The sequence below is a fragment of the Osmerus eperlanus genome, chromosome 8 (assembly GCF_963692335.1).
Source record: "Osmerus eperlanus chromosome 8, fOsmEpe2.1, whole genome shotgun sequence".
Classification (NCBI taxonomy): domain Eukaryota; kingdom Metazoa; phylum Chordata; class Actinopteri; order Osmeriformes; family Osmeridae; genus Osmerus; species Osmerus eperlanus.
This window is the reverse complement of record NC_085025.1, coordinates 19576234-19710058: the sequence shown is the minus strand read 5'-3', so window position 1 is coordinate 19710058 and position 133825 is coordinate 19576234. Positions and strand designations below refer to the sequence as shown.

The following is a 133825-nucleotide window of genomic DNA, read 5'->3' as shown; positions in this document are numbered from 1 at the left end:
CAATACGACGGTGGGTCACAATGACTGATGGGTCAGAATGACCCGAAGATAACACAAGGGTTAAAGTTATGCATTGTGCTTATTAAAGTTATGAACTTAGAAGTGTGCACAGGCTTAAACATTGGGTCTCACACTGAGTGTGGGAAGCAGGCTGTTCTTTGTGTCTCTATCTCTTCATTTCCAGAAACAACCTTGAAACCGGGTAGAGACGGCACCCGAGCAGGTGGGACGCGTAGGCAAGAACAACTCCCTGATGCACGAGAGAACAAGCTCAACCCTTTTTTGATACTTGTGTTTCAATTGCACTGTATAAATATATGCTGGGGAGGGACAGATAGCCAGTTGGACTTCGTGAACCAGCCCAAACTCTGTTGCGGGTAGGGAAACTTAGACAACTCCAGAGCTCTGTACTTGTTGATTTCCAACTGCTGCATTAAAGCTGATATTATCGGACCTCTGCGACTCCAGACCACTCTTTCTAGAACACAGATTTGTGTCATTGAATACTATCATTACATACTGGAATAGACACATAGATATATGAATCCTTCAACTGGTGACCCCGACGCTGAAAAGAGGGAGTCCAGAGGGTTCCGGCCCGACCGACGGATCGGGGGAGAGACCCATACACCGGTGCGAGGAGACAGACGTAATCGTCAGAGGCCTCAACATAAAAACAAGGTAAGCAGACACCTGTTAATTCAAAGTACTGCTATTCGGAACTGAGAACCAAATTTAGACGATTACTATGTTTCATCGTACCTAATCAAACCAACAGTGGTGGGAAATCAACCGTGTTTACTCGTTGTCTTTGTCCAAGGGGAGGTTAGAGTCCTCTCCAGGGGTTAGAGTCCATAAACTCATTGTCTTTGTCCAAGGGGAGGTTAGAGTCCTCTCCAGGGGTTAGAGTCCCTACACTCGTTGTCTTTGTCCAAGGGGAGGTTAGAGTCCTCTCCAAGGGTTAGAGTCCCTGAACTCGTTGTCTTTGTCCAAGGGGAGGTTAGAGTCCTCTCCAGGGGTTAGAGTCCCTAAACTCGTTGTCTTTGTCCAAGGGGAGGTTAGAGTCCTCTCCAGGGGTTAGAGTCCCTGAACTCGTTGTCTTTGTCCAAGGGGAGGTTAGAGTCCTCTCCAGGGGTTAGAGTCCCTAAACTCGTTGTCTTTGTCCAAGGGGAGGTTAGAGTCCTCTCCAGGGGTTAGAGTCCCTGAACTCGTTGTCTTTGTCCAAGGGGAGGTTAGAGTCCTCTCCAGGGGTTAGAGTCCCTAAACTCGTTGTCTTTGTCCAAGGGGAGGTTAGAGTCCTCTCCAGGGGTTAGAGTCCCTAAACTCGTTGTCTTTGTCCAAGGGGAGGTTAGAGTCCTCTCCAGGGGTTAGAGTCCCTAAACTCGTTGTCTTTGTCCAAGGGGAGGTTAGAGTCCTCTCCAGGGGTTAGAGTCCCTAAACTCGTTGTCTTTGTCCAAGGGGAGGTTAGAGTCCTCTCCAGGGGTTAGAGTCCCTAAACTCGTTGTCTTTGTCCAAGGGGAGGTTAGAGTCCTCTCCAGGGGTTAGAGTCCCTGAACTCGTTGTCTTTGTCCAAGGGGAGGTTAGAGTCCTCTCCAAGGGTTAGAGTCCCTGAACTTGTTGTCTTTGTCTAGAGGGAGGTTAGAGTCCTCTCCAAGGGTTAGAGTCCCTGAACACTGTCTATTTGTGTGGAGTCAGATTGAGTTGAATAAAAATAGAGAGGAGTGTGGAGTGTTTTTTCCTTTGACCAAGAAGTTAAAGAAATCCCGAGGAGAGATGGAGAATGGTGGGGGCTAAAAGAGTCTGTTACGTTGAGATCTTACAAAGGTTATCCCAGAGGGTATACCCCTGGTTTATAAATTGGTTCTAATACAATTGGAAAAGTTATACTAGAGCAAAATTAAGTGAATAGACGGTAAACGCTAAACAGCTGTGTTGGTCAAAGAATGGTTTGAGGAAATGTATGTGAAAAATTATGAGGAAGCAATTGGAAAGTTACATAAAGGATTGGTTTAGAGAGGATCATGGAAGGTTATGAAATAAAACAAGAACGTTTTGTGGATGTGAAGAGATTATTGGTTTAAACACTGATGTTTTGAAGAGGAAACTATGAATATACTTTGAAGGTATATGGGATAACATTTTAAGTCAAAATAGTAAAATCTAGGGTTTTTAAGAGTTTTGATAAAGGTATTAGATATAATTTGGTTAAAAATGAGAAAGAGAAAATAACTAAATGTACTTTTATTTGGAGTTTAATGGTAATTTGGTTTTAAGTTTTATTTGAGAGTTTTATCAGAGCCTGGCATACTGTTTGGGATAAACAGTTAGGCTGTGGTAATGTTGTATTATGAAGAGGGTTATTATAACATTCAGTTCTGAAATAATTTGGGAAGACTCATCAAGTCTGATAAATTGTGGTTATGATGGTTTGAGCTAATTGGCTCGTTTTGAACTGCAGCAAAACGAGTTATGAAGTTCTATCTATCTGACCTTTATAGAAAATATAGTTGGGAAAAATGTTTGGTTAATAGCTACATTAAGAACATTATTTGGTTTATATTTCATTTAAGAAGCATACGGATTCTGGTTTGGCATAATGAAAATTGCTTTGATCATATCTTTGATAAAAAAGAGCTGTGATTTGGTAAAATAGAGAATCTAAAACAATATTGGTCTTAAACTTAACTGTTTTAAAAGACAGAAAAGGTTTTTGGGAGTGAAAGAAATTAGACTACCAGTTGATTTTCTAAAGAAGGGAACAAAGAAACAGATTGTCATTTCTAGGCATGACTAATAGGAGTTGAATATCAAATGATGATGTATTGTCTTATTAGATGCTGTTACATGTGTTTGCTCAACAATAAGAAAACTGAAGGGTCAATACTGCCTGGTAATTATAGATATGTTTACAGTGGATTGAAATCTTTCCCAGTCCTGTACCAGATGCATTAACAACATTTGAATTGAATTATAGAAGATCATAATTACACAACTTAAACCTAATGCTCACGAGAAAAGAGATGTCTTCTGCTAAATTCTGTTCCAGGTGAAGCAGTAAACCAAAGAGTGGAGGAGTCAAACGAGGAGATTGGGTATTGATTAAAGTTATCAATGAAAGGAGGGATCTTATGAAAACGTTAAAATATCCTGTCTTATTTCTGGTTTTTCTATTTGTTTCGAATTTATTTTATTTTATTACAATTCTAAAAGCTTGGCTAAAATTGTATGTATGTGGTGAAGGGGGCCTGTGAGCATGTCCAGGTCTGCTGTGGATACATGGATGTCGAATGTCCACTCTAGAGTGACGGTGGGTTTTCCCCTATAACATCATTAGGGTTTTCCCACTGTGTCCAGTGTGTCCACACCACTTGGCTATAACGCTGCATAGTCTCATCATTATTGTATGTCAACATTGTGTAATCGGTAATGGGATATTTTTTAAATTTGGGTTTGTTGTCACACCCTATAAGGGTGTGAAAGGAGGGATTTATTTGAACTTAAAAAATATCCACTTTAAATCCTCAAATGGGTTCTTGATTTCAATATCTGTGTTTAATCATTGGTGTTCGACTGTTCGCATCTCATTTGACTCAGTTACTGCTTGATCATGGGAGATAAGGTGATGCTGGGACTGTAACTCTTTTCTGTTTCAGGACGCGTCAGACCGGCGGGTCTGACTACCTAACCCCTGTTCTAAGGCCCCATTCCCCTGGAGACCCTGCCCCATCTGCCCCTATGCCCCATCAGACCTAGGAGTGGTCTGCCCCCCCTTCCCCTTGAAGACCCTGCCCCACCTGCCCCAATACATCATCCGATGTTCGGAGAAGCCTGTTGTACATTTATGGACAGGACCATTCAAGGTCATCGAGAGAACCTTGCACGCCCTAAGGGTGCTGGGGAAAGGAAGTACGTGGTACCACTGGAGCATGTGTTGTGCTGCTCCAGAATCCAGTCATACGTTCCAGGAGTTGGTGGAGAAGGGCCAGGAGGGCCAGTGAACCTTTTGCTATTGCTACGAATGTGAGAGTCCGGAAAAGAGGGTTACGACTAGGTCAAGAGTGATACTGCTTGACCACACTAGAATTGTACTGGACTAAGAAGGTTTCCGCTATTTTACTTAAGAGTGTGCTATATCAATATCAACATGATTGTTGCTGTATCCCGTGTATCAGGTCCCTGTGAAACCGAATCATTGTCTCGGCTGTGGAGAACCCAAAGACGGGGTTCCAAATGCCGTTGCTGGGGCTGGCTGACCAGGACGAGGAGACGGTAGTTGGTCCGGGCTATGTTGATTGATCTCTGGTGTTTTCAGAGATCAAAAGAGGGATTAAAGAATATATTGTGCTTATTAAAGTTATGCATTGTGCTTATTAAAGTTATGAACTTAGAAGTGTGCCCAGGCTTAAACATTGGGTCTCACACTGAGTGTGGGAAGCAGGCTGTTCTTTGTGTCTCTATCTCTTCATTTTCAGAAACAACCTTGAAACCGGGTGGAGACGGCACCCGAGCAGGTGGGACGCGTAGGCAAGAACAACTCCCTGATGCACGAGAGAACAAGCTCAACCCTTTTTTGATACTTGTGTTTCAATTGCACTGTATAAATATATGCTGGGGAGGGACAGATAGCCAGTTGGACTTCGTGAACCAGCCCAAACTCTGTTGCGGGTAGGGAAACTTAGACAACTCCAGAGCTCTGTACTTGTTGATTTCCAACTGCTGCATTAAAGCTGATATTATCGGACCTCTGCGACTCCAGACCACTCTTTCTAGAACACAGATTTGTGTCATTGAATACTATCATTACATATTGGAATAGACACATAGATTTAGAATCCTTCAGGGGTCAACTCAGTTTACCCCTGCCGCCACCCCAACCAAGTAAACGGCAATGGCACACACAAATTAAAACTACAAACACTATTGTAGTAATTTCTTTCTGAAATAAAAAAGTTGATCTTTACAAAACTACCAGAGAAACATATCTGACTGTTCATCACAAAATACGGTAGTTGGAAATCTCTCCAGATTCTGACAAGCAATGAGACAGATAAATTAAGCTATCTTGCTTGATACAGAGCTAGCGATCGCTATCTTTTAAGTTGGTGGGTGGTTAACCATGTTTCTATCATTAACATTATTGTGAATATTCTACAGCTAATTGCCATTACAAATACATTCGTGACAGATTTTTGGGGGGTATTCGATAGCTAACTTGCCTTTCTTGAACTTTCTCACGACGCAGAACGTACCGCTACGTAGCTGAGGTGATTGAACCAGCACTGGTCACTCGCGCTGTTTCTTGAGTTGTATTGGGCACTTGTCACTCTCGCTGTGTTTATTGAGTGAATTTTGACTAGATCAGTCAGTGTACTGTGTGTGATATTCCCTGCCATAAAGTCAACGTTTCTGTGTATCGCCAAACTGTTACTGAATGAATATGGTAAATATATTGTAATATTTACGATTACAGGTAAGAACGATATATAAATGTATCGACCCCCCCGACCTGTGGTTTTTACCTATGTTGGGGTGGTCCGACCCCCCGTAATTCGCAAACTGCCAGACGAGGGTGGAAACAATTAATCAATGGCCTATGTTCCGAGAGGAATACAAAGGCCTAACTAACTAACATTATTAAACAATTATGAACAATGCTTTGATGGCTACACACCATAGCCTTTAAATGTATGGATATGGTAGTTTGTGATTTCAAATTTTTAGGCATCAGGCATAGGCATATATCTCAATCTAAATTAGCCGAGTATAATTATCATAGCTATATAATTGTTAACAGTAGCCTACAATTGCAAAACGAACCTAAATCCATACCCTCCATTTCCCCGACACAAAAACCATGTTAAAAAGTTCGGCTACTGGATAATGTATTGATTAATAGTAGGCTATTTATTTTAAACGATGTCAAAAAAGTAAATTTACATGTGTTTAGAGGGTGTCTGTTTTTTAATCAACGAAGTAAAGGTCTAAAAAGGTCCTCGGCCTACGTAGCCTATCGTTCAGGTTGTGAACATTTCATGGCGTGTCATTTTATTTTGATGAAGCGGTGGATGAGGGAGCTGTCATTGTACACGATTTAAAGGGAACGTTCTTTCTGGAAGAAGTCACATGGCCGTGTGCATTGCTTTTGCCGTGGTGGATTGTATGATCCATGTTTTACCTCTCGGGCTGCTTAACCCTCGTGCTGCCTTCGGGTCACATGACCCAAAGGTTCATAACGAACCATCGTTGTGTTTACCCAATTTTACCCAATACAAAAACAAATTAAAATAATTTTCTTTTAACCTTTGCAATGTGGGGGGTCTGAGACAGCCCAACGGTTAAAAGAAAATGCTTCACTTTGTCTTTGTATGCGGTAAATCTGTCGCAATACGACGGTGGGTCACAATGACTGATGGGTCAGAATGACCCGAAGATAACACAAGGGTTAAGAATAGGGTGCACGCGCAATTAGCTTGACTACTTAAATCTGACTTGAATTAGTAAGAGTGCCTGAGCTGAAATTGGCCTTTGTGGAACCGCTTTACGGTACGTGTCCACTACAGCGTTTTTTAACGCTCTGCACCGCTTGCCTTCCCACAGTACACCACGCTCAGGGGCGTGTTAGACAAGTTAATACAGAGTTGTAGTTCACTAAGGTCACTGTTGTAGTCATGGCCAAGCGTGCAGACTTAGGTTCATGTACTCACAATATCAATCAAAATACCACTTTCAAACAACATTAATACTGAAATTTTACTAGTGCAAGATTACAGTAGAATACATGTTACGCCACCGGTCACTCAACTAGTCGTTTGTAGGCTGGGCTAGCAAGCTAGCAGTGGCACAGAACAGTCACGTAATGTGACGAGACTGAATTTAAAACTATAAAAACACACTAGGGACACTGATAACGTCGGCAACCCTGCACCATGCATTATTAGTTTAATGTAATCTTTAAATTCAGGCTTGTCACATTACGTAACTTTGTTCTGAACAGAACTGGGTGTGCAGACACATACGATAAGTTTCTCCTCCATCTTGAAATTGTAAAACCTAGAAATGTTTACCATGACGAACAGTTGCTACGTTACAAGAAACAAGAAAACAATCCGATTGGCCAACGCTAGCGTTTTCACGCTCCTCATTTACATAAAGTTGATAAAATCCAACTTGCAACGCTCCGCTCCGCTTGCCTTCCCACAATGCCATACGCGAGCGTCAATGCCCGATTTCATTGAAAATGAATTGGAAGCCGACGCTCCGCACCACTCCGCTCAGTGGTCTGTTGGATTGCGCCTGACGAAGTTTGACAGTAGGCTAAAAGTCAACCTTTTTGGAAATGGCCTCGAAAAGACAGCCAGAGTCAGGAGCAGAGAAAAGAAAGAAGAAAAAAATGTGAGATGATGCCCATGCATCACTTGCAGGTAAGTTTAATTAATGTTTAATCATTCTTAATCAAATCAAATCAAATGTATTTGTATAGCCCTTTTTACACACAAGCATGTCACAGAGGGCTTCACATACGCCCATAGAACTGCCCCTCAACCAACCTAAACCCTCAAGGAAGACAAGGAAAAACTCCCAGAAAAACTCCCAACAGGAGAAAAAATTTAAGAAACCTTGGGAGGAGCATTTCAGAGAGGGATCCCCTCCTCCAGAGACGGTTGGTGGGAGAGAGGAGCAGACCACAGGCTAAACATAGTCATACAGTGTCAATGGGTTTTGAAACACCAAAATCCATTGTTCAACTTTATAGATGTAGGACAGGACCAGGAGACTCGCGACCAGGTCCAGCGTTGGCCGACCGACGACCAGGCAGGTGCTGACAGCTCAAACCCCCCACACCACAAGGGATGTGTGTGGGGGGTGGGAAAGAGAGAGGAGAGCAGGGATTAGAGAATGCCAGGAGCAGCTAACAGTTACAGTCATAATAGAATGAGATCCCCACCGGTCATTCTTAAATTCTTAAATACGTGCTGCTAATGTAATGGTTAGCCTATGCATACACTCCGTGTCAGAGCCGGGACTCAAACTCGCCTCCCCCGTGTGAGGGTCCGACTCACACTTCTTGAGCCACTGGAGGATGGTGAACCCAACAGTAAGACGCACTTAGAACTGGAGATGCTGAATATGTTTTAATCAGTTCGAGCAATAATCCATAGGTAGGCAAAGAATAGCAAAAGTAGTACTCAAAACAAACCAGTCCCAAAAGGACGTTCTACAAAAATATTTCACAGGCAACAGAAATCACAACTTTGGAGAACTTACTTAGACACACAAATACTAGTTTATAAATAAGTAATAAAGGTGGAGAGCTCCTTGGCTGCATGCTTTCAGTTTTAAATGTTTATAATTATTTTCGGTATAAGATTCCTTTTTCTTCGTATTTCTAAATTAATGCAAGGTCAAATGCTGAGATATGTACAAGGAGGAGCACGTGGTCAAGAGGAACATACAGACGACGAGCAACCAACTACAAGCAGTTCAGGCACACATCAACCCCAACGGGCCAGCAGGTCTGTAGACTCCACAACAGTACCAAGCCCTGATCAACCACCCTCAACAAGCAGTTTAGGGACAGATACACAGCAGAGAACCACCACCTCTGAATAGGTGTTACATTGTAATGCTGCTATTGTGTCATTGGTATGGAGTTATATGTTTGGTAATAAAAAGTTAAACTGGCAAAAACAACGTTTTTTTCTCGGGGGGTGGGGGGGGGGGGGGCATCATAAAGGAATAATGCTTAGGGCACCAAAATGGCTAGCAGCGGCACTGGTCATGATACTGATTATCTGTTTAGTTAAACAGGAATCCAGGTACACCACAGTAGCTGCACAATCATTATGGTAACGCTGTTTCATTCTGAGGGGATTACTACACCATTACTACATCCCTTCATCTAGACAGCGCATCAGATTTTTTGCATCATGTGTGTAGAAAACCTACATTTGTTGTAGATGTGTAGGATACATGTCTTTCAAAGCAACATTTAGCAAAAATTAATACAAGACAATATGGCTGAATTCAATATCCACATTGTCTATGTGTCAATTTAGACTTTTGCATAAGTACTTCCAAATGCTTTGATAGACAAACAATTGTCCTGGTGCACGTAACTTTGATATTATCGCATTTCGTACTTCTGTCGATCAATTTCTTATTTCCTGTTAGTTACTGTGCATCCAATCAGCGATGAAAGTATACCTACCCTGAGTTACCCTTGAGTTAATGTAATGGCGTTTCCCATTTGGGGAAGCGTGTCTTTGTATTCGGGGGGAGGTGAGCAAGTCATCCTATTTGGGGGGGAGTTGACTCGTATTTGGGGGGAGTGTTTTCATTTGGGGGATGTATTAGTGGGTGTGTTTTGCACTTCAGGGCCACCGTATAGATTCCATTGCCCATCTCTTGACCTTCTACAATGTACATTTTTATAATATTTTGCCATTTTGAGGAGGAACCGCATTGCTGCTTGCAGCTATATTATATATTATCATTATATTATATATAAACAATATAAACTTTATTTTGAGTATAGATCAGTGAATATTTTTCATTTTGACAATGAATTAATGCATTTACTGACAATCCATGATATCCAATGATATCTCAAATCGAACTGTGAAATCTTTTTACTTGTGTAAACAAAGCACCATTAAGTTAGCACCAAATCAATTGCAGTAACCAACATCTTCATCAGAGTCTGTATCACAGGCATTGCACTTCTATCCATAATTCTAAGAATCTCTATGAGTTTGTATGTGTCACTAACTAACCGACATCTTAATCATCGGCTGCTTCACGGGCACTGCACTAGTACAATCAATGGGAAAATCACTTGAAAGTATAATAACACAAAGAATATAATTTTAGTTTTAATCTAAGTGTTATAAAGTGTATTTTGGTTTGCAGTTTGTACCCTAAAAGTTGCTTATCCTTCGGGTAAGACGTTGTGGTTTAGTGCCATATTTTTAGTTACAATGTTTTCTTCATTTAAATGTCTGACACAATGAAAGTGGAAAAGTTACATTTAATATTTTGTTCATTTTATCCAAAGCGACGTACAAATAGTACATATACAAAGGTAAATTATAGAAGATCAAGGATCAGAAGTGCATAGTTCTACATATCTCGGTGTTCAGAGTCAAGGACTAGTCTGTATTTACTCGCCGCATCGCAAAGTAACTACATCTCAGTTAACAGGTGCGGTGGACAAAAAAATACCACAGTGTAGTAGGTACTACTGTACTACAATACTACAGTAATAGTACAACAGTGTAACTACAGTGAAACATCTAACGTCTAAATTGCCTAAGTATAAAGCAACAATAATGTCTCAACTATGTAGCTAGCTGATTAATGTATAGTGAACAAAATAATAACACTATAGTACAATAATAACATATAAATTCCTCAACTACAGTCTTACAATGACGTCTCTATTACAGTAGTGCCTATGTCACAGGTGTAGTCATGCGCTTGTCAGTATTGCATCCTCCCGATTTTGCCCACACCAGAGTTTGAACTACAAATGTATCGACCACCCTTATATACACTGCTTTAGCCAGCTACGCCACCAAAAACATCCTTTGATGGCATGGATATTACACAGAGGACTGAGTTGAATCAACTTGGTTCCTCCTAGTAAGAGCAGTGCAACAGAAGGGGGCAGGTAACAACATATCTTAAGTGCAACATCAACTACTCCTTAGGGCATTTCCAGACAGTGTAGCAACAGGATCACAAAAACAAAGTGCATTGGTGGAACAAAGTCTTGGGTATCCCAAGAAGAAATGATCTACAGAGTGCTGCTTTCAGTGCCCTTAGGCCGAGGATAAAAACAGAGGTTAGACTTGAGGAGGAGCATCTGGAGACCATGATGGAAGGATCGTAGGGACGGTGAGGTGCGTAGATGAACGGGGAGGTAATTCCACCACTGTGGAGAATGGAAGGAGAGTCACCACATGTTAGGAGCACAAAGACCCATTTTCTTTGTGCTAATGTTGCAACCAATGTTGCAGAGCGAAGCGCCTGAGTCGGTACGGACGGTTATAGGTAGAATGGATTACTTAAATAACTTTAATAAAAACTAAATGTAGTAGACCAGGGGTGTTCAATCCTAGTTCTCACGATCCGCTGTCCTGTATGTTATAGATGTTTCCCTGCTCCAACACACCTGATTCAAATGAATGGGTAGTTATCAAGCTCTGTGGAAGCCTGATAACGACCATTCATTTGAATCAGGTGTACTTGCATTAGTAAGCATTAATTACATCAGTGAGTGTTTATAAAATTACATATCCATTAAGCATTAGTGTATATTAAAATAAATATGTGATATAAAACCATCATTAAAGCAAATGTAAATATGTTTTTAATCAATAACTTTATAAATGGTATAAAATAAATTCTTGACTTGGCTAGACCTCACATCCTCATTTTGTAGTTCTGGTTTGGAACTATATTTCGAAGAATACGTAGTATTTTAAATATGAGAATCCAGGTATAAAACCTAGAAGTGAACCTATTAATTAAGAACAAATACTTTGTAACTGTGTTTATCAGTTCTTAACGTAGTGTCTATATCTAGCTTAAAGGCAGGGTAGGCAATGTTGTTGAGAAAAACTTTTTGTCATATTTGCCTAAAGTAACTTTGTAGTTGTCTTGATAGCAACCAATATATCTAAAGGTTTGAAGGTAATATTGGCGTCAGGTGGCTGAGCGGTGAGGGAAGCGGGCTAGTAATCCGAAGGTTGCTAGTTCGATTCCCGGTCATGCCAACTGACGTTGTGTCCTTGGGCAAGGCACTTCACCCTACTTGCCTCGGGGGAATGTCCCTGTACTTACTGTAAGTCGCTCTGAATAAGAGCGTCTGCTAAATGACTAAATGTAAATGTAATATGAAATCATTTTGACATCTGTGGGCGTCGCAATACTGTAATAAACACGACCAATCATTAAGGGCTACCCTGACTATTGATTGGACCGGCTACCTGTCTGTCTACCTACCTGCACGCACTCTACCCCTCCACTCAATGCTCGTTACTGTAGTTTTGTGGGAGTGGTTTTGAAGGGAGGAGGTGGGATATTTTGGTTTGAATCCTGTCAAAAAGAAGCTAAAATAGCAAGCTTCACACAACTTGCCTACCCTGCCTTTAATGTTTAAACAATGGTTTACAATCAACAATGAATTATGTTTCATGAATTATGAACTGACTATTAACTAATTATTTGCAAATGTTTCATATTACTATCTATTATGAAGTGTTACCAAATAGGCAGTGTCTCTTATGGCCATGAGTGTGGCTGTCCTCTCTGCGTTTGTTAGGGTATACCACACACATCTGTCATGTCACAGGCACATTAGTGTTGGATCCAGCCCAAGGTATACATTTAGTGCTGGAATAAAGATTCATGAAATGTGTGCACAGACTATTATATTTGTGACTGTGAATTGCTTTCTCAGATTGTTTGCATAACTCTTGATTGAAACCATACATATAGTTGCTGTATATGATCCGTATTTTTGGCTAATGTTTCATACTACCAAGGGGAAAATCTTCTATGCATTCAATGCATCTTTGTCTTAATATTCTAAAAGCAGAATGCAACATGTAGAATGTTGACAAAGTCCCCAAAACAATGCCTGTTTGATAATGTTGACCAATTTATTTACGTTTGTAAATATGAGTATAATGACTAGAGCAATTCAAAATTATGATTATAAAAATCATTATTAAGCATGTAAGTGCACTTTAGAAAAGGGTGCTATTGGGCAGTAGAACTGAGTGCAACAGTGTACGGATTCTAAATGGAATTTGGAGGGTATAGTAGAGCAACAAAGCAAGAGAAAGCTAACAATTCAGAAACGTGAGACTGGTCAACAAGGGGAAGCCAAAAAGTTTATCAAAGGCACCCACAGGGATCTGAATTCATCTTATGAAGATGGAATATTTTAGCAGTTATGGACCCAGAATAAATCACTGGTGGAGAGAAAAGCTTTTTGACGACCCCATTACATATGGAGAGGGCACAATTAATTACTTGATGCACAGGCTAGGTGATTTATGAATTAATCTCAAGCTAAGAGGGTCCGATAGGTGATTTATTGTAGTGTCGGCTAAAGGAATTAATTTTATTCCCAAATTTGTCATTGTTTTTTCTCTTTAAACACTTGTGGTGGTGAGATTTATTTCAACAATAGATGCATTTTAAGAGAACACTCAGAGAAGACAAGTAACAAAAAATAAAAGCCATAATTCAACATAAACAAATATTTAAAATGGTACTATGCTGTCTCTCTTTCTTTATTCTTTCTCTGAGTGTTGCTCTTTCTTCAGTCAGTGGTTAAGGGCACTAAGGTTACTCCAGCTTGGCTCCAAGTGCTGGTACAGGTAATTCACCTTAGGAGTTTTGAGCACTTTTGTAGGCTTATTTTGAAAAGTGTATTATTAGTATTAGTGTGTGTGTAACATTTGTCTGTTTTCAGTGAATTTGCTAAGAGTTTGAGGCAAGGCCAGCTGTGGCTGTGGAGTGCATATATAGACTACTCTGGGTCACTTCCTTTTTTTCAGACCCTCCTCTGATACCCTGATAGCCTTTCACCACTAAAAAATAACATGACACTTAACGAATAACACCTAAGATCAACGTTCCACATGTAGACTGACTGTTGACAAATGTAGGTCTGCAACTGTCTTTTGACAACACTATGTTTTTCATCAGATTTTATCAAATTTGAAAGAAAACTTGTAAAGATGCTCAAGGATTGGGGGCCTGAAACAACCATTCAAAGTGAGAAGCACACTCACGCAATTGTTCCGTTCAAATTTGACTCTGAGTATTGAGATTTCAGTTTCATAAGCTAACAGTACAGACCCATTTAAGTTTTTTTTTTTCAATACATTTATTAAAACATCACTGGCCTCAAACATACAAGTAAGATAATAATGTACATAATAATAACACCAATAATAATAATAATATGAACAAAGCTTTAATTAGAAATTGTTCTCCCTCAATTGGATTGTACATGTATCCTTTTATTGTTCATCATTGAGGCAATGTCTGCACTTTTCTGCATTCTCTGAATTCAAGGCTTAGTTGTGGAGGAATGTACAGTAACAGAAAATTAAAATTAAAATTCCCATCTGTACTGACATCAACACAAATTAACCTCTCTTGCACTCTTTTACTAATTGCATTTGTCAACACAAGTACAAATACAATTTGAAATACACACACAAACACGCACACACGCTCAGACTTCTAGAGTAGATTGTAGAGCTCTGATGCGTCCTGTTGGTTGTAAAGTGTTACACTGATAGAGGTCGCAAGCTCCAGATCCATTCTCAGCCGAACCAAGCAGAGGCTGAATTCTAATATTTTTCGCCACCTTTTACACACTTTAACACAAATAAACCCTAATGATTGATTTTCATGACAATCCCCTCCTGGTCTACCACTTCAAATACATTTTCTGTTCAAGGTGAGAGGTACTCTCAGTTGATTTCAAAAGAAAAGTTGTTTCCAAAATATTTGAAGGAACGTATTGTCCAATTTACACAATAAAGGTCACCGAATGTAAAGATAATTTCTGTTACTTAAAAAAAATGCAGTACAATAAAAACATCCTATCGTTTTACTCAGAATAAAGGGGAGTGTAACCATCCAGAAACAGGCTAGGCTGGAAATATTCCACTGGTATTTCCACAGTTTACGTTCTCCTGACAGGAGCAGAAAACCATCCTGTTACAAACATTCGAAATTGAATCTGAGGGCTCAGTAACTCAGCCACTGCCGTGGTGTGTACCTGGTGAATCCAGTGCGGGCGGTTATGTGTCGATGATGTCCTGGGCAGGCGAGGGTTCGTGGGGCAAGCTTGTGGCGTTGGGCAGCGGTTGCGTGTGGCTTATCGAGTTTTGCTGCAGCTCCAGTGCCATGGCATTCTGAGGATGAGGAAACTCCTTTACCTGCTTACGGTACTCCAGGAACGTCGAGACCTTGGTGGCAATAGCCACCACGTTCTTACCAACAAAGATGGTGGAAACACGGCTGTCCTGGAAAAGCACCATGTTGACACCGCGAATGAGGATGGTGACCACATTTATGGTGACTAAACTGAGGACAGGGTATAGCATCATCTTCTGTGGCGACACATGCTCGCCCTGCATGCTAATCTCACTGAGGGACACACAGGGCAAGATGAGCAGCAGGATGTAGCAGTAGAAGAACATAAGGCCCTCTGCCCAGATGGGCAGGCCCGTCCGCTGGGGCTCCCACAGGTTGGCCTGGATGTCAAGCAGGTCCAGTAAGTCCAGAGCTACCCAGAACAACCTGCCCCGCATGTCCTCCTTCTTCCGGAACGTTCTCACATACTCCATGCTGTCCAGAGCAACCAGGACTAGGTAGAGACCTGGCACGCATACAGACAGCAGCAAGGTGAGAGCCTTCCGGGCTACTGTCTCGAGACTTTTCCTGTCCGCTTTGCAGTTCTGGAAGACGAAGTAGAGCTTGATCTCCAAGACAAATATGTAGAGGAACCAGAGGATCATGGCATAGCCTCGGCGGGCGGTTCGCACCTCAGCGCCCACCCACACAGCCACATAGCGCAGCACAATGAGGAAACACACATCTCCTACCAGCACAATGATACACACGCCGATCTTCCTGGGGCCCTGGTTCTGCTCCACCAGGTAGGCGTCCATAAAGGCCATGCTGGTCATGATGACAATGGTGGTGAGACACACGTGACGTTTGTCCGGGGGCGGCAACACCATGGCGAGGGCCCCAGCTGTCTCTATCTCTCAGTCCACAGCGTTGGGAAGTTGAAAAGAGCAGTTTAGGAAAGGGACACACTTGTGTCAGGTAAAAATGTTTGGTACCGCAACTCAAAGTGTTTGCAGAAGAGCATGAGTCATTTAGTTCTTTGAAATGGTCTGTGCTGACAGGTGATCCGTTTCAGGCCATGCGAATGCAGGAACATTCCCTCATTACTCAGCGCAGTTCCATTGATTCTGCTCATCCACTAAGCAGCAACCAGTATGAGGGCTGATGTGCCATGACTGAGATGGGGTGCTAATCCACATTAAGCCAGGGAAGAGGAGGCTCACACAGGAGGCTTGTGGTGAGGGCTGTGTGAAGGGTATGGGTCACACAGGTTAGTTCTTGTGTGTCGGTGGCCTTGTGGGGAACAGCAATGTAACGCAAGTGTGTGTTTATGTGTGTGGAGGTTAAAGCTCAGTGTGTGCCAGGAATCACACTGCAGATTAGGACTGGGCACTGTGGTTCAGTGTATGTGTTCAGCTCTTTACTGTGGTGCAGTGTGTGTGTGGCTCCTTTTACTATAGTGCAGTGGTGTGTATGTGTGTTTGTGTGAATGAGAAAGAAGAGGCCAGATCCCCAGCAGCCATAAATCACAGAGACAGTGGGTCAACGGCCCGTGGGGCCCTGCGTCCAACGACAGCTTCCCTGGGGGGAGTCTCTTACACTGGCCCACAGGTGCATCCTCTCCCCCCTTTGTCACGTGCCAGCCAAATCACAGCCTGGAATAGAGAAATTGAAAGAGGGGGAGATAGTGGGGTACAGAAAAAGAGAGGCAGTGAGATGGAAGAGAGAAAGAGAAACGGATGGAAAAAGTAAGTAAGTAAGTAAGTAAGTAAGACTTTATTTATATAGCACATTTCATACAAGAATTGTAGCTCAAGGTGCTTTACATAAAATCAATAAAAACAATAATACAAGTGATAAACAATTCAAACAAAAATAAAAATCCCAATAAGATCTCTGTTCAAGAGAGAAAACAACTTTAAAAAGTAGGAAAACCCTTTTGAGATAAAATTACTTAAATGCTTCGGTAAAAAGGTAGGTTTTAAGCTGTCTTTTAAAAATGTCTAGAGTGTTTGCTTCCCTAATATTTATGGGTAATTTGTTCCATAGTTTTGGGGCGTAATTGACAAAGGCCGAATCACCAATCTTCTTATGACTGCTTCTGGTGACCTCTAATAGGCCTGCATTTGATGATCGCAGTGTTCTAGTGTGTAGTTTATAAAGGAGTTAGCAATGTAGCTAGGTCCTTGTCCGTGTAGAGCTTTGTATGTGAGGAAAAGGACCTTAAAGTCAATTCTGAAGGTAACAGGGAGCCAGTGTAAAGTAGCTAGGACAGGACTAATGTGTTCTCTCCTTTTAGTTTTGGTTAATAATCTAGCTGCAGAAATTTGAATGAGCTATAGTCTTTCAGTGGTTTTCTTGGGAAGACCAGTGAAAAGTGCGTTACAGTAGTCCAGCCGGCTGGATATAAAAGCATGAATTAACTTCTCTGCATCATTTTGGTTTATGAATGGTCGTACCTTTGCTATATTCCTCAGGTGAAAGAAAGCTGTTTTGGTCACTTTATTAATGTGAGAGTTGAAATTCAAATCTGAGTCCAGGATTACACCGAGACTCGTCACCTCTGGTTTAAGACAGGGGGTTAAGCCTCCAAGATTCTTAATAAGCATCTCTCTTTTGGATTTGGGGCCACATAGTAGGACTTCGGTTTTGTCTTCATTTAATTTAAGAAAGTTATCATTCATCCATTTGTTTATTGCCAACAGGCAGTTGGTAATGGAATTGATGGCCGTTGCATCGTTGGGTTCAGTGGATATATATAGTTGTGTGTCATCCGCATAGCTATGGAAATCTATGTTATGTTCTCTGATTATGTCGCCGAGTGGTAACATATAAAGAGAAAAAAGTAATGGACCTAAGCAGCTTCCTTGAGCAACCCCATAGCAGTTCTCATGTTTCTTGGACCTATGGTCACCTAAACTAACATAAAACTTCCTTCCTGTGATATATGATTTCAGCCAGTTCAATACACTATCCGTGAACCCAATAAGCTTTTCCAGTCTATTGATTAGGATGTCGTGATCAATTGTATCAAATGCTGCACTGAGATCTAACAGGATAAGGATAGAGACTTTATTTGCATCAGAGTTTAGTCTGAGGTCGCTAATTATTTTGGTGAGAGCAGTTTCAGTACTGTGATATTTCCTGAAATCTGACTGCGAGACTTCCAGGACTAAAACTATCTTTTCCAGTACTTTACTAATAAATGGAAGGTTTGATATTGGTCTGTAATTTGCAAGTAGACTGTTATCCAATTTGGGTTTCTTTAATAGGGGCTTTACAACAGCTGTTTTGAAGGCATCTGGGAAGACGCCAGTTCTAAGGGATGTGTTTATAATCTCTAGCACCGGACCTGAGACACTATCAAACACTCGCTTAAAGAATGTTGTGGGTATAGGATCAATATCTGAGGTTGTGGAGTTAGATTCGCTGACAATTTTGGAAAGTTCACTAAGTGTGATACAGGTAAATGTGCTCATGGTTATGTTGCAGAATCTACTGATGTCAGTTTCGACCCCACTATTAATAATACTCGCTCTGATCAAAGTTATTTTGTTCTTGAAGAACAAAGCAAGCTCTTCACATTTAACTGCTGAGGATGGAGGTGGGGCAGGGACAGTGTTTAGCAGCTGGTCAATGGTGGAGAAAAGAACTGGAATTTCTGGCATTTTCTGTAATAATGTTGGAGAAATATTCTCTCCTTGCTAGACGGATGGTTTTGTTATAGGTGGTTAGTGTATCTTTGTAGATATTGTAGTGGATAGTGATCTTTGTTTTCCTCCATTTTCTCTCTGCTGCACGGCATTTTCTTTTCGTTTCACTAACATTTTTATTTCTCAGCCATGGGGAGGTTCTGCTTGTGCACTTCTTTTTGGTTTTCAGTGGTGCAACAGAGTCTAACACAGATAATAGTACATCATTGAGGTTCTCTACCATTTCATTCAGAGAGCAATCATGGTTAGTCGGCTCATATAGAGCAAATTGTTCAGAAAATGTCATCATAGCTGTATCGTCTAAATATCTTCTATGGACTAAGAATTCTTTTGGGGTTTTTGTTAGGATAATTTCCACATTAAAAAGTATATAATGATGGTCTGAGAGGGGTAGATCAGTTATTGAAATATTATTGATATTTAGTCCAGTTGTTATCACTAGATCTAGTGTGTTTCCGTGCCGGTGTGTTGGGTCTGTTATGTGTTGAGTTAGATTGAAACTGTCAAGGAGATTTAAGAGCTCAATAGTTCTTGGGTCTGCTTTTTTATTTACTTGGATATTTAAGTCTCCGTTTAAAACTACTTTGTCATATCTAGTGACACATAGTGATAATAGTTCAGAGAATTCTTGTATGAATATTGGCGAGTGCTTGGGTGGCCGATATATAATAACAAAAAGTATTGATTCGGTTTTGAGCTCTATAGCAAGATATTCATATGATGTGAATTCACCTAGCTCAGTGATTTTGAACAACAGTTTAGAGGAGAAAATAGCTGCGACTCCTCCACCTTTTTTTGATGTCCTTGAAACTTGGTGAAAGCTGTAATCAGGCGGACACGCTTCTATCAAAGTTGCTGTTGCCGTGTCATTGTTTAGCCAGGTTTATGTTAGACAGATGCAGTCTAAGTTGTTTTCTTTGACCAGATCATTAACTAGAAATGTTTTGTTATTTAGTGATCTAACATTTAGAAGGGCCAGTTTCATCTGTGGGGTATTAACATATAAAACAGGGGTAGATAAATCTGTTGGAAGAATATGGATAGTTCTGTGACTTCTAACACTAGTTTCAGGTTTGTAACCATGCATTTTACCAAAAAGAAGGAGAAAACATTGTCAGATGACTCAAGTGTTGCCAAAGCCATCCACATGCAAAAAGACAAGTAATATAACCTGGCTCTAAATACAGCCTGGTCTTTCTTACTTTATTATAAGAAGGACCAGGGACGGAGCCAGACGTTGTAAATATTAGGGGCTTAGCCCAAATCTAGGACCTAGTAGTCAAGGTTTTATTTGAACTTAGAGATGGACTTCCACAGGTTATGCAAGTGCGTGCAACATGCATAATGATAGTTTTTTGAGCTTTATGTAATATAAACATTACGGTGGACTCATATTGTCGAAAATTACAACCCAAATTTTAACTAAATATTTTCTGGATTTTTTAGAAAACCAAAGCCCCAGAGGCCACCATATAAAAAATATATAAAAAAATATATATTTTATGGTCAGAGCCTAAAGGTCTTCATTGACAAATTCAAATACAATTTTGTAATTGTACACCATTTCAATGATACTACAGCTTTCAATATTGATATCCGTGTGCAAATCTCTGGGAAAACGGAGGTGTTCCCATACAGTTTTCCCTATTTGAAATACATTTTCTCTAATTACGTCCTCTCATGGCATTGAATTATTCCTGGAGGAGAGTCAAGTTTGACCTGTTTTGTATTCTGTATGTATGTGTTGAGACGCATGACAGCTAAGGTCACAGGGGCACTCAACAGTCTGCTTTGACATTTACAGCTCTTTGTAAAAATATTATGGATGCCAGGCATTTAGCATTGGCAGCAGTAGCTGGCCTTGTGCCAACTTCCTCCATAAATATCCTGCTATATGTATAAATATTAGCTAGGAAAGAGAACAGGAAGTGAAAAACTGATGTGGGGTAATTGAGCAGTAATGTCTCCTTTCATGTAATGTATGTGCCACAGTCAAACTACCACAGTCAAACTACACCAAGACATGGTTACGTCTTACCAAAGTTCAAAGAAGTATGTAGGTATTTAGGAATCTGGATTGATTAAAATCTTTCCTTTGAGACTTATCAATTGAATGTTTACAGATAGATAGTCATGTCTTTCCTGTGTAAATGCAGAACCAATAACATTAACCTTAAGTGACAATTTTTCTTGTACTTGATTTGGGCAACATATTATTATAGATTACAGTATACTTAAAAAACACTTTGTTTACACTACTTCATCACTATATGCCTACAATACTATGACTGGAGAAACTAAAAAGCTCATGACTTTATACTTTTGAGTTGGTGTGTCCTGCAAGGTCCACAAAATTACTACCTAATTTCGTAAACACTTCTAAAAAAAAACTCTACCTCACTTTGCTTTTAAACTGGAGACTCCAAATACAGCGAGTTGCTTCCTGCAAAAGTAGTGTAAATAAAAAAATGAAAACATTCAAAATTCAAAGACAGTGCTCTTGACTTTTAACTTTGAGGTGTCCTTCGGTGTGCTATCAATTAGGGTGTACAATTTAGTATTCCAAGAAAAAACAGTCCTGAAATGTAAAGTTAATTAACATGCATACAAAGTAATGATGTCCAAGATTATCATAATGCTATGTTATTGACAATAGGAATACATGTTAGTAGCCTCCATAGAGACATATGGCAATGGTTGGGCCAAAGGGAGAGAGAGACTTGCCTACATAACTCCACCTTGCCATCTGTGAGTACATGCTTCAAATAGCACCTGGTGCTAAACCAAGCTTGCGATTTATTAGTGAAACTCTGTGCCACTTTCCATTATCTTAATCTGATTAGATCTGCAAAGGGTTATGTATAAATGTGTGGAATTATCTTACATGAATATGTGAAAATATTGTCTGTAACTAAAAGAAGGCTGTGTGCTGTTATCCAATCCACAGTTATTGCTTTTGGAATTTGTGCATAAGTATAATATATTGTATAATATATATTGACATTAAACAGCTCTTGCTAAGCTTCTTTTGGAAAGCAGCTTTTTAGAGAAGTACGCAGACACCATTAGCCTTCTTTAAAATCCCAGTGCGTTTGAAGGTTTAAAAACTAATATGTAGAACAGTGAGTGAGAGATTACATTTTTTAAAAGGTGATTAATTGACTGATTACGAGAATGCTGTGGGTCATTAACATGCTATAAGAAACAGTGCTCGGCATATACATCCCATCATCATCATTCAGATTACATTAATTCTGAATGGACTTTCTGATTGTTGCTCTAATAAATGGATTACAGTCAGAATGATGATATGAGCCAACTAAATTGGATAATTTGGCTCTCTTAGGAATTAAGACACCAACCATTAAAACAGGAATCCTGGTGGTGATTTTTGTGACAGAGCATGGGGCTTGAAACAGATAGTCTAATTAACTTTGAGAGTTTTGGAGGATCATTAATATGACACAAAAGAAGATAATCAAGTCAATAGCCATAGCAAAAGGAAGTATGTGATGCCTTGAATGATTACATAATTATTAAAGACACCTATGGAGCCCTAACCTGGATCTCCAGATGGTTTGTTAAAAATCATCCAAACCATCTGGGAAGGCACAAAAAAGAAAGAAGCTTGGAAGACCATCTGTCTATCACTGTCTATCACAAGCTAACTTCAACCACGCCCGTAGCTGCCAGTAGTTCCCCATAGGACGCTGATTGGTCAACTGTCTTGATGTTGTTGAGAAGCACTTTTTTCCATATTTTCTCAAATAAACTTCACAACCAATAAATCTAAAGGTTTGAGAGTAAAATTAAATAAATCCGATGTGTGCTTCGCTGTAATAAACGCAACAAATCATTAAGGTCAGACTGGCTCTAATGATCTACCTACCTCCCAGCAGTAGTCAGGCAGCACGTTCATGTGTTTTGGGGGTGTGATATTTTGGTTTAAATCGTTTCAAACTAATGCAAAAGGTTTGTAAAAGTTGCCTATCCTGCCTATGACGCATTCACGCAGTCTGCACATTTTTGCCAACTGTCCTTCCTTTTTTTGGCAGCAAAAACTGTTTCTTTTCGTCTGTATTACTTGTTTGAATTCTTCGTATTTATGTAATATCATAATTTGCTCTTCTAATATATGCAGTTCTACCCTTTTCCATGTTGCAAACACCGCCCCTTTTATGTGTAAACACCCATGGGTAGATTGGGGAAACCTGGGGTGATTTAACAATTTGATAACCACTAGTGACATTGCCTATGCGGCATTGCAGTTAGGCTTCGCGAAGCCAGCTAACTAAAAGATATCAGTGTTTCCTTCTGTCTGTCCGAACAACAACCCCACTATATATAAACCCACTATTAATTACATTACCTTAATGCAGTGCAACTACTTAAGCATAATAATGCACCTAAATACAAACGTGAAACTTTTCACTTTGTACGGTGTAAGTCTACTTAGTGAGTAGCCTTTCCTCTGTCAGTTTAGCAGTGAGTGAACATTACCCAATACAAAATTATGCCTGTTAAACATAACCATGTGTTTCCTATTCAGATCCAATACTGAAATATAGCTGCAAGCAGCAATGCGGGTTCCTCCTCAAAATGGCAAAATATTATACAAATTTACATTGTAGAAGGTCAAGAGTTGGACAACCAGAGAGCAAAATTTATTAATACTTGGCAAATAACAGCTGAATGGAGATTCGAACTCAAGAACATGAGCTTGCAAGTCAGCCTCTCTATCCTCTCTGCTACACATCAACTGTTGAGATTTTATGAATAGAAAGGGCAGAGTATTAGCTTTGGTCAGCTTTGGGACAAAGTTTAAGCAGCTGTAATTTAATCATCTTTTGACATTTTAAGGTGAAATTGCGCATGGTATTTCAGAATGATGTCATCCTGTTTAACTAAACAGATAATCAGTATCATGACAGGCCCAAAGGCTGCGGCTGGATTCAAACCTGTGACCATGCACATCGCAGTGCACTGCCTCAGCCCATTGAGCTATTCTCAGTGTTGAGAAATAGTACGGTCAGTTACTATTTAAAAAAAGTACGCTGTTTCTCCTGTGGCAAGCATTGTTAGATTTGGTCGAAGTTTAAACAGTTGTAATTCAATCATGTTTTGACATATCAAGGTGAAATTGTGTATGGTACTTCAGAATTATGTCATCCTGTTTAACTAAACAGATAATCAAAATGATGACAGAACCAGAGACTGTGGCTGGATTTGAACCTATGACCTTGCACTTTGGAGTCTCCCAGTCTCCCACTGTCTCCCATTGCACTAATCTCAGTGTTGGCAGTTCCTTTGGTCAGTTACTGTATAAAAAAAGTAAGCTGTTTCTACTGTGGTAAACATTGTTAGATTCGGCCAAAGTTTAAACAGCTGTAATTCAATCTTATTTTGACATATCAAAGTGACATTGTTTTTGGTACTTCAGAATGATGTATTCTTGAACCCTATTATGTTTGAAAAACCTATCAGTCAAAATAAAATTAGATTTATTGACACAAAGATATTGAGGCAATGTGGACATTTACATAAATACACCCCTTTCAGCCATTTTGTATTCCACACATGTATTCTACACATCTATAACAAATTTCAAGTCAATTGGATCTATGGTTCATGAGGAGAATGAAGGTTTCGAAGGTTGTACCCAATTTGGACAGTACAGCAAAATCTATCTTGGCGGACCTTATGGGTCCTAGAGAAATTTTCAGGCATTTTGGAGCAAGGGGAAATCACGTAGACTTTGGGCTTGGCTTATAGCGCCACCTATGGGCATATGTGGACCTTTAGCGGTCAGGGAGTAGTGAGTGACCTGGTGTAAATATAGCTGCAAGCAGCAATGGCGGATTCCTCCAAAACATTGCGAACCATATAAAAATGAATATTCTTCACAAATTGTCACTGTGTAGAAAAATCCATGCTGCAGACATCATGAGTTCTATAGACTTTTTTGTTCCCCATGAGTAATAAGGCATGCATACCAACGTGCAGACATTTAGGACTTATGGGGTGGAAATGCCATCACTTTTAAAATGTACAATGTTTGCGTGGCCTGTAGCGCCCCTATCGGCAATGGTCTGCCATTTGGTGTTACGTGTGGCCTAATGTGGACAACATTTTACCAATGGGATACCAAATCTGAAATGCAATACCATCAAGATCAACAAGGGCCTTTGCTTCAAGACAAGGAGTGAGGGGTGGGGGCTAAGTCAGCCCACCTTGGATGTGTGTGCGTCAGGGCATTGCCTGTAGCGCAACCTATGGGCAATGGTGGCCATTTGTGGTGTGGTAGTAACTCATGGCCTATACTTTCAATGTTTTATAATTTTATAACTTTTTACCATTGTATACATAATCGGAAATGCAATACCACCAAGGTCTACAAGGGATTTTGCTAAGTGCCAAGGAGTGGGGGTGGGGGCTTGGTCAGCCCACCCTTTTCCAAAAACCTTGGAGGTGTATGCGTTTCGCCAAGCTTGCGCATGTGTCAAGGGGCAGGATGAGTCTGTGAGAATTCAGAGCGCGCGCGCTGAGGAGCAGAGGGAGACAGCTATTTGGAAGAAGCCCTAGCAATTAGCCAAGCATGCATATTTCAAATATTCTCAATAAATCTACTTTTCATCTTACATTCAACCTTTTCTCAGATTTGTGTACTAAACATTGTCAAGAGTCTTTATATGAACTTTTGATAGAATCAGAATATCAGTTTTTGACCGACAGATGTTTAACGCAAATGTTTGCGTTAACGATAAATTAGATTTCCTTTATTTCAATCATTTTTTTTTAAATTAAGTTGCCTTTGCACATGGTAACATGTTCTAGTGTCTTCCTCGTGTGTGGAACAGATCAAGTCCCCAGGGCATTGTGGCACTTTTTTTTTTTACAGTTTTAGTAAATGTTCATAATTTGGCAATTCTGTAATATATTCCTTATTGCTTCCCAAACTATAGAAAGACATGTATCCTACACACGTAGGGCTCAGATATGAGTCGATCGGTATTACGGTTCACGAGGAGAAGAATTTTGTAGGTCTGGACAAATCTTTATTGTACAGAAAAATCCAATATGGCGGCCGTTACAGGTTCTTAAGGCTCTTTTGTTCCTCATGGGAAATAAGCCATGTGTAATGAATTTCAGAATTTTGGGACAAATGGGATGCAAATGGCATCACTTTGAAAATTGGCAAATTGGGGCGTGGCCTGTAGCGCCACCTTCTGTCAAAAGTGGCCCATGTTTGGTATGGTAGTTACTAATGTGCTGCAGTTTCAACATGCCAAATTTCTCAATTTTTTACAGTACCGGTCTAGGGGCTGCCATTGACTCCCATTGCACCAACATAATAACAATACCACCAATAACAATAGAGTTCTCCTACCGGAGGAACCCTAATAATAAAACTAACAATAACATTAGGTTTCCTCCTGGTGGAGGAATCCTAATAAGAATACTAACAAAAACATTAGGTTTCCTCCTACCGTAGGAACCCTAATTACAGAAATTGCATAACATCTAACAAATTGTATCAGTAACATCAGACATCCTTTGACACCTGACATCTCCCAATCCAGAAGGAAACCAATATTTTTGTAAACAGAATTGAGGCTCCAGAACTCAATTGACCATAAGAAACTTAAGTCATCATGCATGCATTCATGATGATGTAAAAATCCTGTTAATATTTTTTTTATTATCCTCTGCTTCATAGATCCTTGCTGCCAGAGGGGTATTCGTCGTAGCTCGCTAAGCGGTTAAGCGAGCTAATTTTCAGGCTAAGATAAAAAACGCCCCTCTTTTTGGTTCGTGGAAGCAACTTTCGATAAATCACCATAGTAACATATCAATTAGCACTAACCTGCTCCAGAGCAGGCTAACGTAAGTGTAGCTGGATAAGCTTGCCACACCCCCGGAAAATAACATGGCAGCTCCATTTTTGAGAGACCCAGTTGACCAAGGAGCTATATTTTAGTTCGATTAGCTTTCCATACCAATAGAGTTCTTCGCGATTGCCAAGATCCTTTATTTCACACGGATGAGTTCTTGTTTGAGCGATATCGATTCAGCCGACAAGGACATTTATTTGCAAGACCTTCTCGGGCTGTACATTGCAAATATCACACGCTGCAGCAAGCTTTATGCTTTATTATGAGCTTATGCTGCTGTATGTGAATATGTAACGCTATGTTTTACGAAATGTCTTGTCTTATCTGTTGTGCCTGTGCTTTTTATATGTTTCACTGTGGGAAACGTCATATCGATTCCTTTTTATGTCTTGACATGTGAAGAAATTGACAATAAAGCACACTAATACTTGAAACTTTAACTGTGCTTCAGACTACATAGCCTTGAGGTTTTTTGCGTCAGGTAGGCTATAGGCTACATTTTTATACAGTATAGGCGATGCAGAAAACATTGGCAAAGCCGCAGCATGCGTTGCTGTAAGAAAAGTGTACTTGGCGCAAACCAGCTGATGACTCAATTCATCATATTCCATGTCCATGGTCAATGAAATCAAAGAGGGATTTACACATAGGCCTACATTCATATACACATATATAGTACATGATATAAGCGCAGTAGCCTACATATATCCTCATAATTGTCTATGAATTCGTATCAATTAGATACTCTTTGGCCTTGTTTTTATCTAGCCTACTTATTCTGAAAGAGTTGAGATCATTATTTTCGCTAGCAAGATCTCATTTGATTATTAATTTCCATTAAGCCTATACCAGCAGGCACATTTAAAGAAATGTGATCTGATTGATTGGGGTAATGAGGCACTTAAAATGAGCCTATACATTTCCCCAAAACTTTCGCATTTAGCTTATCGGCAATTTTTTGCCAAGCTGCTTGTCTTGCTCTGGCCGCGGTGGCGGTGTTTGACTTAGCCATGATAACATGCTTATTGTCTGGACTCATTATAATAGTTTGCTCGGATGGCGAGAATAGCCTATCACCGCTCTCTCTTTCGTCTTTTCCGCCATCATACCGTTAGAAAATCACGGTTTTGGTGATCGACCTTTCCTGCCTTTTGAAGTAGGACGTGCACGTGCAATTTCCCTGATAAGTTTAGCCTGATTGAAATTAACCACATGATTTGGATGCGGATCAGCCGTTGACGAACCGATATTTGCTGTTCTCACTCATCTCGCTAATGTTAACGGGCTAAAGGGACAATTGATTAACTTAGCTTCAACCCTTACGACGAACGGGGCCCAGATCCAGGGTCAGGCCAACCAGTGGCAATAATGCAACTATTTACTCCTCGTCAGGTGTGGCAGGGAGAGGGATAAATACAAGAAAAGGCTCCCTGGAGCTTTTTTACATAATCTACAGATGTAGCGAGCACTAAAGCTGTCCGTTTGTATTTTTTGAACTAAGAGGGACAGTTGTCTAGGTGTTAGTTAACTTAAAGATATTTGCTCTGTTTAATTTGGTGTGTGCACTTTGTCTATTACACTTAGTTGTAAGTCAACAAATGTGTTTCCACTCCTTTCTCTCCTTAAGGATACCACATCTTAAAGTTTTAGCAATTGTTGTTTTGACATTTTATTTAGCTAGGTTAGCCTTGAGATATTATTTTATTATTTTGATGGCAACACATTTTTCATCCCTTAGACCTTGTAAAGTCCGCTACCTTCCTTGGAGGCTCTGTGTCCTCAACCCCAGTATCTATTTACTCACAGAAATGATAGAAATCTATTGTAGCGTCATGAGAAGAGCTGACTAGAGCAGGCAAGAGTGAGGCAGTCCAACAGGGTGGGAAGGACCACGCAAAAACAGGTTCCACAAGAAGAGGGCACTTTATTTTCCAGGAGCAGACCAAAAAACAAACTCAGGCAGGTTCCTGAGACAGTCCAACAAAAATCCACAAAAGTTAAACAAAAATGACTCCCCTTCAAAGCCGTCCTTCACTCACCCAACAGGGCTTAGTATGCCACCTGCTTCTCTCTGGTCCAAACTAACCAGCCGTGTGGCCTTTGTCTCTCTGGTTTCTTCCCCTGCTCTTTCCCCTCCCCCCTTTTCTAGTCCTAACTTAATTAGGTGGCTCACACATCTACACCTGTCCACTTGGTGAGGGATTCTGGGAGATGTAGTGTGGGCCATTGCCACCATTTTGGGGTGTTGCCACCTCTCTGGTCCAGGGATGTAACATCCCTCCACTACCTGTCCCCTGGTGATGTCACACTATATATTGTACTTATGGGTGAATGTCTATACCATATATTAGTCAGCTCCAGTACAGTACTGTCTTACAGAAACACCATGGCTTTCTAAATGACAAAAAATATCTGAAAATCAACCTCACAGTAGTGGGACAACAGCTTGATTGGACTCTATCTCTAGAGAAGTCAGTTTTGTCTGATATTTATGTCTGGCGATCTTCATTAGGATGAAGATCTATATGTGGGCCATATGCTGATCACATGACATAGAGGCCCTCTGCCATCTCCATCATCTCAGCAGGTGATCACATGGCCCTCTGCCATCTCCATCATCTCAGCAGGTGATCACATGGCCCTCTGCCATCTCCATCATCTCAGCAGGTGATCACATGGCCCTCTGCCATCTCCATCATCTCAGCAGGTGATCACATGGCCCTCTGCCATCTCCATCATCTCAGCAGGTGATCACATGGCCCTCTGCCATCTCCATCATCTCAGCAGGTGATCACATGGCCCTCTGCCATCTCCATCATCTCAGCAGGTGATCACATGGCCCTCTGCCATCTCCATCATCTCAGCAGGTGATCACATGGCCCTCTGCCATCTCCATCATCTCAGCAGGTGATCACATGGCCCTCTGCCATCTCCATCATCTCAGCAGGTGATCACATGGCCCTCTGCCATCTCCATCATCTCAGCAGGTGATCACATGGCCCTCTGCCATCTCCATCATCTCAGCAGGTGATCACATGGCCCTCTGCCATCTCCATCATCTCAGCAGGTGATCACATGGCCCTCTGCCATCTCCATCATCTCAGCAGGTGATCACATGGCCCTCTGCCATCTCCATCATCTCAGCAGGTGATCACATGGCCCTCTGCCATCTCCATCATCTCAGCAGGTGATCACATGGCCCTCTGCCATCTCCATCATCTCAGCAGGTGATCACATGGCCCTCTGCCATCTCCATCATCTCAGCAGGTGATCACATGGCCCTCTGCCATCTCCATCATCTCAGCAGGTGATCACATGGCCCTCTGCCATCTCCATCATCTCAGCAGGTGATCACATGGCCCTCTGCCATCTCCATCATCTCAGCAGGTGATCACATGGCCCTCTGCCATCTCCATCATCTCAGCAGGTGCTCTCTGTATCCTTTAGTGTTGGCAGGAGCAGTCAACGCTCTGCTAGTTTTGTGAGAAGTGGCAGGTTTATTCCCAATGCAGCAATATGGTACACATATACAGTACATGTACGCACGCACGCACGCACACACGGATAGATATTCCCTTCTTAATGTCTCATTGAGAGAGGGAAGATGCTGACAGGAATGCAATGTATGCATTGCATCTTTATCTATACCATCATTTCCTGATCACATGCTGTAGCCATATGCTGATCACAAACCTCTTCTGTTGTTTCTACTGCTCCATAACTGGACTGCCTTTTTCAGAAGATCACTTTTTAAGTTAGCCCTTCAACATGCTGGGTGTGTGACACGTTATATCAATATAATAAAGTTTATATATAAAATTTTTATATAACATTTAAACAGATATGGCAAAAGTACACACAGCCTTCCCTTAAGTAGAAGTACCGATACTCATGTTTAAAATACTATAGAAAAAGTTGAAGTACTGACTACACCTTTTCACTCAAGTAAAAGTGAAGAAGTATGGTCTCTGACATACACTTAAGTAAAAAGTAGCCATTACTACTACCTGTTTTAGTGTCACGCTGGTAACTGGACCTCACATAGAGTTGCCAACTTTATCACTATGAAATACGAGACAAAAGGTTGCTTGCCGCAGCAGTGTGAGGTTTTGTGTAAATATAGGCCTACAGTGTATTGTTTAAGCCATTTGTCATAACAAAAGCTATTTGGCGAATTGCCTCATTTACTTAACGTATGCTGATGCGCGTGAGGGGGACCTGTGATTGGATGATGACAGGTGTCTGTGATCATTCTCAAGTGTCATGATCAGCACTGCTACTGTTGCTGTTGTGTCAGTCAGTGGTTAGATCAGCGTAGCAGTCAATAAAAGGGACAAGGGAGGTAACGTATGGGGACAACTTAACTACGCCCAATATAAGGGACGTCCCGATAATGAGATTGACAGGCTGGAATTTGGACAATAGTTGCTGCAAGCCTCTTATAATCAACTAATTGGTGTGCGAGAAGGCGGGACTTATGAAAAGGAATGCAAATATGTGCACACACACAATGAAGCATTAGACCAGATGCACATCATCAGGTAGATAGTGGATGTACGTCACCCTATGGTTTGTGAAAAGCTTCAAAAGAAAGAAAATTCAAATGACCACCACAATCCTAACTCTATAGATGCACAAACAAGATTTATTCCAGTACACAGCTTGTACACCTGTTACACCTTTGTTGCGAAGTTTGTCTCCTTCATAAAACAAGGTTGACTTGGAAAAGTCTTATGTTCCCCGAGGGATCCTGTGGGGGTACTGTGGGAGTATGGGGAACCGGAGCTGTTGCTACTAGCTATCCAGTTGAGAGCTGTGGGAATGCCTCGGGATCCTGTGGGGGTACTGTGGGAGTATGGGGAACCGGAGCTGTTGCTACTAGCTATCCAGTTGAGAGCTGTGGGAATGCCTCGGGATCCTGTGGGGGTACTGTGGGAGTATGGGGAACCGGAGCTGTTGCTACTAGCTATCCAGTTGAGAGCTGTGGGAATGCCTCGGGATCCTGTGGGGGTACTGTGGGAGTATGGGGAACCGGAGCTGTTGCTACTAGCTATCCAGTTGAGAGCTGTGGGAATGCCTCGGGATCCTGTGGGGGTACTGTGGGAGTATGGGGAACCGGAGCTGTTGCTACTAGCTATCCAGTTGAGAGCTGTGGGAATGCCTCGGGATCCTGTGGGGGTACTGTGGGAGTATGGGGAACCGGAGCTGTTGCTACTAGCTATCCAGTTGAGAGCTGTGGGAATGCCTCGGGATCCCCCAGGAGGAACTGGAAAGCATTGCTGGGGAGAGGGACGTCATACCCTGTTAAGCCTGCTACAACCGCGACCCAACCCCAAATAAGCGGAAGAAGATGGATGGATGGATAAATCACAAAACACATTGTTTCTGCATCGGTAGAGTGTCGAAAAAATTGAAGATTTAAGCTTTTATTCTGTATAAAATTATACTGTGATTAGCTTTGTGTGCAAAGAGAGGCCTACCCCCAAATCTGAACTCTGGGAAAACAAACAAGACCCTTATCTTGGAGGACTAAGAAGAGGGGGGTTTGTTTGTTTATTTAAAGCTCCATACTTTGAAGACCTCCTTAATTCCACCAACACGCTTTCCGACGTGGAGGCAGAGTCTGGGGAGGGGCCCTTCTATCTCTGGGGCTGAGGTCGCCGAGGTGGTTAAAAAGCTCTGCGGTGGCAGGGCCCCTGGGGTGGATTAGGTCCGCCCCGGAGTTCCTTAAGGCTCTGGATGTTGTAGGGCTGTCTTGGTTGACACGACTTTGCAACATCGCGTGGACATCAGGGACAGTGCCTCTGGACTGGCAGACCGGGGTGGTGGTTCCCCTCTTTAAAAAGGGGGACCGGAGGGTGTGCTCCAACTTTAGGGGGATCACACTCCCAACCTCGGATTCAGAAGGAGCAATGTGGTTTTCGTCCTGGCCGTGGAACTGTGGACCAGCTCTACACCCTCGGCAGGGTCCTGGAGGGTGCATGGGAGTTCGCCCAACCAGTCTACACATGTTTTGTGGATTTGGAAAAGGCGTTCGACCGTGTCCCTTGGGGGCTCATGTGGGGGGTGCTCCGGGAGTACGGGGTACCGGATTCCCTGATCGGGGCTGTTCGGTCCCTGTACGACCGGTGCCAGAGTTTGGTCCGCATTGCCGGTAGTAAGTCAAATTTGTAGTGACCGAAAGAACGAGATTGCGAATAAAAGCGGCCTAAATGAGTTTTCTCCGCAGGGTGTCCGGGCTCTCCCTTGGAGATAGGGTGAGAAGCTCGGTCATCCGGGAGGGGCTCAGAGTAGAACCGCTGCTCCTCCGCGTCGAGAGGGGCCAGTTGAGGTGGCTCGGGCATCTGATAAGGATGCCTCCTGGACGCCTCCCTGGTGAGGTGTTCTGGGCACGTCCCACTGGGAAGAGGCCCCGGGGAAGACCCAGGACACGCTGGAGGGACTATGTCTCTCGGCTGGCCTGGGAATGCCTCGGGGTCCCCCAGGAAGAGCTGGTGGAAGTGGCCGGGGAGAGGGAAGTCTGGGCCTCCCTGCTTAAGTTGCTGCCCCCGCGACCTGAACCCCGGACAAGCGGCAGATGACGACAACGATGACGACGGTGTTTGGTTTGGCCTCTGTCGCTTTGCTGCTTGGACCTCAAATTATGACTAGTTTAATCTAACAACATTCCTCTGGAGTTCAGTTCTTCCATGGCAAATGTTGTCTGTGTGTTGAACCCTGCTAACTTCTGTAATGATAGTTTGAGTCTGACAAGCACAGTACTGTTACTGTCTGTGAAAGAAATTTTGGGCCTATGTACAATGAATGTGTTTTAGGAGAAGTTTACAGTTGGTTAAGAAGCTTGATACAATGTATGTTGATTAAACTCCATTTGGTAGAGATGCCACCTGTAGTTTTATGACACCTAACTAGGAGACGTGAAGTCTAAGAGACGGGAAGTCTGGGTGACCTGAGAGAGTTCTTGTCACCTGGGGGGAAGAGACAGTTGGTCTGAAGACAATGTGGATTCAACTGTATTGTTCTAAGGATTTAACCAATGACAGAGGAGATTTGGTATAGCTGCATGTCTGTAGGATGGACCAATGACTTTTGAGAACTGTCGTATCTATAAAATGGTCTGTTGAAGAATGTTCGGGGGGGTTCAGGGCCATCAGCTGGGTAGTGCTGGTGGGCTGGATTCTCCCGGTTCCATTCTAGAATGCTAGATGGAGCTGTATGAAATTGTCTTTGTGTTATTGTCTTATGTTTGTGTGTCGATGATGTTATGTTGATAACGTTATTATGTTCAAATCTACGTCAAATAAACATTAACTCTGTACTTCACCCGACTTCAGCTTAAACGATTGATTCTCTCAAAAACTTCCACGACAGTTTTGGAGGGGGCATCCGGATGTTCATTGAGATCCGACCTGGACTCGTGAGTGGCAAGAACGGGATTCTTCCTCAGGGTCAGGTGGTTCGATGCAGCATTTTGAACAGGGGAAAGTGGTGAGTTACTGAGATCGGTTACTTTGAGCGAAGTTATGGTGAGGTTAAAGTTATTGTTGAATTTGATGGGGTTTTGTTTGAATGGTACAATTTTAGTCCGATAAATAGATGTGCAATTCTATCTGTGATATTGCTACATTCCTACTGTAAATCCTCTGTGTTTAGTCTTTGTGTAGTTCAAAGATGCAGTTGTGGTCTGTGTTTAGTCTTTGTGTAGTTCAAAGATGCAGATGGCCAGTTTATTTGTTGCTGCGCCAGTTGTCATATGCATAGTGCATATGGTTGTCCATCCATGGGTGTGTGGATGAGTGTATGGGTAATGTGGAATGTTCTCGAAACTCACAGTGGATCCTGATCTGTAAATGGATTGGTTGAAATTGTCATATCTAGTTACCGATTTTTTTTCTTTCTCACAAATACATGTTATTGCGATATTTTGGAATTGTATGAGCTATCTATTGAAGTCATGTAATTACTAAGTATACTAATACATGTTAAAGGGTTCGAGGCCCGTTGCGTTGAAGTCGTACAAAGGATCTTGAGTCCCATTAGGGGTTACGAGTTCTGCATGAGTTTATTGCTACTGAGATGTGTGTGTTATGATTAATTCTAAGTCTGGTGGTAGACAAATGCATGGCAAACATTTGTTAATAAATCCTAACCAAATGGGCGAGTTGCAGATTGCCGACCAGGATTTGGATGTATGTGTAAACGGCTAATTTGATGTGGAGTTTTCTATGTAGAATTTGAATCCTGACTTCTCTTTTATGTGAGGAAAGAGAAGTTAAAGAAAATGTGAGGAAATTGTATAAGTTTGTCTTTTGTGTTAAATGTTTGTTTGAAACAACGAGGAGTATAAGATAAGAAAAGAACTAATCCATAAAAATACACATAATTTTTTCTTCCGAATGTGCTAGTCCGCCGTCTGTTGAATAATGTCTGCAAAAATTGCCAGAAAGACAGCGCTTGGATCGGAAAGATCAAGGCTGTGGTTTCGTGAGTGTCCTGAAAGACAGGAAAAATGGCAATAGCATTTGTCACAGTTTACAGACAGAATCAGCAGCGACGGTGGCGGGTATGTGCAAGCGAAGGAATTGCAGTTTCAAAATTGATACAACGGAAGGGTAATTGCCTAACACATGCGCACACGCAACAAGAGACGACTACTACACTATGACATTTTGTATCCTGATTAGGAATTGTATTGAAGCTAGATTTTTTTGTTTTTAAAGAACTGTTTACTACTGTTGGTTGACATTAATTGTACAAAAAGAAAAAGTGTGGGAATGTGAAAGAAATTTTGGGCCTATGTACAATGAATGTGTTTTAGGAGAAGTTTACAGTTGGTTAAGAAGCTTGATACAATGTATGTTGATTAAACTCCATTTGGTAGAGATGCCACCTGTAGTTTTATGACCCCTAACTAGGAGACGTGAAGTCTAAGAGACGGGAAGTCTGGGTGACCTGAGAGAGTTCTTGTCACCTGGGGGGAAGAGACAGTTGGTCTGAAGACAATGTGGATTCAACTGTATTGTTCTAAGGATTTAACCAATGACACAAGAGATTTGGTATAGCTGCATGTCTGTAGGATGGACCAATGACTTTTGAGAACTGTCGCATCTATAAAATGGTCTGTTGAAGAATGTTCGGGGGGTTCAGGGCCATCAGCTGGGTAGTGCTGGTGGGCTGGATTCTCCCGGTTCCATTCTAGAATGCTAGATGGAGCTGTATGAAATTGTCTTTGTGTTATTGTCTTATGTTTGTGTGTCGATGATGTTATGTTGATAACGTTATTATGTTCAAATCTATGTCAAATAAACATTAACTCTGTACTTCACCCGACTTCAGCTTAAACGATTGATTCTCTCAAAAACTTCCACGACACTGTCATACGTCTATGACGTTGACTATTCAAAAAACATGAAAATAAAAGTTTGATCATTAATTTGGATGATCACATCAAAATGCCAAAACCCAAATGGAAAATGCTATATACTGTTTAATCCGCCACCACTTAATAACTTCTTTAGTCCAAGATGGCGCCGATGATGGCTGCCTCGGTCGTTAGGTGCGCTCTTTTTTGTCTTGTTTTGTCTGTTAATTCAGTGTTCTGCCAAGATTTCCGGGGTTCTCTAACTAGAGAAGTACTTCTAAACATCAGGACTACAACTCCTGTTGATTTATTTCCCACTTTTCTGCTTCCAGCGGCAGAATTAGTGGGAATTATAGTCAAAGCCGCCCTCGGCTTTGTCCTAGCAGCGAAGCGCCGTAGGAGAGGCAAACGAGCCGGTGCTCTGGTGCGACTCCGTCGGCGTGGGGCACGCACAGCGTTACCGGGGATATTTCTCTCCAACTTGCGTTCACTGAGCAACAAACTGGATGAACTTCAGCTACTGGTGTGGAAAAACAGAGACTTTCATTCATCTTCCGTTTTGTGCTTTACGGAGACATGGCTGAGTGAACTGATTCCTTGGTTATTGTGCTAGGCGACTTTAACAAAGGCAATCTCACTCAAGAACTCCCAAAATACAGACAATTCATCAAATGCCCTACCAGAGAAGGAAACACCTTGGATCACTGCTACTCTACAATCAGCAAAGCATACCATGCGGTCCCCCGAGCAGCACTGGGTCACTCTGACCACGCCATGGTCCACCTGATTCCTGCATACAGGCAGAAGCTAAAGCGCTGTAAGCCTGCTGTGAGGACATCAAAACAGTGGACCAGTGAAGCTATGGAGGATCTGCGGGCGTGCTTGGACTGCACTGACTGGGACATGTTCACGACTGCTACCAATAGTCTGGATGAGCTCACAGAGGCTGTGACATCATACATCAGCTTCTGTGAGGACTGCTGTATACCAACACGCACCAGGGTAAGCTACAACAACGACAAACCCTGGTTTACAGCTAAACTCAGAAGGTTGAGGTCAGAGAAAGAGGCCGCGTTTAGGAGTGGGGACAAAGACAGTTTCAAGGAGTCGAAGAACAGGTTTAGCAAGGCGGTGAGGGAGGCTAAACGACTGTACTCAGAGAGACTAAAACACCAATTCTCTGCAAACGACTCTGCTTCTGTCTGGAGAGGGCTCAGGCAGATTACCAACTACAAGCCCAGAGCCCCCCACTCCACTAACGACTCCCACCTCCCCCCCTCTACAGTGACGACTCTCTCCATTCAGGAAGGTGAAGTTAACAGACTTTTCAAGAGGCAGAATCCCCGCAAAGCAGCTGGGCCGGACTCTGTCTCTCCAGCCACCCTCAAGCACTGCGCTGACCAGCTGTCTCCGGTGTTTAGGGAGTCAGGTGGCTGAGCGGTGAGGGAGTCGGACTAGTAATCCGAAGGTCGCCAGTTCGATTCCCGGTCATGCCAACTGACGTTGTGTCCTTGGGCAAAGCACTTCACCCTACTTGCCTCGGGGGAATGTCCATGTACTTACTGTAAGTCGCTCTGGATAAGAGCGTCTGCTAAATGACTAAATGTAAATGTTTACCTACATCTTTAACACCTCCCTTGAGACATGCCATGTGCCAGCCTGTCTCAAGTCCTCCACCATCATCCCTGTGCCCAAAAAGCCAAGGCCAACAGGACATAATGACTACAGACCCGTCGCCCTGACCTCTGTGGTAATGAAGTCTTTCGAGCGCCTGGTACTGGCACACCTTAAATCCATCACATACTGACCCCCTGCAGTTTGCCTACAGAGCCAACAGGTCTGTGGACGATGCAGTTAACATGGCCCTCCACTTCACCCTACAGCACCTGGACTCCCCAGCATCCTATGCCAGGATCCTGTTTGCGGACTTCAGCTGTGTCTTCAATACCATCATCCCCGCCCTGCTTCAGGACAAGCTCTCCCAGCTGAACGTGCCTGATTCCACCTGCAGGTGGATCACAGACTTCCTGTCTGACAGGAAGCAGTGCGTTAAGCTGGGAACACAAGTCTCTGACTCCCGGTCCATCAGCACCGGATCACCTCAGGGCTGCGTCCTTTCTCCTCTGCTCTTCTCCCTGTACACCAACAGTTGCACCTCCAGTCATCCGTCCGTCAAACTCCTGAAGTTTGCAGACGACACCACCCTTATTGGGCTCATCTCTGGTGGAGACGAGTCTGATTATAGGTGGGAAGCGGCCAACCTGGTGACCTGGTGCAGCCAGAACAACTTAGAGCTCAATGCTCTTAAGACAGTGGAGATGGTTGTGGACTTCAGGAGGAACACAGCCCCACTCACCCCCATCACCGTGTGACTCCCCAGTCAACACTGTGGAGTCCTTCCGCTTCCTGGGCACTATCCTCTCCCAGGACCTCAAGTGGGAACTGAACATCAGCTCCCTCATCAAGAAAGCACAACAGAGGATGTACTTCCTTCGGCAGCTGAAGAAGTTCAACCTGCCAAAGACAATGATGGTGCACTTCTACTCAGCCATCATTGAGTCCATCCTCACCTCCTCCATCACCGTCTGGTACGCTGCTGCCACTGCCAAGGACAAGAGCAGACTGCAGCGTATCATCCGCACTGCTGAGAAGGTGATTGGCTGCAATCTGCCTACCCTCGAGGACCTGCACACCTCGAGGACCCTGAGGCGAGCGAGGAAGATTGTGGCCGACTCCTCCCACCCTGGACACTCCCTGTTTCAGTCACTCCCCTCCGGCAGAAGGCTGCGGTCCATCAGGACCAATACCTCACGCCACAAAAACAGTTTCTTCCCTTCCGCTGTTGGCCTCTTCAACAAGGCCAAGGGACCACACTGACTCTAATGACTTCTTGCTTAAAACACACTGCTTTTTGCACTGCATTACAAAATGGTATCTTGTACATTTGTATTTTTTGTAATATTTGTATTTTTATATTGTAATTTACGGCAACTTATATTTTATTGTATATTTAATTCTATTCTAATCCCACTTAGTACTGCTAGTTTATGTACCCTTAGTATAGATAATCCACATATTTAAATTTTAGGTATATGTTTATTGTATGCACCTTCCTGCCAAAGCAAATTCCTTGTCTGTGCAAACTTTCATGGCAAATAAATCCCATTCTGATTCTGATTTAAACTTGAGGGTGTCAAACGAATGACAAAATCACTGAAGAAATGCATGTCATGCTAACCCTATTGCTGCCATGCTGTTACGATGCGCTCATTTCTTAATTTCGAGTTTTACATCGGACCATTTCCTCTTATAATATAATAATATAATCGTATAATAATAATAATTGTATTTGTAATTCACTTTATATTTAGCTAAATCTCAAAGTGCTACAGGTTAAAAACAAGAAAGGGCGCAAATAGTTTTCGGGGTTTTCCACTCCGCCGACTTTCTTTTGTTGCCGGCAGATACTGCTATTTTTTTTAACAGCCCAATATATTTTTTTCCGTCACTGTAACATAATTAAATATTGATAACAATTTTTGTCATGTTTTAATGTGAAATATAATGTGCAGCGTTCCCAACGAATGGAAATAAAAAAATATTTTGTGCACAAGGATTTTGAGCTTTACTCACATTTAAAAAAACACAGCTATTATTTTGAACACAACTGTAAGAGCAGCTCTATTTATGGAACAGAGTGGCATCCTCTTCGGAAATACAAGGAGCACTGATCTTGATCTCATTTACCACACAGTAGAACACAAAACAAAGGAACGAGCAGCACAGACTAATATGTTCTGAGAGTGCAATCTGGACAATACCCATTCCTCTTTCCCCAATTATATTTATTATTTACAATTATTTTTCTCCAGTTTCCAAATGTGATTTTCACTGTGAGTTTCATTAGAGATTAAGAGACAAAGATTAACTGAGAATTAGTGATTTATAAAATCAGTGTTGGTGGTTGGACCTTGCCAAAAAGAGTCTAAATTACTCAAGTCACGATGACCATTTAGCAGTGTTATTATGACATGTCATGATATGAAAAAAAGTGAGGCGGTAGTTTGTCCTAGTTTTTTCGTAATAGCCTTTGACAGAAGCAGGATTCTTTAACTATTTCCAGTATCCTGTTGATAGGGCATTTAATAATGCATAGTGAAATACACCTTGGGGGACCCTTACCCCCAATAATTTACGTCTCAGGAGAATGCCACAAGGTTAAGGGACAGACTCAGGGTGACCCTAACCACTGACATAGGGTCAGCTTTAGCTAACTGAATGCATTACTGTGGATGGCAAGATTACTCAAATTTAGCCAAGTGAATATAGGCCTATTTATACATTGTTGGATCTCAATATGTAGAATTCCACTGGATTAAAATACATTGTTAAATTTAATTGTGCAATAACTTGGTTATTGCTTAATGTTTTTTTTTTTTTTTTTTTACATACTTGTTTGAGACTTTGACTTTGAACTTTGAGAATTCATTTGATGCTGATTTTAGAAATCAACTTGGGGGTTCTCTCTCGGTAGGCTATGTCTGCACGCGTGTGTGTTGTGTGCAAAGCATGACAACTCGTTTCTCTCAAACAAACAAAACAACTACGGGCATGCTAGCTCAACAGATCAATCTGTTTATTTTCATTCGTTTTCATCAGGGTAACCACATGTAAAGGCCGTTCATTACCAACATTGTGTAATTATAAAGTCTACAACTTTACAAATGTTCACCGTAGTCTACAATTATTGGAGTAAAATCTTAATAACATGTTTTTTTATTAAAATATATCAACTAATATGGTGTATTTCATCATCCTGCAGCCGATTTCGCAAACGTCTCACGAAAAAATTCGACCAGCTGCCGAAACGATCACTGCACTTCGCAGCCAGTGTGGTCGGTCCCATTTGATAACATGGCCGCCGAAAGAAAAAAGGCGGCGCTTCCAGGCGTGTCGCAGCAGATCGCAGCCGGTTGCAGGCAGTGTGTCCCAGGCTTTAGCCTTGATATAATAACCTTGATATATAAGACTAGGGTCTATTTGGAAGTCTTTTTTAAATGTTCCTTTATCGTTACAAATGGCTCTTTATAGCAACATTTTGTTTTCAAGTATATGCATAAACAGGAGAGCTTTAAACAGCTTTAAAACTACTCTACTCCACTACTTTTTTAAATGATACAACTCTATGACGTGATCTGGTCCAGGTGAGGTGACATCATCAAACATATATGGATAATATAACGGACAACACAGAGCATTCATCCTGGAGCAGACACGCTTGAAGGATTGCAGTTCTGGTAATTGGGTTTTGTCTACGCTGTCTTAGAGTGTCACTGTCTGACAGTGTTAATTGGGCTCTGTTGCTGTCTGTCTCCTACTGTTCCCCTCCAAGGCTGAGACCACTCCTGCTGTGTCACACCAGAGCTGGACAACTCCAGAGCTGTGGAGGGATTTCAAAGCTGAACTATAATGGCAGTGTTAAAGAGAGATAATTCACGAAGCAGCTCTAGATAAAGGAACTGATGCTTTCACGTGCAAGGGCTCAAACAGACTAACGTACACCCAAATAAATAATAAATCCACATATGCTTTCACGCACACATACACAAAAATGGAGACAACACATCTAGGCTGAAATGTTAAGTATTCACCAGGGGAATATGCCCCAATTCTACCATTTCTTCTTCTTGACTGGACTCAATCCACAGCTCCTTATTGACTTTTCTGCTTCTTGCTGTATTTCATTGTGTTTTGGACCAACTCTTAAGAGATAGCTCTGCACTCCTGAAACTTTGCTGTTAAGATAACACACATTTATCTGAGATGTTGCCTCTTTTGTCCTTTGCAATTATAATGCTCAGCTCAAGGTCTTCAATATAGTGGGCCGCATAATGGTAATGTGTAACATACCTACTGAAGCCACAGAAGGTATGAATGAGTAATATGAAGTAAAGAATGAAGCACATTTTATTGCATTTCACAATCATGACAGGGAAATGTAGCTTCTAAAAAAGACTTAGCTCCATGGCTAATAAACACTTTTCCCTTGTCTGCAGCCGGGTCTCCATGGAACTCCATGGACTCAAGATTTAAGAACAAAAAACTCACAAGTAATATCCCACGCTTATATATCAAGTCAAATAACCCCAACCTTCTAGTTCTCTGTTATAGATTTTTCAAATTAGTTATCCCTCATCTCAGGAATTGTTGGCTGTGGACATATCTAGTAATAAATTATCTTTATCCGATAACACACTCTTACCCGAACATATTTCCATGATATATAACAACATCTTGTGTGTCATAATGCACTATTACTCCACTCAGAACTGGGTACTAAGAGCTGCGTCCGTGTCATCAACCAAGATTAAAACCATAAAACCTACAGCAAGGGGATGAAGTGACATTTCACCAGACTGTAAAACTGCATGACCTGATCACATTTTCACCCTGTCAGTTCCCTGCTAGCGGAAAGAGCTTTGGTTCAAGTAGGTATTTGCATTGTGGTAACCAGGAGCTCGCTCAGGCAAGGACCACGTTTGACCGAAGAAGGAGAGCACAACCAGGCACGGTTTAACCCAGGTAACATTTAAAAAAAAAACTTCCCAGGGGAAAGAGAGGTCCGCTGCCAACCTCCGTCTTGCTGTGACCCTCTAGTCCTGTTTAAAGATCCCATGACATGCTGTTTTTGTATGCTTTTATATAGGCCTCAGTGGTCCCCTAATATCTGAAGTCTCTTTCCCGAAATTCAACCTTGGTGCAGAATTACAGCCACTACAAGCAGTCCCACAATGAGCTTTCCTCAGGATGTGCCATTTCTGTGTATGTAGCTTTAAATTCTATGAGGAAGAAAGAGGCGGGGCTAACTGCCATGCTTCGGTCGTTTGCAAGCCATTATGTCTCTCGCGCTCGCACGGTCGTAGCTCACTTTCTCATTAGTGGGCCAAATTCTCTGTGCAGGCAAAGCAGAGAAAGGGGAGGTAACCTTCCCTATTATGACGTCATAATAGGAACATTTTCAAAACCGAGCGTTTCATTTTCTCAAAGGCGGAGAAGAATACCCAGGGCTTGGTTTACACCTATACCTATGGGGGACCAAAGGCAGGCTAGGGGAACTCATATTCATGTTAAATAACCTCTTAAAGGGAAAATGTCATGTCATGGGACCTTTAAAGAGGGAAACAACATATATCATCTGTCGGCTGTAGCACCGACCGTGGTTGCTCTCTCCCCCTGCCTCCCTGTACTGGCTAGGGGTGCAAAACGAGCCGCAAAAAAATGTCCTGTCCAATGAACTGTCAGTATATCAATAACGTACAATCACGTACTGGAAGGAACTGGAGAGCAGTGTTGCCAACTTAACGACTTTCTCGCTATATCTAGCGACTTTCCAAACCCTCCTGGCGACTTTTATTGTCAAAAGCAACTACCGACAAATCTAGCGACTTTTTCCGGTGTTGTTGGAGACTTGCTGGTGTTTTAGAGACTGATGTGAAAGCTGGGATCGTTTTGCAGTACTGTCCTCAACGATGCTGCCATGAGCTCCTCCGCCGTCCCAAAGCACTCACAGGCGGTCAGTCTCACTATAGCCTCGCGCAGCACTGCTATTTTCCTTACTGAGAAGTTGGCAACACTGCTGGAGAGGCAAATCATACGAAGCTAGGCACGTTTAAAGTATGCTTACGGTAATACATATAACATGATGGGACATCTACGCTGGATATACAGAGAATACACCGAAAATACAGAGATATCACTGAAATTGTAATGTTTTTGGCAATACAAACTGAACCGTGGGCTTGTTGAATTGTTGCACCCAGAGTATAGGGAGTGCAGGTTGGTACCAGTGCCAGTGTGTGCTTGTGAGTATGCATGGCCATGTATCTATTTATCAAGGGAAAATGGAAGAGACAATGAATGACATTGACAAGTTGCAGCATGCTGTCGTACATTCCTCCCTCTCCCAGGGACAGCGGAGAAGATCACTGATAACAGATGTGTCTCTAATTGCGGAGGGAAACTCTGGCCATGTCTCTGTCTGCTCTCCCTCTCCTGCCAGTAACTACGCACCCCAGAGCCCTAATCAGGGCATCTAATTAGAAGCCTTATCTCTATCCATCTCATGCCTCTGCAGCCCCACACTACCAAGGAGGGAACTAGGGTGGGAAGCAATGTGGCAGAAAAGAGGTATGGAGAGATACAGGACAAGGGACACAATGGTGCTCTGGAAGGGAAGGAGGAAAAGGGAGGAGTAGAATAATTTGGTCCCACTGAGAGAGAAGAATGTATAGGGAATGACAAAATTTGAGTATTTAAGTTGGTTGAGACAGAACAAGGGACCAAGAAGAGGGGGTGAGAGAAGGTTAGAAGGATGTATAGGGAGATGCAGACATAGAGGGAACCTCTGCATCCATCTCCACTGAATGTCTGTGCTGTCTGGGCACCTCTTCAAAATCAATTTAAGAAATTACCATGCAGCCAGAGTTCCATCATTAGGATTTTATAATTTCATCTTCCTCCTCCAGTGCCTTTATCCCCTGGCCTCTCAGTTCATCTCTGCAGCATAGCCCTGGTGAATAATTAACTGTGGCCGTGAGTAGGAAGACGATAAGCAGCACACACACTCCATCTTTCACACGCGCACACACACACACAAATGCTTTTGCTGTCGCTAACATGCAAGCTTTTGCACTCTTTTCTCACTCACATACAAATACACTTGCGAGTAAAAAAACTGATGCGGGTTATCATTCACATGCACACAGCCACACACAAACACAACCATATCATCCACACACTCCGACCCTCTGTCTGCTCTCTTCTATTCCCTCCTGGCGTTTTAGCAGAGATCAGAGAGAGCAGAGGGAGATGGAACAGGGGGTGGGGTGGGTAGGGCAAAGCTGCTCTGCATCTTTTGCTGTTCTTGATCCCTGCGTGAGTGGGCTAGCTTGTCTGGACAGTGGGAAAGAGAAGGGGGAAAAGACGTGCCGGATAAGGCAGCCCCCAAATGTTTTCTTTTCTCTTGTCTTACTCACTGGAGGACATACTGTAGCTCGGTGTGAGGCTGCAGTACCTCACCAAAGGGATTTGGCCTGGCAACTCAATGGCACACAGAGGGGCAGATGCTTACCTTTTATATGTTTAATTATACACTCACTTGTGTAGGTGAGTTACTGTGTCTTAGGTACACCTCGCTAACACCGGGTTGGACCCCCTTTTGCCTTCAGAACTGCCTTAATTATTTGTGGCATTCTTTCAACAAGAGATTTTGGTCCATATTGACATGATAGCATCACGCAGTTGCTGCATTTTTGTCGGCTGCACATCCATGATGCTAATCTCCCGTTCCACCACATACCAAAGGTGTTCTATTGGATTGAGATCTGGTGACATTGGAGGCCACTGGAGTACAGTGAACTCATTGTCATGTTCAAGAAACCAGTTTGAGATGATTTGAGCCTTGTGACATTATCCTGCTGGAAGTAGCCATCAGAAGATGGGTACACTGTGGTCATACAGGGATGGACATGGTCAGCAACAATACTCAGGTAGGCTGTTGTGTTTAACCCTTGTGTTATCTTCGGGTCATTCTGACCCATCAGTCATTGTGACCCACCGTCGTATTGCTACAAATTTACCGCATACAAAGACAAAGTGAAGCATTTTCTTTTAACAGCTAGGCTGTCTCAGACCCCCCACATTGCAAAGGTTAAAAGAAAATTATTTTAATTTGTTTTTGTATTGGGTAAAATTGGGTAAACACAACGATGGTTCGTTATGAACCTTTGGGTCATGTGACCCGAAGGCAGCACGAGGGTTAAACAATGCTCAATTGGTACTACGGGGCCCAAAGTGTGCCAAGAAAATATCCCCCACACCATTACACCATCACCACCAGCCTGAACCACTGATACAAGGCAGGATGGATCCATGCTTTCAAGTTGTTTACACCAAATTCTGACCCTACCATCTGAATGTCGCAGTTGAAATTGAGACTCATCGGACCAAGCAACGTTTTTCCAATCTTCTATTGTCCAATTTTGGTGAGCCTGTGCGAATTGTAGCCTCAGTTTCCTGTTCTCAGCTGACAGGACTGGCACCCGGTGTGGTCTTCTGCTGCTGTAGCCCATCTGCTTTGAGGTTCAACGTGTTGTGCGTTCAGAGATGGTATTCTGCATACCTTGGTTGTAACATGTGGTTACTGTTGCCTTTCTATCATCTCGAACCAGTCTGCCCATTCTCCTCTGACCTCTGACACAACTGCCGCTCACTGGATATTTACTATATTTCGGACCATTCTCTGTAAATCCTAGAGATGGTTGTGCGTGAAAATCCCAGTAGATCAGCAGTTTCTGAAATACTCAGACCAGCCCACTTGGCACCAACAACCATGCCACGTTCAAAGTAACTTAAATCTCTTTTCTTTCCCATTCTGATGCTCGGTTTAAACTTCAGCAAGTTGTCTTGACCACGTCTACATGCCTAAATGCATTGAGTTGCTGCCATGTGATTTATTTTTTTGATTTGCCTCTTGACTACAGTATGCTTTATCATTTTAATTGTATGTCCAGCATACATTATAAACAAATAATTATCTCTACTAGTACACCTAAAATCTAATCCTTCATAAGACTGTTTAAACTATCAGACTACACGTTTTGATGGCCCCTAAATGTTTGCAGATTACAAATTAGAAATGGTGTGCGGAAGATATAAATTATGCACATTCCCCAAAGTGTTGACTAATTGAAACCATTAGAAACCTGACACTGCTTGTTCATTAGTTACTCTGTGTATTTATAGGGATCGTTTGTTTGGGGGAAAAGCTCCAATAAAACCTGAGCTTGTCATTGTAGTAAGTGAGTTTGATGAAGTTGGAACTTGGGAGCTGTAGGATTGAGTGGGATAAGGGGGGAGGCCCCCCACAGACCCATACCTCAACTTCCCCAAGCCTGCTCACTCATCCCACATTGACATCTGGTGCTAATGAAAATAGCCACCCATTATATGCGAAAGCAATGAGACCTTCATAAGTCTGTAGCAAAACAAATGAGAGAATGACCAATAAACCTTTTATGAGATCCGTGATCACAAAAAGCTGAAATATTGTAATTAGTGTGAGATGGACTTACTCGTCAATGTGGCTAGCAGAGGCACTACAATAAGAGAGTCAAGCAGGCTCTCCTGTGTAGTATCATATAGTAAGAACAAATTATAATAATCAGAATAAGAGAAGTGTCAGAGGCTTGACAGATATTGATTGGTGATTACATCCCATACTGTAATTTGACAGAGCCTTGTATTTAAAGTTTTTTTATGTGATCAACCTTATTCATACCCCCAGGCAGTGGCCCATTCTGGGAGGACCATATTTGCATCCACAAACTGTAAGACCAGTAGACATACTGCAGGACCATATACACATAAACATACTATTGGACCATATACACTTACTATAAGACCAGTGCACATACTGAAGGACCAGAGACACATTTATCTTAAAGCGGTCTCAGATAAAGAGGTACGGCCAGACTGTTTGAGAGGTAGCATACTGTATGTCGTAACAGTCCTTGTAAATGGTGGTCAAAATGAGGTATAAATGACCTTGAAAAAAAGCTGGTTGATGTGGGTTACTTCCAGACGTGCTTGCTGTCAGTCAGCATGCCACTATCATATTAAGCACATCCAATCACCTCTCCTACATTAACAGGACCTGGAAGTCACACTCCAACATAGCTCCTAGTGCGATACACTATGCACTTTGCTTTTCTTGCGTTGCATCTACCAACCCTGCATCCCCTCTGGGTTCTGTCTTGCTATCTGCAGGAGAAATGACAGATATCATAGCTGTCTGCCATGGATGTAAAGACATAGTCAGTTGGGATTCTCGGCCGTTGCAAGCAGAACCATATGGTACAGTCAAAACTAAGTATCTGTACTGTCAATAAAGTGTAGCCTATACTAATAGTCTTCCTGTCTGAACCATTCATCATAATTATACCATTGTGGCCTCCTTGAAAAAACACTTAAAGACAACTGTTCAAATTAACTACTAAGAAATTATTTTCAAGTTTTCATGGTCCACTTAACTTCTTAAAAGAAGGCTCTGCTCTTGACAAATGAGACAGCTCCACATTCAAACAATATAGCAGAGTCACCTACATCAGACCCCACGGAGCCAGCTTATCCTGTTCACACCACTCAAATCCAATCAACATTAATCAACCCTTCGTCTCCTCTGAAGGAAAGAGGGAGAGGGGGGGGGGGTCACACCAAATAGCTCCCCTACTAGCCTAGACAAATCTCAAAAAGTGTTCAGTGGTGCCAACAGACAAACCCAATCAACATAAATCACCTCTTTGTCTCTTCTGATCAAGAGGTATAACCAAGACAACAGATTTATCAAAAAACTGGCTTTTATGGATACTTTTGGACAAAAAAATTCTCAAGGATCACAATTGACACAATAAGGATTATGGGAATTGATTTGTGACATGTGCTTTTCTTTTTATATTTTGTTGTACATGCATGCCAACATGCAACTCACTGACTGACATTACCTCAAACTCAGCCTCATAGGAATTCTTTCACGAAAGAACCTTTCCACAGACCTCGAACGACGACCTAGGACTTCAGAACTCCACAGGAAGCCGCTTTTTTACCCACAGATCTACACACAGACAAACCATAAATACGTTTTGGTTTGATTTGGTTGAGTTTGTTTTAGGTATTTAAGGCTTATTCATCATTGCAATTTAAATATGGATAAAAGGATGCATTGGGGATTGAGCATAACTATTTTGTCATCAGCATAGTTGTGCTTCAGGGGGTATTCTAGGTAGCGGGTTTAACAAACTGTCAGCCTAACCCTGAACTCTGAGTTGAGTTACTCTAAAATGGGAAACTCAGACTTTTCGGTTCCAGAAAAGCTGATTTGAAGTCAACTCGGAGTACTTCCTCTCTGAGTTAAGCGCAGGCATGAGAATTATTAAAAGCCAACATCAATGGAGCTCCGATACTAGGATCCACCATGACACCGGGTGACAAAAAACGTCCTACTTCACCACACTTCAGATATAAGTTTTATTACGTGTTTATGGTCAATCTGAGCATATAGCCTATTCCAGGAAAAAAGCAACACGGCTGTAGCAGAGTATACAATTGGCCAGACTGCGACCAAATAGTCACATTTTGCGACCAGTTTTTGAGACAGTGCGAGGTGTGCACAACATCAGCACACGTTAGCAACGACGCATAGATATGATGTTCTAGTAACGCCTGGGACACACTGCCTGCGATCGGCTGCGATCTGCTGCAACGCGCCTGGAAGCGCCGCCTTTTTTCTTTCGGCGCCCATGTTATCAAATGGGACCGACCACACTGGCTGCGAAGCGCCGCGATTGCCTGCGACCGCCTACGATGTGCAGCGATCGTTTCGGCAGCTGGTCGAATTTTTTCGCGAGACGCTTGCGAAATCGACAGCAGGATGATGAAATACACCATATTAGTTTATATATTTGAATAAAAAAACATGTTATTAAGATTTTAATCCATTAATTGTAGACTACGGTGCACATTTGTAAAGTTGTAGTTTTTATAATTACACAATGTTGGTAACGAACGTCCTTCCTACATGTGGTTACCCTGATGAAAACGAATGAAAATAAACGGATTGATCCGTTGAGCTAGCATGCCCGTAGTTGTTTTGTTTGTTTGAGAGAAACGAGTTGTCACGCGTTGCACACAACACACAGGCAGACATAGCCTACTGAGAGAGAACCCCCAAGTCGATTTCTAAAATCAGCATCAAATGAATTCTCGAAGTTGAAAAGCACAGGGAGTTGTTGTATGTCAGCAACAATTTTACAAGGACAACGTAGATAAGGATCAATGCTGGGATATAGCCAATGCCATGTTTAAGTACCATGTCAGCGTAAAGGAAAGCTCAGAGTAGCTAAAAGGCTTGGTGACCAGCGTGGAGAAATGTGCGTCTGGTGTGAACAGCTTTTGCTCAGTCGTAGCCGATCGTGTAGCTGCGCGGCGCGTCCAGGCGCTTCGCAGCCAGTGTGTCCCAGGCGTAAGACCGCGATATCAGCGAGCCCTCAGCATTAGTACCGTAGCTAAAACTCTAGGAAAGTTGAGGCTATTTTTCGCTAGGTTCCTACGAACATGTCTTAATCTGCCAGACAAGTGGGATTCCCTTCGTTCTTTTGGTGATCAGTTTCACGAGCCCTTCTTACCAGGGTTCTTACCAGGTCCCATCCTCTATTTGCCAAACATATCCATCCATGTTGACAAAAAGCAGCTACCTTATTGGTGTAGAACGATCACGTGTCGAACCGTGCCACCAAAATCCTATTACGTTCTGAAGAAACTAGTTCTGCATAAAACATAGACGCAACGATAATCGACTGGAATTTCAGCGACAAACTTTTTTTTAGTAGCTTAGCACGACTCGTTCTTTTTTATGAGCTAAAGATTGTGTAGATGCCAGACTGTGGAGCGGGAATCATTTTCTAAAAGACTTTTCGTGGTTCACCTTGCGGCCTATTATGTATCATTCATGTAATGCCTCATGTATCACCGGCCAAACTGGCTAGTGAGTTTTTATTAACACCCGCTAAAATGAATTTTAACCCGCATTTGGCGGGTTGGCGGGTGTTAATTTAGAACCCTGCTTCTTACCCTGCGCCATGGAGCCGAGCAACTAAATACTTATTTAGCACTAGCGTTGCTACTGTATCCCTGCCTGTGTTTGCGCTGTTATACTCGGCATGTATCGTGTCGTGGTGTCAGAGCTGATTGAAAAGCGCATCATACATTTAAGTCATTTAGCTAAAACTTGCATGTACAGTACGTAATGTCACATTAAATAATGTATTTAAACTCAAGCTTATGTGGTGCATCGCTGTAGGCTACATCAGTTGTAAAAATGTCAGCAAAAAACGGACCCATCTGCAACCGACGCAAGCACACCCCACAATTTCCCCATAAATTGTACCAGGGGCGATTCTAGGATCAGACCTTTAGAGACCCCAATGAAAATGTGACATGAATACAGTGCCTTGCAAAAGTTCTAAACCCCCTTGCTAATATAAATTCCTAATTTCACTGGATAACAACTAATACATTTATGTATTATTATGCAAAATATTGAATTAATGAAAAAACTGAGGATGTCCCTTTCTTCACGAACTACCAGCATCAAATGATAATAAACAATATATTTTTTTATTATTTTATTATTATTTTTAGGGGTGCCGACATGACATTTAGGGGTGCTTGAGTGTAGCGGAGTTAATGATTTCACTTGCCATCACTGTCACTGGTTAATGATTTAAATATTTATTTTATACAAATTACTATCACTGATCAACTTATTTTTGTAATGCTTTAGATCTTATTTACATTAGTTTATTACAGAGATTTATTGTAAAGGTGTGGTTGCCATGGAGACCTGGTTGTGTGTCTGCTGCGCCCCTACAGACTTTAGCGGTGAACCCCGAAACTATTTACAGTCTGCATGTGCTGTTTTCATGGTAAGCTGCCTAATAGTAGCACTGTTGTGTTTTTCTTATAATCGCCTTTCTATGGGTATTCTGTAACGTTTTGCTAGATTCATTTAGCCATATGTTAATTTAGTTTCTTTCATTGTTTTACATGGTGTTTACTTTTTATTCATGGTCAACATGTTTAAATGTATTACATTTTCATTTATTCTAGCATTTGGTGACTGGCTGCACGGTGCTAAATGACTTATGTGTTGAAATAAACGTGAAATAAATGGTTGGAGCCAAAGAATAAGACTACGTGTCATAAATAACACAACGCATGAAGAGTAGAAATCCACTACAATGGTGCCGTGACCCGAATTTCTGTTCATCTGCTGACGGCGCTCTCAACGTGAACGGACGTCTCGGGGATTTCTAGCCTGTGTCTCAGTTTCTCCCTTGGGACCGTGAGTCGCAATTGGGAGTGGAAAGCAATTCTATATATATTGTTCTCTGTAGGCAATTTTTTGGGGGTTTGTTTTCTGGTCTTAGGTGTAAAAACAAAACAATTATGGATGAGCCTAATGTGTCAGGTATCGGTAGGGGCACTAAAATGTGGTTTAGTCAAATCACCCCTCTAGGTGCACGCTCTGGGGAGAAACCTGTTACATCTACACCTCACCATGCAAGGGTGGATGATATAATGTGTGATGATGCTTGTGCTGCTGCACATGTAGGAGAAGAGGAGCAGTATGCACCTTCTGCTGAAGATGTTGATCATGTCCCAGTTACTGCTCTTAGTGACTTAGTGAAACAGATAGGGATCAGTATCGGGGAAAATATTGTTTCATGTCTGAAGTCCATTCCAGCAAGTAATGTTTCTTCCACAACTGACTTTTCTAAGGTTAACCTGACAGTTAAAAGCGGCCGTGATAGCTATGATCCACATCCTTTCAGGGGAGACAAAACTGACAGTCTTACAATCTCTGAGTGGGAGGAGTCTGTTAATGTGTATCTGAGTAAGAGGGGCATTGAGCTCTGTGACCAGGTCGGGGAGGTGTTGAACAAGCTACGAGGGAGACTGCTGACTTTTATGACACAAAGCCCTACCCCACTGAGACTGCTGTTGACTATTGGATTTGGCTTAACAAAGCCATTGACATTGCGGTAGATGGACTGGAGAGGCAGGGAAACACACTTGACAACCCTACACGTGAAGTGACAGTTATGTTCATCACCCATTGTCCTGATGCGGAGTTATCTCTAGTCTTCAGCTGTAGACCCCTGGAGAAGTGGACCGCCTCAGATGTTCAAACAAGGCTGGATGAGCACCACCGAAAAAGGCATCTCCTACAGCGTCAGTCTATGGGCCCAGTTGACAGTCTGCAGCCCACTCTGCCTGCCAGGGTCCTGCACAGCCACGTTCTGAACACCGAGAGCACTTCCACTACTCGACCACAGGCAGAGAGAAGACCACTGCCCACGGAGGGTCACTCGCTTGAGCATGTCATCACGCTTCTTGAACGCTTGCTGCAGCGGGAGTCCTCACGGCGTTCCACAAGCTGGACTGTGGCAAAGCCAAGGAATTCGTACATCGCATTCGTCTGAGTGACAGCAAACCTTTCAGGCTCCCATATCGCCGCCTGTCACCATCGTATTACGAGAATCTAAGGGTCGCATTGAGTGAAATGGAGGAGTGTGACATCATCAGAAAGTCTACAAGTGAGTACGCCTCGCCCCTTGTCTGGAAAAAGAACGGCGACCTGCGGCTCTGCACCGACTTTCGGTGGTTGAATGCCCGCACTATCAGGGATGCACACCCCTAACCTCATCAGGCTGACTCCTTGGCTGCCCTTGGAGGGAATGCGTTTTTCTCGACCATGGACCTAACCTCTGGCTACTATAACGTGAAGGTCCACGAAGAGGACAAGAATTTCACAGCGTTCATCTCTCCATTTGGGCTCTACAAGTTCAACAGACTGCCGCAAGGGTTGTGCAACAGCCCAGCCACATTTATGAGGATGATGATGGCCATCTTCGGTCATCAAAATTTCTTGAGCCTCCTCTGTTACCTGGATGACATACTTGTGTTTGCTCCAGATGAGCAGTTGGCGCTGCAGAGGTTGGAGATGGTGTTCGAGAGGTTAAAGGAGCACAATCTAAAGCTTGTGCCCAAGAAGTGCTTCTTCATGAGACCATCTGTGAAGTTTCTTGGGCATATTGTGAGGAAAGATGGCATCTCTACTGATCCTGAGAAGGTCAAAGCCATTGTTGATCTGAGTGAGAAGGATTTGATGGAGGACGGCACCAACATTCCTTCGGCCTCCAAAACCAGATCTTTTCTCGGAATGGTGGGATTTTATCAGCAGTTCTTTGAGGGATACTCCCAAATTAGCAAGCCTCTGTTCGCACTGACATCTGGCGTGAAGAAGCCTCGACGTGCCAAGGGACAAAGGAGCCGGCCTGTGTCCAAGCAACTTTCCTCTGCTGATTGGACACCAGACGGTAGTGGAGCATTCAATGAACTGAAGAAGGCCTTGTTGAATAATGCCACTCTCGCACATCCCAACCTCGGTGAGCCATTCCTCCTATCAGTCGATGCCTCCTCTAATGGGGCTGTGTTGTCTCAGTTGGTCGAAGGTGATGACATCGCACGTCCCATTGCATTTGCCAGCAAATCACTCAACTATGCCCAGTCACGCCATCACGTTTGTGACAAATTCAGCCACTGGTTGAGAGGCCAAAGGTTCACAGTATGGACTGACAACAACCCATTCACTTATATTCTCACTAAGCCGAAACTGGATGCCTTTGAACAGAGGTGGGTGTCGATGTTGGCCCCATATGACTTTGAAATCAGATACATCCCCGGGCCTAAGAATGTGGTAGCGGATGCCCTTAGCCGTGAGCTATTTGTGCGACCCAGTGCACTTCATTGCCTTACAACAGTCCCCTATGGTGTACTTCTGGAAGAAACAAATGCCCTGGATCTTGACTGTGTGCAGGAAGCTTTCCGTTTGTCCTGTGATCCACTGAGCCGGCTAAATATGCGTCATCCTTTGCCAGTGGCCTCAAACAATGCAGCTGCGGTGCTCCAGCATCCATGTGTCACCTCGCAAGCAGTGTCGGCAGTTTTGGAACATTCCTTGGAACAGGACCGTGTGCCTTCCCACGCTCTCCTCTTGCCACAGCTTATTCAGTTCATCCAACCACCTGAGCTGCCTGGTTTCCGTCCTCTGCCCAAAGACGAACTGTCAGCCATGCAACGTGCTGACCCCTGTTTGAATCGGGTGCTTCACTTTGTGGAACGTCAGAGGAGGCCTTCAAGACGGGAACGCCCACATGAAACTGTTGAGGCTCTGCGACTCTTCCGACACTGGGAACAGCTCACCGTCAACATGGGGGTACTGTATCGCTGTAAAACTGACTAACTGAATAAAGGACTGTATAGGTTGATGGTTCCGGTATGGTGATGCCGCCCTGGTGTGTCTGTAAGAACACCTCTGGAGTCGGAATGCAGTCTTATGGGATTGGGGATATGGGTGGCTAATGTAGGCAGCACAGCAATACACAGGACTCAGGCATATTCAGTGTAACTCAAGGATCTTTATCTTTGTATTTCTGTTTCTGTTTGTGGTCTATCAAAAAGGGAATTAAGTACAAATTATACATCAGCATGCATAAACAACATTAACATAAAGGCTTAATATATATATATATCTCAGACACACAGCAAATAGGTAACTACAGTAAAACAGTGGTGATTATTATGTAGTTATACTGCCATCTACTGGTCATTTACGTCCGTTTTAGTAATCTAGAAATATAACTGAAATGCCATTAACGTGCATCCTCGCGGTAGGAATAGAATACTCACTCACGCTACAAATAATAATACAAGAAAGCTTACACATATCACACAGGTCTAACATACTCCCTAACATTAATAACAGTTCAACTAAACTACGTTTAGACTAGCCAGACATACAGCTATCATCTCCACATACTAACAACACTAACATACTAGCTGCTAACTAAACCAAACGTCATTAAAGTACGGAATTCTCGCGTACACTATATAATAGAAAGAAACAGACTTACAGTTCGTCAGTGACGCACAAACATGTCTGACAGGAATGTGAAACAGTAATTACTTTTACTGGTAAACTGAATAGGCATAATGAAACTAACACCGTGCAGTCTCTTGTGGTGTTTTGCCGCGAACTGACCAAATCACGAGATGTGCTGAGGAACAGATCTCTGCGCATGCGCAATTTGCTAACGTCTCTGGCCTTTCTAACACAGCCGCCCCCACATTTGATGTCAAATGTGCTCTTGGAAAAGGCCAGCAGTCATCCAGCTGCAATCATGGTCCACTGGCTTCATCATCAGGGATCTCCGGTAGAACGATGAGACGAACAATGGGCCTGGTGTACACTCTGTCCTTCATCTGTACCTCCGCTGTCCTCACATGGTTATCGGGACCTGGAAACACTTTCACCACCTTTCCGATCTGCCAGAGAGACCGGGGTAACTGAGGATCCACCATCATGACCACGGATCCAACTGTGAGGTCAGGAGCAGAAGTTTTCCATTTACCTCTCATCTGCTGGCCAGGTAAGTAATGCTTCACGAAAGCAGTCCAGAACCTGTCTGCAAGCACCTGAGAATGTCTCCACCTCCGACGTCCAAGGAGCTCTGATTGTGGGTAAACCACTTGAGGCAGGGAGCTGTCAGGCCGCCCCATCAACAAGTAATTAGGTGTAACTGGATCTAAATCGGCAACATTGGCTGAAACATAGCCGAGGGGTTTGGAATTGAGTATGGACTCAATTTCAATGAGGACAGTCCTGAGAACCTCTTCACTCACAGTCTGGGAGCCAAGGGTGGGGTGTAAGGCAGCCTTAACTGAGCGGATTTCTCGCTCCCATGCACCACCAAAGTGGGGAGCAGCAGGAGGATTAAAATGGAATGATATCTGCTGAGGAGCCAGCTGCCGCTGGAGGTCAGGTCCTAAGTTGGTAAAGGCCTCCTTCAACTCCTTCTCACCCCCACGGAAGTTGGTTCCCTGATCTGAGTATAACTCTGCTGGTTTGCCTCGACGAGCTATAAACCTCCGAAGAGCCATCAAGAAGGAGTCAAGGTCGATGGATGACAACACCTCCAAGTGTACAGCTCTTGTGGTGAGACACTTAAAGATTATACCCCACCTCTTTTCTGTCCTTCGGCCCAACTTGACCAGGAGGGGCCCAAAGCAATCAATGCCACAGGAATAAAACGCTGGTTTAAACAATCTGAGCCGGGGCGTTGGCAGGTCAGCCATCTTCTGGCCTGCTGGTTTGGATCTCCATCGGCAACACTCAACGCATCCGCGCTGGTGACGCTTAACTGCCTCTCGGCCTCTTAGGATCCACACCAAGCGCCTCAATTCTGCAAATACTCGTTCAGGTCCAGGGTGGCACAACTTGGCATCGTACTCCTGGATGAGCAACCTTGTGGAAGGGTGACTAGGGTCAAGTACGATAGGGTGGACAGCTGCTGGATCGAGTCCCTCCACTCTACGAAGCCTTCCTCCCACTCTAATGACTTGATGGGTTGTGTCAAACTCAGGTGAAAGGCAAAGGAGATGGCTACTGGATGCCACAGGTTTACCTGCCTTGATTTGTTCGTAATCCTCTGCAAAGCTCTCTTGCTGAACATTCCTGAATGCCAGCATCTCTGCAGCCTGATATGTACTAGCAGGCGGTTGTCCAGACAGGCTAGCCGCCCCATGAAGCTCCTGAGCAAGAGAATCCACCAGCTCCTTCCAGGTCTTAAAGCTAGGCCTATCTGTTCCCTGTGGGTTGGAGGTCGTACTTAGCCCACAGAAGGCGGAACGCTTGAGTTCAGTGGTGTCCTCTAACACAGAGTGGTTCGGTGGATGAAGGATTGGCCACTCTTCAGGAGATGACTGTAAGAATTCTGGTCCTTGACACCATCTGTTAGGCCTCACAAGCTCTTGCAGGGTTTTACCTCTAGTGAGGTCATCTGCCGGATTCCTAGAAGAATCAACGTATCTCCAGGCCTGGAGGTCAGTGAGCTCTTGTATTTCTGCTACCCTGGTGCCTACAAATACTTTAAAGCGACATGACTCAGAATGTAGCCATGTAAGGACTGTGGTTGAATCACTCCAAAGCACCAGGTGGCGGATCTCAAAGGTGAGCTCATTCTTTAGCAGCTTTGCTAACTGAGCTCCAGTTACTGCTGCACAGAGCTCCAGCCGGGGTATGGAAAGTAGTTTCCGAGGCGCAACCCTGGAGCGTGCAAGGAGGAAGGCCACATGAATCTTTCCGTTGGCATCTTCGGACCGCAGGTAGGCGACTGATCCGTAAGCCCTTTCAGAAGCATCACAAAAGATGTGTACGTCTCTCTTGGTGTCTGGATGATCCATGTCAGCTGAGGTGTAACATCTAGGCAACTGTATCTGAGGCAGGTATGCAAGCTCAGTTTCCCAGGTACGCCAGGCTGTCAGAAGCTCTTCAGGGAGATTGGGGTCATCCCAGTCCCTCTGCTTCTCCCACAGCCGCTGGACCAGTACCTTTGCCCGTGTGGTGTAAGGAAGGATAAACCCAAGAGGGTCATACTGACTAGCTAACACACGGTAGATGTTGCGCATGGTGATATCTTGATAGGTGACTGGTCTGTGCTTGTAACTGAAGGTGTCAGCATCACATTGCCAGCTAAGCCCTAGCGTTGACTCATGTGCTTCTGTCTTGTCATGGGCCAGCCACAGCTCCAACTTATCTGATCTGGCATCTGCAGGCAAGTGACTGATGACTTCAGCCCAGTTACTGGCCCACTGGCGGATTTCAAAGCCTCCGGAGGACAAGAGGCCTCTTAGACTGTCGATCAACTGCCTTGCTTCCCTGGTAGACGGCAAACTCTGTAAACAGTTGTCTACATAGAAACCCCTCTCTATGGAAAGCCGCTCTTCACTATTGGGCCCGCTGTGGTTGAACACATGTCGCTGCAGTGCGTAGGTAGCACAACATGGGCTGCATGTGGTCCCGAACGGGAGTACTTGCCATTCATACACCTGCGGTGTTTCTTCCCTCCGCATGCTGCGCCAAAGGAAACGAAGAAGTGGCTTGTCTTCAGGCAGTAACAGCACCTGGTGAAACATGCCCTTGATGTCACCGCTAATGCCGACACTGTGCTCTCTGAACCGCAGAAGGACTCCTAGTAGGGAGGGGCTCAATGTAGGACCAGGCAGGAGAGAATCATTAAGGCTGAGGCCTTTGTACTGAAAGGAGCAATCGAACACAATCCGTCTCTTACCGTTATGTTGAACCATGTGGTGGGGGATGTACCAGCTCTCACCACCTGCTTGTGCCTCTTGCATCGGTAACCTTCTTACAGTACCAGCCACTTCTAACTTCTCTATTTCTGCTTCATAAGCAGCTGAACTCTCTGGGTCCTTTAGTAGGCGTTTCTCTGAGCCTCTGAGCCGTGGCATCGCAGCCTCCATGGGAGCATGGAAGACAGGGAAGTTCTTCTTACGGAGCAATGGGGTGGCATATCTGAGAACGCCGTTGATCTCAACTCTGGTGGTCTTTGAATCCAGTAGATCGATGACTTGTTGGTCTTCTCTTGAGCGAGTCACCTGCTTCTCACCTCTAAGTGGCAAAACGTCTAGTTGCCAAAGCTTCTCCACATTCCTCTGCAGCTCAACTTCCAAGGGACTTAGTGAAGTGAACAAACACTGCTGGGGCGATACTTGCAACTCTGTTAGCCTAGCTGGACCCTGGAGTGTCCAACCAAGCCTGGTCTTAATGGCTGCAGGGCCACCTGGGGCTCCTAGACGAACTCGTTCGACAGGGGTTATCAGGTGAGGGTGGTCTGCCCCAATGAGCAGCATCGGGCTTACTCTGTCAAAGGACTGCAGTGGAATGTCCTGGAGGTGCCTGAACTTCGACTTGAGGGTAGCCACAGGATACGTGTGATCAGCAAGGCTGAGGCGTTTGGCAGTGAAAGCATCATCAATCACAAATGCTTTGCTAGGCTGGGTGATGGAGGAGATTTTGAAGGTGACAGACATGCCACTCAATGTTTGCACATCTTGGCGAATGGTCCGCAAGGCTAAACTTTCTGAGGGCCCTCGAAGTCCTAGTTTCTGTGCAGCTGCAGGCAGAAGCATTGTGCGTTCTGATCCATCATCTAAGACTGCATAGGTGTCGAGTGTCTTGCTCCCATGCTGAATGAGGACTCGAACGACTTTCAGGAGGACTCGGCTACACTCTGATGGTCTGTCTAGGTACAGAGTCTCTGTAGCAGAGCTTACAAGGCAGGACCCTTCTCTGGTAGGCTTGACATTGACATCATGCAGGATCAGGAGATGTCTACCTTGACACTTACTGCAGGGCTTCTTCAGGTTACACTCGGCTGCCTGATGCGATCTCCCACAACGCCAGCAGCGCCGATTGGTCTTTATCCACTGTATGATCTGGTCTTTATCAAACGACTTAAAGCGATCACACTGGCTCAAGAAGTGCTCTTCACTCTCACAATATGGGCAGTGAGCTTGCCATGTTTTCTTCTTGCCTGTGCTATCTGGTTTCTTTGCTGCTGGCTCTGCTGAATGCTTGGTAGAGGTGTCATCAGCACCATGAAGCACCGTAGCTGGACGAGAAGATCTAGAATCATGCTTCTGCTCCTTCTTCCTGTCTGGCTTGGAGTCTCTGATACTAGCTTGGCCTTCGCTGTCCTGGCACCATGCTTCATATTGCAGCCATTCAGAGAAATCTACCAGGTTGTACCCTGTTCCACATCGTCTAAACATGCATCTACGGAATTCTGATCGCAGGTCCGAGGGGAGTTTGCTCAAGAGCCGTTCCACGTGCGACCCACACCTGAGCTCCACTTCACCTTCATGCCCAAGGGTCTGCAGCATCCCCTGCAGGGCACGCACTTGTAGGGCAAATCTCTGGAAAGCTTGTGAGTCTCCCTGCCGTATGTCTGGAGCATTCATGACGGTGGCTATCTTCTTCATAGCTAGCTTCTGAGGTTGACCAAACTTATCTGTTAAGGCAGCCATGGTGTCTGAATAGGGTGTAGGTGAATTCAGATAGGCATCAGCCACAAGACGAGCCTCGTCTAGCTTAAGATGGTCCAGAAGAACCTGATAGCGGAACAGTTCTGTGGCATCAGGAGGTAGGAGGTTTTCTAGTGCAATCTTGAGACGGGTGAACTCACTCGGATCTCTGTTAGAGAAGTTTGGTATGGTTGGAATCGGACCTCGATAGGTTCTCTCTCTGAGAAAGGCTGGTGGCTGCTGTGCAGGTGCACCGTATGCAGTTCTACTTGCATCATACTGAGGATGAGGATGTAATGGCATATATGCCTGTGTGTGATTGGCTGACCGCAGAGGCACTGAAGTGGTTGCTTGTGGGTTCCGGCTGAAACCAGACTGCTGTGGGTACACACTGCCGTAAGGCTGACTGTCAGAGGCAGGTGCATTGTGATAGTCTCTTCCAAGAGACTGCTGTGTAGGTAACTGACTGTAGTGGAAGTGCTCACCTGGATGTGGAGTAGGCGGGTAGGGGTTCCTAGGCATAGCTGATCTTGCTTGGTCTTTAATGCCTTGTAGCTCACTCATCATCCTGTTCAGGGAGTCCATCAGGATCTGGTCTCTCATGTCTGCGGGCTGCGCAGCAGCAGGATGATCGTAGGCTCTGTGTGCTACCTCTGGAATCACATCTCTGCGATGATCATACGATTGCGGCATGTAGGGCTGAGGTGCAGAGTAATGCCTGTGAAAAGGCATACTACCACTCTGAGGAGGTTGTTGAAACACAGGCTTTGAAGGAGGAAACATGTAAGATTGCCGAGGAGGAGCTTGAGCGGTGACCAAGGGAAGCTGACTGAGGGAAGGAGCACCATCAATATGAGGACTCTGTGCAGACTGCTCATAAGGTGAAAACCCCATAGGTCTGCTATGATGCACTGCTTGTGCCCTTGGAGGTTCAGGGACCTCCCAAGGCCTATGTAAGGGTGAAGAAAACTGTTGTACCATCCCTGGTGGCGCTGTCATCTTGGACTCAGCACGGACCAGGCGCTGCTGGTAACTGTGAGCTGCAGGTGCTTCATGGATATTCCACTCATCCAGTGTTACGTAATCTGCATGCTGGCTAAGAGGGCTGGCGGAGCGAGATGAACGTGGTGTCCTCCTCGTTGCTCCTTCCAGAGTCATGCTGTGATGCCTGTCTTCTAGCCCCTGTGTATACTGTGCTGCCTTGGGTTCCTGATACTGCACTGTCTGCCGTCGGCCCATGCATTCAACATCATCCTCTCTGAGGTAGGCATGCGGATGAGACCATTGCTTAGGGCGTGTAGAAGCCATTGGAGGTTCCCCAAGAGGTAAAGGATACTGCATTCCGAAGGCTTAGGAATCCAAAGAAGCACCACTCAATCCGGCTCGAAGGACCAATGTAAAACTGACTAACTGAATAAAGGACTGTATAGGTTGATGGTTCCGGTATGGTGATGCCGCCCTGGTGTGTCTGTAAGAACACCTCTGGAGTCGGAATGCAGTCTTATGGGATTGGGGATATGGGTGGCTAATGTAGGCAGCACAGCAATACACAGGACTCAGGCATATTCAGTGTAACTCAAGGATCTTTATCTTTGTATTTCTGTTTCTGTTTGTGGTCTATCAAAAAGGGAATTAAGTACAAATTATACATCAGCATGCATAAACAACATTAACATAAAGGCTTAATATATATATATATCTCAGACACACAGCAAATAGGTAACTACAGTAAAACAGTGGTGATTATTATGTAGTTATACTGCCATCTACTGGTCATTTACGTCCGTTTTAGTAATCTAGAAATATAACTGAAATGCCATTAACGTGCATCCTCGCGGTAGGAATAGAATACTCACTCACGCTACAAATAATAATACAAGAAAGCTTACACATATCACACAGGTCTAACATACTCCCTAACATTAATAACAGTTCAACTAAACTACGTTTAGACTAGCCAGACATACAGCTATCATCTCCACATACTAACAACACTAACATACTAGCTGCTAACTAAACCAAACGTCATTAAAGTACGGAATTCTCGCGTACACTATATAATAGAAAGAAACAGACTTACAGTTCGTCAGTGACGCACAAACATGTCTGACAGGAATGTGAAACAGTAATTACTTTTACTGGTAAACTGAATAGGCATAATGAAACTAACACCGTGCAGTCTCTTGTGGTGTTTTGCCGCGAACTGACCAAATCACGAGATGTGCTGAGGAACAGATCTCTGCGCATGCGCAATTTGCTAACGTCTCTGGCCTTTCTAACAATCGCACTTCCAAAGATGCGGTTACAAAGAAGAGGACTTTCCGCTACGTCGTGCCCTCGGCTTTGAAAGAAGTTGTTCTTAGGGGCGCACATGATGAGGCAGGTCACCAGGGGCAGAGGAGGACGCTATATCTGACAAGACAACGGTTCTACTGGCACGGGATGGACAGGGATGTCAAGGGGTACGTGCGGCGCTGTCGGCGTTGTGTGGTCAGCAAATTCCCTGAACCTGAAGCTAGGGCACCACTCGAGAGTGTTAGGACCTCCAGACCGCTTGAGTTGGTGTGCATTGACTTCTGGTCGGCTGAGGACTCCTCCAACAAGTCTCTTGACGTGCTGGTAGTGACTGACCATTTCACAAAGCTGGCCCAGGCATATCTCTGCCCCAACCAGTCAGCTAAAGCTGTCGCCCGACAGCTTTGGAACAACTTCTTCTGCGTCTACGGCTTTCCGGAGCGAGTGCACTCAGATCAGGGTGCACATTTTGAGAGCAGTCTGATAGCAGAAATGCTCCAAGTTTATGGTGTTGAGAAGTCCCATACAACGCCTTACCACCCCATGGGTAATGGAGCGGTGGAGAGGTTCAATCGCACGCTTGGTAATATGATCAGAACCCTTCCACCGAGAGCCAAACAGCGATGGCCCCAGTTACTGAGATCTCTCACCTTCTCCTACAATGCCACAGTCCATGAAACCACAGGCTTTGCTCCCTTTCAGCTTATGTTTGCGAGGACTCCCAGGTTGCCTGTGGACATGATGTTTGAGTCGGTGCTTATGGATGATCAGGTGGTGGATTATGATGCCTATGTGCAGTGTCTCAGGTGTGACTTAACAGAAGCTATAAGGATTGCTCAGGTTTCCACCACAAAGCAGCAGGAGAGGCAAACTGAGCTGTACAATCGTAAGCTGATGCACCTGTGGATGTTGGAGATAGAGTCCTGTTGGCTAACAAGGGAGAACGTGGTCGCCGGAAGTTGGCTGATCGTTGGGAGAGCCACCTCTACACTGTCGTGGAGAAACAGGAGAACACTAATACCTTCAAGATCATGAACGGTGAAACAGGGTAAGTGAAAGTGGTCCACAGGAATCTTATTATGCCAGTGGATTTCCTGCCTGTGCCGACGGAGCCTGAGGATTGTGGCTCTTCTGTCAGTGTCCCGACTGTTGTGGAGGAGTCTGTTCTGGGTGCGGGGGATGAGTCTGTCGTGCTTCCTGTAAGTGGACCTGAGGACAGGACTGTCTCATGGATCTCTGAGCTACCAGTGCCTGCTGGAGATGGGTTGACTGCTATGGGTGATGTTCCTGCTGCTGCTGATGTTGTGCGTCCTGTCGGCGGGTCAGAGGCCGCGTCAGACTATCCAGCCGAGACTGGACCTGACAAAACGACCCTGACTGCTCATGACAAACCTGACCGGTCCTTCTCTTGTGACCCTGCTGTTGACGCTGTCTGTTCTGTGGACTTGACTGACTCTCGGCCTGCTGTCCCTTCTTCTCCTGTAAATTCACTGCTTAGTGATACACGTTCTGTAGTCACATCAGGGGTTGAACATTCCTATTTCAGTGACAATGTACAGGGATTGAGAACGAGGTACGGGAGGGTTGTTAAACCTGTTGTTAGGTTTATTGAACACCTGCGCCAGAAAGTTGTTGCTGATGTTTAGAGCAATTTATGTTGGGTACTTGCCTTTGTACGTACATTTGTGTTTATCTTTCTGCTGTAGTCGAACACCTGTAAGTGGTAGTCCTGTGGATGTTAGGTGGTTCGGGATTGTACTGTTTGGATGATGGATACTCGGGTAGTTGGGCATGTTTTCCTGTGGGTGTTGGAAGGCTTTGCTACCCTTTCACATTCTAATTCTTAAGGAATGGTCTATCTGACTGGAATTCTGTGTATCTTTTATTGGCGCGGTACTGTGCACACGAGGAATTGTGTTTTCTTATTTTGCTCTGGTATACTGTTGGTACCTGGTGTGTTGGTTTTGAGGTCGTCCCGCAGTTCCGTCTCCCTTCTGTGTTCTTTTGTTTTGGATGTGCAAGTGAAGATCAGTAGGGGGGAATGTAGCGGAGTTAATCACTCATCAACTTATTTTTGTAATGCTTTAGATCTTATTTACATTAGTTTATTACGGAGATTTATTGTAAAGGTGTGGTTGCCATGGAGGATTTGCTGGCATCCATGCTCTGCTGCGCCCCTGCAGACTTTAGCGGTGAACCCCGATACTATTTACAGTCTGCATGTGCTGTTTTCATGGTAAGCTGCCTAATAGTAGCTCCGTTGTGTTTTTCTTATAATCGCCTTTCTATGGGTATTCTGTAACGTTTTTCTAGCTTAATTTAGCCGTATGTTAATTTAGTTTCTTTCATTGTTTTACATGGTGTTTACTTTTTATTCATGGTCAACATGTTTAAATGTATTACATTTTCATTTATTCTAGCATTTGGTGACTGGCTGCACGGTGCTAAATGACTTATGTGTTCATCACCAGGTACATTTTGTGATGAGATAAAACCATTGACAGTCTGCATGTGCTGTTTTCATGCATTTGGTGACTGGCTGCACGGTGCTAAATGACTTATGTGTTCATCACCAGTGAAATAAATGGTTGGAGCCGAAGAATAAGACTACGTGTCGTAAATAACACAACGCATGAAGAGTAGAAATCCACTACATGAGCACCCATAAAAAGGGTCTTAAATCGCCACTGAATTGTACCCTCTCTAGTTACATTAATAATTGCATTGCAGGTTAATATAAGGTGTGCCCCTAAATTTTCTGCTTGCGCTCCTAAAATTTTCAGTCAGGGGCTACTGTGCTCCTAGTAAAAAAAACTTAGTCTGGAGCCCTGTGTGGGAGACAATTTCTGCCGAATCAATGCACACATTTGAATGAAATAGCCAGTTAGTCAGCTGCAAATATGGATTGACACCAAAAAAATTCTAACAAAAGGTTTCTCAGTGGTTTACAGTAGTATCAGATGTACTTAAAAACATCCTAAAATTTTAACAAAGTTTGACTCCAAGAAAGGCCCCATTTTCAAAATGGCGTCCGTCAGGTCCTTAAAATGACCATTACTCCTTTGTATTCCTCCTAAACCAGAAATACTGGTGCCTGATACCTGTTTTGGCCATGTAATATTCTATGAGCATATTTGCATGATAGATAAGTGATTACAAGTATAATTATATATTAAAACAATTGGTTACACGCATATTTATGTGAAAGTAAGTACAATTTCCCTTAAGTAATTGCATATTTCTCCTTACTCATTATTTTGAGTCCAGTAAAGAATACATTCATTAGAACTGTGTGGTACTGTAAAATTAGTCAAAACAGGGGTGCCACCTTTCCAATCCACACCATGATCTGGAAGTAAACTCTTTGGCAGTGGTATTTGGTTGAGGACTCAGTTGGAGGCAGATTTTCTGGGTAACAAATTATTTGGTGGTAACGATTTTCTTGCTAAAAAGGTTGTAGCGCAAAGAGGCAAGTGAATCAGTATTCTTTCTGCCAAACAACACTGCCATTGCCTTGGTCCCATGGTCCTCTATGACATTCCTTGCTTGATGTGTGAGCAGAAACACATTTGCATGCACAGGACTGGATGTTTGATTCACCATTCACAAGTTTCTGGAATGCTGTCTGTTTGCCAACACAAAAAATGCAGTTGAAGTTGTATCAGGCGTGAATAAACAGCAACTGGGAACACAAGTCACTACCCAGGATGCGTTTCATCTCACTGATGTTGTACACTTTAGTAGCTTTGTAGAGGTAGTAGAGGAGAGGAGAAGAATAAGTCTGTATCCTCCCCTATCAAGGTTGTGGGCTGATGTTCTGAGGCATTGACTGCAGCTTTGACAATGTCCACGTCAGCACCTGATGCATTCATAACAGTGCAGCCCATTTTCTCCAGCTCCTCGGTCATAAGATTGATAAGTCCTTGTTTGTTGCAAGATCTGGAATGGAAATCAACCTTTCTTCCCACAAACTCAGTCTCTGCATGAAGTCAACGATGGGGTGAGTGTTTTCACTACGTCTCTGATGTGTATTGTCTTTGATGGAAGGACCTTCGCTATGACTTAAAAAACAACTGTTGCTTTACCATAATGGCGTATGGTAAAGTCTGCACATGACTGTGCAATGGCACCGTAACTTTCACCCTTTTTCCATGCCAGGCGGTGAATCAGGGAGCCACCGTCAAGGACATAACTCTCAGTTGGTGGGATGGAATCCAGGAGAGTTTTGTTAGATTTCTTACTTGAGAACTCAGTGACTGCCTGCGCTAGTTGGGGCTTGTTGGCTATACAGAAGATTTACTTTCCTTCGAACAGGCTTGCAGGAAATGAGCTCATCATTACATCTTCCAGTGAAAACTGTTCAGTTTTCGACATGATCAGGAACCGTTGGAACAGCAAAGCAGGTTCAATGATTCGGTCTTGGGCAACTTTGATGGTGGAGCCCCCCCTACTGCAAGACTGCGGGAAAATTACTGTTCCCAGGGAGGAGGGGTGGTGGTGGGGGTGGTTTACGTAGTCAAGGATGAATTTTGTTTGAGCAAAATGGTATACACTGTGCTGCCAACAACATTTCAATGAGGCACGCAATATCAAATGTCAGTATTGTCTTCCACCATCTTCTGAATTGCTGAAAATTGTGAATTTAGTTTTGTTGGGTTTAGTATAATGTCACCTCTATACTCAAAAACATCTAGGATGCATTACATATGTATTACTTTATTCAAATTGAAATGAGTGACCATTTTAGAGGGTTCACACACAGGCCTCTGTTCGGGCTAATTCAGAATTAACTTTTACATTGAATGTCAAGTCTATGTAGGGAGTCAGATGGCTGAGCGGGTAGGGAAGAGGGCTAGTAATCTGAAGGGTGCCGGTTCGATTCCCGGCCGTGCCAAAAGAAGTTGTGTCCTTGGGCAAGGCACTTCACCCTACTTGCCTCGGGGGTAATGTCCCTGTACTTACTGTAAGTCGCTCTGGATAAGAGAGTCTGCTAAAAATGACTAAATGTAAATGTATGTTTTAGCAACAAAAAAAAAGGGTATGTGTCCAAAAACACGTACTGAGTAGGAGTTACATGACATAGGCTAAATCGTTTACATCTCTGGTTCACCCCAAACAAAGATAAAACCTTACAGTAATCTCACAAAATCATGTATTCCATAAGTATGTAATCATGTCAGTGCAATTTAGACAAGTCCAATGGATTCATAGACCCAGAAAACATGAGGTTAGACACCAAGATTACTTGGCTAGGTCAAATAATGGAGTTAGGATATTTTAAGGGCTTACAGCCCATCTAAGACACCATCTTGAAATGTACACCTTTCTAGTGGTCAAACTTTGGTTAAATTTTAGTATGTTAAGAACACCTAATACTACAAAAAACAGCTGAGAAACCTTTTGTTACAATATTTTTAGGGTTAGGTGTTTTTTTTCCATATATGCAGCCACTTAAGTCCATACATTGAACATTTAACCCCACTGCCCGTTAATATTAGAGGAGAAAAAGTGGTGGACTTAATAAAATAGCATGTTCAATGTTATATTAAATATAAAAACAGACTACGAACAGGTAAGGCATATTTTGCTTAGGTCTATACGATAGTGATTGTAGCCTCTACATCCCCTTGGTTTTAATCATATTCGACGTGATACAAAGTAAATATCAGTTGGTGCCTATTTCAAGTTGTAGTAGCAGTTACCCCCAACAGAATGCTTTTGATCACAGAATGATGATGATGATTACGATGACGAAGAGACATTGACTGCTGCTGCAGAAATGGATGCAGAGAATTATGTATGGTAGTAGTTACTGGTAGTTCTCTCCCCATGTACTTGTATTTACAGGCTTGTGTGAAATTGTCAGTTACACTGACATTATGAGAATAATGAATATAAAAACTATTTGCACATTCTGATCCTGTTGAACAGAGCATGGATGCTGTATACAGTGAGATGTTCATTTAATGGCAGGTGAATTCTGCATGTGGAACTGTGAACTTTAATGTAATCTTATGTATACCCAGTTACAAGTAAATGAGTTGTACAAACTGCATCTCATGAAGAAAGTGCCAAAAACTGACCAAGAGATGGTGTAGGCCTACTTAGGGTACAAGAATAAAGGCTAATCTTGAAAAAGATTTACTGAAACACCAATTACAGGAGGGTGTATGGTCAGAGGTGATGTTAATTGTAGGAACAATAGCCTATATGAATACTAATTGTTGACATTTGCTGAATTTCTATTTTGACCAAGAGATGGTGTATTTAGGGAAGAAGAATAAAGGCTGATCTTGTAAGGCTATCAACCTGCCCCCACCTCTCATATGGTAAAATATGGAGTTACTGGATGGAGTCTCAACTTGATGGCTCTCACACATCATTGTGTAACTTACTGTAGCATTGCTAGTCATATGTTAAGTAAGGGTCAAGAGTGTGGTGTGATTGGTTGTTATTGGGTATAAAAGGAATTGTGAAGCATTGTTTTGTGGATTCTTGATCTCCTGAGACCTTCTGCTAAGCTCTGGCTTGTCCTACTCCTCCTTCCTATCTCTGGTTTACAATACTCATGGTAGAGTGAGAGTTAACCTTCATTGATTTCATTAATTTGCAATATGATTAAATGATTATTTTATTTAACCTTTTGTATTATTTAATATTGACCCCCTATAATCTTGAAATAGATTTGCTGAAACACCAGTTACAGGACAGTCACGGTACATGGTCAAAGGTGAATCATGTAAATTGCAGGAACAATAGCCGATAAAAATACTCATTGTTGGATTTCTATTTGTAGGCCATGAAGAAGACCAAATACAATTTCAATTATTTGTCTTTATTTCAGTGCCAAAAAGCATTTGACCGGTTCTGAGTGCACATCCACGGTGTCTAACATTAGCGATCTAAGGGCTGAGAATGTTGCTAAAATAAACTAGAAAGTGCATTTCCTGCTGAAAATGCATTGGAATGCTGAAAGCTGAAATTCTTTTTTTTTAATTGCTGAAAATATAGACATGAGAAAATACCCACAAGCTTAAATGAATTTCAAAAATGTGTGAGTCACACAAAAGAGGCAGTGTGGAAACGGAACTGCATCATCTAACAATGCTAAGAGCTTAAATACAATGCGGGAGAAGCTGAAAGCTGAACTGTTAAACTGTAGAAGTAGAATATTCGTCTTAGTAGCTGAAATTATAGTGCTCTTAGTCTTTAAATGAGACGAGTTGACTGAATAGCTCTGTCTTATGACTCCACTAATCAGTTAATACCAATCACTTGTGTAAGAGACTGAGTCACGTGTGTGTGGTTGCCACGGTGATGGTGCAGCTATGATTGCTAACGCGCTGAGGGCGAGAATAACAGAAATTGACCTAGAATCCACACCTCAAACAAGTTAACATAGACGCAAAACTATACATCTTTATACGTCTGTGCGGTCAGAAATACGACTCTACCGGCAGTTTCAAAAACGTGTAACTTCTGCTTTCTCTGAGAAATGTGTCACCAGATTTGCATTGGTCTCTATGGGGAAAGAGATGGACTTTGTCTCGCTTTCGTGGGGCTCTGAACAAATGTGTACGTCTGTTGGATTCCACAGACAACTGTCTACGACCAACAGCAGACATCCCAAGTCTCCCGGAAGTTACGGAGAAGCCACCTCCCGGAAATGAGTCTCTGCAGGTTGGGATGTCTGCAACACAAAATTAGCTATCTATTGATCCAAAAATGAAGCATGAAGAGTGAAAATTGTGGCAATGCTGGCAAACTAGAAATACTTTTTGAAACTGATTTCGAAGCTCCCCTCCACTCTAAGTGTTTCAGTCAGCTCTCACATACACACCCATGTAAATCTCAGAAACGTTTTGAAAAACTCATGAAACATAATCAGTGATATTGAAAAAAGTTGAATAGATATCAAAAAGATGATTAAAAAAAAATAGTTTGGGTTTTTTCAACATTTTAAAGTTTAAGTGGTGGCTGTAGCTGAAGGATTGAGGAAGAAGAAGGATTTGAAAGTTGAAGAAGTTTAAGAGGATTGAGAGGATTTGAAAAAAAAACTCCATTGGAAAACCATGTTAAAATAATATGAATATTGATTTATATTAATTCAAGCATAAGAGGTACAAAGCTGAAAAGTCATAGCACCCATGGCCTGAAACTGCTGATTTTTTTTATATCTTAACGGTTTTAATAGCTGAAGATTTGAAGGCGCTGAAAGGTGTCGCAGAAGAACTAGAATAATAACTAGAAAGTGCATTTCCTGCAGAAACTGCATTGGAATGCTGAAATTATTGTTGGAATGCTGCTTCAGCATTCCAAGTATTAGTAGTATTAATAGTTCTTTGAATCTTTAATCAACTTATTATTTTTCTTCTATTTCTTCCGTGGCACCTTTCAGCGCCTTCAAATCTTCAGCTATTAAAACCGTTCAGCTATCAAAACATTCCGCAGTTTCAGGCGATGGGTGCTATGACTTTTCAGCTTTGTACCTCTTATGCTTGAATTAATATAAATCAATATTCATAATATTTTTAACCTGGGTTTCCAATGGAGTTCTTTCAAATCCTCTCAAACTTCTTTAAACTTCTTCAACTTCCAAATCCTTCTTCTTCCTCAATCTTTCAGCTAGAGCCACCATTTAAACTTTAAAATTTTGACAAAACCCAAAACTATTATTAAATAATTCAGCTTTTTGATATCTATTCAACTTATTTCAATATCACTGATTATGTTTCATTTTCAAACCGTTTCTGAGATTTACATGGGTGTGTACGTTAAAGCCTAGAGTGCAGACTGAAACGCTTAGAGTGGAGTGGAGCTTCGGATGTCGTTGAAAAAATATTTCTAGTTTGCCAGCATTGCCACAATTTTCGCTCTTCATGCTTCGTTTTTTGGATCAATAGATAGCTAATTTTGTGCTGGTCGTAGACAGTCTTTTGAATCCAACAGACGTACACATTTGTTCAGAGCCCCACGAAAACGAGACAAAGTCCAACTCTCGCCCCATAGAGACCAGGGCATCTCTGGTTTCGGCAGAGTCTTGGGTATCGGAAAATATCCTTATTTTTTGGATTGGACGTATAGTTTTGCGTCTAGTTTAACTTGTTTGAGGTGTGGATTCTAGCTACATTTCTGTTATTCTCTCGCCCTCAGCACGTTAGCTATCATAGCTGCACCATCACCGTGGCAACGACAGACACGCGCCACTCAGTCTCTCACACAGGTGATTGGTGCGTTTACTTGACCATGAGAAACACGATTACTAGCAATTGTCGGTTCATGCCAATAATACGATTACTCCGTTTACATGTTTAATTAGTTATGCGATTACTCAATAAACGCGTCTGCATGATTCTTTTGTATTAATCGTTGTATGCTCCACGGACAACTTGCACCATCATCCTTCTGCAACAAAGTGTCGCCGTGTCTTCCTGTATCGGCTCTACTGCTGTATGTTTCATTCCATCAACACATTGAATCCTACTAAGAAAGCCGAGTAAACGCACTCAATGGTAGGCTACATCGGATACTGCTATTACTATCCCAACTATAATTTCAGCTGTTTAAACGATAATATTCTTGTTACGACTAAATAGCTATACTTCTTCTTCTGTTTAACAGTTCAGCTTTCAGCTTCTCCCGCATTGTAGGCTATTTTAGCTCTTAGCTTTGTTAGATTATGCAGTTCAGCTTCCACACTGCCTCTTTTGTGTGACTCACACATTTTTGAAATTCATTTAAGCTTTCAGCTTGCGGGTATTTTCTCATTTCTCACTATTATACTTTTTAAAATATTAAAGATCCTGTAAAGTGGACCTGGAAACGAGTTTTAAGTTCGCCACACCACAGAATAATGTGTTATTAACTACCCATACAAATTCGAATGAAAAAATAACACCGACTGTTATGTTTGTTCCTTATTATAAACCGGGCGCAGCAGCATGTTTAGTTCTGGTACTCTTTACTCAATAACAGTGTTATAACTCTTTATTCAATAACCATCTTAACACATGTGGTCACTCATCTCCGGTCTACAGGTCTACCCCCTAGACTCTCCTATGTCACTTGTCACGTGATCTATCAGATCCAATCAACACATCTCCCTTCCTTTAGAAGTTAAGCATTTTCTATCTAAACAAATGCATTCAAAACAAGTAACTGCATTACCACATAACAAATAAACCACATTTGTTTATGTTATACTTTAGCTTAAACACAAGCATCAAACTTTGTTTTCTCAGTATAAAATATTCAAAACCAAACATAAATTATACTGCCATAACCACAGCTATAAACATTCACTTATTGACTTTTCCCCCTCTTATTATTTTTTAAACATCTTTTTCTCCCCCTATAGTCCATAACTCCTTCAGCAGGATTCTATCAGTCTCTCAGGTGGTTTAACCATCCTGCTGGGTCTGTTTTTCACAGCTGGTGAACTGGGTACAGTTTGACCAGAGTCAGTAGTGTTCAGGGAACTCGGACAGTCTTTGTTGCCCGTAGTGGGGTTTATCACCTCCGGTGGCTCTGTGACAGTCTCTGAGCTGTTGGTTTGTAGACGGATGTCCACTCGATTTCTCCTCAGGGCTGATCCACGATCTGTCTGGATGAGGTAAGAACGAGGTGCCACCTCCTGTTGTACAAGTCCCTGCTGTGTCCACATTCCTGTCGAGTAGTCCAGAAGGCGGACTCTGTCCCCTGGCTTCAGGTAAGGCAGCTGAAATTTCCTTCATGTATCTTTTGTAACATTTCCTTTCGCATTGTTGGTGGAATGACAAACTTGTTTCCTTTGTATATGATGCCATCCACAACAGTGAGTTCTGTTCGACACATCCAGTAGTCCTGTATTGCAGCTGGACATGTTTGTCTTTGTTCAGGCCATCCTTTCAGTATTGTCTCTTTTAGTGTTCTCATGCTGTGTTCTTTCTCTGTCTCTTTTCTGATCTGCTCTCTTCTCTCTTCAGAAACCGGTAGAGATGACACTATCATGTCCACATAAGCCTTTATTTGTGCTGTTCCCATTTCATCTGTCCTTTCATTTTTGTCAACTGCGCGTGAAAGCGTGTCAGCGGCGAACATGTACTTGCCTGGTGTGTAGTTCATAGTCACGTCGTATTTTTGCAGCCGTATCATCATGCGCTGTATCCTCATAGGACAGTCATTGAGTGGCTTTGACATGATTGACACCAGTGTCTTATGGTCAGTTTCCACTTCAAAAGCTTGTCCATATACATACTGATGGAATCGCTCACATCCATAGGTGCTGGCCAGTAGCTCCTTCTCGATCTGTGCATATCTAGTTTCAGCTGATGTCAACGCTCTGGACACATAGGCGACAGGTTGCCAGTCTTTGTCATGCAGCTGTAGCAGTACTGCCCCTAGTCCATACTGTGACGCGTCAGCTGTAATCCGTGTGCTTTTCTCCGGGTCATAGAACTTGAGCACAGGCTCGTTGGTGAGTATTCTCTTCAAGTTTTTAAAGCAGTCTTCCTGTTCATGTGACCATGTCCATTCATTTTTTTCCTCCAGGAGACACCTGAGTGGCGCTGACTTTGTTGACAGCTGAGGTATGAACTTTGCAAGGTAAGTTACCATACCTAGAAACCTTCTGACGTCATCCTTGTTTTCAGGACGTTCCATGTTCTCGATGGCTGACGTTTTCCTTGGGTCTGGACTAATCCCTGCCTCAGAGACTACATCCCCCACAAATGTCAATGACTTAACTCCAAACACTTTTCTTTGTTAAGTTTTAAGTTTACTTGCCGTGTCAGGTCGAGCACCTGTCTCAGTCGCTCATCGTGTTCTTCTCGGCTGGACGCCCACACGATGATGTCATCCATCATGGTATCGACTCCTGGGATGTGTTCAAAGATCATGTGTATTTTCTTGTGGTATACTTCTGGTGCTGACAGGATCCCATATGGCAGACGTAAGAACCTGTACCTTCCCTCTGGCGTGTTGAAAGTACAAAGCTTGGAGCTTTCCTCGTCTAGCTTCATTTGCCAGAACCCTGACGACGCGTCCAGTTTACTGAACCACTTGGCCCCAGCAAACTGTGCCATGATCTCTTCCCTTGGCGGCAACTTAAAGTGTTCACGTTTGATTGCTTTGTTAAGATCCCTTGGATCCAAACACGTTCTCAGCTTTCCATTGGGCTTTTCCACAGCGACCAGGGAGCTGACCCATGATGTAGGTTCATCTATTTTCTTTATCACTCCTAGTTTCTCCATTCTAGTTAACTCCTCTGTGAGTTTTCCTCTCAGCTTGAATGGTATCTTTCTGCATGGATGAACTACTGGAGGCACATTTTCATCAACTTGTATTTTGTATTCCCCCGGTAAACATCCAAGTCCCTCAAAACAGTCACTGTATTCCTCCATGAGTAAGTCATGGTCATTAGAAGGTTTAGATGAGACTACGAAGACTCTCTTCACAAGGTTTAGTCGTTGGCATGCTTGTAATCCCAATATTGGCTTGACACTCATATCAACAATCAACAGCAGTGCTTTTATTTGCTTACCGCGGTGTTCGAATGTTGCGATGCAGCCTCCTTTGACCGGCACTTTTTCTCCCGTGTATCCACTCACTTTTGTTTTCACAGGGAATATTTTGCTTTTCACAGTGAGTTTCTCATACTCATTCACAGATATGAGGTTGACTGAAGCTCCCGTGTCCAGTTTGAATGGAATGATAGTCCTGTTAACAGTCAATGGTACTATCCATTCTTCTTCATATTTAGCCTCCTTCATATGCACTGCATCCACAAAGAACTCCTTAACCCTCGTGCTGCCTTCGGGTCACATGACCCAAAGGTTCATAACGAACCATCGTTGTGTTTACCCAATTTTACCCAATACAAAAACAAATAAAAATAATTTTCTTTTAACCTTCGCAATGTGGGGGGTCTGAGACAGCCCAACGGTTAAAAGAAAATGCTTCACTTTGTTTTTGTATGCGGTAAAGTTGTCGCAATACGACGGTGGGTCACAATGACTGATGGGTCAGAACGACCCGAAAATAACACAAGGGTTAATTTCCTCTTCAACTGCATGTACCTTCTTTTTCTTAAAGGCCTCCGCTTTGCAATATTTTGAGAAGTGGTTCTTCTTCCTGCAGTTATGACACTCTTTGCCATATGCTGGACACGACATTGGTTTGTGGCTCCCTCCACATTTACCACATTTAAAGTCTGTTTTAGCCTCTCTTTGCGACTTGTATTTATTTGGATGCTTAGAGTACTGTTCTCCTGTTTTTATCGCATGTACTGCTGTCTCATCCCTGCGCAGCTCTTTGGCTTGAGCACGTGTGGTTTCTGCTGCTCTGCACATGTTAATAGTTTTGTCCAATGTCAAGTTTTGCTCCCGCAACAGTCTTTCTCTTAGTCCATTATCGGGTATGCCACAGACGATCTTGTCTCTAACTAGCGAGTCTTTCAAATTTCCAAATTCACACGTCTTACTCAGTGTGTGCAACTCAGCTAGATACTGATCAAAACCTACTCCTTGTTTTTGATCACATGAGAAAAACTTATCTCTCAAATGTAATGTTCTGTTTTGGCACAAAGTACTCTTCAAACTTGTCCATTAGCTCATCCAGGCTAGCATCATCGTCGAGTTGGAAACTGTTGTAAATATCCAATGCATCTTCACCTATCACGTGCAGCAAGATTGACGCTTTTACCTTATCGTTTTCCTCCACTCCACATCCACTTGCAGCCATATATATGTTGAATCTCTGCTTAAACCTTTTCCAGTTATCAGCCAGATTTCCTGTTAGCGGCATAGGTGTAGGTGGACTTAGCTTATCCATGTTTACTCTCCGTCTCTTTTCTTTGACGATCCGACACTTGTTGCTAGCGTTAGCCTCTCCTGCTAATCCTTGCAGCGTGCAGAACTCTACTTCTTCTTCCGGCGAAATATCCTCGTCTGACACCATGTTATGTTTGTTCCTTATTATAAACCGGGCGCAGCAGCATGTTTAGTTCTGGTACTCTTTACTCAATAACAGTGTTATAACTCTTTATTCAATAACCATCTTAACACATGTGGTCACTCATCTCCGGTCTACAGGTCTACCCCCTAGACTCTCCTATGTCACTTGTCACGTGACCTATCAGATCCAATCAACACACCGACAAGTATGTTCAATTAGGCTTTGAAATCAGCAGTCTTCTCTGTTTGAGACTGGGGGAGCGTGTCGCCTGAAGGAGCTGAAGCTCCGCCCCTCGCTGCCTAGTGCCTACCTCCGACCAAGATAATGGACGCTATGTCAAGCCGAACAAAACCGTATAGAATTAGAATGTATTTGTTCAATGAGTGAAACATACAGATGCATATAAATGAAATGTTCCCCTGAGCTGTAACAGTAAAAATGGACACCAGAGACAGCAGACAGTGAGCTCTCCAACTAGGCTACTTCTAACACAGTAGCTATTTCACCAAAATACCATCATTCTCCGAGTATTCTCCGAGTAGCCTAATATCAATTTAGCGGTTTGCACGCATAGCAGAGATATACTTCTGGAAAAGTTATCTAGTATAATTATAACAAGCACACAGAACTGAGTGATGAACTGCTGGCGGCGGTGGATGGTCCAGGTGCGACCGGAGGATGAACGGCCGGAGGGGCGATGCTCGGTACGGCTCCGCGCTGCAAGAGAAGCCGTGTGTTGGTGAACCCCGTCTGTCTCTGGTCCATGTTAAAACTGTCCGCCGTGAAATGGTCAGTGCAGAGGCGGCTGTTGGAGTTTATCCGAAGCTTTCCATGAGCGTGGCTCTTCACAAAATCTATCCACCTATTTTTCCTTTCATTATCAATAGGGAACTGAAATGGCGTTGCAGCGCAGCTGGAGTTCTTGCATCCAGGGAAGATGCAGTTGCGGGTGGTGGGAGACATCCTGAAGCTAGCTAGCTAGCTGATGTAGGCTACAATAACAGTACAGCAGGAGGAGCCATTCAGTGATCTGACGTAGATAGGGCGAAATGACACAGATAGGGCATTTTTTGGCTCCGCCCATTAAAACCTGATCTGAAAACGGAAAAGAAACTGTTCTTCGGTTTAACTCCAAAGTTCAGTGTGACAAAGTTTTATCGCTTTGCACATGCTTTCAGGAACTCATTTCACACGTATATAATGTACTTAGAAGCAAAACATGGAATTTACTTTACAAGATCTTTAAGGTTTTTGTGCAAATTATTCTCCCTTTAAAAGTAATGGTAAATCCTTTCAAATCATTGTTGGAATGCTGCTCCAGCCCCTTTCAAAAATACCTTTCGGTTGCTCTGAAGCTTCAGCTTATATCTTTCTACAAAATTGTCACTATTTTCAGCTTTTTTAGCATGGTCAGCTATCCCCATTCAGGTTTTCAGCATTCTCACTGCTGTTTTGCAGCAACAGCCTTTTCTAGTTTTTTTTTTATTGTGTGGAAACTGAACTGCATCATGTAGCTGAAATTATAGTGCTCTTAGTCTTTTAATGAGACGAGTTGACTGAATAGCTTTGTCTTGTGACTCCACCAGTCGTGGAGCCAGAGGGGTGGCCGGGGTGGCACTGGACCCCCCTGATATCGGACTGGCCGCCCCAGGTGCCACCCCAAAATGTAATTCGCTATCCCTGGCAATTGGATGCTGATTGACATTTAATTTATCTTGTTAAAATAAGTGTTTCTTTTTACATCTGGCAGCGCATTTTTTCAATCGGGGATATTTCCAAAGTTTACCAGCCAGTCACAAATCACTATGCCAGGGAACTCCCAACATTTATGCAGTAATTTAACTACATATTCACATCGTTACACTGGGCCGCAGAGTCATAGAAAAAGATGCATATTGGCAATTTGGTTCCTTAACAGATTCAGATAAGAGAAATGTTTCTGTTTTTGTTTAGAACTTAGCACTACCTTAGTAGCTAACAGCGCAGTTGTCGTAATGTGGTGTTGTTGATTCAATTTCATTTATGTAGCACACTTATAAAACAACAACAGTATCATTTAGCCATTTGAAATCTATTGTAATGACCTGACTAGGTCAGAAAGGAACAGTCGTCCAGGCATAAGATGAAGTTCCCGAATTTACGTTTATTAACCACAGGCTACTAGTAAGCCAAACAGCTGTTTGGCCCTAGCCCACGCTAAATAAAAGAAAGGTAGCCCACAAAACAATAGTGACCGTCTCTTGTGAAACCCAGACGTAACAGAAAGAACAGACGCTAAACCTGGTCTTAACTTCGAATGCTCCATCCCCCCTGCCCAACCCCCCTCCATGCCCCTTCGCCAACCACCAGGATGCCCGGCATCCAAACATTCCGGGCATTCCCGTGATTGGCACACAGCAGGTTGATTGGCATGTCGGACCCTGCGAACACTACCGGTAAACAACACATCTTTCTGTGTGGGTCGCTACACTATTTTTGTACTTTAACTGGTAAGATTCCTTGATGAGATGCCTTATCAATCTATTAACGTTACAAAAGATGAACACTGCAGTCAGATAGCTACCCTGTTTGCTATTGTATAATGCCTGTTTGACATACGTATTTCAGAGTAGGGCTAGCCATGATCTAGTAACTTAAAGGCTGGTAGTTGATTGAAAATAATAATGGGGATATGTTTAAGATTGAGATTGGACTCAAATGTGGGTAATTGGATGTATAGGCCTACATGTTATTTTTGCTTAGGGTTCAATTCAAACACTAGAAAATGCATTTCCTGCAGAAAATGCGTTGGAATGCTGAAAGATTCATTAATTTATTTTTAATTGCTGAAAATACAGAAATTAGAAAATACCCGCAAGCTGAAAGCTGAAATGAATTTCAAAAATGTGTGAGTCACACAAAAGAGGCAGTGTGGAAGCTGAACTGCATCATCTAACAAAGCTAAGTGCTTAAATACAATGCGGGAGAATACGTTTGAACGTTGTGAAGCAATCGAAGAAATTGTTGCAGTGTGGAAGCTGAACTGTATCATCTAACAAAGCTAAGAGCTTAAATAGCCTACAATGCGGGAGAAGCTGAAAGCTGAACTGTTAAACAGAAGAAGAAGTAGGCTAGCTAGTCGTAACAAGAATATTATAGTTTTAACAGCTGAAATTATAGTTGGGATCGTAATAGTAGTAGCAGATGTAGCCTATCATTGAGTGTGTTTACTCGGCTTTCTCGGTAGGATTCAATGTGCTGATTGAATGAAACATACAGCAGTAGGGCCGATAAGCCTACAGGAAGACACGGCGACACTTTGTTGCAGAAGGATGATGGTGCAAGTTTTGTCCGTGGAGCAACGATTAATAAAAAGACACATGTAAACGGAGTAGCCTAATCGTATTATTGGCATAAACCGACAATTGCTAGTAATCGGGTTTCTCATGGTCAAGTGAACGCACTCAATGGCGTAGTAGAACAAAACAGTTCCATTAGCAATAGTAGTAAAAGAGATATTTGCAGCACTTTGCAGAGTCACCTCTTGTAAATTGTATTAGGTTGAAATACTATCAAACTCTGTCTTGTGACTCCACTAATCAGCTAATACCAATCACCTGTGTGAGAGACTGAGTGGTGCGTGTCTGTCGTTGCCACGGTGATGGTGCAGCTATGATTGCTAACGCGCTGAGGGTAGAGAATAAGAGAAATGTAGCTAGAATCCACACCTCAAACAAGTTAACTTAGACGCAAAACTGTACGTCCAAAAAATAATGATATTTTCCGAGACCCAAGACTCTGCCGAAACCATAGATATTCTTCATATGTCTGTGCAGTCAGAAATACGACTCTACCTGCAGTTTCAAAAACGTGTTCCTTTTGCTTTCCTGGTGCGTGTCTGTTTGGTTGCCACGGTGATGGCGCAGCTGTGATCGCTAACGAGCTGGGCAGAGAGAATAACATACATTTACCTAGCATCCACACCTCAAACAAGTTAACCGAGACGCAAAACTATACGTCCAATCCCAAAAATAAGGACATTTTCCGAGACCCAAGACTCTGCCGAAACCAGAGATGTCCTTTTTATGTCTGTGCGGTCAGAAATACGACTCTACCGGCAGTTTCAAAATCTTGTTCCTTCTGCTTTCTCTGACGAATTTGTCACCAGATTTGCATTGGTCTCTATGGGGCGAGAGTTGGACTTTGTTTCGCTTTCGTGGGGCTCTGAACAAATGTGTAAGTCTGTTGAATTCCACAGACAACTGTCTACGACCAACACAAAATTAGCTATCTATTGATCCAAACATGAAGCATGAAGAGTGAAAATTGTGGCAATGCTGGCAAACTAGAAATACTTAGGGATGGGACGTATGGCACTGACGCATCGATGCTTGTGTCGCAAAACCAATACGCACAGTTTCGAAAAAGTGTTTTGGAGCTTGTATCAAATTACGAAACCACGTGATAGATGAAGTTCAATGCTTCAAACGTCACGAACTGGTTCAAAGTTTTGCCGCTCTTCTGAACCAGAGCCATAGAGGGAACGAAGCCACAGATTCTTGTCAAAAGTCCTTGATAAAGTCCCCCAGTTCACAATAGGCCTACATATCACAAATGTTAAGAATATGAAAAAATCAGTGTAATCTAGTTTAATTGATATAAAAACCGTATCGTATAAAGTCCGTCCACCCGCATCGACAAGTAACGGGCTTTTTCGGTGGTGTAGCTGGTTAAAGCGTTGTACGCCAATGTAATAATGATGCGAGTCTAGATACCTGAGTTCGCGCCCCAGTGCAGGGAACCTCGGAAGATATTCTTTAACTTTTACTGTGAGAAAATGACATAATTCTAACGGCCTCCAGATGTATCACAACATTTTAATGTGTGATCACTAATATCGGATAAAAATGAACAAATTCAGCCTTAATTAAAATATTAAATAACGTAGGGTAGTCTACTGTCGGAGACAACCACTACGCCCCATTCAGCCAGTTTAAACGGCTGCTAGATGACGCTGTTCACTTTCAATGCGCCGATAGTTCGGCTCTTTGGGCCGGCACAATCCGGAAGAAACCACCAAAGCTTAACAAGGCATCGTTCGCCCATCCCTAGAAATACTCTTTGAAACAGATTTCGAAGCTCACCTCCACTCTAACGGTGCGTGTCCACTACAGCGGAGCGGAGCAGCGCGGAGCGTCGGCTTCCAATTCATTTTCAATGAAATCGGGCGTTGACGCTCGCGTATTGCATTGTGGGAAGGCGAGCGGAGCGTTGCAAGTTGGATTCTCAACTTTATGTAAATGAGGAGCGTGAAAACGCTAGCGTTGGCCAATCGGATCGGTTTCTTGTAACGTAGTAACTGTTGCTCATGGTAAACATTTCTAGGTTTTACAATTTCAAGATGGAGGAGAAACTTATCGGATGTGTCTGCACACCCAGTTCTGTTCAGAACAAAGTTACGTAATGTGACAAGCCTGAATTTAAAGATTACATTAAACTAATAATGCATGGTGCAGGGTTGCCGACGTTGTCAGTGTCCCTAGTATGTTTTTATACTTTTATATTCAGTTTCGTCACATTACGTGACTGTTCTGTGCCACTGCTAGCTTGCTAGCCCAGCCTACAAATGACTGGTTGAGTGACCGGTGGCGTAACATGTATTCTACTGTAATCTTGCACTAGTAAAAATTCAGTATTTCTGTTGTGTAAAAGTGGTATTTTGATCGATATTTAGAGTACATGAACCCAAGTCTGCACGCTTGGCCATGACTACAACAGTGACCTTAGAGAACTACAACTCTGTATTAACTTTTTCTAACACGCCCCCGAGTGTGGTGTACTGTGGGAAGGCAAGCGGTGCAGAGCGTTAAAACAGTAGTGGACACGTACCGTAACGATGCGTTCACACTGCAGCGGAGCGGGCGGCGCGGGGCGTCGGCTTCCAATTCATTTTCAATTAAACCAGGCGTTGACGCCCGCGTAAGGCATTTTGGGAAGGCAAGCAGAGCGGAGCGTTGCAAGTTGGATTTTCTCAACTTTATGTAAATGAGGAGCGTGAAAACGCTAGCGTTAGCCAATCGGATTGGTTTCTTGTAACGTAGCAAAAATTTCTAGGTTTTACAATTTCAAGATCGAGGGGAAACTTTTCGTATGTGTCTGCACACCCAGTTCTGTTCAGAACAAAGTTACTAATGTGACGAGCCTGAATTTAAAGATTACATTAAACTAATAATGCATGGTGCATGGTTGCCGATGTCGTCAGTGTTCCTAGTGTGTTTTTATAGCCTACTTTTAAATTCAGTCTCGTCACATTACGTGACTGTTCTGTGCCACTGCTAGCTCGCTAGCCCAGCCTACAAACGACGTAGTGGACACGTACCGTAAGCGTTTCAGTCAGCACTTTAGACTCTCACATACACACCCATGTAAATCTCAGAAACGGTTTGAAAAACTCATGAAACATAATCAGTGATATTTAGTGATATAATCAGTGATAAGTTCAATATATACCAAAAAGCTGAATAATAAAAATAAAAAAAAGATTAGGGTTTTTTCAACATTTTAAAGTTTAAATGGTGGCTGTAGCTGAAGGATTGAGGAAGAACAAGGATTTGAAAGTTGAAGAAGTTTATGAGGATTGAGAGGATTTGAAAAAAAACTCAATTGGAAAACCATGTAAAAAATATTATGAATATTGATTTATATTATTTCAAGCATAAGAGGTACAAAGCTGAAAAGTCATAGCACCCATGGCCTGAAACTGCTGAATTTTTTGATAGCAGAACGGTTTTAATAGCTGAAGATTTGAAGGTGCTGAAAGGTGTCGCGGAAGAAATAGAAGAATAAGAATAAGAATATGAAGAAGTTGAATAAAGATTCAAAGAACAATACTTGGAATGCTGAAGCAGCATTCCAGTAATTACAGATTGTGATGGGAAACGGTAACGTTAACTTAGGTATTCATCAGGGAATTAAAGCACATCGAATCGCAGTCTTAAAATCCTCTCCCGGCGTATAACTAAGCGAATTAAATTTGTTCGAGATTGGTCGTCTGAACCAGGAAAGGATATCCCATGTCTGCCAACGTTATCAGGCTCAGAAAGTGGGAGGGGATAGGTAGAAACGCAGTTTGTCATGGAAAACATGCAAGCGAGCAGGTTAGGTTCACAGAGTAAGTTACCATGGACACTGACCAAAAGTTTTCGTTACCTCTCTTTCTGGAACGGAAAACCCGGAGTATGCCTCTTTTCAGGGTTAACCAACTCAAAGTTTTCACTAAACCCGCTACCTGGAATACACCCCAGGTCTCATCAATACAGTATTACATGTCTGTCTTAATGAATCCAGAACTTTAGTCTTGCCTCATCTGTTTTGACAACTTTGTCACCTAAGTTAAGAACCAAAACAATTTGTTCAGCTCCACTATGTAGGCTCAAAACTGAGATCACACCTAATATGAGACGAGTGAACTTGAAGAATAAGCGCTTTGGGAGAATCCCCTTTAGTCTGGTGGTAGATTAATCTAGGAAAGTTACAGCATATGTAAACATTTTAAGAGCAGAGATAGATGCAAAATAAAGAGCAAAAGCAAGGGAGGGAGAGAAACAGACAGGGATGCAAAGTGAAAGAGACATTTTTCTAAAAAGACGAAAGATGGGGAGAAAGAAAGATATAGAGAGACTGGCTAGAGTAGGATAGATGTGTGTTTTGCCTTACGCTGAGGGTTTTCATCCATGTTGGCTTCGAACTGCCGCAGCCCTCTTTTCCTGGATCTCAGATTAAACAGTGGATCCCAGCCCCGCCACACACTGGTAGTGAGCTATGGACCAGTACCAACCCCTGGTCTGTCTCACTCAATACCCACATAAATGGTCTACATGAGTTATAAGGTGCACTGGAACATGTTGTCACTTTGTTGATGTGTTTCAAGAATTGAGTGTGCAAATTTGGTTGAAATAAGCTTACACCAGTGGAAATAGTGTTCAACTCCAAATGAGGTCTTTGGAATGGGCTAGGTGTAAGTTGTTTCATCTTTGTTTATTGATGTTTTTTTGTGGTTTTCAACTAATTACTATGGGGCTCTGTTCTAAGAACACCTATTAGTACCTTGCTGTGTTTAGGAGTACAACATGTAACAGCTAGGAAAACATGCTCTTCACTGAAGTGGAAAACACACAAACAGGCACACAGCCACACATAGCCATCCACATGCATGTCCACACACAAACATAAATATACACAAATACACAATTTTGTATTGTCAAATCTCTCTGACCCCACTTGTGAAAGGTTAATAAGTACATGTGAGTGTACAGCACTAGTGGCAGCCTGTGTGTCCTTGTGTATCTTATTCCTGACAGGACTGATGTCAGAGAGAAAAAGAGAGCGAGAGAGAGTGAGGAGGGCCTTTGGAGTTTCCAATGACACAGCCATAGCCCAGAGGCAGCAGCTGCTGCTACTGAGCCTCCACAACAAAGTGGCGCAGACTGATTTCCTCCTCGCAACCAACACAGCAACTACTACAGTCCACCAGCACCCCGCCTTTACTAGCTTAGCATAGCCCAGTTAAACCTAACCTTACAACCAGTATGCAAACCAGTCCAGCGCTATTCCTGGTAAGCCTGGCTTAGCCTGACTCTCTCCATCTGCCCATCTCAAACACAGGACTAACGCACAGGGCTGTAATGTACTTTATTGTTGCTGTGACAGCAGTGCGCTCACTGGCCTGAGACAGACCATGGGCAATCATGTTCTACAACCAGGTCAGGGAGTGTCATACAACAGGGTTAATTCCCTTTTGCTGCCCCCCTTAGCCCCTCTACCATCCAGTCCATCTTTCCCCTCTTCCCTACCCCAGCCTAGAAATCATGCAGGGTTGTTGAAGGACAGCAGGTGACCAACAAAGGGCAAGAGGTGTGAGTGTGACATGGATAGGTGTGTGTGTGAGAAAAAGGGAGAGAGATTGAGAGGTGTGCATATTTGTGTGTGTGAGTCCTCATGTATGTGTAGGTATGTGTGTGCTGTAATTAAATCAGGCTGGCCCCCTTTGACAGCATTGTACAGAGAGGGAGAAGGCAGCCTAAGTGCTGACACTGTGGACCTTACTTAATTACACCAGAACACACAGTGTAATTATACACAACTACACTTGCCCAGCAAACTGTCTTTTAGTCTCACTGAGCCAGAACAAACAATAGATTATTCTCCTCTCCTGCCACTCCAATCACATTCCTTAAACATTCTTGGAACATGACTTGTATACATATGAAAAAAAAATTATGAAGAAAAAATAAATCAAATATCCCATTCGATTTACAATGTAATTTAAGCATAATATAACTCAGTCTTAGTACAGGCTTACTTGTACCATAACCACTCTCCCTATTTTACACACAGCAACTCTGTTCCATCATCCAGTTCAACACACAGACACACACACACACACAGAACATTTACAAACCAGGCTAAGCCCATTTGCTGACGTCCTCACTGTGAGATCTACATTCGTCTTGCGTCTTAAACGGCATGGCAAGAAGGGGCACACCAGACGGCCTGGCCCCTTCCTCACCCCCAGAGGAGCCTGCTGCTGGCAGCCAGCTGTCAGTACCCCCCACCCCCTCCCCATGCACACACCCTGGGTCACCTGTCCTCCTCTGCTTCTATCCCAGCACACCAACCACCAGGACCCACGGCCAGCGCACACACACACTCCCAGGCATGACAGGAAACTGAGCAGACACATATAAGTATGAATATTATGTTATGTTATGCATGTAGCCTGTCTGTTGGCATTAAGAAGCTGTGGCAATGCGGCGCCTTGCTCGTCACACACACGTGAGCAGACTTGCACATGGATGCACAGCAGACATGAACACAAACGTTAAGACACACACACACAAACACACACACACACACACACACACACACACTGAGACACTGGTAAATGCATCATTCCAAAGCGTATCGTAAATGAAACTACCACCATGGAATTAAGTGGTATGGTAATGTCTAAAGCCACTATTAGCCACCAGATCACCAGCAAACCTACCATGCTCTGTCTGTGAATATTCCTCAGTTCTAATTCCTCTCCTTCCTTCCCTAACCCCTGGACACAGCACACCAGGCCCTGGGTAAGGTAGAGAGCTACCAAAGAATCAGCCATAAAAATACATTAAGCAGCTACTGGGCAGGTATAAATGAATCACAGTATTGAGCTATACAAGATGTGTTATTATATGAAATAGCAGACATAGTGGAGGTATACAATTCTATAGTCATGTCATGAAGCCAACAACATAAGTCATAAGCCAATTACAGAGGCAAGAGGGCTAATAGTAGGGCATAAGGCACAGTATAGAGAACAGAACAGTGGATGCCTGAGAGAGAGAGAGGGAAGGTCCTCTCCCCTCCACACAAGGCAGGGCACACCACTTGAGCTGATTGATTTCCCATCAGTTTTGTATCTCTGATAACTGCATGCCTGGAGGGCTGCAAGGTCTCCAATATTTCACTGCAGCCTCCACTCGTGTGGCTGTGTATGGGGGGGGGGGGGGATTCTTCTGAATGACAGAGAGAATGGAAGTGTGTGTCGGCACATTTAGCAAACTGAAAAGCTGAGCTGGATGTTCCCTTACCTCTCTGTAGTAACATTTGTGTATTCTCTATGATACCACGATCTCTAAAACATGCTTCATTAATAAGTTTGATATTTTGGTACAGAATTAAGAAGTATATTTTCCAAAGGAGTCCAAAAGCTAAACTGAGTCTGTAGCCCATGGCCCTTTCCCCCCTTTGCCTCCACCACACTATTGTACATTACGGTAGTTATTGATTCTGTGTGCCATTTGGCTATATTGATTGGAGTGGACGCCATTATGTCAGGGAGATTATAGCTCTCCGAAGCACGCTGTCTGTGGAGCAGAAAAGCAGTGGTAGAGAGAACAGATGAGTTGAGCCAATCCCACTTACTGCCCTAGATGCCACAAAAACTGTGGGTTTCAGATAATGATAGCAAAACACAGCCCAAACATAAAACTATATCCCAGCCACACATCTCTCCGTAACCACCCAAACAAACAAGATGTTCAAAATGAAAGGTGGCGTGAAGGAGTAAGCATTCTGGATGTACTCTCTTGACGCTTTGTAAATGTGGCTCATTGCCGTTCAAGATTTTCTGTGACAGCCATTGGCATTGGGATAGATTTCATTAGATCATTCCGAGTGAATTGACTACGCAGAGGAGATGGGGAAGGAGGAAGGCACTGAGAAGGATGTGTGTGTGTGTGTGGATTGGTTGGATGGGGGGCTTCTCTGACTTACCCTGCTCTCTGATGATCAACCTGCCCTGTATTTATAGCAATGCTAGATTTAGAAGCATTTTTCTCGCATGCCCCTGTAATTTTTAAGAGACTCATAAATGCAAGTTCCAGGCATGAGAGAACATAACCCATAATAGAGTAAGTGATGGTAAATCACTGGACCTGCAATATTTGTAATGAACACTTTTCATCCTGCCAGGTGTCATACATGCCTACAGTATGTCTGATAGTAACCAAAAGTAACCATCGAGTTACATCACAGTCTGTTTAGTAAAGAGATTGCCTAAGGCACTGTACCAATAATGGTATAGAAATGATTCTCTCTAGATAAAAGCATTTTGAGTCAAACAAGTTTTATGCATTTCATACAATCCATGAGGAAACCACCCTGTCAGTCTCCCGTGCCCCTTGGCCATGATATTTCATTTTAAAGTTTATAAAAGCATTGAGTGAGACATGTCATTGTGTCCACACTCTGTGGGTGACATATTTCAATTATTATTTATCCATTTATCTATTTTCCAATTACATTTCAGCAGATTATTTGACAAAACAAATAACAACCCAAGGTTAATAACAGAGATTCTCAAGTTTGATTCTCAAGGATGCAGGGAAGCCTTTGGAACAAATGATTTGACTTCTTACTACACTAATATGGGTTCATTCATGTTATAAAGGGCTGCTAAAGACTAAAATGTGGGAACATTTTAGTCTTTAGCAGCCAATCAAAGCAGACAATCAAAGAGAAATGGATGGTATATTTATAAAATATATTTGATTAAAAATACATCAGAGATATGTAAATGTGAATGAGGCACACAAGGTTATGGGGTCCCCAAATTCCATTGTATCCAGCATCATGGGAGTATCACAAGGTGCATCATGGGGTCAAATGTCATGAAAAACAGATGGACAACTGTCCTGTGGGCTGGAAGGAACTGTACATTTTGAGTAGTGAATGTTTCTGGTATCCGGCTTTGTTTTTTAAACTAATTACTGTAATATCAAAAATAATGTGAGCTCAGCGCACCTCTGGTCAAATACAGATTTTGGGGAGGGACTCCTCTGGACTTGCAGAGATAACATTTCGAACCCCAACACTAGCTAATTTCCTATGCAGACTGAGGCACGAGCTGCTGCTGAGTGGACACGCGCTGACTCCTCAGAATAAATAGCTGCCTTAAATGAACGGAGGACAGTTTTTTTCTAATCCCCCAACGGAGGCACACGTATATACATGGCCACTACAGGGTGCATTTACCATCAAACAAATACGCACGTCATACGGACAAAGGCTATACAAGAATCACTAACTCAATATCCGAGCTGAAAGTGTGAGATGGGGGGAATGTAATATCTAACAGTAAACTTGGAAGCGCAACGGCAGGTTTATACTGTAGCCTCGGTTACTGCAGCGATCGGATTCAGCAAGACGAGTCTCGACACCTATATAGATATTTCTAATCAACCCATTGACCTATAGCAAATCATCGCCTTTGTAGATGTTTGACCTAGTACTAATTTCTACGAAGCAATATGCATATAGATCTTCACCACAATACACTTTCTAATTAGCAGAACAAATCAGAATGAAGCCAAAAAAAGAATAGCTGTTGATCTGCAACAACTGTATTCAGCGGTTAGGCTTACCTCTATGATTAGTTGGTGTCCAGGGAGCGGAATTTCCCTATTCCTCGGCCGGCTCTGGAAACAGCTTTTAATCCGCCGAGAGGCACACAGATGTGGCTAAAACCCAGTCCGATTGATTTAGCCGTAAATTACGTTAAAGGAAATCCATTTCAGCAACCTGCATATGTAAAAGCCAGGAGAGGAACCCGCGAATTTGCGAGTTGTAAAACCGACGTGTTATGCCTTGCCTATATCGCTCTACGGTTACGGGCCGCTATTGCCGGTCTAATTGGCGTTTCTTTCCTATTTGCTTCTTTCCCGGATATGGCCTCTCTCTTCTCTGCCTCTCTAACTGGTTGACTCTCTCTCTCTCTCCCGCCCGCGCACCAGGGGATTGGATTTATAGTCAATTTGCTTATGTAGGGTAGGGAGACCGTCTGTTCCGCACACCCCTGCCCTTTCCCTTTGCCTCTCTCCCTTTTTATTAGAGCAACAGTTTCCTGCGGAATCGCCAGTGGTAAATGACGGTTAGATACACCCGTGAAGAGGCGAGGGAATCAGATGCTCCTTCCCTGGGGGTGACGACACTCTCATTAGCTTTCCGAGCCACACAACTATAGAGCCACAGACTGAACGCCGCCGACCGCCAACAACACTTCCTCCAAAAATCAAGAAGGGATTTTGGCTTGTCATTAAACGTATTCAGAAAACACACTCTCTCATGCTCGCATCACATTAAAAATAATTTCTCTGATTGAGGCTTTCATGAGCCAATCAGTGTAAATTAGACTGAGGAAGAAAATCTGACTTGAATGTATAAATGGGTGAAGAAGAGAGGAACAGAAATCTGTACCTGGCATAATCAAAGGGAATACTGATTGATAGGTCATGATATGGAGGATTCTCTCTGATCACAACTCACCTGCATTTATTGTCACTGTTACACAATCCATCTTTTAAGTGATACTAATCATTTATGTGAACAGAAGAGGCATGTTTCTTTGTCCACTACTCTAAAATCATGATTAGTATTCTTGAGTAACCCTGAAGAAAATATGTATTTCACACCCCATACACTCACTGTGACAGCTGCAAGGGACCCTCCAGCGGCCAGCACCACAGCAGCAGTCTCTCCAGACTTGCCCTAATTTGAGTTTGTGCTCAGAATTTGAGTTCAGCCTTGGGGATCATCAGTCAAGAAGCTGGTGTAGGTTAGCGTGTCATTGGCTGCATGTGTCTGGTTAGCTTACCAGGACTTCCTCCAGCACTGTTAATTCGTTATTTTAACCACCTTAAACTCCTTGTTGCCATATAATTGGACCAAATTGCTCTATGGCTTAGCCCAACCAGATTAGTGTCTGTGGTGACATAATGTTTTTTTCCCCACATAAGTGTGATTTGCCATGCTCTCAGCCCAACCTTTCTGCCTCATTACTGTCACAGACACATCAGGGGATTGGTGCTCTAGTTAGTGTATGTAAAAAGAGAGTGTGTGCATTTGTGTCCAAGTGGGTCTGTTTCTTGTGTCTTTGTATATGTGTGTTTCTGCCCACAAAACTGTGTCTCTGTGGGGAAAAGTGTGTATGTTGGTGTCTGAATTAACATTATTTGCTGCTCTCTTTCCCTGTGTGTGTGATGTAGTTTGTCTAGTAGCATTGCACTGTATTCTAACTCACTATATAATTCATGTCTCCAAATACTCTTTCTGGCTTTTCTAACTTTTTAATTACTCCCTTTTTTTAGACTCACTTTGTTTATTCTGTGCACGGCTTTGATTCCCCTTGCTTAATGCAAGCACCAGCTCGTCCCAGTCTCAGCCTTACCCTCACTCCCCAGCTCATCCCAGCCTCAGCCCGAGCTCCAGTCCCAGCCTCAGACCCAGCATGTGGTTATGAACTGATCGAGGGTAACTACTGTAGTGCAGCCAGATAGATGGAGACTGCAGCTCTCCCCTATCCCCAGGCACAGCTATACAACAAGTAGACACTATAGTAGACAGCCAGACAGGGCTATAGAATTTTCTTTTTGAAAATAGCAAACACTGTCATCTGTGCAGTGTGTGCACATAATATTGTGTGTATGTGAGAGTGTGTGCGCGGTTATCTTTCTGTCTGTTTGCTCTTTACATTCCATATTGCACCCATGTTATGTTAATTACCCAAAAAATTGTTCTTAGCAGCCAGCCATAAATAGTCTCAAGATAAACTAGGCAACAAGCTAAAAAAGAGCCAAGAGTTGCTGAAAGGATGTTCCTCCCTTTGCTCAACGTCCCTCTTTACTTCTCACCCTTCATCTGTGCCCAGTTGTTATCTGCCCATCCTGCTCTTCCCTTCTCCATGCCATTATGTGACAGGGCAGGCTTGGGCAACGTGTTAAGTATGTGTGTGTGTTGGGGGAGGGGGTCGTTGTATGTTGAGTGAGAGGAGGTCAGTGTGTGTTTGCATTGGGTATACAGTCGACATATTCTACAGTATACTGTGCTCTAATCTTATCTGTGCTAGGCTGGTCAGTGGGTACATTTGTGTACCCATTTGCAAATTGTATTTGCAGTAAATCGGACACGTTAGGAATATACTTTATTACAAACAAAAAAACTGTTTCATGTGGTGAGTTATGGTTTGTGAAAAGCCTCAGAAGAAAAATCTAATGACTGTGTACTGAAAAAACGTTGGGGTTGTGGCGGTTATTTGAATTTCCTTTGTTTTTAAGGCTTACCAAAATTAACCAAGTAAAAAAAAAAAAAACTATCTGCATAATTCTATTCAGTGTTTAATATTTGTCTTTTTTGCAGTAAGTGATGAGGCGTTGCCATGAATTGCACATGTATTCATCATTGCACAAATTTCATTGGAATCATTGACTGCAAAACCGAGTTTACCTTGTCATAGTTGAATAACGACAGTTCAGTGGGTAAAATGGACATACAGTGAACCTCAAATTACATTGACACATCTTTCCTATGCAAATCTCACAATAAAAAAATGTAGCTGTAAAACAGTCGGTTTTGAAAAAGTGGAGCCAAAGGTGGCTCCACCTTTTTTGGATCTGGTCTGTACCTTTTTTATGTGCGTTCGACTTCATGCAGCGCCGGCGTCGCCTGCAGCAGCCCGGCTGACTTGAAGCAGCCAATGGCATTCTCAACTTCAAGGCAGCCGGCTGTTGGCGCCGCCGGTGCTGCATGAAGTCGAACACACCTATTGTCACGCCGCAAAATTTAGATCTCAGACCAGACCCCCACCCCTCGCCCCTCGGCTTGAAGCAACGGCCGCGGTGGATGTAGGCACCCGGCTCTTCCGGTCGTTTTTATTATATTAACTCCAATCAACATTTACAAAACTACCTCCCCCAATAATTTTTGTTTGATTCTCGAACCTGGGTCATACTATTAGCTTTTTCATATAATATTTTTTCCAGATTTTTTCTAAGTTTGAAACCAATCCGAAATGGGTAAACTAGCACCCCATTTATTTTCTCACGTCCAGAAAAGTTGCCTGCAAATGTGCTCGCGGATACGAACAGGGGACGAGCACAAAAGGGAACATCAGCAAATCGCTGATTTACCTGAGCTGAATGAGAACAAGGAGAAAGGACTTGATAATGTACAGGATTTGATCATGTACAGTTGCCTGCCTTTATTGTAGCAAGTTTTACAAATGGTTGCACACATACATGACGGTTGTTTGTAGAGTTTATTTCCGTTATTTTAAAGCAGATTTAACCAAATAATGTGTTCATTTTTGTAATGAACGCATATTATGATCATGGCATGACAAACGTAACTAGAGAGGGTACAATTTCTGGGGAAATTGTAGGGTGTGCTTGCTTGCATCGGTTGCACAGGGGTCTGTATATTTTATATAAAAATGCATAGGGCCTACTTATTATTTATAAAGATTACATAGATTTAAAAGCATATTTTTTTTGCTGCTTATTTACAACTCAAAATACGAGTGAAGTGTAGAATGAAATATGATGTCTTCTCATTTCCCCTGCAAGAGGCAGCCTCATAGCTGAATCAAAACGAATACATTTGGCAGACCGGTGTAAAAATGGACCTAATCTCTATGACTTAAACGTCCTTTTAAGTTTTCCCTTCTCGTGATATTTTCAGGCATTTAGCCTACTCATATTGCATTCATTCATTAATAAAGAACCCCCTTTGAAGATTATTCTACGACGTTACCCGGCAGTAGAAGATGGAATCGCGATTCAAACAGTACCATCTGCTAACTGAAAATATGCCCCCCAAAACGTAAATAAGCTTGACATTTATTTAGTGGAAAATCGCTCATTCATAAAAAGCTCACTGGTAGCGATCATTGTCAGTAACAACGCAAAATGCGATATAGCCCTGTGTGGAGAAGCTGCCCGGTAAATTGTACTACTACAGTACAGTACTACTCGTCTTGGTAGCGATTGCGTTGGTTGAATTGGATTTAACGTTCCGTTGTACGGTTTAAGCTGAAATTAATTATTTTCATGAACAGATTGACAACGTTTAGGCTGTGGCAATGAAGTTCAGGTTAGTAGTTAGATAGACTTTTGATTTAAGTAAGGGGAGTGCCGAACATGTTCTGTCGCCGTTTGACTTCATACAGTTGTGTAAGCTAGATGTTTTTGTAGTGTGTCTCACGTAAGCTACAGCGTTGCAGTGAGCTACACTGGTTTGAAACCACAGGTAATGGTTTTTTCACCAACAAATCGTTTACTAATGTCAGAATAAACCCTACAACGAAAATGTATTTGTGAGGAATGTTTATTTTAACGATTGAAAACAGATAACGCTACATCATAGACCACTGTAGTATGTGTTGCCCGGGCAACACAGGCTAATGTCACGATGCTAATACTTCAGTGAAATAGTAGACTACTGTTTCCAAAAGTAGATGTACTTCCTTAATAATATCAGCTTATATTGTACATTACACATCACAATTGTGTGTCATATCACAAAGTAAAATTAGTAAATAGTTATCACCTGGCCTCTTTGCTTGTGGCGTTTCTGCAGCTGCCTTGCAGTAAAGCTATAGTTAGCCTAGCTATCTCCCAGAAGTTAACGAGCTGCTAAACTAATATTCTGCTAGAGGTAGTCACGCGAGTTTTCGTGACGTTAGTGACGTAATGGCGTCATTGACTGTGGTTAGCAAGTTAGCCACCGTTAGCTTCACCTTTCGACACAAAAACGTAATTTCTACTTAAACCGTGCAACGGAACGTAAATCCCAATACAAGCAACTCAATCGCTACCAAGACGAAACTTTTGACACCTACGTTGTCTATGTAGGCCAAATATTGACTGAGTTTTAGGGGGGCAAAAAGAAATAAAAACTAGAAAAAGGCTGTTCCTGCGAAACAGCAGTGAGAATGCTGAAAACCTGAATGGGGATAGCTGACCATGCTAAAAAAGCTGAAAATAGTGAAAATTTAGTAGAAAGTTATAAGCTGAAGCTTCAAAGCAACCGAAAGGTATTTTTGAAAGGGGCTGGAGCAGCATTCCAACAATGATTTGAAAGGATTTACCATTACTTTTAAAGGGAGAATCATTTGCACAAAAACCTTTATATTTTAAAAAGTATAAAAGTGAGAAATGAGAAAATACCCGCAAGCTGAAATGAATTTCAAAAATGTGTGAGTGACACAAAAGAGGCAGTGTGGAAGCTGAACTGCATCATCTGCATCATCTTAACAAAGCTAAGAGCTAAAATAGCCTACAATGCGGGAGAAGCTGAAAGCTGAACTGTTAAACAGAAGAAGTAGGCTAGCTAGTCGGAACAAGAATATTATCGTTTTAACAGCTGAAATTATAGTTGGGATAGTAATAGCAGTAGCAGATGTAGCCTACCATTGAGTGCGTTTACTCGGCTTTCTTAGTAGGATTCAATGTGTTGATGGAATGAAACATACAGCAGTAGAGCCGATACAGGAAGACACGGCGACACTTTGTTGCAGAAGGATGATGGTGCAAGTTTTGTCCTTGGAGCATACAACGATTAATAAAAAAGAATCATGTAGACGTGTTTATTGAGTAATCGCATAACTAATTACACATGTAAACGGAGTAATCGTATTATTGGCATAAACCGACAATTGCTAGTAATCGTGTTTCTCATGGTCAAGTAAACGTACCAATCACCTGTGTGAGAGACTGAGTGGTGCGTGTATGTCGTTACGGTGATGGTGCAGCTATGATTGCTAACGCGCTGAGGGTAGAGAATAAGAGAAATGTAGCTAGAATCCACACCTCAAACAAGATAACCTAGACGCAAAACTGTACGTCCAATCCAAAATATAAGGATATTTTCCAAGACCCAAGACTCTGCCGAAACCAGAGATATTCTTTATATGTCTGTGCAGTCAGAAATATGACTCTACCTGCAGTTTCAAAAACGTGTTCCTTTTGCTTTCCTGGTGCTTGTTTGTTTGGTTGCCACGGTGATGGCGCAGCTGTGATAGCTAACGAGCTAGGCAGAGAGAAAAACGAACATTTACCTAGCATCCACACCTCAAACAAGTTGACCTAGACGCAAAACTATACGTCCAATCCAAAATATAAGGATATTTTCCGAGACCCAAGACTCTGCCGAAACCAGAGATATTCTTTATATGTCTGTGCAGTCAGAAATACGACTCTACCTGCAGTTTCAAAAACGTGTTCCTTTTGCTTTCCTGGTGCTTGTTTGTTTGGTTGCCACGGTGATGGCGCAGCTGTGATAGCTAACGAGAAGGAGCTGAACGTTTTGATACATAAATTGTAGGAATCGGTGAAAGTATGCAGAACTAGTTAAAGGCCAAAAAACGGCGGAAGAACTAAGAAGTTGATATAATAATAATAATAATAAAGAGAAACAGGAAAACAATAGTGAGAATGCTTAACAGCATTCTCACAATAACTAGAGAGGCTACAATTTCTGGGGAAATTGTAGGGTGTGCTTGCTTGCGTCGGTTGGACAGGGGTCCGTTTTTTTAATGACATTTTTACAACTGATATTTCTGTATTTTATATAAAAATGCATACTTATTATTTATAAAGATGACATAGATTTAAAAGCATTTTTTTTTGCTGCTCATTTACAACTGAAAATACGAGTGAAGTGTAGAATGAAATGGATGTCTTCTCATTTCCCCAAGAGGCAAGAGGCAGCCTCATCGTTGAATCAAAACGAATACATTTGGCAGACCGGTGTACAAATTGACCTAATCTCTATGACTTAAACGTCCTTTTAAGTTTTTCCCTAAACGTCCTTTTAAGTTTTTCCCTTCTCGTGATATTTTCATGCATTTAGCCTACTCATTGCATTCATTCATTAATAAAGAACCCCCTTTGAAGATTATTCTACGACGTTACCCGGCAGTAGAAGATGGAATCGCGATTCAAACAGTACCATCTGCTAACTGAAAATATGCCCCCCAAAACGTAAATAAGCTTGACATTTATTTAGTGGAAAATCGCTCATTCATAAAAAGCTCACTGGTAGCGATCATTGTCAGTAACAACGCAAAATGCGATATAGCCCTGTGTGGAGAAGCTGCCCCGGTAAATTGTACTACTACGGTACAGTAGTAGTACAGACTAGACTACTGCTGTGTTCGTCTTGGTAGCGATTGCGTTGGTTGAATTGGATTTAACGTTCCGTTGTACGGTTTAGGCTGAAATTAATTATTTTCATGAACAGATTGACAAAGTTTGTCTCTTTGCTTGTGGCGTTTCTGCAGCTGCCTTGCAGTAAAGCAGTTAGCTTAGCTATCTCCCAGAAGTTAACAAGCTGCTAAACTAATGTTCTGCTAGAGGTAGTCACGCGAGTTTTCGTGACGTTAGTGACGTAAGTAGCGTCATTGACTGTGGCTAGCAAGTTAGCCACCGTTAGCTTCACTTTTCGCCACAAAAACTTAATTTCCACCTAAACCATGCAACGGAACGTAAATCCCAATAGAAGCAACTCAATCGCTACCAAGACGAAACTTTTGACACCTAGGTTGTCTATGTAGGCCAAATATTGACTGAGTTTTAGGGGGGCAAAAAGAATAAAAATAATAACTAGAGAGGGTACAATTTCTGGGGAAATTGTAGGGTGTGCTTGCTTGCGTCGGTTGCACAGGGATCCGTTTTTGAATGACATTTTTACAACTGATTTCTGTATATTTTATATGAAAATGCATACTTATTATTTATAAAGATTAAATAGATTTAAAAGCATTTTTTTTTTGCTGCTCATTTACAACTGAAAATACGAGTGAAGTGTAGAATGAAATAGATGTCTTCTCATTTCCCCTGCAAGAGGCAGCCTCATCGTTGAATCAAAACGAATACATTTGGCAGACCGGTGTTAAAACATATATACATAGACGCCCCATTGGTCCTTGGCTTGCGTGTCAACTCGCCGCCATCTTGGGAAGGTAATATTTTTTTTGTTACAATGTGTCTGGATGGGAGTTTCGGGAAAAGATACATGGCAATAAGTTGGTATTTCATGGTTCTACAGTGTTTCAGTTATGGTTCGTGCACTTCTTGATGTGTTCTCATGTCATTTTATGAATCTGAACTTTAACTGTCATTTCGCGAGACCGGTAATTTAAAAAGAAAGAAAGACAAACAAACTCAACTCACTGACAAAACCGTTACTCTGTAGAGTTACATTTTTGCTACATTCGTAAACTCATGAAGTCAAGATGCCTCAGTGTTGTGCAGCTTGGGGCTGTACAAACAGCAGAACAATAACGACAAGAATTCGTGGAATAACCTTTCACAAGTAAGTCTGAACAATTGTTTCTGGTTGTATTTTGCCATTATAACATGATCGATGTTGAGAGCTAACTGACAGTTAGTTGGCTACCAGAGTCAGACTATTAGCTAATAGACATGGGGAGCCAAGCCTAACGTTACGTTATTCTAACATTTGTCAAAAGAAGACAATATTGGCCTAACAAAAAATATAGGCTATATATATATACATACATATATCTACTGTTACTTGGATGTCGTTAATTATATAGCATATATGGTTTGCAACGGGAAAACTTGAATCCCTGCTGTGTGTTTCGGCTGGGCGACTGATATTATGAATATGACTGTAGTTAGCTGGCTACTGTAGCTAACATTTTTCACACTTTGAAGGTTTCCCAAAGAGAAGGAGTTGAAGAGGCAATGGGAATTTGCTGTTAGAAGGGAACATTTTTCAGCCAGTGACTACTCCGTGCTCTGCAGTGAGCACTTTAAGCAGGAGGACATTGACAGGACAGGTCAGATTGTCAGGATTAGAGATGGAGCTAAGCCAACAGTCTTCATTTTCCAAAGAGTAGGTCTATCACTAGGCTGTAAGGATTTGAGAGCAAGTCAATGTCACGCTTTAGTGAAAATGTTTATTTTTTATTTTTTTATGTTTAGGAATCAAATATGTAATGTATAGTACACTGTGAGATACTTAAACCTGTTCAAGTTGTTTTTAAGTATTTTTCCTTCCATTTCAGCAAGTGGCAACCAAGACAACACAAGCCTCAAGGAAGGCTGAAGAGAGCCTGTCAGTGGACTGTTGTCTGCAAGAGCCTGAACCTCTACCTAATGTTGTGAATGTGAGTATTTGTACTAGCTATGCATCAAGCATCTGTGATTGTGAGTGATGTGATATAAACATTACTCAAAACATTTTCATCATTCTTTCTATTAGGAACATCTGTATGCAATGCCTGCATCTCCCACTGGTCTGAAGACTAAATTCAGTAAAGCCTTGGCTAGGGTGGAGAGTCTGGAGCGAGATATGAGGAAAACAAAGGTACGAGAACGGAGGGCAAAAAAAAACGTTGCATGGTCTTCTGGAGGATCTCAGGGGGAAGAACCTCATAAATGAAGAGCTTAAAGAAAGGCTTGATTTTTACTCAGGTAAAATTAAACTTTGAACTTCATGTATATCTTAGGGGTGTACCCAACAGAGTAGTATCTAAGGCAGAAGAGTAACAAGAAAACAACTGCAACATCATGAGTTCAAATACGCACCTTGTAACTGGATTTCCTGCATGTACATTCTAGGTACCAAAAAGTTTACTTATTATTTTAAGGGCACTTACCAATTAGTTTGTGCTAACTGAATTTCAGATCTTCCAATAGGCCTCCTGTCAAAACAGGGCCATGAGTACAGCAAAGACCAGAAGGAGTTTGCCCTCACTCTCCACCTACATGGTCCAAAAGCTTACGCCTATCTGAGAGAGTCTCTCCACATTCACCTACCACATACATTGCAAAGGTATTTGTCATGTCATTTAATTGCACTTTTTAAAATTACTGGTTCAAATACATTATATAACTACTTTTTCATTTGATAAAGGTGGATGAGTTCTGTGGATGCCAAGCCTGGCCTCAACATGATGATGTTGGACATGTTGAGGAAAAAACAAGAGGCAGATCCAGTCAAATATGGACGTGTGGCGCTCATGTTGGATGCCATGGCCATCAAAAAGCATGTCCAGTATAATCCGCATACCCAGAAGATGTCTGGATTTGTGGATATGGGGGATGGCATAAATGAGACTGATGTTGCCACTGAGGCCCTCGTGTTAATGGTGGTTGGCCTACAAGGTCATTGGAAGGCTCCAATTGCCTATTACCTCACCAGGTCTGTGTCCCCTGACACACAGAAGGTCCTGCTGGTTCATGCGTTGGAGGCACTGCATGAGCGTGAAATAAGAGTCATGTGTGTGACAATGGATGGGCATGCCTCCAATATCAGCATGTGTAATCAGCTTGGGTGCCAGCTAAAGGCAGACCCTTGTGAGCCTTTACAAACATTTTTCCCACATCCAGTGACTGGTGAGAGGGTGTTTGTAATGATGGACGCTTGCCATATGTTAAAGCTGGCACGAAACATGTTACAGGCGTACAGTCCAATACGAAGCACCACTGGCCTCATAAACTGGAGCTACATTGTTCACTTGAATGATGTGCAAACCAAAAACAGACTGCATGCTGCCAACAGGGTCACCGACAAGCATGTCCATTTTGACTCACAGAAAATGAAGGTGTACCTGGCTGCACAGACGCTGAGTCGCTCTGTGACAGTAGCTCTGCGAACACTGAGGGACCTTGGCTATCCACGCTTCACACTCTGTCAGGCAACGGCTGAATTCATTGAGGTAAGACTACATTCAAACATCGTTTCTTATCAAAGTGTCCTGCCCATGCTACAAATCATGAATTCTTTTTATTTTCAAAACATTTCCTTTTAGATGATTGACAGCCTCTTTGATGTAATGAACAGCCGCAATCCCTGTGCCAAAAGATTCAAAGCTCCCCTGAGTTCTTTGAACTGGACAAAGAGTAAAGAACTCTTGTCGAGAGGCAGGGAATACTTGCTCAGTTTGTTGCTGATGGATGGAACACCTCTTCATCGATCAAAGAGGTCTTTTAAATTGCGACACTTCCGTTCATATGATGCTCTGTTCTCTTGTTCTGATCTTTTTGCTGTCTGCTGTTTTGTTTCTGTTGAAATTCATTTATGCTCAGTGTTTTTCAGTTCATACACGTGGAAAATGGAAACGTCCATTTACAACTTTCAATGAGCAAAATTACTTGGTGCTCTTTGGAGGTATTTTGGTTAGCCAGGATCATATTGACAATCATATTGTTTCTTTTGAAGGCACCTGTCTGTCATGGGGTTCGTTATCAATATTGACACCCTGATGTTGATGTGTCCTGAGCTGCTACAATGTCAGCGATACATCTGCATGTATCGGTTCAGCCAGGATCACTTGGAGCTCCTCTTCAACTCAATCAGAGCATCAGGTAAGGATTTCAGAAGTTTATAAATGTTCTTTACAAAAAAGTATTCTAGTAATCTGTATTAACCCTCGTGCTGCCTTCGGGTCACATGACCCAAAGGTTCATAACGAACCATCGTTGTGTTTACCCAATTTTACCCAATACAAAAACAAATTAAAATAATTTTCTTTTAACCTTTGCAATGTGGGGGGTCTGAGACAGCCCAACGGTTAAAAGAAAATGCTTCACTTTGTCTTTGTATGCGGTAAATCTGTCGCAATACGACGGTGGGTCACAATGACTGATGGGTCAGAATGACCCGAAGATAACACAAGGGTTAAGTGTTGTGTGGGTCTGTGTGTGTGTGTTTGTTTTTTAGGGTGCTGGAATAACAATCCCTCGGCAGGCCAGTTCCAGGGCATCTTCCGCCGTCTCATGGTCCGATGCAGTGTCACTTCGGGCAACGTGGCAGCACAGGATGACACCGTGTCCCTATCGGCTGTTGAGATGTCCTCTGCCTCTGAAACTGAAGAGCTTCCATTGCCCTTCTTGAACGTCTCTGCACTTATCTCTGACCACAGCTACCTACCAACCCGCTTTGGTGGCCTTGTGGAAAACGCATTAGTCTACATATCAGGGTTTGTGGTTCGTCAGATACTGAGGAAGCTGTCATGTGGTGTATGCCGTGCTAGCCTGGTGACAGATGCTGCACGTGCATCATTCGATCAGAGCTACCATTTGCTCACCCTAAAAAACAGAGGAGGGCTGATGATTCCTTCAGAAGGAACAGTGAAGGTGATCAGGTCAGCAGAGCGGTATATTCGACAGGCATCATCGGGGAAAGCTGTCAGTGTTTCTGTAATACAGCAGTTTGTCCGAGCAGAAATTGGCTCAGATGATGTGTTTCTTCTCAAGGAGCACATTGAGGAAACACAATTTGGGATAGACAATCATCACTTTTCGCTATTATCTTTAGTTGTGTCTGTATTCCACAAACTCAGGCTGCACCACATTGCCAAACTCAGCACTCTGAAATTACAGAGTGGCAACTCACGAAAAAAACTTGGCAAAAGTGTCCTGTTCCAAGGGTTCTATCCAGTTCAGGAAGATCCAAGCTTGGATTCTTCCATATCCTTCTATATATAATCTAATGGATCAGAAAAGCTTTCACATGCATGCCATTGCTAGCTAAACTGCCAAAAGACACCAGTTAGTGTGTTAACCCTTGTGTTATCTTCGGGTCGTTCTGACCCATCAGTCATTGTGACCCACCGTCGTATTGCGACAACTTTACCGCATACAAAAACAAAGTGAAGCATTTTCTTGTAACCGTTGGGCTGTCTCAGACCCCCCACATTGCGAAGGTTAAAAGAAAATTATTTTTATTTGTTTTTGTATTGGGTAAAATTGGGTAAACACAACGATGGTTCGTTATGAACCTTTGGGTCATGTGACCCGAAGGCAGCACGAGGGTTAACAAGCTTCTATCAGTTTCAGCTGGGCTGATGGTGGTGTTTGCGAGGTTTTTGCATGCCTTTTAGGTAGTTAGCCTACGAGTTTCGGAACAGAACTCTGTATTGCTGCTTTAAATTAAGATATAATATATTTGAATGTGTATATTTGACTTGTTATAAAAATATAGAAAGCAGGTGTTTGATGTTTGTTTACATTTGTCTACTCTATTTTTTGTTTATGAAATTACTGTTTTTTGAAAAGGAAACATCATTGTCAATGTCACTGCTAAAGGATATGTTTCTCAATAAACATATTTGAAACAAAATATAGAAAAGCACGATTTGATTTGTAGGCTATTTGCAGATTTTGTTCCATTTTTTCTCAATGATGGTCAATTATTAGTAGTTAAAGAAGCACTATTTCGATAGTTTAGATTTATTTTCAGTATTTCAAAGTGAACCTGTAAATACTGCACATGCCTGTGTGCATGCTACATTTTGTATGTGTCTGACACCACAAAGTTCTAGAAAAGTTAAGTTATATTCTATTCTATTTACTATGGCTTTTGCAGTCACTCAATTTCAACCACAAATGTGTAATGTTAGAGAGGCAAGACACAAGGTTGACTCTCAGGGCAGATTCAAGATATACATTGTTTATTTTTAACAATTGTCACAATGACAATCACCCCTCCATATCACTCCATCTAGACCTCCATATCGACCTCCATATAACTTCATCCTTCAATGAGACAGAAGCAAGAAAAACAATTATAAAAAAACATTATGGATATTTGACTTTTCCTGGCCCTTCAATATTAAAACCCCAGATTGTGAAGTTGGTAACAGCACTAATTACTAGTTGAATGGTCTCCCTTTTGTGCACAATTGTTTAGATATCCCCCTATCAAACTCCTCCACTTCACTGAAATAGTACAGACAATATTGCTTCTAGGTGAGCATAAATATCAGTTACACTAACGAAGTAGTGTACATTAATTAGCATTACTTAAGTGGTTGATAATAAAGGTATTAGTAGTAAATGATAAAGTTGTATGGCATTGTGCAGAAAATTTACATTCTCTCCTTACCTCCGATGATAAACTGGTCCAAAGACAAAATTGAAGTTAGCTAACGCTAGCTAACGTTAACTTTATTGTCCAATTCAAGACACCAGAATTGTTTTATACATAACCATACGCGATTCACATTAGCACTAGCTACTTACACTCTGATTCTAGTTCATCTTGTTCTGAGCCGTAATCGTACAATATTCACTACTGCAGGAAAATATCTAACTATCGAGATTCTAAGTAACATGGAGACAAAACTTTTTTTGGTACTCCACGTAGATCATAAACCCTTGAATATATAAACGACTCAACGGAATTGGTTAAGAAATGTAAACGCTAAAGTGCTTTTTAACCAGAAAAGCCGCAGCTCCACCGTTCACTTGCGTTTGTTTACAGGCGAGTCATTACCTCCCCAAGATGGCGGCGAGTTGGCACGTCGCAGCAACGTTCTGACGCAGACAATGGGGCGTCTATGTATATATGTCTATGGTAAAGCAGTTAGCTTAGCTATCTCCCAGAAGTTAACGAGCTGCTAAACTAATGTTCTGCTAGAGGTAGTCACGCGAGTTTTCGTGACGTTAGTGACGTAAGTAGCGTCATTGACTGTGGCTAGCAAGTTAGCCACCGTTAGCTTCACTTTTCGCCACAAAAACTTAATTTCCACTTAAACCATGCAACGGAACGTATATCCCAATAGAAGCAACTCAATCGCTACCAAGACGAAACTTTTGACACCTAGGTTGTCTATGTAGGCCAAATATTGACTGAGTTTTAGGGGGGCAAAAAGAATAAAAAGAATAACTAGAGAGGGTACAATTTCTGGGGAAATTGTAGGGTGTGCTTGCTTGCGTCGGTTGCACAGGGATCCGTTTTTGAATGACATTTTTACAACTGATTTCTGTATATTTTATATGAAAATGCATACTTATTATTTATAAAGATTAAATAGATTTAAAAGCATTTTTTTTTTTGCTGCTCATTTACAACTGAAAATACGAGTGAAGTGTAGAATGAAATAGATGTCTTCTCATTTCCCCTGCAAGAGGCAGCCTCATCGTTGAATCAAAACGAATACATTTGGCAGACCGGTGTAAAAATTGACCTAATCTCTATGACTTAAACGTCATTTTAAGTTTTTCCCTTCTCGTGATATTTTCAGGCATGTAGCCTACTCATTGCATTCATTCATGAATAAAGAACCCCCTTTGAAGATTATTCTACGACGTTACCTGGCAGTAGAAGATGGAATCGCGATTCAAACAGTACCATCTGCTAACTGAATATGCCCCCAAAATAAGCTTGACATTTATTTAGTGGAAAATCGCTCATTCATAAAAAGCTCACTGGTAGCGATCATTGTCAGTAACAACGCAAAATGCGATATAGCCCTGTGTGGAGAAGCTGCCCCGGTAAATTCTACTACTGTACAGTACAGTACTAGACTATTGCTGTGTTCGTCTTGGTAGCGATTGCGTTGGTTGAATTCGATTTAACGTTCCATTGTACGGTTTAGGCTGAAATTAATTATTTTCATGAACAGATTGACAAAGTTAAGGCTGTGGCAATGAAGTTCAAGTTAGTAGTCAGATAGTTTCACCTATTGAAAGACTTTTGATTTAAGTAAGGGGAGTGCCGAACATGTTCTGTCGCCGTTTGACTTCCTACAGCTGTGTAGATGTTTTTGTAGTGTGTCTCGCGTAGGCTACAGCGTTGCAGTGAGCAACACTGGTTTGAAACCACAGGTAATGATAATTTCACCAACAAATCGTTTACTTGTAACGTCATAATAAATACTACAACGAAAATGTATTTGTGAGAAATGTTTATTTTAACGATTGAAAACAGATGCATCATAGACCACTGTAGTGTGTGTTGCCCGGGCAACAGAGGCTAATGTCATGCTAATGCTTCAGTGAAATAGTAGACTACCGTTTCCGAAAGTAGATGTGGGCCTACTTCCTTAATAATATCAGCTCATATTGTACATTTCACAATTGTGTTTCACATCACAAAGTAAAATGAGTAAATAGTTATCACCCTGGCCTCTTTGCTTGTGGCGTTTCTGCAGCTGCCTTGCAGTAAAGCTATAGTTAGCCTAGCTATCCCCCAAGTTAACAGATGCAAAACGAATGTTCTGCTACAGGTAGTCACGCGTGTTTTCGTGACGTTAGTGACGTAGTGACGTTAGTAACGTCAGTGACTGTGGCTAGCAAATTATCCACCGTTAGCTTCACTTTTCGCCACAAAAACTTAACTTCAGCCTAAACCATGCAACGGAACGTAAATAAAAATACAAGCAACTCAATCGCTACCAAGACGAAACTTTTGACACCTAGGTTGTCTATGTAGGCCAAATATTGACAAAGATTTAGGGGGGCAAAAATAAATAATAATAATAAATATATATGTGAGAGAACAAAGGTTGTGCTCTCGCCGAAGGCTTGAGCACACCCAATAATAATAATAAATATAGCTGCAAGCAGCAATGGCGGATTCCTCCTAACATTGCGAACCATTGAAAAATGTATATTCTTCACAAATTGTCACTGTATAGAAAAATCCATGCTGTAGACTTACCAATGGGATACCAAATCTGAAATGCAATACCATCAAGATCCACAAGGGCTTTTATTTCAAGCCAAGGAGTGAAGGGAGGGGGCTTGGTGAGCCTACCCATTCCAGAAAGCCTCGTATCTTTGTGTATCAGGGCGTGGCCTGTAGCGTCACTTATGGGTGATATTGGGCCATTTGTGGTGTGGTAGTTACTCTTGGCCTATACTATCAATGTTTCAGGATTTTGAGAACTTTTTACCATTGCATACAAAATTGGAAATGCAATACCATCAAGATCCACATGGGCCTTTGCTAAAGACCAAGCAATGAGTGGGGGCTTGGTCAGCCCAAAATTGCCTGAAATGTTGTGTATGCGTCTCGCCAAGCTTGCGCGTGTGTCAAGGGAAAGGCTGAGTGTGTGAGAATGTGGAGCGCGCGCGCTGAGGAGCAGGGGAGACATTTCATTGGAAATTTCCTTAACAATTAGCCAAGCATGCATTTTTCCAATTTTCACCAAAATTCAACTTTTCATCTTACAGTCAACTTTTTCTGAGATTTGTGTACTAAACATTCTCAAGAGTCTTCATGAATTTGTGATTGAATCAGAGTTTTTTGACTGGCGAATGTGTAAAGCATTATTTTAGCGCTAGAAATAAATTAGATTTCCTTTATTTCAATCATTTTTTAAGATATTAATTTGCCTTCTCACATGGGAACATGATGTAGTGTCTTTCACGTGACACACCAAGTTTGGTGTTGATATTTCAAAGATTTGCTGAGATTTGATCCAACTGTGTGGTTGCTTTGTTGACGATTTTGATTGGCTGTACCGGACAAACGGTTTTGAAATTCAAAAATCTGTTGAAGAATTCAGTGAGGGTTGCTCTGACGATGATACCTGCCAATTCTGGGTAAGATTGGGCAAAAATTGTAAGAGAAGTAGCGAGAAAACGTGTTTCCTAAATCTTTATTGTACAAAAAAATTCAATATGGCGGCCGTTATAGGTTATTGAGGCTTTTTTGTTCCTCATGAGAAATAAGGCATATCTAATGAATTTCAGAATTTTGGGACAAATGAGATGCGAATGGCATCACTTTGTAAATGGACAATTGGGCCTTGGCCGTAGCGCCACCTATGGATAATGGTGCGTCATTTGTGGTGTGGTAGTTACTCCTGGCCTATACTATCAATGTTTCAGGATTTTGAGAACTTTTTCTAAAATGCATTACCATCAAGATCCACAAGGGCCTTCACTTCAAGCCAAGCAATGAGTGGGGGCTTGGTCAGCCCACAATTGCCTGAAATGTTGTGTATGCGTCTCGCCAAGCTTGTGCGTGTGTCAGGGGAAAGGCTGAGTGTGTGAGAATGTGGAGCGCGCGCGCTGAGGAGCAGAGGGAGACATTATATTGGAAATTTCGTTAGCAATTAGCCAAGCATGTTTCAAATATTCACCAAAAATCTACTTTTCATCTCACAGTCAACTTTTTCTCAGATTTGTGTTCTAAACATTCTCAAGAGTCTTCATATGACCTTGTGATTGAATCAAAGTATCAGTTTTTGACTGGCGGATGTGTAAAGCATTATTTTAGCGTTAGCAATAAATTCGATTTGCTTCATATCAATCATTTTTGGAGATATGAAGTTGCCTTTGCACATGGTAACATGTTGTAGTGTCTTCCATCGGTATACCAAGTTTAGTGTTGATTGTTGATATCTCAAAGATTTGCTGAGATTTGACCCAAATTTCTGTTTGGTTGCTTTTTTGCCGATTTTGATTGGCTGTGCCGAACAAAAGGTTTAGAAAATCAAAACGCCATGGGATAACTTTTGTGAGGCTTGGTCTGAAGATCATCTCTGGTAATTTTGAAGAAGATATGACAAAAATTGTAGGAGTAGGCTTTCAAAGGTTTTTGATGGCGGAAAGGGTGACGTCAAAGGGTGCGTTGAACTCGTCTTGATCCAGGGAATCCAATGGTACCTCATTTTTTAAAATCGGTCATACGGTTCAAATGTTGCATGTGTAAACACAAGTCCAACTTTGACCCATTGGTGGCGCTAGAGTGGTCTAATGAGATACATGAAACTTGGTGTAGGTATAGAAGGAACTGTCCTTAATGAGTGTGCCAAATTTCACAAAAAGGTATCGAAGGGTTCTAGGGGCTGCCATTGACTCCCATGGAACTAGAATAATAATAATAAATATAGCTGCAGGCAGCAATGGCGGGTTCCTCCTCAGCATTGCAAACCATTACAAAATTGACATGACACAGACATGTATTTCATACATGTACACAACATATAAAAGACAATTGGATCAATGGCTGATTTGAAGTCATTTTTTGAAATTCTTCACAAATTGTCACTGTAGAGAAATATCCATGCTGCCGACATTATGGGTTCTTGAGACTTATTTGTTCCCCATTGGCAATAAGGCATGCGTACCAACTTTTAGACATGTTGGACTGACAGGGTTAAAATGCCACCCTTTTGAAAGTGACAACTTTGAAGCGTGTTGTGTCAGGCCACCTGTGCTCTGGTCAGGCCCATCATGCAGAGATCCATTCTTTAAAAGCTTTGATTACAACAATAACTTTATGAAAGTGAGGATACACTTCACTAAAGGAAGTGTGTAGGTTATGTACTACTACTGCTTGCTCTGCCCACACACTTTCCCCATCCATGCGGTTTCCCTCTATCCCAGCGCAGGTCATGCCAAGGCATAAATGCGGCAGCCGTATGAGTATTAGAAGTAGCCCAAAAAACATACCATACACAGTCACACTGTTTTCAAAACTGAAACTGGTTAGAAGACCATGGCTATTAGAACTCTACCTGAATTGAGCTCTCTCTAGAGTCTCAGTCAAACAACTGTCAAGAGTCATGTAGGGAACTGGACCAAGGTATAGCTAATGTCCAGCTGTTAGCAAGTGTACCTTGTGATGGTACAGCAGCTTAACAATACTTTGTCATGGTCAGACTCTCTGATCCCATTAAACTACACAACATGCACAATCAGGGTGACCAACAGTATTATCTTAAGTAAAAAACAATAACATTACACACATTTAAGTGAACGAACACAACAACTGAAATCCCTTGCACAGCTGTTGTAACCAAACTATTTTCCACAGCTATTTGCGTTTTTGGTGTGCACTGCATGCTGGGTACCCAAGGGCGCTGACGCTACAATATTTATTATCTAGCTGTCTTCCGGCTGTGTAATATGACGAGATGCTAGCGATGCAAACATGAAAGCTTGTCTCGGGGGGTCATGCATGTGATCTCACTACAAGCTTTTGATTACACGTGAGGACTGTTAGCAAAGTATTTCTATTCGTGTTTTGTTAGTGATTGAATGGTAATGTCAGCTAGCTAAAAACAATGTTAGTTAGCTTGGCTAAAATGGTTTTCATAGTAACAGATATCAACAAATCAGATCAATCTAACTTTATTCAGAAGGGGGGGGGGGTGGGAACATATAAACTAGAGGTGAAATGGTAGGCATTGTTCTGCCTTGAAGCTGCGTGCGCATCCTCATTGTTTGTAACCACCAACCCATCTATATGTAAAGATAACATCCAAGCTAGCAATTTCGCCAAATTTGACTGCAGATTTTTTACACCATATGTACTTCGTTATGGTTTTTGAGTCAAACAACTTGCTAAATGATTAAATGTCTGTTAAATGTCAAATCCAACTTTAAATGTATAAAAGAGAGAATTAAACCTAGAGGTTGAAAAGGCTACGTTTGTCTAAACTGACATGCACAAACTCAGAGCACTGAGTTTCAACATCCATGTACACATTTTGTCTCTATTTTTTACTCTACTCTTTAACGCATGACTATGTTTAACTTAATGTCAGCACCTCTCTGTCATCAATTGTCTCTGGAGTGGGGGATGGGGGCTTCTTATCCAACAAATTACATCCCTGAACTTTTAAAACATATCAATGGCCTACTACAATTGTAAACATCCTTTGGCCTTCCCATGCTGGGAAGAAAACTACAGTTTTTCTTTGATTAAACGTTGACCTTGAATAAACGCTGCACCAAAAATGAACATTGTGTAATAAATGGCACCTTCGATTAAACGCCTCCCCCAAAAAATCAGAAAACGGTTATTTAATTGGTTAAATTAAAACACAGTATTTATTACACAAGTAATTTACAAGTGTAGCATACTATTATCCCATGAAACACTGGCAGGCGCAAGTGTCTTTCTTGCTACAGATTTATTTGAAGCTTTTTCTCCAAATCCACCGTTAAAACTAAACTCACGCTGTAATGAGAAAATAAAGACCACATTAGCTTAATATGAACATGCAATGACATGCGCAGCATGTAAATAACATTCACCAAAGTCAAATACAGACACAAAACAACATACTTTGTTGGCTGCATGCTGTAGCCTACACAAGGGAATAGAGGTTTCCTTAGATTGCTAACAACCTCTATAACAACCTTAAACTTATCACTTAGAGTGAATGTGCATAAAGCTCCAGGACCTGACAACATCCCTGGCTGTGTTCTCAAGGCCTGTGCTCCTGAACTGGCAGGTGTTCGCTGACATCTTTAACCTCTCCCTGTCGCAGTCTGTCGTCCCCAATAGGTTCAAGGGGGCCACCATCATCCCAGTCTCTAAGAAACCATCAGTGAACTGTCTCAATGATTACCGCCCTGTTGCCCTGTTGTGATGAAATGCTTTGAGACGTTAGTCAAAGACCACATTACATCCTGCCTGTCACCTGCATTAGACCCACTCCAGTTTGCAAATAGGCCGAACAGGTCTACAGATGATGTTGTAGCTTTGGCCTTGAACACTGCTCTCTTTCACTTGGATCAGAACAACATATACGTGCGGATGCTCTTCATCGACTTCAGCTCCGTTTTCAACACCATAGTACCATCAAGGCTCATCATAAAACTACAGGACCGGAACATCAGTCCTTCCATGTGCAGCTGGACAGGACACAGGCAGTACGGCTAGGTAACATCACCCCACCAGTCTAACACTCAGCACTTGTGCCCCACAGAGTTGTGTGTTAAGCCCACTGTTGTACTGTCTGTTCACCTATGGTGTGCAGCCACAAACAGCTCCAACACTATCATTATGTTTGCTGATGACACCACCATTATCGGCTGCATCAAGAATGGTGATGAGTCTGCCTACAGAGCAGAGGTGGCAACAATGACATCCTGGTGTCAGCATAACAGCCTGTTGCTTAATGTAGCAAAAACCAAGGAGTTGATAGTGGACTACAGGCGGCTGCAGGGAGAACATGCACCCATTCACATCGAGGGCACAGCTGTGGAGAGTCAAAAGTTTCAGATTTTTTGGTATCAACATCAGTGAGGATCTGAGCTGGACCACCATATTGGTGTGGTTACAAGGACAGCGAAACAGAGGCTCTTTTTTCAGCGGCGACTGTGGAAATTTGGCATGGACTGCACTATACTGACCAATTTTTACCGGTGCACCATTGAGAGCATACTGACTGGTGGCATTACAACATGGTTTGGCAACAGCACTGCCCAGGACAGGAAGACACTACAAAGAGTGGTCAAATCTGCACAGCGTATTACAAGGACTGCATTACCATCCATTCAGGACCTTTACAGCCAGCGGTGCAGGAGAAAGGCCAAGTGGATCATTTCTGACCCTAGTCATCCCTGCCACAGTCTTTTCTCCCTCCTGCCTTCTGGAAGGCGATACAAGAGTATAAGGTCCTGTACCAGCAGATACAGGGATAGTTTTCTCACACATGCCATCAGGATGCTGAACTGTCCTTGAAATATCTTTTTGCACTACAATTTTTCTTATTTTTTCTACCCTTTTTCTCCATTCTTTAGTATTTAATTTTTTTATTCTGCAAGTTGAACGGACATTGAGCACAAAGAATTTCATTACTTATAAATGCTGTTCATGAGTATATGATAATAAACTTGAACTTGAAACTTTTATCAGAGCTTTAAATTGTCTGTGCTTCGCTTGCTGTTGTCGACTCTCTCACTCATGAGCGTCCCAAAAGGCCTTCAAAATAAAGTCACGTAATAATTCTGAATACAATTATATAATTCTAAATTAAGACATTGCTTGAAAAAAAATTATACATTATTATAATGCAATTGCGACAATTGCATTCAGGCCTATAGATAGTTATACATATTGTATACAATATGGCGAGGTAGCTGACTTAACCATTCCTGAATGTGCTTTTCATCAACACCAAGTTTGCGTGCTATAGATCTGTTGCTGGTGGTGAGTGCTTTCTGCACAGGTTTCTGTTTGAAAGCTGTAAGAATGTTACGGCATGCTGCGTCAGATTTGTACACAAAGTAGAGACACGCGCGGCATACATTTTACACTGGGCTTTTGTTTGACTTCCTTGTCTATTCTGTGTTTGTCTATGGCTGCACTGCAGCTACAATTCACTGAATCTCTCTTACCAATTAAACGTTGCCCTTGAATGAACGCCACCCTCGAATAAACGCTGCACCACTAACTGCTCTATTAAAAGGGTTCACTATGAAGCAAACCATTCTAACAAAATAATAACAACATTTACAATGATTTCAACAAGAAGTCTCTCTGACTTGACAACTCTCTAAACAAGCAACTTTCCAAAGCAAAAAGCAATCTCTGACCAGTGTGGTAATTTTATGTTGACAACTAAACCGCTGATTGGAAGTGCGCAGCTGATTGCCAATCACGAGATAGGGAGACTGATAGCCAACCGCCAACAAACGCTGACTAGACCATACCTGCATGCAGCGAATAGAAAGAAAGAAGGGAGAAAAGAAAAAACACACAACCACAACTATACAGACTGAATTAGGACATTTTAAACATGGGTCCGTAACAAAGACATTGTTAAAAATGCTCATTCACATTCATTTTTCTCAATTAATCTTATCACTTAAACACACTGGTTTAGCATTTTTTCCCACAAGGAAGTCTAACCTCAACAGTGGATCCTTGGTCCCTGGATCTCTTGCTGGAACATGGCATCTAAAAAACACATAGAAAAACCATCAAAAACTATGAAATGTAACATACCACACTACTGCTTAACAATTTCATAGTCTACATTATCATAACTTCATACTCAACAGTTCTAGTATACAGACCTTTAAGAAAATATTGAAATGGTTAGGATTCTCAAAACACCAATCTCTGTACTTAAAAAAAATATTTAGACATCCATTATTTACCTTTATTCAATTTACACTGTCTACATTCAAATTTAAGTCTGTAAAATGTAAACAGAGAAACGGACTCGACTATAAATACAAATTAAGACCAATTGAGAACAATTTATCTTGCAAATGGTTTTTACTTTAAATTCATGTTTCACCAAAAGAATCATCACAGTTTAACACAAATAACCAAACCTTACTGTTAAAATACTGCCAAGCCACTGACTCACATTAGAAAATTAAAACAAATAAACATAGCCTAGAAGATGTACCTGTAGGTCAATTACATAATCAAGAGCATGGAGTAGGAATGGATGGATGACAAAATACCCCGCCGAGCCCAATCCATTAAATATTTCCTACCCATAAGTTAATTTCCTGAAATGCAATAATTCACCAACATTTTGACAATTTCATGCTCCAAACTTTGTGGGAACAGTTTGGAGATGGCCCCTTCCTGTTCTAACATGACTGTGCAACAGTGCACAAAGCAAGGCCCATAAACACATGGATGAGCGAGATTGGTGTGGACGAACTTGAGTGGCCTGCACACAGTCCTGACCTCAACCCAATACAACACCTTTGGGATGAATTAGAGCAGGGACTGCGAGCCAAACCTTCTTGTTCCACATCAATGTTGGACCTCACAAATGCACTTCTGGAAGAATGGTAAAACATTTCCATAAACCTCTTAAACCTTGTGGAAAGCCTTCCTAGACGAGTTGAAACTATTACAAAGGGTGGTCCGACATCATATCCTATGGTTTAAGAATGAGATGTCACTCACGTTCATGAGCGTGTAAAGGCAACCGAGCGAATACTTTGGCAATTTAGTGTATAAAATTGATACAAATATAAAATGTTATCAAGAGATAGGAAATCGTGCAGCATGGTACAAAATGCCGATTACAAACGTATTGTAGGTCTATAGGCTTTCAATGGAACTCCTAAACGATCAAACCATGAACCCAAACAAAGCTAGCAAGCAAAACAACCATGGTACCATTGCTACTTGCTTATGCTAGGTAGCTCTAACTGTGCAGCAAACTAGGCTACCTAGCTACAGTTTCAAAAAGAATAACTTACAATGTGAAGACCGTCAGAAAAACTTGGAACAAACAAACAAAATTACATCAACAATGACATGTAGCTAAAGATAGAATAACCCAACCGTAGGTAGGTACAGTACATAAATTTGAAACGCCGTCCACAAAAGCAAAAACTAGCCTTAAGGGTTATAGCTTGCTCGGCATTTATCTGACCTCCTTGTCTATTTGTTTGTGTATGGCCGCACTGCAACTACAATTCACTGAATCTGTCTTACTAATTAAACGTTGCCTTCGAATAAAAGCCGCACCACAAATGATCATTGTGTAATACACGCTGCAGTGTTTAATCGAAAGACACATTTGGAACTCACCGTACTAATTTAAATTACATCAACAATGACATGTAAAAATAGAACAACCCAACCGCATAGTCACGCACAGTATACAAATTTCAAACGCGTCTCACAGAAGCAAGTATAATGTTAAAGATTTTACGACTTGCTAGCCTGTAATACTGTCTGTACAAAGAGATATTCTTAGCTCAGCTAGCCTACAGTAGATAGATTAGCTGCTATCCTGTTTACGACAGTATAAAAGTCTTCAAGTTATCATACGAATACAAACGCTAAAATACATGTTTTGTACTGCCATTGTAGGATCTCATTACTCACTGTCAAATGTAACAATGAAAATCTCTGAGGGCTGCAGGAGTTCTCCAACGATAAAATAAAATGGTCGTCTTCTTGTGCGTGTACCAAGCTCGCGCGTGTGTCAAGGGGCTCTGGCCCCTTGTGTGTGAGAATGTGGAGCACGCGCGCACAGGAGCAAAGGGAGAGAGGATTTGGGGAAACAGCCCTAGAAATTAGCCAAGCATGCATGTTTCAAATATTCACTAAAAATCGAGTTTTCATGTTACAGTCAACTTTTTCTCAGATTTGTGTACTCAACATTCTCAAGAGTCTTCATATGAACTAGTGATTGAATCAGAGTATAGTTTTTTGGCCGGCGGATGTGTAAAGCATTATTTTAGCATTAGCAATAAATTCAATTTGCTTTATATCAATCATTTTTAGAGGTATGAAGTTGCCTTTGCACATGGTAACATGTTGTAGTGTCTTCCACGTGACATACCAAGTTTGGTGTTGATATCTCAAAGATTTGCTGAGATTTGACCAAACGTCCTGTTTGGTTGCTTTGTTGCAGATTTTGATTGGCTCTACCGGACAAACGGTTTTGAAAATCAGAAATCCCTACGATAACTTTTGTGAGGCTCAGTCTGGATATCATCTATGGCAATTTTGAAGAAAATTCGACCAAAAATGTAGGAGGAGTAGGGAAAAAACGCGTTTCCTTAATCTTTATTGTACAGACAAATTCAATATGGCGGCCGTTATAGCTTCTTGAGGCTTTTTTATTCCTCATGAGAAATAAGGCATATGTAATGAATTTCAGAATTTTGGGACTTATGGCCTGCAAATGGCATCAATTTGAAAATTGACATATTGGGGCGTGGCCTGTAGCGCCACCTATTGTCTCACATGGCCCATGTTTGGTATGGTAGTTACTAATGGTCTGCAGTTTCAACATGCCAAATTTCACAACTTTTTACGGTACTGGTCTAGGGGCTGCCATTGACTCCCATGGGTAAAACATAATAATACCACCAATAACAATAGGGTTCTCCTACCGGAGGAACCCTAATAATAAAACTAACAATAACAATAGGTTTCCTCCTTATGGAGGAATCCTAATAATAATTATAAGAAAATGTAGAAACACTTGAGGTGGCTGCGCCGCTTCGTGGCTTGGCCACCAATTAGTTATAATATCGTGGAATGTTACGGAGTCATTATAGATTGTTGACATGTTATTATGGAGCAAAGACGAATATTAATAAATCATGTCTGATAACCAGAATCAGAATGGGTTTTATCCGCCATGAAAGTTTGCACAGACAAGGAATTTGCTTTGGCAGGAAGGTGCAACATTAAACATAGGAATCTAAAATTTAAATATGAGGACTAACTAAGGGTACATAACTAGTAATACTAGCAATACTAAGTGGAATTAGATTAAAATAAACTATACAATAAAATAAAATATAAGTTGCAGTAATTTACAATATAAAAATACAAAAAATACAAATGACAAAAAATACAAATGGTACAAGATTGTATTGTGCGGTGCAAAAAGCAGTGTGTTTTAAGGGCATTGAGTCATGAAGTCAGTGTGAACCCATGGCCTTGTTGAAGAGGCCAACAGCGGAAGGGAAGAAACTGTTTTTGTGGCGTGTGGTATTGGTCCTGATGGACCGCAGCCTTCTGCCAGAGGGGAGTAGCTGGAACAGGGAGTGACCAGGGTGGGAGGAGTCGGCCACAATCTTTCTCACTCGCCTCAGGGTCCTCGAGGTGTACAGGTCCTCGAGGGCAGGCAGATTGCAGCCAATCACCTTCTCAGCAGTGCGGATGCTACGCTGCAGCCTGCTCTTGTCCTTGGCAGTGGCAGCAGCGTACCAGATGCTGATGGAGGAGGTGAGGATGGACTCAATGATGGCAGTGTAGAAGTGCACCATCATTGTCTTTGGCAGGTTGAATTTCTTCAGCTGCCATAGGAAGTACATCCTCTGTTGTGCTTTCTTGGTGAGGGAGCTGATGTTCAGTTCCCACTTGAGGTCCTGGGAGAGGATGGTGCCCAGGAAGCGGAAGGACTCTGTCACAGTGTTGACTGGGGAGTCACACAGGGTGATGGGGGTGAGTGGGGCTGTATTCTTCCTGAAGTCCACAACCATGTCCACTGTCTTAAGAGCATTGAGCTCTAGGTTGTTCTGGCTGCACCAGGTCGGCCGCTTCCCACCTATAATCAGACTTGTCTCCACCAGAGATGAGCCCAATGAGGGTGGTGTCGTCCGCAAACTTCAGGAGTTTGAAAAACGGATGACTAGAGGTGCAGCTGTTGGTGTACAGGGAGAAGAGCAGAGGAGAAAGGACGCAGGCCTGGGGTGATCCAGTGCTGATGGACCGGGAGTCAGAGACTTGTGTTCCCAGCTTAACGCACTGCTTCCTGTCAGACAGGAAGTCTGTGATCCAGCTGCAGGTGGAATCAGGCACGTTCAGCTGGGAGAGCTTGTCCTGAAGCAGGGCGGGGATGATGGTATTGAAGGCAGAGCTGAAGTCCACAAACAGGATCCTGGCATAAGATGCTGGGGAGTCCAGGTGCTGTAGGGTGAAGTGGAGGGCCATGTTAACTGCATCGTCCACAGAACTGTTGGCTCTGTAGGCAAACTGCAGGGGGTCCAGCAGGCCTCACCCTCCTGAATGGAGAGAGTCGTCACTGAAGAGGGGGGAGGTGGGAGGCCTCCTGGGTGGGAAGGGGTAGTTCAGGACTGTCCAATTGTCTTTCAAATCTACAGTAGAACTCATTCAGGTCGTTGGCCAGGCGGGAGTCGTTAGTGGAGTGGGGGGCTCTGGGCTTGTAGTTGGTAATCTGCCTGAGCCCTCTCCAGACAGAAGCAGAGTCGTTTGCAAAGAATTGGTGTTTAAAGGCCGATTTATACTTCGTTTTTACGGAGACGGACACAGGGAACGCCCTCTCCGACGAGGAATTCCCTCTCCGTGCCCTTTCCGAGCCCCTCGGAGAGCTCTACGTGCACCTCCTGATTTTCCTGACTATCCGTCTGTCCGTCCGTCATTTTACGGATACCCCTTGGCTGTGATTGGTCCGTATTAAGAACCGCTTGCGTCAGGACCTCTTTCGCTGACCTCAACCTTCTGAGTTTAGCTGTTGCCGTGATAAACAGGACGAACATAATCCTTTGACCGCCATTGCTGTAAGTTTTTACAATTCATATTTCAGCTAAACAGTACATGTAAATCAGCATCTGAATTAAAATGTGACGAGAAATGGGCAGTATAGTTGCTGAAAATGTGCGTATTTTATTGATGAAACGGCCAATTTGTACATTTGCTCCGACTTTTCGATAACCTAGGTAAATAAACACTCGACGACTTACAAAAAACCGTTGTGCCACCTACTCTTCTGGCGGTGAATTGTTTTCAGCACCCACAGCCTTCGGAGTACTATAAATTCAATCAATCCGTCCGACTCCGTCCGTCCGTCTGTCCGTAACGGAGTCGGAGAAGTATAATTCGGCCTTGTCTCTCCGAGTACAGTCGTTTAGCCTCCCTCACCGCCTTGCTAAACCTGTTCTTCGACTCTTTGAAACTGTCTCTGTCCCCACTCCTAAACGCGGCCTCTTTCGCTGACCTCAACCTTCTGAGTTTAGCTGTAAACCAGGGTTTGTCGTTGTTGTAGCTCACCCTGGTGCGTGTTGGTATACAGCAGTCCTCACAGAATCTGATGTATGATGTCACAGCCTCTCCAGACTATTGGTAGCAGTCGTGAACATGTCCCAGTCAGTGCAGTCCAAGCACGCCCGCAGATCGTCCATAGCTTCACTGGTCCACTGTTTCGATGTCCTCACAGCAGGCTTACAGCGCTTTAGCTTCTGCCTGTATGCAGGAACCAGGTGGACCATGGCGTGGTCAGAGTGACCCAGTGCTGCTCGGGGGATCGCATGGTATGCTTTGCTGATTGTAGAGTAGCAGTGATCCAAGGTGTTTCTCTTCTTGAGTGAGATTGCCTTTGTTAAAGTCGCCTAGCACAATAACCAAGGAATCCGGATTTTCATGCTCCACACTCAGTATCTGTCTGGCGAGCACACGTTGAGCCTCGTTGACGCTAGCCTACGGAGGCATGTAGACGCCAACCAGAATGAATGATGTAAACTCTCGTGGCGAGTAAAAAGATCCACAGTTAATAAAAAATGATTCCAGATCAGGAGAACAGTGCTGCAGAATCACTGTCACATCTTCACACCAGCCACTGTTAATGTAAAACCAAATACCACCGCCTTTCGTTTTGCCAGAGAGCACAGGGTCACGATCCGTTCTCAGCAGTTTGAAACCTGCTAGCTGTAGCGCAGAATCTGGGATCAAGGTCAAGGTCAAGGTAAACTTTATTATCCACAAGTAGGAAATTCATATGGTCACCATTACACGCTCCATTGTTAGATAGCCTGCTGCATACAAATAAAAACATAAATACATAAATACAAAAACAGTTAACATTGTAACATATGTAATATATGTAATATATTAAAATAAAATAAAAAAATAAACTAGCTGAATGCTAGCTGATTGTTGTACAGTCTAATTGCTGTAGGCACAAAATAATTGCTGTACCTTGTGGTCCTAATTTTCCTTTGCAGTAGTCACTTGACCTGTTGCTTTTTAAGAAATTCTGATGAAGAGGGTGGGTTGAATCATTTATAATTTGTTCTGTCTTTTTAAGACTAAGATTGTTGTACAATTGGGCTACAGATACCTGATCAACTCCAATGATCTTACTGGCTGTTTTGACTATTCGTTGCAATTTATTCTGATCCTTAATATACATGTTACCAAAGGCACAAATAAGACCAAAAGATAAGACACTCTGCAAGAGAGCTTTGTAAAACATCTGAAGAATACAGCTGTCTATTCTAAAATGGTTAAGTTTCCTCAGCAGTTCATTGATCTGATCCAGGAACTGGATCAGTTCATTCAGCCATGTCTCCGTAAAGCACAAAACGGAAGATGAATTAAAGTCTCTGTTTGTCCACACCAGTAGCTGAAGTTCATCCAGTTTGTTGCTCAGTGAACGCACGTTGGAGAGAAATATCCCCGGTAACGCTGTGTGTGCCCCACGACGACGGAGTCTCACCAGTGCACCGGCTCGTTTGCCTCTCCTACGACGCTTCGCTGCTAGGACAAAGCCGAGGGTGGCTTTGACTATAATTCCCACTAATTCTGCCGCTGGAAGCAGAAAAGTGGGAAATAAATCCACAGGAGTTGTAGTCCTGATGTTTAGAAGTACTTCTCTTGTTAGAGAACCCCGGAAATCTTGGCAGAACACTGAATTAACAGACAAAACAAGACAAAAAAGAGCGCACCTAACGACCGAGGCAGCATTCATCTGCGCCATCTTGGATCAAAACCACAATATTGTTAGAACTTTGTCAGTTAACACCACAACGATGGCATTAACAATAAGCTAGTAATAGAAAGGAACACTCATCATCATTATAATAGTAACATAGGTATAGGCTTAATTTAGCTTGCTTTGCCGAGCTAGGACGACGGAGCCATATTCAAGTTTACAGTTTCTTTAATCCGAAACAATACTTAAGCAGTCAAACTAAAAACACGAAGCAAAAAGAACAACGTATAGGCCCTGCACGTATAATAGTACAGTACCAATAGTATTGATTTTCATAAACTTCAGATGTGCTTCTTGATCGGACTTGTACCACATTCTGACAGTTTTCTGCAATGCCTTAGCTCCAGCTCACAAGCTCGCGACTGGTTGTCGCAAAGTATGACGTGTACAGCTAGTTGCAAGCGTGCACGAGTCTCGGAGCTAGGAAAAAGGCGAGCCACTGTTCTACGCTAGACCGGAAGAGCCGGAATTGGAAAGATGGCGTGGTCCGGTTTCGCACTCTCGCTTGCCTCACTGCGCCACTGAGCACTTTTCATAGAAATGAATGGGGACGCCATCTTGGAAGACAGAAGTAGCTGTGTCTATTAATATATAAGTCTATGTCTCAGACACTGGTTTAGCTGCGCGCTTCTCTGTGTACTTCCACGAGAATTACAAATATGAAAGTTTGTACGTTTTTCAAGGATATTGAAAATGAACCAACAGTCTTAAATTCAGTGTTCCAGGCTGTACAGGAAATGCTGACACTTTTCATAGTCTTCCCAAGGAACCAAACACTCAACAACGGGCATCTTATATAAGAAGATCCCTGTGAAGTTTGACACTCAATTATTCATTTGCTCTAACCATTTCACCAAAGACAGTTTTGAAAACCTTTAAAGCAGGATTTGCTAAGCTGCTGTTTCTGAAGAAAGGTAGCCTGACGTTGTCATACTCATAATTCTAGTCAGAATATGAGTCTGATACCGCTCCGTTGGGCTGTGAGTATGGGGCGTGTTTCAACCGAACCTGGATAGACCTACAACCAATCAGAGCAACGTAGTATGTTGTTTGTTGGAAACAAATTCAACCCAAGCGCTCTTTGGTGATGTGGTTGATTACGTTACTGTTGATCATCTGTCCATCATCGTATAAAGCCCGCCCTGACAATTTGATCGTTTTTCCCCAACCGATCGACCCCAGACCCAACTTCCCAACCAAAGTCTTTTGTGGGCGGGCTAAGTTTGGCTGGCACCCAGGCTCGAAGAAAGGTGCTGTTCCGACCGTATGCTCATCACAACCGCAAGCTATAACCCAGATAGCACACGTCTTGCCGACGTCGGCTTAAGATCGAAACGTTGTGTTCTATTCATAACGTCGGATAAGCATCGGCAAATGATCGGATTTCTTCTTATCTCTGTGCTCTATTTAAATCGTCGCAGATACGTCGGCTCATCGTCGGCTCGCGTGGATGCCATTATGAGCATCCACGCTTTTTAAACCGTCATTTATCTTCACATTAGAAGGAGCAATATTATTCGTTGTTAGGTAAGTAAATGGAAGTAGAAAAATATCAAAACGTTTTGCGATAAGTATTGCTTGTAGCCTATGCCTACAACAATGTGTAAAGTTACTGTAATGAGCTAGGTTTGAGTGAACTCTAGGCTATAGAGCTAGCGCAAAGGGACCCCAACCGGCTAGGTTAGCTCTCGACACACTGGTCAGAAATTTTACAAAAATGTAGCTAATAGATCAAAATAAACATATACAGAGGGCTGGACTGGGACAAAAAATCGGCCCTGACATTTTTGGCCCAGGCGGCCCACACCCACCGTGATTGGTCAGACACATTCCCTGCAGACAGTCCTCTTAAAATATGCGTGCATTCTATGATATGAGTTGCCTAGTATTCTGCGTTCATGTGATAGTTTTGGATACTTCAAGAAGGGTCTCAAGACTTATCTGTTGATCTTACACTTAAATAATTAATTAATTCTTAGAATTATGATTTGTATATTTATGGTATTTTATGGTATATTTTATTATTATTGATACTTGATATTGTATTGCCATTTTTGTTATTATTAGTATTTTGCTTAATATTGGCTTAGAAACTTTTAAAAACGGTTTACTGTTAATTTTAACTATTGTAAGATTCATATTTTGTTGCTTTGGACAAGCGTCTGCTAAATACAATAACCACAACCCTTCCCAAAAGCTACAATAAAGCTGAGAGTTGTTTATGCCCTGGGGCCCATTCTCCGTACGTCGCTAACTCAGTTAGCTGGATTTGATTGTTGACGATTTGTCATTATCTTGGATTGCTCATCCAAGGACTTGCTGTCATAGCAACAGGTCCGTAAGCTTAAACCTGCTCGGGAGCAGGTTTATTTTATGTAAACACGAATAGATTGAGGCTTTACAAGCAGAGGTGATACAGGAAGTCTGTCACAGACATGTCTTGTCCGTTTTTACTACAGGAACCTGTTGCAGAAGGTGCAAGAATAATTAGCAGAATTTAACATGAAACCGAATTAATTGCTCATTGCGTGATAGATAGGCTCCTTAAGCACAGCGCGATATGCTAGCCTATACTTTTTGAGAGGATAGCCTATCGTTTTTTTGTGAGGGTGTCATTTACATAATACATTTGTTGAAATCACATCATATGACATTAAAGATGATACATGAAAATATGAAAGTATGAAAATAAAAAAAACATAGGCCTAGCTTACTGTACATTTACATGTATTCATTTAGCAGACGCTTTTATCCAAAGCGACTTCCAAGAGAGAGCTTTACAAAGTGCATAGGTCACTGATCATAACAACGAGATAGCCACAAAACATTGCGAGTAGCCAAAACATGAAGCACACATTGTGAACAACCAAAGTAAGTGCCCAAAGGGAAGAACCATAAGAGCATGTAGTTGAACAAGTTACAATTAAACAACATGAACTGCTATAAGTGCAAGTGTACCTGTGGAAAAAAAGACAAGCAACAATAATAAAAAACAATATATCACAGCGAGTACAAACAATTTTAAATCAGTTACCACTAACCACAAGAGCAACAAGTCTCTGAGCAAGAGTCATTGTGATCCTTGAGGAAACTAACATCGGGTCAAGCGAACCATTCCTAAGTACCGTTGTACTCCCGGAACAAGTGCGTCTTGAGCCTTTTCTTGAAGGTGGAGAGACAGTCAGTGTCTCTGATGGAGGTGGGGAGTTGATTCCACCACTGGGGGGCCAGACAGGAGAAGAGCTTGTGTTGGGACCGGGCGGTCTTGAGCGGTGGGACCACCAGGCGGTTGTCTGAAGAAGACCGTAGGTGACGGGTGGGGGTGTAAGGCTGCAGGAGAGACTTGATGTAGACGGGTGCAGTCCCGCTCACTGCTCGGAAGGTCAATACCAGGGTCTTGAATCTGATACGGGCCATGATAGGTAGCCAGTGGAGAGAGATGAGGAGCGGGGTAACATGGGAGCGTCTGGGTAGATTGTAGACCAGGCGGGCCGCTGCGTTCTGAATCCTCTGAAGAGGGCGGGTTGCACATGCTGGGAGACCAGCGAGCAGCGAGTTGCAATAGTCCAACTTGGAGAGGACAAGTGCTTGGACTAGCAGCTGGGTGGAGTGCTCAGACAGGTATCTCCTGATCTTCTGGATGTTGTAGAGGGTGAATCTACACGACCGGGAGACCGCAGCAATGTGGGCCGTGAGGGAGAGCTCGTCGTCCATGGTAACCCCAAGGTTCCTGGCAGAGGATGAAGGGGTCACCGTCGCAGATCCCAGGGTGATTGAGAGATCGTGGGAGATGGAGGGTTTAGCCGGGATGATGAGAAGTTCTGTTTTGGCGAGGTTCAGCTGGAGGTGGTGCTCGGTCATCCAGGCGGAGATGTCTGTGAGGCAGGCCTCAATCCTAGCTGAGATCCCCAGATCGGTCGGGGGGAACGACAGGTACAGCTGCGTGTCGTCAGCGTAGCAGTGGTAGGAGAAGCCATGGGAGGTGATGATTGGTCCAAGTGAGGTGGTGTACAGAGAGAAGAGGAGGGGTCCAAGGACAGAGCCCTGTGGGACACCAGTGGAGAGCTGGCGAGGGCCTGACAGTTTGCCTCCCCAGGAGACCTGGTAGGATCTTCCCAACAGGTAGGATGAGATCCACTGGAGTGCAGTGCCAGTGGAGTGGCCAGTCTTGAAGCCCGATTGGTTGGGGTCAAGCAGGTTGTTCTGAGAGAGAAAGTTAGACAGTTGGTTAGATACAGCATGTTCAATTGTTTTTGAAAGGAAGGGTAACAGTGATACCGGTCTGTAGTTCTGGAGGACGGCAGGGTTAAGGGAGGGTTTTTTGAGTAGAGGGGTAACTCTAGCCTGTTTGAAGGCAGATGGGAAGGTGCCAGAGGTAAGAGAGGAGTTTAGGACATGGAGAAGAAAAGTTATGATGGAGGGGGAGATGGTTTGAAAGAGAGGGGAGGGGATAGGATCAAGGGGACAGGAGGTGGGGCGATGAGAGAGAATGAGGTCAGAGATCTCTGCCTCAGACAGGGGAGAAAAAGAGTTTAGACATTTAGTTGGGTCAGTCATGGAGGGTGAGAGGGTAGGAAAGGTGGGTTTAGGGAACCGACTGCTAATGTCGGCGACTTTTTTCTCAAAGAAGGAGGAGAAGTCGTCTGCTGTCAGGGTGGAGGGAGGGGGTGGGGGAGGTGGGTTAAGAAGGGTGGAGAAGGTAGAAAAAAGTTTGTGGGGGTTTGAAGCGGAGTTAATTTTGTTCAGAAAGTAGAGGGTTTTAGCACCAGTTATGTGAGAAGAGAAGGATTTGAGGAGGGAGTGATACTTATCAAGGTCCAGACCGCCTTTGGACTTGCGCCATCTCCTCTCAGCTGCCTGAAGGGTGGACCGTTCTTCACGAATAACATCCGTAAGCCACGGGCAGGAGGGAGAAGATCGTGCAGGCCTGGTTGACAGGGGACAGAGAGAGTCAAGTGATGCAGTTAAAGTGGTTAACAAGGTGTCAGTGGCAGTGTTAGTGGGGTGGGACGAGAACTCGTCAATGGGGGGGAGGGAGGATGTTACAATAGAGGAGAAATGGGAGGGGGATAGGGAGCGGAGGTTGCGCCGGAAAGTTACAAGGGGAGGGGAGGTAGAGGGAGTTGGAGGGAGAGAGATAGAGAATTGGATAAAGTAGTGATCAGAAATATGCAGTGGGGTTACAGAGGTTAAGTCAGTGATACAGTTACGTGTCAGGATGAGGTCTAGCTGTTTTCCTGCCTTGTGGGTCGCCGGTGTGCTCAGCAGCGTCAGGTCGAAGGAGGTCAGGAGAGACAAGAAGTCGACGGCCTGCGTTCCTTGGAGGTGGATGTTGAAGTCCCCAAGGACTATCAGGGGGGTTGCATCATCCGGGAGGACGCTGAGGAGCATGTCCAGCTCCTCCACAAAGTCGGCTAGCGGGCCTGGTGGGCAATAAAGAACAATTAAGCATGCTTTGATAGGATCAGTTAGCATCGCATAATGGTGTTCAAATGATTTGGCAGTAACAGGGAGTGGTGTGGATGTGTATTTAATATGTGGGGAAAGAAGCAACCCTGTCCCGCCACCCCGCCCGGTTGAGCGGGGTGAGTGAAGGAGTGGTTGACGGAGAGAGCAGCTTGAGTTGCAGTGTTCTCTGGGCGGATCCATGTCTCTGTCAGCGCAAGGGCATGAAGAGAAGCATGAGATGCAAACGCTGGGATGAAGTCTGCCTTGTTCACAGCAGACTGGCAGTTCCAGAGCCCTATAGAAAGAGAGAGGGCAGGTGGAGAAGATCTGGATAGGTAGTGAAGGTTAGAAGTTGACCGTATATACCTTGTGATATATCTACGTCTACGGGTAGTGTAATGAACGGGAATGCTGAAGAAACACATTCTAGCTATGAATATGTTCTAGGTAGAATAGAATACAAATAGGGTGATACTTATCAGAAGAGGTGATCCGCCTCGTCGGCCATCCTCGGTGGACTCCCGCAGGTAGACTCCCTGTCTTTGTTCGACCGAGTTTTCGTGCACCGAGGCTGCGAGACGAGGCTGCCTCTGCAGTGCTAATCGCCTAAATATGCTAAAGGCGCAGCTGACAATGGCCCTAATTATGTCAACAAAGCCAGGGTCTCACTCGGCGGCAAGTACCCTGAAACTCGATCTCTAGCTAGCTACCTATTGACCAATTTAGCTGCTATACCCTTACCCTCTGTCCTTGAGGCAAAGTTTTAGCAAAACACAAATGAATGAAACAAACTCTGGTTACTTACAGTCAGATGGCAGTCACGAAGTACACATCACTGTAAAGTAAACATCACTGTTTGCTTTTTAGTTTGTAGTGATTCTCTGAACTTGTACTGATCTCACACCCATTCCATACACTACTAATTTACATGACCCTCACATCCAACCTTTGTAAGCAGTTTTTATACATACACTGTTATCCTTATTTCCGTGGCTTGTAATTTCCTGAAGTTCCTAAGTATCTATGTAATCTTTCTATGAACCCGGTTATGACAGCTTTAAACAAGCACTGGTTGGCTACACACCTCATGCCGGGCTTATACAGATGTGTGTATTGGCACTTTGAAAGGTTTGAATTATTATATCCACATATCAATGTATATTTGTTATATCCACTGCAACAATATACAGTTTGTAGTATATTCCCAAAATGTGAATATACTACAAACTACCTCCCTTGGTTTGCTGCGTTTACGTCAGTCATCATGGCCAATCAAGTGCTGTTTGCTCACTTTATTGCTGACAAACTGGACGCAATAGAAATTCCTTTTTTTTTGGCACAAAATCAAAATATTTTATTAAAATGTTCAGTTTAATCTGGATTTGAGCATAAGCAGAACTGCAGGTGTCAGAATAAACACAAAACATGTCGTGGTTGTCGTGTGTGAGTCTAGCCACTCATGAAGTAGCTGTGTTGTCGTCAGAGCCCAATGAACCTCTTTGAATTTTAATTGTGCATCCCTGCCCTACACCATGAACTAACAATGCTCAGCTGGCTTATAGTCTGTCAAATGTTTTTTGTCATACAAAGTTAATCTTCTCTTGCCTAGTACATCTGATTACAATGAATGGTAGATAGTTCCAGAGGGTATGGAATCGAGTCACATGACTTGGAAATGAGTCAAACTCGATTAGACTCAACTTCACAAAATCAAAAAAAGACTTGCAACTCGACTTGGACTTTAACAACAGTGACCGTTGTCTTCACTTTGACTTAAGCTCTTTGACTTGAAAATACTTGATACTTTCCCCCAAGCCCAAAGAAGAAAAAGTAGTCTGTTATTTTTAAAAGTATGCCATGAATTAATACATTAATACATTTCCTGACATTAACACTAAATTCCCAGCAGCAATTCGACACTTAATTCAGAAACCACAGCATATTAAAAAACAAATAACTTTGCTACAGTAGCTAATGCTAGTTATTTAAATCAACATCTGATTCGGAATGAAGCCATTTACTTGTATATATATTCTACATTAAAATATAAAGAAATATGTTATTTATGCTCGGCTTAGGGCTAATAACTGCTGGACAACCACCTGTCACATGACTCCAGTAACAATGATCAAAAGTTAGTACTAACTTTCTGTCAATAACTTTGCCCAAAAGTGAATATGATCTGACAGTATTGTTTAACCTAAAGACTGGTGTGTTAGCCAGACCCCTCTTTGTCTCCATATCAATAATATGATGATACTTTTTGAACTTGTTTTAACGAATAAATGCAAACTTTGAAAAGCATTCATGATTTGTGTAACTATAATATTCTTTTACTCTGTTATCGATATGGTATTACATTAGGTGAAGAGCGCATAATGACTTTAAACTCAAAGTTTAGGACTTGGGACTTGTCAGTCTAGACATGGGACATGCCTTGGGACTTGCCTTTCTTGAATTTGGACTTGACTTGGGACTTTAGTGCAAAGACTTGAGACTTACATGTGACTTGCAAAACAATGACTTGGTCCCACCTCTGGCTAGCTCAACTAGATAACATGGATAGTGTGCGTCTAGAAAGGTTGTTCCTTGGTTAATTCAGTCATTACACACGGTTTGCTAGGTACTGTACTGTAATGCATCAATCTAAAGGATCAATGAAAAAGTGATTAGATCAGCAGGAACAAGTGTGGATGATCACAGTAAAGTAGGCCTATAACTGCAGGTAGCTAATAACTTAAATGATTACACTACTGTTGCCATGTCTTAATACTTGAATTACGTATTTTCTTTTAAAGACCTGACATGTGAGGCATGGGAGAATAACTTTGACCTTGTGTAACAGACGTGGCTGTGCAAGGTTTTTTTAGCAGGCACACACAGGTCCTAACCGCCCGTCACTGGACTCAAACTTGTGCCCACCAACTCCGCAAGCATGACCACTACCAGCTGCGCCAACGAAAAGCGAGCTTCTCACTGGCGCGGGTGGTCTGTACTTATACTGAGGAGTGAGTTTAGCCAATCCACATAGGCAACACTTGCAAGCCAGCTATCTATAAAGGATCCAAAAAGCAATTGTCAGGCTGGTGGTATGATGAAGAAGCTGGTGGAGAGATGCCCAGGCTGATGCAGCAATGGCAGGTTGGTAAGTGGGGCTGGTGGAGAGCTGGGGTGGCTATAATATTACATAATATGGAATGTTTATTGTTCCCCCCAAAAATCACTTCAACATACTGTTTGTGTAGGAGCAATGGCGAGACTAGTGGAGCGATTCCGATGCTGGTGGAGCAATGGAGAGGTTGGTGGAGCTTGCCAATGAGACAATGATCCGGTTGCACAGGGACCTGATTAGGGATGGGTATCGAGAACCGGTTCTTGTTTAGAACCGGTTCCCAGTGAATCGATTCCTTGGAATCGTTAGCAAAATTTGCGCATGCACGAACTTTTATAGTTTATTTTTTGATAATGGAAGATGACCAAAAGTTCTCTAATACCACTGGAACCAGGGCCGGAGTGGGGCCACTTTTCAGCCCGGGAGTTTCAGGCCCAAGACTTTGACTGGGGGTGCAGTGAACATTTCTGGGGGGTATCATGATTACAGAAAGGGATCGTATTATTTTTTATATTGATACCATTTTTGAGACTGCTTAACGATCCGAGTGTAAATTTTTTGGCCATTATTTGACCGCAAAATAGTTTTTTGAGTTTTATGTAAAATAAACAGGCGTTTTTCAATTGGTAAAACCTTGTCTAGCGATGCCATCACTCCGGCCCTGCTCCCATCCATCCTCCCTGACACGTATCGTTACTGTAGGGCCGCCCGTCCTAGCTATCGGTAGCCGATCTGGGAAAACTTTTTGGAAAAGACGGGCTATGGACCCAACCAACTCTATTTGGGAGGGGAGGACTCCCTCACATGGTACAACCCATGCTGAGGCTGAGGTGTCAGAATGCGGAACGTGTGTAGCCTACTTTAAGAGAAGATAGACTAACGTGACAAATGTCAACAACAAAAAAATCCTCAACCGGCCCAAAAGTGAAGCGGCCCACCGGGAACTCTCCCGATCCTCCCGATTACCCACCCCGGCCCTGACTGGAACGTTTGATGATATCACATCAAGGACAACCATGTTTTTTGATTTTCCTATTCTCTCCCTATCTATATTTGATGCTGTCCTCTCTAAGTGTCGAAAACAATATGGAACTCATCACAGATGCCTCCAGCTTTGGTGACCATAAATTTCAAAGCAAAAGTAAAGGTGTGGAAATGTCTTGGCAGGTTGATCAAGTTTCTTTAAGGAGACTTTTCTCACCAATACTATGAAGTCGATAATGATGGCGTGTGTTTGCAGGTGGTATCTGGACCTTTTTTATATATTTGTGGACACAACTTCAGCAGCTCAGTCCCAAGTTTTAATTTGGTACTCTTCCTCAAGTAACCGTCTTTGTCAACCAAGAAGAATGCAGAGTTGGTCAGGAGTCAGGTGGCTGAGCGGTGAGGGAATTGGGCTAGTAATCCGAAGGTTGCCAGTTCGATTCCCGGTCATGCCAACTGACGTTGTGTCCTTGGGCAAGGCACTTCACCCTACTTGCCTCGGGGAATGTCCCCGTACTTACTGTAAGTCGCTCTGGATAAGAGCGTCTGCTAAATGACTAAATGTAAATGTAAATGTTGGTGATCCCATGCTGGAGTAGCTCCTCAACTCTGAACCCCCGGTGACACCCATACTCATGACAGCTTTGATTGTCTCATCTTTGATGTCTGCTTTGGAAGCCAAATTCAAGGTGGTCTTTGTCAAAGTAAACTTGACTTTAGTCGAGTGAAGATTTCCTTACTTTTCTTGATCTCAAAAGTCATCTTGCTTGACAGCCATGTGCTCTGCTATGACCTCAGGTCACTATGGCTGCCAAGTAAACTTTTGTTGAAAAAGAAAAATGGAGGTGATGACAGCAATATTTAGAACAGGTAGGAAATGTAAGCTTTTAAAGTTTAGGTTAATAAATAACTGGCAATTCCTGTATGTTGCAAGTTGTATGTAATATATAATTCCCTCAAGCATTCGCAGACACAAGTGGTTTCCTTGTTACAGGTTTATTCTTCTAATCCACCGTGAAAACTAAACACATAGTACAACAAGAAAATAAAGACACATTAGCTTAACATGAACATACATTTACATTACATTTAGTCATTTAGCAGACGCTCTTATCCAGAGCGACTTACAGTAAGTACAGGGACATTCCCCCGAGGCAAGTAGGGTGAAGTGGACAAGGACACAACATCAGTTTGCATGACCGGGAATCGAACTGGCAACCTTCGGATTACTAGCCCGACTCCCTCACCGCTCAGCCACCTGACTCCCTATACATACAATGAATGACATGTAAATAACGTACACCAAGCAAATACAGACTCAATCAACATACCTCATTGACTGCATGGCTTGTTAGTTCTTCCACGCACAAGCTTCCCACAAGGCCTTGCGCGAAGACTTCAAAATAAAAGCACTTTACTCTCAACCAAATAGTTACCAAATAATACATTACTACAATGTAGTTGCAACAATTGCATAATAGGTTGACAGTTTTTTAGCCACTTTCTTTATAGCAAATCAGAATACTTACACTCTTCTATGACCTTATAATCATGGTCATTGTGAACATTGTGATCACCTCAGAAAATCTGTAGCTTCAAGGGTTTATATGTACACATATTTAATGAGATATTGCCTAATTTGCATATTCTATTTTTAAGCCAAAGTGTAATACAAAAAGTATTTCTCTTAATATGAAGATTAATCTGGTAGAAATGTATGAGGATATCTAGAAAGGGGAAAAAGTCCCATTCACCTGTAGTGGAATAATAGTGTCACCTGTTGTGGTCATTTTCAGGACTTTCGTCCCGGGTAGAGATTTTGGCACACATCCCACGTTGATAAATGGGGTCATATTAGTCAATAACAGTTGAGATATTCTCCGCTAAATGAAACACATACATATCTTACCCAGGACCTACACTAGTATGATAGTTGAAGTATGTGGTAAATCAAGCAACAAAGAAGGTGACTGCTTTCACAGAAGGCCTTATTTTATTTTGGCTCCACGTTATGTATATTTTGTTAATTGTCTCCAGTTAATAAGAGCACAATTAGGGGCCGGTATGTGGGAGCCGAAAATAAGTTATATTGGTAAATGTTTCTTTAAGAGAAAGAACTTTGAAATTGTTTACGTAGGAAGCATGTTTTGGGTTTTATCAAGTAAGGGCCGAGCCACGCAGCTTTCTTACCGCAGTACCATTCTTTTGATGTGAATAACTTTATTTAGAACATTCCTTTAAAAAGAAGACACAAAACTGTATTTAAGGCTGTTTATTCCTTTTGCATCGGAGTCCTTTGGAAGTCAATACATCATCAAATGGATGTACACGAGTAATCAAAGAGAACGTATAACTTCAGCCTCAATAGGCATTGTTTAGAGAATGAGGTTACACATTTGGTAATTGTGTCTAAGTGATTAAGAAAAACAGTTATTCAGTGTAAACAATTATCAATGATGTGTATGTTTTTTTGGGGACAAAATAATGCAACGTTAATAGGACCTTATTGCAGGTTTACAAACTGGGGTGTTTTTATATTATCATGAACTAGGGGTATCAACTAACCGACATCATAATCACTGTCTGCACCATGGTTATGGTAGTATAAATAAAGCCCCCAAAAGCCCCCCCAGAAAAACAGAGGTAGAGCCAGGGTGTCTCCCTGCCAAAAAGCAGCCCATTCTCAGGTGTTTTGACTCATTGTCCATCTGCCTCTCAGCTCATCATGGTCTTCCACAGTGAGTCAGGAGATGGAGGTGCACATAGAGGGAGAAGTAGATGCAGGTAGAAAGGGAGAGGGGGTGAAGGGGAAGTGGGGAGAGGAAAGGGAGGGGGGTCTTAACCCCAGTATTCCTTCAGATCAGCCAGCAATAGCGTGGATGTGTTCCAGCTAAAACAGTTGAACCTCCCTGATGCAATGGAACAAGACTTTATACCATGATGAAACCTACTGCAACATAGTCAGATGTCTTTTCCGGTTGTTTGATTGTCTACCATGATGACAACAGTCCATGCTCTGTGTGGCCAGCAGTGCATTAACATCCTTAACAATCCTGTGGCATGCTGTAACTCTTAGGGGTTGTAGGGGTGTAACTTGTAGGGGTAGAATCAGAGTCCAGAATAAGGACATGGAATGGATAAGAAAGAAAGAGAGGAGCTAAGAAAAGATGATGATGGAGGGGAGAGGAGGAGAAAACGGAATAGAGTGAAGAAAGCTTGTGAGACAGAGAATAAAGGAAGTAGTAAGTAGAGGAAGTAGCTGTGACAGAAGAGACGAGACAGAGGAGACAATCTGAAGAGGAGGATGTGCAAGTTATAAAGGCTGGAGAGATGACGGAGATGTGGAGAGCCAACCTGCTCGTGTGTGTTTGCCCAGGGGCAGCGTAATGATAGATTTACACAACTCTCAAACGCTGACCTTTCAGTCTTGCCAGAGCAGCAGAAGACACCCACAGCCTTGCTCTCCCCACCCGCCTCCTGCACTCACTTTCTGTTGATTATGGGAGAGTTTTGGGCTGATTGAACCACCAAGCTGCTCTTAAAGTAGAACAGAGAAAGAGAAGGAATGTGTGGGTTATTGGTGCCAGTTCTTCAGAGATGATCTCT

At 42.6% G+C, this 133825-nt stretch overlaps 1 protein-coding gene and 1 long non-coding RNA gene across 4 annotated transcripts; both read right to left on the bottom strand.

Annotated features, from left to right (window-relative positions):
* Window positions 1–13896: 13896 nt before the first annotated feature.
* Window positions 13897–90150, bottom strand: tmem121ab (transmembrane protein 121Ab). The gene is made up of 2 exons (XM_062468415.1): window positions 89588–90150; window positions 13897–16541 (listed from the first exon to the last, which is right to left on the bottom strand). Exon 2 carries the CDS (start codon window positions 15774–15776, stop codon window positions 14832–14834), a length of 945 nt encoding a protein of 314 aa, XP_062324399.1. The 5' UTR covers window positions 15777–16541; window positions 89588–90150; the 3' UTR covers window positions 13897–14831.
* Window positions 90151–103451: 13301 nt separating this feature from the next.
* Window positions 103452–104277, bottom strand: LOC134025407 (uncharacterized). Of its 3 annotated transcripts, XR_009931013.1 has the most exons (4): window positions 103994–104277; window positions 103844–103869; window positions 103625–103690; window positions 103452–103507 (listed from the first exon to the last, which is right to left on the bottom strand). It is a non-coding gene; the product is annotated as an uncharacterized LOC134025407 (long non-coding RNA). The 3 variants fall into 3 exon arrangements; XR_009931012.1 differs by lacking the exon at window positions 103844–103869 and having other exon boundaries at window positions 103994–104262; XR_009931014.1 differs by lacking the exon at window positions 103994–104277 and having other exon boundaries at window positions 103857–103870.
* Window positions 104278–133825: the final 29548 nt, after the last annotated feature.

What these genes read in the sequence shown, in the direction of transcription:
- tmem121ab (XM_062468415.1), bottom strand. Translation starts at nt 15,776, where the DNA reads ATGGTGTTGCCGCCCCCGGACAAACGTCACGTGTGTCTCACCACCATT.